Genomic DNA, 139,862 nt, shown 5'->3' on the forward strand with positions numbered 1-139,862 from the left:
GGGTTTCCCCCAATGCTTTATTGGCTCATTTACCAGGCAAAAACAATGATTCAAAAAATATAAAAGCTATACATAGTTTCAGCTATGTTTAGAAGAGCATTGTCGACTGCTCATAGTCAGTCAGGGAAAAAAAAAAAAACCTTTCCCAGCTGTCCGCCACTGCACTGAAATCCATGACATTTTTTGTTGTTTTTGTTTTGTAAGACTTTTTTGTAAGACTACTTTTAAGGAATGGTGATATGTATATATTAATAACATGTCATCATTTTAAATTCCTGTCAACTTAACATTATTTATTTATTTATATTTCCCATAAACCTGTTGGGTTATCACCAACTCTGCAGGTTTTCTGGGTGAAATCTTAATGAGAAAAATGATTTTAGGAGGACTTGTGTCGAATGTTATTTTACTTATACTTCTATAGGAAAGTTGAATAAGCAACGTTGGGTCCATTGGTCATCCTTGAAGTCTTTATTGCTCATGATACATGTTTTACAAAACTAAAAGACTCTCAAAGAAATGGGAAAAGAAAGCAACGTCGGCCGGCGTCTCAACTGTTGGTCATTGGCTGCCACTGAAACTGGGAGAGGTGCTGCTAGCCCTCCAAGTTCAAATAAATTGGAGGTCAATCCCTGTCGATGGCAGCCAATCAGTTGGGTTAATACCATTCGCACACACGCATCGACACTCCTGAAGACCGTTTGAATGTGTTTGAGGACCTTTTTGGAGTGGGGGTGTGACCATGAAAAGGTTTTGAGTCAAAGGAAATTTGTGTGTGTGTTTGCGTGTCTGTATTTCAAAATGAGGCTGGAGGTGTGTGTGATCATGCATGACAAGCACGAGCAAAAAAAAAACAAAAAACAAGAGCGCTTCATGTTGATGCGCTGACTTTATCGGCGTCCTTGACGTTTATCTTGTGCCGGTGAGAGCGTACACGTGTGTGGATCTGACAGTTGCAGGAAATGTCTGACACCTTTGGACTATTAATGATTAGAACTGCATAATTTCTTCCCATCCATTTTATATTTATTACAAAGCAGCTTCTCCAATGCAGATTTTGTGTATTTTAACTCATTCGCTGTCATACACAGTGACCAACATTGAATACTGCATTTGAACCTGGATGTCCAGCATTGAGAGGTCATGTTTTTGCTGCCAGACGTCCAATCCCGTTCAAACATGATTGGACGTCTAGTGCTGTCAATGCCCCCAATTAAGGTAATTCATTTTTTTTTATCTTAGCTTTATGTGTGGATGTTGTCAATGTTATGATATTTCCTCCCCCCACAACTCCAAGAAATTCCCCAATCATTATTTGAAGACATTCCTATCAATTCCCGCTCACTTTCAACCAAAACCAGGCTGTTAGAGCAAACCACACCAAGGATGAGAAAGTGATTTTTGAGCTCGAGACCCGCGACTCCCAACGAATGGGTCGTCGTGGCGTCTCAGCGGGATTCCGTGTGATCGCTTTGCCCCACTTCCACACACAGAAAAGCAGTCCTACAGGCCGAGGTCAGCCGGGCCAGTCACTTAGATTCCGCCAGGGCTCGGCGATGTGCTCGATCACCCTGACGTGGTCTCCGTGCGTTAGCCTGATCCGCGTCTTCTACCAGAACAGGTTGGCATTCAGTGTCAAACACGCACACAGCCGCAACTACTTCTATACACACGCAACACGTTAAAGGTAGCTTGCACATATTTTTCTGTTTTTACATTCATATGTTGTTGTTGTTGTGTTTATTTTCAGTTGTTTTTTTTTTGGTTCGAGGTATGTTTTTTTATGTTTAAGGATTTCTAATCCTAATTCAATTTAAGGTTCATTTACTAGTTGGCTCTTTGTGTTTACCACAACGGCTGGCTAAATTTGGGGAATCAGCAGTTTTGGTAGATGATCACTTAGACTTAAGTGTGAAAATTTATAACAAATAATTTAACAAAAATAAGTGAACATCCAACTGAACTGACTGTTGATTTTATAATGCCAGAGGTTGTAGCGAAACTACTCAGTATTCATGTAAAACTACAGCGTCTTACTATATACATTTATTTGACTGTTTTATCACCTTTCTGCATATTTAAACTAGTAGGAGTACTACTAAGTGTTACCAATGAAGCATTTTGGTAGTTCAGGAGGCTACTAGTCTGGTCTAGCAGGGTTACTAATGCTGCACTATGACAAGTCCATTGAGCTTTTTGTCTGTTCTTCTTGATTTTGTACTAGTACACTTGAAGTCCTCACTAAAATATATTCAGATTTGAGCTTTGATTTGTGACTAGGACAGCACAAAAGTTTACAAGTAAACTTGAACTGAATACAATAGTAGTGGAAATAAAGTAATACATTTGACTAGTGAATTAGCGCTCAGGGCAAAAAGCATACTAGTTGAAATGAGTGAACAAGTGTGTTATTCAAATGTCTTTTCACCATGGTTTATAAATTAAATTTAAGTACTGCAGAAGGAGAGATTTAAATAATAATGCTGTTAAAATATATTTTAAAAATGCATTTAAAGATGCCAAATAAGAAAATGAATGGCAATTGAATAGCACAATTAAAGTAAAAAAATACTGTTAAATTCACAGAAAATCAAAAAGGCATCTAACCAACAAACGTTTCAAAATGGCTGTTAAACGTTAACAAAAAAACTTTTAATTTTGTCATTCATATTAAATTCATTAAAAATGTTAGTGACCCCTTTTACGTACAAAATCTTACTGAATTCCTAAAAGATCGTGTGTGTTTTGTGTAATTACGTATGTGTGCGCAGGGGGTTATTGCTCTCAATAATCTTTTAGCTTTTTTCTTACTCTTAAGATGAAGGCATAGAGTTGATCTCCTGGCTTACACACACAAAAACACACTCACGTGCACTCCCGCACATAACACACACATTCCATCCTTGTGTTAAAGATGTCGACAATAACAATAGGCTGCTTTGGAAATGGTGCGCTCAGTCCCTAATCACTATACGGTGTTCCTTTTGCATATTTGTCGATGTATTTTTAGCCCCATTTTCCATTATTTGCTGGGAAATTTCTCCAACGCTTTGTCCAATACAAAAGTATTGTTTTGTTAATCGTCTGTGCCAAGTAGGAACTATGTTAATATGAGTTTGAAGAGCTTAATTAGTTACTGTCTACCATACTTGTAGAGGAGGATAAAACCCCACTATCACCAAGGTTGTTTTTTTTTTTGCTGAATTTTTATAGATTGGATTTTATTGAGCCACAACCTCTAGTCTTTTTCTCAGTAAAATAAACCAAAAAAAGCATAAAAAATAGCCAGAGTCAGTTATCGGAAGTGATTTAGGGATAGGTAGGCTTTTTCATCTAATTTAATTTAATTTCTGTCATGACCAGAGTTTGAATTTATTTTTATTTTTTCCCAAAAATTCAATTGTTTCGTCGAAAGATTTTTAACGACCGACCATTGTTTCCAGATGCATTATGGGATACAATTTATGCGTCATATGCCTAGACTCACAAACGGGCACCTAATAGTGACTAGGGAGTTATTCCGAACATAACCAGAAAGAGATCCGCTCGTAGAGTCTTTGGTCTGAGAGTCAGCGGTGTCAAACCTGCACGCCGGGTTTGCCCACGTCTCCGTTTCCCTGCTTGCCCAGGCTGCCCCCCTTGGCGTCGTTGTCTTCGCTGTCCAGCTCCTCGCTTTTGCGTTTGCTGTATCGGTCATACAGCACCATGAGCACGCCCATCACCCACGCCGACACCGTGCCCGCCGAGAAGATGATGAAACCGATAGCCACGAAGAAGAGGTAGTCCCAGTAGCCCAGGCCCTGGTGGCAGTCCGCCCGCAGCTGCATTCCCACCTCGCCCAGATGCTGACCGGCCAACTCGGCCGGGCTGTGGCATACTGTTTGGCCCTCATCTGAGAAAGGGCAGAGTCAGTAAGATTAGTCCATTTGAAATGGGTCGGACGTCCATCCCCGCCAATAGAAGCCAATGAAGTCAAGGCATTTTAGCATTTTTTTGGGGCTGAAGTTGCAGAATTCAAACTCACAAGGACACTTTGACCTTCCGACAGTGCAGTCAGACACACAAGAGAGGAGTAGAGGAAGCGTATTTTTCCCTTTTTATCAGCTCATCTAACTTCATCTCTCATTAGCGGCACACTAATTGACATCCTCATCACCACTTGCCCGCCATCCCTCCCTTCATGCTCAGTTGACTCTGCGAATAATAATGACGTGAAAGGACGAAAGGGAGGAAAGACAATGCGTAATCAAATTCCGCAATGGGCCAAGATGACAATGTCCCATGTTTTGTTTGTTTTTACATAGTGTATGTAGTATATGTTACATTATATTTGTATATACTATTTGATAAATCTACATTAGATTTAACATGTGCACCGACCTGTGAAACCAAACAACTTTAATTAAAATAGAGCAACAAATCGCAAAAGTTTGGATACCTCTGCACAACCATCAGTGACCTCCACTTTTACACACTGGAAAATACTCCAATATAAGCACCACTGACGACTGAGTTTGGCCGCTTTCCCTTCTGGCTGATGGCTCCCTCTGTCCACTAAAATGTACTCACAGACCAAGCAAGCTAAAGAAAGGGATTGGAGACTTTAGATGAATGAATAGTCAGAAATGATTTCCAGGAACGGGCTTGCTTTCAAAAAGCTTCCTCTTCCTCCCTGGCACTCCTTCTCTTGTCAGTTCAAGCTCATCGCTTGCTGTCACTGTCCATCTGGGCCTTCTGACATTGATGCATGGCCTTTTCATAGGAAAATGACACAGTGGAACATGACAGGAGTCAATCTGCCTGTGCGGTATTCCTTAATAGTCAAGCATGTAGCAATAAAAAAAAAAGCAAAACTGAGTTTAAATGAGTAGACGTCCAGTCCATTTAAAGTAGGAGGTTGTCAACCAGTGAATGATTCTCAATCCTCCTACTTCACATGGACTGGACATTTAGTGACATTTAGTAACAATGGAAGCACCAAAATATCCTCAATTTTCCCCAGCATTTGTGGAAAATCAAGTTTACACCTTGACAACAAAAACATATAAATAACCGAGTATCGATAACTTGGCAACCAATTAATTTTAAAATGAGCTGACTCGCATGGAATGATTGCATTTGACTGGCCTTGACGTCGAGAGACGTCCAATCCAGTCTGATTGGGGACGTGGACATGTATTGGACGTCTATCTCCTTGACAACAAAAGCTAATATCTGAGTATAGATACTTTTGCAATTAAATATCGTATCCGCAAGCCATGTTTTAGTGTGAATACTTTGATATTTATTGATACTTATGACATTGGCTGTCTCAATTTGCAAGATATAGCAACAGCAGATAAAATAAATCATCATGGCTGCTTTGATCTGGAATGCCACTAAATCCCGGTAATAACAGATTTAGTGGGACTTTTTGTGCAACTTAATTGGAATTCCATACAAGTTTAAGGACAAATGCAAATGACTATGTAATGAGTTTGATCCAAGGTTATCAAACTGTGCCTGCGTCAATAAGACCCGACATTGCTTGGCACTTTATTTGCAAGATTTTAATTCCAAATTGATCAGATCCATCAACTTCCAAAGAAAAGAAGAAGTGCTAGCCATTTTCAAAGTGGACTTTAGTGTCTTGACAGATAAGAGCACTGGGTGCAAAATGTCAAGGACAGAGATGGCCTTCCTGATGGGAAATGTCCAAATCCTCTTATTATTATTATATATAGTATACTGTTATTTTCAGATTTTCTTATCCCTTTTTACATGGTTACTTTGTGTAGTATTTGTATTCAGCAAAATAATACAAGTGCCCATTCTGTAAATACATATGTGGATGTGTAAGTATGAAATCTCATGGTTCGAACTTGCAATTTTTGCTCAACTTTCAAGGCATTTGGACGTCCTGAAAACAATCAAGTGATTATCTAAAGCTGAAGAAATGTGCGCCGATGCTATCAAGGAGCTTAAATGCAATCATTGCGCCTAAGAATAGTTGACCTTTTCCGCATTGACGCCTTCGCTCCGGTTCTCCAACGTTAGTCAGAACGCCGCCGTCCTCCTTTTTTTTGTTTTTTCAGTTTCTCCATCGCACTTCTTTTCCTCTGGCGGAGGATAAGTGGAGAACCGTAGCGAAGGTCGACTCACAGCAAAAAGCTCTTATCGGTTCATTTTGCTTCATTTTTTTTCCTCTTTTTATTCTCCCTTCAGCTTTTTTTCACTCTATTTCCTTCATCCATCGGCCTGATTTGGTTCCACTACGGGAACAAATGGATTGAGATGCTACACTGAACCCATGAGTGATAGTGCGGCCCCCTTGTTAAAAAAAAAAACCCAAACACTAAATATTAAAATGTAGGAAGAAAAATTAGTGTCAGGGTAATTTTTTTAATCAGATTTTCTTGTTAAATGTGTAGCGATTCACATATTTGCTGTTTAATCTATTTTTGGGGATGAGTTAAAGTTAAAAAAATGATTTATGTTAAGTTTTCAAAGATTGGCAAGGGAACAGCAACATAAAATCAAGGTAAAAAATATATATATATTTTTCATAGTTGTGATGAAATGGGCGCTTGTTGTTGTCAATGCCGAAGTACCCGGAAAAAACCCACGCAAGCCCCGCGGAGAACATACAAACTCCACACTGGACAAACCACTTGGTGATTGAACCCTCGACCCTAGAACTGTGAGGCTGGCGCTCTAACCACTCAAATGCAGATTTATATCATAAATTGAACAAAAAAGCAACAACATAAAGCAAGCACTAATTGAATGATATTCTTTTGAATATAACATAATACCATATATATCTGTGTATTATGTCTGATTGTAAGTTACAATATATTTGAATGAAAATATAACATAATTATAAGGATGAAATACTAGACAAAATAAACAGACATCTAAAAATAGATCAATTAAACAACACGAATGAATGCCATCTGCAAGCCTAAGATATAAAATGGGATATTTAAGAAAATTGACATCCAGGTGTCAGGTATTTCCTTTGCCCATATGTTCTATATTTTGGCTAGGCCGCCCAAGTAGGTCAACAGAACTGGATCCGTCCAACATGCTGAATAATACATGCTGCGCCTGTATTGAATGATGCAATTGTCTTTGATAAATTTGAGCGGCGGCCTCACGCCGACCCCGTTTTGTCACACCGCTGTGACACGTCTCGTGAGTTCACTGTGGGAGAGTCGACTTTCACTTCTTCCCCCCAGAGATGCAAGTGCGCTAACAACTCTGGAACGGAGGCTTACTTTGCGCTCGTCCGCCCGCGTGTGGAGGAGCTCGTGTCCAAATCGGCGCGTCAGGCCGCTCGACCGTTCACTGACAATTAGCCAGACTCTCGCTGTGTGAGAGCAACGCCGCAGGCGCCAAACAATAAATAGAATGGAGACACTACACGGAAGCTTTTCCCGCAAAAACAAACTCTACACTTCACACATACTCTCTATTTGACATGATTTTGTCCAGCATTTTCGGGTATTGCTGTGATACTATTCTTTATTATTATGGAAGTTAGATGTCAGTGGTAGTGAATGAGTGAAAAAACATTTCTGGTGCAAGGGTGTCTTTGGGCTAATTAGTATTCATTAGTAGGAAATGATGTTTTTGGAGGAACTGTGTGGGATTTTTGCTGTTTTGTAAACTGTGGGAGATTTGTGGGTCACTTTCTGCTGGTTTTATGTCACTTTCAGATCATTTTGGAGATTGATTTGGGGTCACCTATTATTTTTGATTCATTTCTCGATTATTTCCTGCTATTTGATAGTTTCTGTCTATTTCGTAGGACGTTTTGGGTCATTTTCTGTATATTACTGGTCACTTCCTAATGATTTTTGAACATTTTTAGGTCACTTTCTGATTATTTTGGCTCATTTGTTGATTAGAAATCAACTTTGGTTCATTAGGGCAATTCTGGGTATGACTTTGGGACATTTCTGCGTCACTTACTGCACATTTTGGTTCACTTAATTTGATATGGTGTCATTCCACATTAAATTTCTGTAAAAATTGTATTTTTAAATGATCATTTTCTAAAAAAAAAAATACACTGTTGTCATACAGCCCGGTAGCATTTTAAGATGTGCCAGAACGTTAGGGGGGTTAACATTGACTTTTCCTATCAACACTGTCTCGTTAGCCTTTTATGATGTCTTCATGTCGCACGCACGCACGCACGTTGTGGTGACAGTTTGATAAGTGTGTCGCTATCTGAGATTAAACCAGAGATGCAATCGCATCATCTTAATGAGATGGTGTGACAACAAGCAAAATGGAGACCTTGGAGTGTCTTTGGAATACTTTATAGTATAGATAGTACTCTCTTACATGCTGGTCATCTTAAAAGGCTTTTCTCTTTTTCTGTCTTGTGTGTCTGGGCCCAACCTGTCAATTTTCTAATAACTGACACTATGAATTATCTATAGTTTCACTTCAATGAATTCTCTTTTGGCAATAGTGTCCAAAGTACCTAATGTTTTAAGATCTGAAGTTGTATCTTTTTTTTTTACATGGATGCACAGCCCGATTAGTTGCGGTTCACTGCGAGATAATTTGCCAATTTGTTTCCGTTGTTGTCAGAAAGATTTTCTTTTTTTTTTTTGTTTGTTACCCTTTCGATGGGGTTTACACTTTTTTTAATCAAAACTGAATATGGACAACACAAGATTTTGAGGTACTGATACAGAATTGGCGGGTTTCTAAAAATAACTACTGCAGATATTAATCGTCTTTTCCATTATTTATAACATTGGAGCCGAGGTTCAAAGCCATTATGACTGATTTCTCATTATTTCAATGTCATACTCGGCAACATTTTTAAGTCTTGGGCTGCTTTCTCCTTCCAGTCTTACCTTGGAACTTGAAGCTCTCGATCTGGACCCAAAGGCAGAGGTCTTCGGTGTCGCAGTCGCACCTCCACGGGTTCCCGCTGAGTCCCAGCGAGCGGAGGGCCGGCAGTCCGATCAAACCGCTGATGTTGAGGGCTGTCAGGTTGTTCCGACTCACGTCCAGGACCTGTAGGGCCGGGTTCTCGGCAAAGGCGTCGGAGTGGATCTCCCCGAGACCCGGGTTGTCCGTCAGCCGCAGCATGACCAGGGACGCCAGGGGCCCGAAAGTCCGCTCCTCGATTTGCAGCAGGGCGTTGAAGGACAGGTCCAGGTAGGCCAGTTTGCGCAGGTTCCCGAAGGTGGACTCTGAGATCTCCGTCAGAGAGTTGTTGCTGCAGTCCAGGTAAACCAAGTCGGATAAGTAATTGAGCTGCAATGCCGGTAGGTCCCCGATGCGGTTGTTGGAGATGATGAGCTGCCGCGTAGCCAGTGGAAGATCAGAGGGGAACTGGGTCAGCTCCCGCCCGGCGCACTGGACCACCAGCTGGTCGTCGCACACGCACCTAGGGTAAGGAAATTTGGTGAGTTTTTCCACTTCTTCAGTTTCTCAGGAAACACTTGGGGAAAGGAACGCATGTTATATTCTGTTTAGTAGAGATAGTCATTTGTTTTAAAGTCTTACTGGACTTGTCTTGAGATAATAAGAGGAACAGAATGTTTATGGTGTGCTCTTTTGTTTAAAGAATGGTATTATTTCAAGATCACCTGATCTCGGTCTAGTCTCAGACTCAGTCTTGTTTCCGTATTGGTCAGGCTTTTGTGTTTTGAAAGTCTCTATTCGATCTCAGTGATTACCGGTCTCGGAAAGTCTTGGTATTAGTCTGTATAGTCAGAACGGATAATGTACTCTGAAGACTTTGCTCATTCTGGTCTCAGGCAAGTCTCCTGGGTCAGATCGCATGTAGCCTAGAGCACCATGTGAGAGAAATCCTTGCTTAAACAAACACATTTTATGCAAGCATGGTAGAGTCGTGATCTGCGAGTGCCTCTTTTGCAGTTTTTCGAGGTACTAAGTGTCACCTTGTCAAAGCTGACAGAAGTAAACATTGAATATGAAGGAATTAGGTCACTTTTTTTCTTCCCTATTGACAAAACTGTGCTTCTGTTTATCTCAAACGTGAATTGTGATGTCTTTCCTGAATGTCATCTCCAATTTGCCTCTATTTCCCCATCAATTTCCATTCCTTCCAATGAAAAGTTTTCAGTTAGTTTCCTCAATCCTACATCCTAACTTCCAGCACGAATCAAACTGAAACTTTACCAAACAGTTCCACTCCTCGCACGCACCTGTCGGGGCAGCCGGCCGTCAGAGCCGGCGAAGGTGCCACCCCCATCACGAAGACCAAGAGGGACAGGAACCGCAAGGAGTGGGCGCCGGGCCGGCGGGGGACACGCATGACGGGGGCCGCGGCCCGGACCCTCACGGAGCCTCACGGAGCCGGGACGCGCCCCCTGCTCATCCCGGGCGGGCTCTCGGGATCTACCCTATCGGAATCCAGCCTCTCTCACTTAGTCCCAGACGGGTGACAAACTGCCGGGCGATCTCAGCGGGCTTCACCCCACCGAGTCACCGAATCCAGTCCGCGGTGACTCATGCCGGTGAGTTAGTCGTCCCCGGCCGAGTGCATGACGGGGTCCTCGCCTCCCGAGCCAAAGGGATGACCCCCGCGTACTCCTCGGATTGGGGATGAGCCGTCCTTTTTCTTCTTCCCTCCTCTGCGCGACACTTCTCTCCGGTAGAGGACGGACGGACGGAGGCTGAGCGCCGCGTCCTTCGCGCTGGTTGACTCGGCGCACTACTGATGCGCCTGAGAGCGGAGCTGCCTGGCAGAGCGCCTGTGCACGTGACCACCAGTGAGTGTGTATGTGTGTGTGTGTATGTGAAGGGATGATTGCCAGGCTGACGTCATCAGGTGTTCATGCGTGCACGAAAGCAACCAAACTTAAATGAAACATGACTCTCTTGCTTTATATCTGTTGCTGCCTCTCTCTCTCTCTCTCTCTCTCTCTCTCTCTCTCTCTCTCTCTCTCTCTCTCTCTCTCTGTCAAACGCACGCACACTTTCTTACTTATGGAAAGATGATCTGAGATATACAAACTAACCTAACTGTGTCAATGTTTCAAATTTTTCAGGTGGTAGTTTTAACTCCAGCAGTCATATTTTTTTTTTAAAGTGTAAAACATTTAGATTTATTCTGACTTTTATCTCAGAATTCTGATGGTAAAGACTGATATCAAGTTATAATTCTGAATTTTGGGAATAGAGTCAGAATTCTGAAAACAAAATACAAATTCTGACCTTAATCTCAAAATTCTGACTTTAAAATCATGGTTTACATTCAGAGTTCTGAGATTTTAAAGAAAACATTTTGAAGTCCAAATTTTGAGAGTTGTGACTCAAAAACCAGAACTGACATACTGTTCTTTTCCTGTATGTCAATCAAAGGCCCGACACAAGGGAGGGTTGATAATTGGCTAAAAGGACTCTGACATGAGTTCTTCCCATAAAACTTTATCATATTCACCATATTTGAAACAAAACACAACTTTTCTTTCCAAATCCAAATTGCACTATTTACTGCCTATTTGGAACGACACCAGTCAACATATTAGGCACCTCTGCTATAGAAAATGGCGCTGTCTGATGCAAAAAAAAAAACAACTATAAATGCATCTTAAACATACTACATATTCAATTTATAATCAATTCATCCATGTTTTTAAAATAGTTCTTTCTAATTGGAGCTTATTCCATTTTGTATTTGCATGAGTGTATGATTTTCGCCCTAATTTGTCCGTCTCAAAGTTTACTGGCAGCAGCGGCAGCCATCGTGTGAAATGCACACAGAGCTATAACAGACCTCAGCTCGTATGCTCCACTGACTAATTCCTCCCCCGTCTGTCCCCCTCCCAGCGGCATGTTACTTTATTATGCCGAGTCACACTGAATTGATGCTGCTGTTTTAATTATTCATTTTTTACATTTTTTAATTGAGGCTGGCTGTGGAACATTGGGGGCGTCACAATGTTGATTGTCTCTATTTCATTCATGTTCAATTCTAGGGAGAATTATAGCAAGATCATCAGACAAGGTTGTTATTTTGCACTGCTGTTGCAATTAATGAACAAATAGGGGTCCGCAAACCCCTGAGAGGACAGAGCCCCCACCCCTAATACCTCTCAAAATTCTGCTTACCCTTCATATATATATATATATATTTAAAACTTTGTCTTTTTGTAAGTCCCTGAGTAAGACAAAAAAGTTTTTAATAGGTAAACACAATTTACATGTCAGTCGTACTACAGGTTTTTATTTTGCATAGCCCGACCCCAAAAGTTCAAATGAGTCTTAATAGTGACTTTAAAGTCACTTATGTATGGAAAAGCTCCATGAAAATTACCACTGGAGCCGTTCCCGCCTTAGTAATCGTGAAACAATCGGGCCATTAATCAGGATTAGGTTGCTTCATCAACTGAAATGACAGCATGAAAGAAAGGGTGGTCACCTCTGTGAGACCCCTAATAGAAAAAAATTCTTAGAAAGCATCGACAGTGAACAGAAAATCACCACCAAGCAGCTTTTTTAATTACTACTTGAAAGCATTTTTATGACAATATTCATTGTTGACAATGAGTTCATTTACTTAATTTGCATAGTAAAATTACTCGTATTCACGCCATGATTTTTCCCAGACATTGTTGTCAAGCGTACACGTACATTCTGACTTTTCACGTCTCCTCTATTCTCGTGCACAAAGCTCGACTCCCCTTTTTTGGGGGGGTGCTATAACTCTGAACACGGCCATAACTCGTCTGCGGCCGTCTTGCCTCTACGGACGTTACCTTCAGGGTCGTTAGGCTCTTTTATTTCCAGCAGAACACGTGCACTTCCATCACTATAATGTAATTGAAGCAAAGGGCAGGATCATTGCTCACTTACAGTGATTAGGTTTATAGCGGGCACATTGCGTGTGTGCCCACCCATACGTGCAAGCATGAATGTGTGTGTGTGTGTGTGTGTGTGATTGTTGACTCTGTTTTAGGTTGACACATTAGCCAATTCAGGACTTAATGAAATGAACCTATGTGGACCAAAGTAATGGGACGCATTCACTTTTTTATGATTCTATTTCTAATCTGTATTCAGGTACTAGTACATTTTCCATCCCCTTAAACAACAGCGGTCAAACTCAAGACCCCCATGTCTTAGATACAGCCCACACGCCATTTTGTGAAGCCCTTGAAATTAAATCATGTGCTTAGATATGATGTTTCTCGAGATAAAATTGAAATGAAAATTGTTTAGACGTCAAGGAATGATCAAGGACTACAGGAATCTTAGAATATTTATTCAAAAAGCAATTTAAAAAGTCAAGCGAATGCCAATGAAAACGGAAGAAAGAACTATTCTATTGAAGTCTTTTTTTCATGGAATTCAATTCTTTTTCCGAGCTGCTTATCCTCCCTCGGGAGGATTGGAGGGGTGCTGGAGCCTCTCCCAGCCAAAAACGGGGAGTAAGCAAGGTACACCCTGAATGGGTGGCCAGCCAATCGCAGGGTTCTAGGAAACAAACAACCATTCACCCTGACACTCATACCTAGAAGCAATTTGGAGTACTCAACCAACCTAACATGCCTTTCTTTAAAAATTGCCCCCCAAAATGTTTGGCTTACCCCCACAAGTATTATGTCTTGTTCTGCTACTAGCAATTGTCACTTGAGCAGCCCTCAGTCTGCAACACTCAGACACTTGTCAAGTGTCCCAGTACTTTTGAGCGCTCGGTGTTGGCGTGACCGACCGAGGCCCAACCAAATGCTGTCTTTGCCTGTTAAGACAATATTGACCGCTGACTGGTGGCCACCAGTAATTAGATCCCAACTGTCGCAAGGGCTACAAAGTCAATCTAAATGATTGTCTTCCGTTGCCTTGGAAAACAATTCAACGTCAATGGAGATCACCTTGTTGGAAAGATGATTTTGAAGCGACTGTCGCCAGTCTATCCAGGCCGGCTTCCGCTGAGCCGACGAGAACGTGACAAGATGTCCGACACAAAGGTCAAACACAATGCGTGTGCCGCTGGCGCATGGCTCCTTGGCACACACATGCGGGAACAAGAACATTCCCTATGACTCATGTGGGTTGTCACCAGCAGGCCTAGACTGATCTTAATTTATGGTCTGCCTTTGACGCTATTTTGGACTGAGAATCATATTTTTTTTGTTAGTTTGAAATTGACTTTTGAGAATTTGTTAAAATAAGATTTGGTGGGAAATTCGTTTTTTTTTTTATTAACTTGGTTGGTATTTAGTGTCACAGAGAAATTTGGTTATAACATTTCAAGTTGGGTTTTTGAGGCATATTCTTTTTTTTCAGAGTTTTTTCTTACAGTGATATTCAGATTGTTTGACTTTTATTTCCACCCAGAAAATTCTGCTATACAAGTCAACTTGGACTTTTTGTGTTGGAAGTGTGTTGCATGTGAATTGTAAATTCCAATTTTTTTTATTCAAAATCCCAATTGTATCACTTTGGAGGGACATCTGTCCATTTAAAAATTTGATCAAACTGTCCTTGTCTAACCCCTTTGAATTATTTACTGATTTATTTAGTTTTTACATCTTGTTTTCTCAAAGTATTTATGAAAATAATATAAACAGAATATATACAATGAGTTTGAGTTTGTTTATTTAAGAGAGAATACATTAATTATAATAAATGTAAATATGTAAAATCATATCACTTTTGCTCATTTCCATTTTTATTCTCTTCAGCAGGTTAAAGATAAGATCAACAGGACAACAGAAAAAGCAACAGGTACTTGAATCAAGTTTCAGTTTGTTATAATCATGAACAGTGAAACTATACAATATCAACTACTACTATTAACGTTAGGTTTTTCTAATTGGCCCAAAAATGTACTTTTAAGCAATACAAGAGGTCACTAATACTCATTTTAACTCTAGACGGCCAAACGTATCATTTCATATATACATTTTAAGCAATGTGACCAACACGAAGTAACTTTGTACTTGATTATTTGGGTAGGAGGTTGTTATCAAAAGCGATCACGGAGGTCATCAACGGTGGCGTCCTTGAACACGGAGTGTCAGTGTCACTCACTGTCTATCAGGCTCAGGTTCTATCTCACACATTCTGGCAATCCCGCGGTCGGCGTTGCCTCCCTTCAGTTTTCCATCTCCCCGCGTGCACAAACACACGATAAGGCGACCTGTTGCCCCTCTGGAACCAGAACCTAGGCAATCGATCGGCTAGCGTGTCGCTTGGCTGCAACAGAAACCACAAAAGTCAGTTATACTCCTATTTTCTAACGTCTGGAGTTGACACCTCATGTCTGGACACGCACACACACACACACACACACACACACACACACACACACACACACACACACACACACACACACACACACACACACACACACACACACACACGTCTGGTCTTTTATATCAGTCTGGTTGTAATTGTAAAGACCTGTTAAATAATGAATGGTCAAAGTAGTCATGGCAGGAAGGTGGAAAACATTACGGTGTGTACTCGGTTATCGCTATTTAAAACCCTTTTGTTGCTTTTTGTTTTTTTTCAGTTCAATGTTGCCATGTCATCAGTTCAGGAGTTACCTCAATTCACCTTTCAAATGGGGATAATATATTGGGCTCTTTTCAAACTTTCATCACTGGTAGATGTCCAATTCATTTGGAATGGAAGGGTGGCAGCGACGGTCCTCCCACTTCAAATGGGTTGGACGTCTACCGCCGTCAATGGGATCCTATGAGATACCTTTGGAAGAGACAAATGAAGGTGATAGACGACCAATCGTCCACTTTTTTCACTCTTCTACTGTGAATTTAACTAGGTTTATCATTAGTAGATTTCAAATTCACTTGAACTGGGAATGTGGCAGCGAATAATTAAAAAAATGCACTTAAAAATGAAAATAAAAAATTGCTCAAATGATAACCCACGCAAAACAATAACAACAACAATTTCTTTCAAGAATAGTCAATTATCCGAGCCAAAAATGTGTTCTTGAACACATCCCGAGGCAGCTCCAGGTAGTTAGCTATTGGCCAAAATACTTACACTCATTCGAACTAATTAAAATATATTTTTTTAGAACTCCTGAAATGTCTACTAAATGTTAACCTAAACCAACAAATGAAAAAATGTCAACTCACATTTTAATAAAGTAACTTTAGCTAAAGCCCTGCCCCGTTTGGTTTTTTTTTTTTTGACAACCAGGAAGAAAAGACAAAACAAGCAATAAATAATAATAATTCATATCCTTTACCGAGCAGCGCAGCGGGCATGCCGTCGCTTCTTCTCCGCGGCTTGTCATGGTCGGCGCTCGCCTGTCGTGTGGGAGCCCGGGCACCGATGGCCGGAGACGGCAAACGATGCTACTCGAAGGCCGGAGATGGTGAACTGGAGGTGGAACTGAAGAGGCTGCCCGACGAGGACGAAGGTATCACTTCGAAAGTCTCTTAAGATTAACTCAATGGCTGCCATTGACGGCAATAGACGTCCAGTTTTTAAACTTTTAATTTAAAGAACATTATCTTATTAATGCATTTTTTAAAAGCCATGATACTGGCAGATAAACGCAATTTAGAGCCATACAGTGTGATGCACTTTTCATTCCTAACTAGTATTGTCAAACATTTTCATTTCACAAGTAATCATTGTCTACAGTCATCATATGACTAAATTACTTAGTATACTAAGGATTAGTTAGTTGACCTCACATTTCTGGGGTCGAGAAATTGATCCAAGGTGGGTCCTCAGTGTGTGGATTTTGTGTGTTTTTTCTCCGGGTACTCCAGTTTCTTTCCACATCCCAAAACATGCATAGGCTGGTTGCCCTTCTTCTGTGCTCTGCGATTGGCTGGCCACTGATTCAGGGTGGGGCCTGTAGTGCTTGGCTGAGATAGGCTCCAGCACCCCCCTGTGACCTTTGTGAGGAAAAGGAGTTTGGCAAATGAATGAATACTAAGAGTTATAAAAGTGTGTGTTTTTGCATTTCAGGCATTGTGGAGGTGCTCATGTGCAGACACAAGGCCCGGAACGCTTTGGGTCATGTATTTGTGTCACAGGTGCGTACAAATGCATCCGAGCGAGCACACACACGTACACAAGTGACTTGAGTGAAGTATCGTATAAGCAGATGAGGGAGCTGGTTTCCATGATGGCCACGGATTTGACAGTGCGTGTGCTTCTCTTCAGGAGTTTGGTTCCTGGGGTTTTCTGTGCAGGTGAGCATCTGAGTCAAATTGCTGATTTCATTTGATTTTTATTAGATGGGATATGCTCCAGCACCCCTGCGACCCTAGTAAGGATCAAGCGTTTCAGAAAATAAGATGAGAGAGATGAATCTTGAGAAGTCTTTCTTCAAGCTGTGGTTTAAATTGAATAATTTTACATTTCTTCTTTTGAAAATGTTGATATACAAGAAATAAATAACGTAATTTACATTAATCTGTAAAAAATACAAGTTTAAATAAATCAAACTTTAAACTACTGTGGTGACAAATATAAAAAAAAATGTTAGTATTTTAATTTCCTCATTTTAAAATGTGTAATATATACATATGTATATATAATACTAAATATAAATGTTCCAAATAGGTGCTGACCTAAAAGAAAGGGCTTTGATGAACAACCAGGAGTCGGATGTGTTTGTCCACGGCCTGCGATCCCTCATGACCCAGATAGGTGAGAAAAAAAGATGAAATGTTCCACTTTTTCATTTTTAATGTTCACCACAGGATTCCTTTTTATCCTTCGCCGCCTCTCGCACAGCCTTGTTGCCCATGCCGACCATAGCGGCCATTGACGGTGTGGCTGTGGGTGGCGGCTTGGAGTTGGCATTGGCCTGTGATCTGCGCACCGCCGGTGAGGACACGGACCACCATTCACGCTCACACTCTCACACCTAAGGGAAATTTCATTGTTTCCGAAAAGTCGGCGTCATTATTTGTTCACCCTTCCTTTGACCAATACACAACCAATCCAGGTGGCCTTAATAACGGCCACTTAGGCCTTAAGAACGCTCATCATCTCCGACCTTCACGCGTCCTCTTGGTTTTTTCCCAGCGTGTTCTGCACAGATGGGCCTGATTGAGGCGACGCGAGGGCTGCTCCCGGGGGCCGGTGAGACGTCACGCTGCGAAATCTTTTTACCGGGGGCAAACAAAGCCTTGACTTTGTCTTTTTCTTATTTTTCTCGCGCCACAGGGGGAAGTCAACGACTGCCTCGCGCTGTGGGTATGGCTCTGGCCAAGGAGCTTATCTTCACAGGTGACAAATACAATAAATCGGAAGTACTCATTATATCCATCGCCATGGTATTTTTGTTAAATCGCTCTAGAATAAGATTTGATCCAATCTGTTTTATTTGGGTCCGAACGATGTCTCATTTGTACCACGACATCGCAATGCGCCCACTGCAAACTCGCACTTTTTTTCTTTTTTTGAACATGCACATCTGACTCACTTAACAATCATTAGGCTCTCCTCCGGATCTTAAGTGAGGTGCTGACAGCCTGGGCTAACATAAACGACCTGTCACAGCTGCTCATTAATGTCTTTGACGAACAGATGATGAGACTTGACGTTTTATGCTTCATTTTGGCACATTTTGTTGGTAATCAGACCCGTCTCAGCATTGCCAATTGGCCCCCCTCGGTCCCCTTCCACGGGAGATTGGCTCATTGAAAAGTAGTAGATCTCAGAGCAAAAAAAAAATGAGTATAAGCACCCCTGTAGAAAATGAATGGGGTCGTTGGTGTATGTAGTATTTTTTTTATTTTTTACTCTGGACAGGGAGGCGCGTGGGAGGAAAGGCGGCTGCCGAGATGGGTTTGGTGAACAGAGCGGTACAGCAGGACGGGACGGGAGAGGCGGCGTACGTGGAAGCACTTGGCCTGGCCAGAGAGATCCTGCCCCAGGTCTGCCTCCCTCCGCCTTGCCGTCCTCAGACTATTTAATCCGCCTTCAATTTCCCCTTTCCACCCCCTCTCGTCGTTCTCGGCGGGCTTCTGTCGTTCCGTATTTCTTCTACTCCAGCTCAGACGCCCGCAGTCGGCCAGGCCACGGTGGCAGTGGAGTGGAGAAATGGGCCAACCGTAGCGTACACATCAGCGCGGAATAAACTGTACTAGTTGAAAGTACAAATATTTGGCGGGATAAGAAACCGTGTTTTCCCAATCAACTAGAGTGAATATTCACATGTGGCAAGTCATAAATAAGACTTGCTGCTCAAAAGGAGACAAAAGAAGACTTGTTATTGATAATAGGTGAATTGACCTTTTGAGGCTTATTGAGGTCCAATTTTCAAAGTCTTGATCCGAGCTGAAAAATAGCTGTGTAAAATAGTTTCACGTTTGAAACAGATAATTGACTTGATTTTATCATTTGGAAAAAATATATATTTTCCCATAAGTTTTGACTTTTGTGATGTTTTCATAAAAAAATCTAGTTTTACTTCAGAATAACTTGATTCCATTTAAGGTGCATTTGGACAGTATTTCAGTTTTTTTTCAATGGTAAAACACATCAGCCCTCCCATTCCAATCTTTGGACGCCAATGCCGAAGGATTGAGCCAACGATCGACTCTAGTTGTCTTCTTTGAATGAAGACGATAACAATCCCATTTGTTTTGGTCCCTCAGGCGCCCATTGCTGTGCGGCTGGCCAAAGAAGCAATGATCCGAGGCATGGAGGTACACAAGTTGTTTGTTATTCTCGTTTAAAATACTTCTGTGCTATAACTGACGCTTGTCTCTTGCTAGGTTGACATCACCTCAGCAATGGCAATAGAGAGGATGTGTTACGCCCAGGTAAAAAGAATGACATTGTCCAAAATGCTTAACAGTTTCCTTGTGTGCTCAATCAATTGGTTGGTGGTTGTGGGTCAACATTTTAGGTCATCCCGACACGGGACAGGCGGGAGGGAATGGCCGCCTTCATAGAGAAAAGACCTCCGCGATACATTGGTGAATAATTTGGGATTTATTTTTAGGATAAATCACTTTATTCTGAAAGGAGTCAGGCATTTGCTATTGTGTCTTATACAAAACCAACTCGATAAAATTCATATTATTGGGCCTCATCATTAAGTATAGTTTACTGTCATTTGCAGAAAAAAAATGAAAACCTGTCATTTCAAATGAAATATTTTTGACTTTTTCCAAGCTTCCATTTTCACCAATAAATCTGTACAAAATGGTTTCATTAGCAATATGACACCAGTTAGCTGTAAATGTATAGTCTTTATTTCCCAATTGGAAAGAAGTTTCCATTAGGACTAAATCTGATACGTAGAACATTTTTTTGGAATTAAAATGAAACAAAATAATCATTGATGTACAATAAAATACTATATGTGATGCAATTCTGAACAAGTAGGTTTTCCTTCAAAACATATTTACACATTCCATTGCGACTAACAAACATGCTTGCACAATGGGTATCTTACAAGGGTAAAATCAGAGCTTTGCAAAAGTAAAATAAAAAACTTATGTCAATTTTGCCCAAACAGAGTCAAAATGCTGAGGATTAAATTGAAGTTACTAAATTTCTAAAAGCATCAAATTTGCACTCTACTATTTCAGTTCAAATAGGTTCATTTACAATTTAGACTATCTCCAAAAGTGCTTTTTTTTGGGTATATTAAGGCTAAAGTTGAAAAAGTAATAGAAATAAAGTTGGGATGTTATTAAAATAAATCATTCAATCATTTATAATCACATTTTTGGGCCAAAAAGTGTCAATTCTTTGACTGCTTTATCACAAAATTAACGTTTTCTGTAGAATTTACAATATAACCCAGACATAGACACATTTACACACATGCCACTAATAATAACATGGTTATCCTATGTATACATTTTCAGATTTCATTTTACAGCATTGACATATCATTGCGACATGCTTTAGCTCAGACAAGAAAAAAAACCTAATAGACTTTGAAGCGTACTTGTAACATTCTTGCGGAATATAAATAAGGATTATGTGCAAACAACCGCGTACGCTGTCCATTTTTTTTAAATCTGTTTCTCTCTTGAGGTTTACAGGTTTCGTATACCTGTAAGAAGAAAAAAACATTCTTTTTAAAAATGTCTAATTAGTATGAATGAAAAAAGCGTTAACTCATTGACTATGATTGAGGCCACTAGGCATCCAATCCTGGCAGGGATCATCCACCCCCCAGTCAAAATAGATTGGACGTCTAGCACCGTAACGGCAATGAATTACAATCCCACCCACTGGAACTCAAAATCATTTTTTTTTTTTTTACCCTGTTGGCGCTTATTGCTGTGGTGGCAGGCGGGCGGTGGTGTGCTGTCCCGTGCGCACCCGGTGGCGTTCCAGGCTTTCTAATATGCTTTCGGTAAGCTGCCCGACATCCGGGTGTGTTTGCGGGTTGGTGTGTATGCGCTCCAACTGCAGCAGACCTCCTTCCTCCAACAGCATACTGCAATAGCGACCAGCTACAAATACACAGTAGTGGTCCATTACTATCACAAATATTCATTATTGAGTTTATGAATATTCCTACCTACTAGCTAATGGTGACCTGGCTATTTTTGTTTTTTTTTTGCAAAAGTGTTCATTTACCCAAATAACTCGCAGATTACCGTTGTAACTTTTTGCTTTGTTGAACGCAACTTTTGCTTGATTCCTTGTGATAGAATTCCCGAAGCTTCGTTTGAGAAATGGTGAGTCATTTACATTTTAATTTTGTATTATCTTCTTTTCAATTGATACCACCTGGTTTTAGAACGTCAATTGCTTTTGTGCATTCAGTCCAGGAAGAGTAGCTGCATACCAATTAGGATGGCTCAACTAGCCTTGGCTAATAGTAATATTTGGTCAATTAAATCTTGTTGTGTAACATCTATGTAAATATATCATATTAAAAATGTGGACATATGTATATTTTCTTACATTTGATTGGATCTGTGTGCTGTGGCTTGTATTCAGGTGTGTTCTTTAATGCTACGCCAAGTCCGAGTTATACTAACTTTTGTATTGTGTGCTATTAGATGGTGACTATACCTAGTGAAGTGTCCATTTATTGTACACTGTAAGCCTCACCGTTCTTGCTGCAGACATGTTGCATGGCCCAAGCAGCCCAGAGTTGGACGCCCGGCGTGTGGAAGCACTCCAGTAGGGGAAAGAAAGGGTTAAAGGACCTACAGAACAACATGCATACACATGACTAGGGCAATATGTTTCTCCAAATGAAATCAAGACTTGACCTGTTTCCTATAATTCCATACCTGTAGGCCACCATCTCGCAGTCGGGCGCGGGCCACTTCATGATGACGTCGTGCTGTCAGAAGAGCAAGCTGTGAGACTCCCAACTTGTTGCATTTGATCTGATTTGGCACTTACCAGCTGCTCCAAAAGGGAAGACCTGAGTCCAGGCCCGAGCGTCCATGCGTCCTTCCCCCGTGACGTCAAGTGGGCCAGGATGCCAGCTGCGAAGTAGCTCACCTCCACTTCAGGGCTGTGCAGCAAAGTCCTGATGGGGTCCAGGAAAGTGAACACCATCAGCTCACTGTGCAGCTCACCAACTTCTGCTATGTTGTTCTAGCATATGACAAAAAGATGATCACTTTATTCGGATTTATGCAGGTATTTTTTTTTTTTTTTTAGGATGATGATGATGCTTAAAATGGTGTTGGGAAAAAATATTGGTTGCTCACCAGCAGGCCTAAAACCTTCTGCTGAATGGAAGACTCATTTGGGAAGGACTGTGGAGAAAGAGAGGTAAGAAAATGGTGAGTCACACTTCCCCCGCAGGCATACATTAATTAATATAATGTTTAACAAGTTGTCATAATGAGATCATTAATATAAATAGGACTAGCACATTTTGGAAACCCATAGACGTTGAGGTGAACCTATTATGACCAAAATTTGAATGCACTTTTCCAAATGTTCAATATTTCAGGACCTTTGGTATACATTTAATTTGATCCAAAACTCATATGTTTAAACGGTCATCGTCATGATGATTAGTTTCATGATGAATTTTACCATCAAAATCTTAGATTAGATTAATTTACCATTTAAATCGAATGTATATCCTCAAATTATAGTAGTTATTGTAGGAATCCACTTGTAATGTTAAAAAAAAAAACTTTAGACTTACAATTATAGAGTATTGTAATAAATGAAGCCCCCCAATTCGATATAAGGTGCAATATTAGAAAAAAGTATTACTAAATTATGTACTGTGTAGTGTTGAGATTAAAAAAATGCAGTTTTCTTGTGGTTTCTGATGTGTGTGTACCTTGAGAACTTTGATGAACAGATCCAGCCCTTTGTTCTCAATAAAATGGCGGCAGGTAGTCGGTGACTCGTCGGTCAAGTTCCAAAGGGCACTCAGGGTGAATTTTAAGGTGGCGTCCACAATGCCCTGAGTGGCCTTCTGACGTACAATGTGCAGTAGTTGCTGCAGGGGGGACCACATTTAACGCGTCAAAATTGACCATTCAAATGAGGTCAAAATTGGATTGTTACCTTGACTATGAACAATTCTGCTCCCAGCTGTGCAGTTTGCTCCGTGGACAACTATGGAAAACATTTTAAAGTTCAACAATGGTGAACATTTGTAAAACAAATAAATAATGATAATAAATACACAAAAATACCTTAGCAGCAAGTATAGAGATGATAGCCACAGCCATTCTCTGCATATTCTGGTCCTCGTGATTGCACAGCCACTGCATGACAAGCTTAGCCGCCTCAAACCTTGAAAATGAGTGTCACATTTTCACATATTTGCTTGAATTGTTGTAAACCTTGGCCTTTTGAGCGTTAATAATCCTACCTGTTGAATGGCACCTCTTGTAAAATGCGGTCGCTGCAAAGAGACAGAAGGCAGTTCTTCTGCAACTGGGAAAAAAGAGGAAAATCATGTAGGGGAGAACGGGGTTGGGTGCTACAAGGGTCGGTCCCAGAAGAATGCCCCCGACCCTGGTTCATTTGTATTCGAATATCTCTAGCTGTCACAGTAAGAGTGAAGAAAAGTTTCTACCTGTTGGTGGTTAGGAAATGTCCTCATAGCTTCCAGCAGGAGCTGAGTGACAGTACTGAGTAGGCGGACCGGCATCCCGGCTGCCAGGTCCTGCTTGGTCAGGTTAAAAACGCAGGCACTCGCTGCCAACTGGACGTTGAGCGTGGCCTGGTGGTTCTTCATGCCCAGAACAACCAGCTGCCAAGACATTTTATTTTAGTCCTAGACTATTTAGCCCAGGGACGGAGATGGACTCCACCTTTAAAATGTCAGGTCGTGGCTTCTCCATGACGTGCGTGAGACTGAAGAGGTGAAAGAGCGCCTCTCTCACAAAGCCTTCTCGCTCGCTGTAGCGGCGCAATGCCTCGCAGATTTGCGTCTCGTTGGCTTCCCCCGTCACCTGAACCAAAATGGCAATGTAAATGTGTAGGTTTGCTTTCTCTACGCCACTTGCTCAAACCTACTTTCAGGTTTCCGTCTCCAGAAAGAAAGTCGGAAAAACCGGCATCTGTCGCCAGAAGCCCCACAAATGTCATTTGCGGTCTTTCCTCCACAAACGCCTTCACGGCTGCGTCTGTCACCTGTGAAAAATACATTCACTTTTAGCTAAACCTGAATAGCAGTTGTAGTCATTAGGTTCCTGCCATGAAACGTGTGAACTCAAACTTTAGTAAAACAGTTGTTTTTTTTATTGGAAAGTGTTCTTACTTGTTTTCTTCCCGATACATCTAGTGAAACAAGAGCTGGAAGAATGCCGGGTTGTCCAAGAAGCTGTCGAGCGACGTCGGATGTGAACTGTTTGTCATCGCTTATGTCCAAGTGCTGCTCAAAAACAGGTACATACATACATTTTTTATTTATTTTTGAAATGCCCTAGTTTACCATAACTTGGAATACTCCTTATCCGCTCACCTGCAACACATCCAGCTGTCCAATGACACCCAGCAACTGTGCGGTGCTCATCTCCAGCCTCTTCAGCTGGTGCAACGTGAGCGAGCGCAGCCTCTGCTTCAGGCCCAGCAATAGGTTCAGGTTGGTGACGGACGTGTTGGACAGATCCAGGCTCTCCAAACGTGGCAGGGAGCACACGTCGGCCAGACCCGAGTCGTAGAAGTCCACGTTAGCCAGAGAGAGCGAGCGCAACCCCCGTAGGGCGCCAAACCCGTGACGACTCGGTTCTTCCAGGGACGACATGGTGAGACCCGTCAGCACCAGTCGCTGGAGGGATTCCTACGTGGTGGGAGACGGTGACACTTTTTAAATCTGTGAAATGGTACGTTGAATCGCGAGTATTTTTCCTCACCTGACAGTATTTATTCGTAGCCAAGCCGTGCAAAATGTCCGGGATGGTGAGGTCGGCGTTGACGCGGGCGGCGTCCAACTCTGACAGCCTGTGAGGACAGAGGGCTTTCTGGAAGGCCTCGGCAGATATGCGCGCCGTCCGGACGCAAGCCCGTCTCAGCCGCAGGTACTCGCAGTTCCGGAACACGCCGACCGTACTGTCGTTCAGGAGACCTTTGATGGATACGTCCATGTAAATTGACATAGATGGAAATCCATTTCATTTAGTCAATTGGTAAAGTAACTTCAAGTGGACATTCTGAGTTCTTGAGTCACATGTGTAGAATCATATGTTTACCTTCTGTTGCCATTTTAGCCAGAAGCTGATCTGCAAGCTCCTGGGGGAAAAGGACGGGCTCTCTAAAGCACAAGGATCCATCGGCACGCTTGACGCACAAGAACTCCAGGTTTTGGCTCACAAAGGTGAGGCACATGTCTGTCAAACCTGCCGGGGACGCATCGTCCTGCGATAGACATAGCGGCACTTTGTCAGCCAAGGAAACCAGTGAAATCGAACAAAAGCAACACTTACCGCGTCGAGGAAGCTAGAGGCCATTATTCCGGAACTATTTTAGCTTATCCGACAGGGAATGTGCTCTCCTCACAGGCGTCGGAGTGGCTCCAGCTTGGCCGCTTCTTTCGCGCAAACACCGGGGCGACGGCTCAGGGACGGACGGCGAAGCTAACTAGCTCGCTCGCTTGTTCTCGCCTCAGTTCGCGATGAGACTCGATGACCGTCTACGGTGCTGAAAATCATTTTCGGGGATTGTTTGACAGTCGGGATATTACTTAAACAGAGGCAGGTAAAGTGAGGATTTATCTGGGCAGGTAAAAACTAAGTAGTCACGGCTATTTTTGGTTTGACAGGCAGTAAACAAATTGGCATGACACTGGAAGTACATTAGAATCGGGGAGGTGGCATTACACAACCTGTGTGTCACTGTTACAAAACTAACAAGTACAGTGGCAAGCGAAAAAATAATCTAGAATATAAATTTGTAGTAAGTGACAGTACTTTATTTGGATTGAAATTTACGGTAAAAGAAGGAAACGTCTCTCCAGAAACTAGTGACTGAGGAGTCTAGTGTTATACTATATTTCTTTATTGCGGCAAAAAATACCCGCTAGAATTACTCGTTTTTTCCTCATTAATTACATTAATCAGAGCAATATCTGGATGAAAGACACTTTAAAACACATAAAAAACATTTTAAAAAAATATGTTGGCGTTGTAATGGTAACTAAATGACATAATGTCCACCAAATGACGACATTCGCCCACTTGAGTTTAGTTAGCTCATCAGACATCTAGTTTTGTCTATATGGTATTTATATAAAAACCCGGAAGTACTGCGTTAGTAGGCGGGTCTAGGAAAGCTTATGCTAAGCGGCACGCGTGTTCTAATTCCGTTAATTTGCTCTATATACTTTTTAAAAAACTTGTTTTTTTAATGAATAGATTGTATTTCATTATTGTCAAGCAGTTCTGTGAAGATAGGTTAAACGGGGCATTGTTGACACATAGGCAATGCAAAGCATCACAAGGTCATAACGAGCAAGTAGTACAGGTTTTCTACTGTTCTATTGTATATTTAAAACCAAATGGCAGGCCTCATAAACTTTGAAGATGAAAAAGAAGTACAGGAGTATCTCGATAATTTGGGGATGGAGTACAGCTACCAGTGCTACAAGGAGAAAGATCCCGAAGGTAACAAATAGTGCATAGTGTATACTGTATATCTTGTAATTTTTTTTCACTGTGTTAGGATGCCAGAGGTTAGCAGACTACATGGAAGGAGTGAAGCAAAACTTTGAGGCTACTGCACAAGTGCTGAAACACAACTGTGAAACATATAATCATGCTGAGAGCTGCTACAAATTGGGCTCTTACCATGCTGTAGGCAAAGGTACTATAAATAAATACATCAATGTATTGTGAAATGTTCTCCTAGACTCCAGTGTAAGCATGGTTGTCCATCTCCCTGTGCCTTGCGATTTTAAAGTATTGTCACAAAAAAGTATTAATTGTATTTTCTTAGATGATATTAAATAATTTTCACATGCTTAAACATGCTACTGTTTTCACCAGGTGGTGTAACTGAGTGCTTAAAAAGTGCGTACTCTTGCTTCATGCGAGCCTGCGACGCCGGTGGAAAGAAGTCCATCGATGCCTGCCATAATGTGGGCCTGCTCGCTCACGACGGGCGTGCCATGGAGGGCGGCACCACTGACCTAGACGCAGCCCGTCGCTACTACGAGAAGGCGTGCTCCGCCGGCTTTGCCCCTTCATGCTTCAATCTCAGCGCCCTGTACATTGAGGGCAACGCCAAAGGGCTGAAGCCAAACATGGCCGCGGCGTTTGAGTATGCCAAGCGTGCCTGCGAACTGGGACACGTGTGGGGCTGCGCCAATGCCAGCCGCATGTGCAAACTAGGCGAGGGCGTTGAGAAGGATGAAAAGAAGGCGGAGGAGCTGAAGAATCGGGCCAGGGAACTGCATGGAGTGCAAAGGGAGAAGCAGATCAAATTTGGAGAGTGACAAAAGCATGTGTTGATTATATACAAACTGTCAAAAATACAAGTATCTATTCACCAGACATGTGTCATGGAGGTTATTAGATGGAAGATATGTAAGTCTGACAAAAAAAGTTAATATTGCAACAAAGGTGGAAATTCTGAATATAGTTTGAACTCATTAAATTGGTTTAAACAATCATGTCACCAACCTGCACTTTTATCAGTCATCAGGCAACTTTAGAAATAAATAATACAAAATACAAATTTGTTTATTTTGTAGTACAGTCATGTCGCAACGATTGTCTCGATTCATTTGTTAAGGGGAATCAATTTCCATTTTCCATAGTATACAGACGATGCTACTAACATTGCAGTGTGGCCATTTGGCCACCAGGTAGGGTGAGTGTAAAACGTAGGGTTTTTGTAATTCACTGTTAAACGTCTCAAACAACGATTACGCCAAAATAAATTACATAACAATATTGTCAGAGGAAGTGAGAGTAACATTTCACCGAAGTATTTTGACTTTTAGAATTTACAACATAATAACAAGATAAATTAATCACAAAGGACAATTCTTTCACGTCAAAACGTGCAATCATTTGAGTTCGGTCAATACCAATTGAATAGTCGGTTCTTTCATACAGATTCTTCAAAATCCTGCTTAAATTTAAATGAAATAAAATAAATGACTCAGGTGCGGACTTGCAGAAAGAGCATTCATCCTCAATTATTATCAACCAACTTAATGTAAAATGCAAAATTGAAAGGGGCACAACCAAGCATTACCCTAATTAATAAAACCAAGAAGCCAAATCTTAAATATTATTCCTTCAGGGGAAATGTTACTATATAACCATGAAGGGAATTCCTAATGTGCATGTTTGATTTAGTACGACATTCTCAGCGAACTCGAACGTGACAGATAACGTCACATCCGAAGAAGATTGCTGCTGTCCATCGACACCAAAGAAGAAGAAGCGGAGCAAGCCCCGCCCCTCCGCCGCGCATCCCTCTCGATCCTCATTCAAAACAGAACACAGCTGTTGAGGGCTCACCGCCCGCCCGACACACCCGGACTCCCCGCGGCTGCTGCCCTTCATCATCGCCCTAAAAACTGTCTGATGATCCCGCTGGAATATCACGTGGAGAGAATTTCCAGGATCTTTGTTGCTCTGGTGAGTATTGTTGTGCAAAATGACTTCGCAACCGTCGAGTTGGCTTTGCTCCGCGCAGCTCAATGTGATGCGCTGCTTTATTTTTTGGGGGTATGTTTGTTTTGAAGTGCGGCGTCTTCCATCAAAGCGATCGGCGAACAGCAAACGTGCGATGACGCTCGTTTGTTTATGAGTAATGTTTTTTTGTTTTGGGTTCAATAGTAAACAGGCTTTGATTTACGCTAAAACCGCAAGGACTATTTTGTTTTACTGTCAGGCCACGTGAATGGGGCACACGCAGGCCATTAACACCATCAAGTCCCACCGCGGAAGTGTGGTTGAGATAACGCGGACAATAAATCGCGCGCACCGCCCTCGTCCAGCTAGCTTGCCACATGCTAACTGTGGTTAAAATAGCCTCGGCGTTTTCTTCTTACGGCGCCACTTAAATCGCATTATCCTGGGATCATTTGGTTGTGTTCTATTTGTGGATTTTTAAGCCGACCACTTGGTGTCGGGAGCCCGGCGGCGGTTTGTTCTGGCGTTGGGTGGGCGGCTGGTGGGGAAGGTGGAACCCCCCTCCTGCACGAGTTATCTCCCGAGGGGGTGCTTTGGGTGTGGCGGAGGTTCACCCTCGAACAATGCTGCATGTGCACATTGCCATTCCCCCCCCCCCCCCCCCCCCCCCCCCACCCCGCTGCCTCGGGCGTATTATTATTTTTTTTAGCATAACAACAAACTTTAAACTATGTTAACATGCATAATTTAAAGCAATTTTCTATTTACGCATGACAAGAGTAGTGTTAAATCGTGGTTTTCTCAAACGGAGATTTGAATTGACACCCATTAGGAGATTAAAATGCCATTCCCATGCATTAGTATATATGGCAGTGTTGCGCAACATTGTATACAAACGCATGTTCTTTTAAATAAACATTTTCTGCAAACTGGTTGTTCATCGAAATGAGTGCTTTCATTGTATCAATTCAGAAACAGTTATTATTATTTTTTGTGTTCGTTGTGTTTAAGGACTGGAATTTGTAATGAATTTAATGTTGATTTTGGAAAAAAAAGCATTCCGGGAAAAACAGCACTCTTATGTGTACGTTTATGATTCCTAGTTGTTTTTGCCAGGATTATACTAAAATAACTATTATCTTGCTAATGTGTCTTACATTTTACAAGAAGAGCACAAACTGCAGTCATTTGCTTTAAATTGAGCAAGTTTGCAATTTGGCCAAAGATTGATTGCACATTTACGTGTCTCTTGTCCAAAGCAGTCTTACTTGTGCATTTATGCGCATTTAAATGCTTTATGACCCTCAACACCCAATTAATGTAATGCACATCATTGGCAATCAATAACAAATGCACACGGGGTTGTCTTTTAATACAACAGGGTTGTCTTTTAATACCATTTCATTTGCTGCTTGATACATGCATATTTGAATTATGTGAGATGAAAACTGTTTGCTGTCAAGTGGACTTTATTTTGAAAAGCCTGCACATGATGGACGTTCTCCCACACTTAACATATGACACGGTGGTCAAATGTTCAGACTCGTGACCGGAATGCTTGTTGCTGCAATCTCGTGTTAATGCTAAAAGGGCAAAATCAATCTTACTTGGTTGGCTTGAGCCCTCTACATAGAAATAACAAACATATTTCATGCACAATGATCTGTTGTAGCAGTTTTACAAAATGTGTTTTTTAAATTGTTGATCCACTGTATGAATTTGTCTCTTAACCTGTTGCAGAGTGAGGGTGGAGCACTCTACATACTTTTCAGATGTACTGTAAAGCCACAAAGTCCACCCTATTTAATTCACTGCCGTTTTGCCTTTACACCTGCTTGGGTTAGCCAAGACGTAGAGGCCTCCCCACAACTTCGAAAACCTTCCTGCTCCTTCTGGATTGCGCTAATCCTCGCCATGCCCGCCGCTTGTAGGCCCATCTGTTGAGCGCCGTCGTGTAACTGCTCAGCCCAAGGCCTGCAAATGTGATTAGTAGGAGATTACATCAGTGTGTTTGCATGTGTGTGTGAAGTGAAACTTGGAAGCAATCCCCTCGCGAATACAGGAGGAAAGGATCACACACACGGACGGCCAGGGCTTTTTTTGCGTCAACAAGTCCGACTCATGTGCTTTCTCAACTTGTGTTTATCTCTAGTGCAGTGTACCCTGCACTGTATCAATACTAGGCTTTGGCTTGTGGTAAATGTCTAGCAAGAGGGGGAGTCTCGTGGAGGTTTTGCAAGGACTGCTATGAAAGAAAATAGGACGTTCTGGTCCACTTTGACAATATTCTGTTTAACTTTTGTCCCATGACTGGGCCAGGTTGTCCAGAAGCCAAAACATTAGAACAAAATGTGACATTCTGGAACATTTGAAGAGCGTTCATGTTTACGTCTGTCCTCTGAGTGTATTAAAATGTCACCAAAAACAAAATGCCTTGGAATTTTTTTTGGTTCAAAATCTTGCAGTGGAGGAGGAGCTTTGTGTTGGAAGATTTTGTAAACTAAGGTTCCATCTGCATATTTAATAGTATTGCCCCAGTTCAGGCATTTGTGTGTGTTTTTTTGAACACCTGACAGTGGTGGTGCTTTTTTGGCTTTCTGTTCATGACTTTAAAAGCTTGCTTATAAATGGTTTCAATTGGTTTTAGTGTTATTTTACAGGCCAATGACCAACTTGTTTGGCAGTAAAAAAAAGTGTGATATGACCTTAGTGTCAAAATATCATTTTGTTGGCTCGGGCGTTCAATTTAATTTGTGTGGGTTTTCTTCCATCGGATTGGTGTCCTTGTTTTGCGGTGAAAGGCGAGTTCAAAAAGAATCCTGTAAAGCCTTTTATGGCATGTAGGACGTCAGCTTTGAGTGTTTTATTCCACTTGACACCTCCCGGGTTCCTAGGGCACGTGGCCTATCTGAATTGATTGGAGAGGTTTAATTTTATCTTTTCTTTGCACGTATGTGAGAATGTGTTAGGACTGCAGTTGAAAGGAATTCAAGGTAAAAGGTGATGGTGTGTTAAATGATTAAATATGTTCCAATTTTCAAGGGCATTAGAGAATGCTCTCCACTTTTAATAAGAAGCTATTTGGACTTGTCTAGTGACAAATAGATCATCTTAAATTTACCGGTGTTGAATTTAGTTTTGCCATGGTTTTTTCCTTCCCGCGGTGGTTTTTGTTTGGATATACGATGGAATAAAGCAGAGAGTTTGAGGGGCTCGGAAGAAGGGGAGGGCGACGTTACCACAGGAAGCATTGTCTTTCCTATTTTTAGTCAACAGACCAGGGCTTGGAAACACATGCCTCCTGCCTGAACTTGTTTTTTTTTTTCAGGCCGGAACGGGGAGTCTCTCGTATCCGTGTGTCAGTTTGTTGGCCCTCGTCGATCTGTTTGATGGGAGAGGGAAGTTCAGGAAGGCGTGCAGGGGGGTAATTTAGGGGAGTCCAAGTAAGTACAAATGATACAGCCTTTTAAGTCTCAGCTATTGTGCTTCCTCCATTTTGTACACAAAGAAATCATTCATTAATATAGGATATCTGATGTGACGAAAGAAGACTCCCCACAGGGACTCGTACTGAAGGACCACATGTCCACATTAGGAAAGGAACGTCTTCAGATTGTTGTCTTGTCTTCTTCCCCTTTCTCACTTTCGACTGCATCTTTTGAGACTTACATGGCACTTTGACTTCCTTTTTAGAATATTGCCACACTTCTGAAGAGCTTCCAATCAATTGGCACCAAAGTCATGCAATCTTAGTTCAACTAGTTTCAAAAAGTGCAAAATTGCCATACTATGTCATGGGGTACATCTTTATTATTTTTACTGAGCTTGAAAAGATGGAAGAGACCTTATTAGGAATAAACGGAATGTACATTGCTGCTCTTTAATTAATATTCATAGTTCTTCAAGAAATGACAATGGATAGTTATTGCTACTGGCCGGGTCGTGCGTGTACTGCCAGTAGCGATGACATGACCTTTAGTGTAGTAGCAAGTGCAATTGTGCATTTTATCACACACAGGAGACCGGGCAGTGCCATGTTAAAGGAAGTCATGCGTGTTGTATTGGATGTGGGTTTGGTGAATACAGGAGGCTTGGGATCTCTGTTATGCTCTAATAAGCAGCTTCAAAGCATTCTGGAATTTCAAGAAAAAACATATAAAAAGGAATTCATTTCAAAAGTGTCCTTAGTGGAACTGTTTTGAAATTATTGGAAGTTATTGGAATTGAAGGGCATGACGTTGCAAGAATAAATTTATGTCTAAGGAGGTTGTAATACTTTAATCTGATAATACATGTACTATGTTCATTTTATAAGTAAGTGTTCACAATGTTACACATTTGTATGTGGTATTCCTTCTAATATATAAAAAAAAATAGGATGAAAGTCTACAAAATGCTAAAGATGCTCAGAATTGAGAGGGATAATACCAAGCTTACATTTTGACAGCTGCATTAAAAAAAAAACTGAATTTAGCTGAGTTGGCCGACTTAAATGAGGCCATCTTTTTGCTGCGAGACAGCCCAGATTTTGCTGCTAAATATTGGAGATGATTTGTGGCCCAAATCACTGAAATGCACTTGAATAATTCAAATGTTGATAATTGAAGCAATGGCAAGAACACTGACGGAACGATTGGAAGGCCTTTGGTCATTTCAGATGACGTCTCCACATAATGTTAAGGAAGGTTTTTGGAAATATTTGAGCACATTTTCAAGGCATTCCCAGTCAAAATGGTGCCTCTTCATAATTGACAGCAATGTTTCTAAAGCAAGTCTTTGTCTTAGCAAATCTGTTTGTTTGTGTGTTTAACACTGAACATAATTACAAGTTCTGTCAGGTCGAAACACGTCATGCCTTTTAAATTTGCGTCTTCCGGAAGAGCCCCGAAGGCCCACTTGGAACGCTGTCGTGGGAAAAGCCCGACGTCTGTCTCAGGTTCCAATAACTGGGATAGTGCAAGAATAAACGCCTCCAGTAGACTTTTTGGATATGATAAACGTCCACAGATTGTGTTCCCCCCTCATCAAGCAGCTGTCTGCACTTTAGCCATGAAGTAAACTCTCTGAACTTTTCATTGGGTAACAGTTTAGGGGACTGTTGTGTTGAAGAACAATCTGATTGTGTGGAAATCTGTTGAATTTTCATCTTTTTTCGTAATGTCTTGCATTGTATTGTGTGTCTACCAATTATTTTTGAATAACTGACTGAATTTTGGGTTCTACTTTAAGGTCTGTATTGCCCAAGTTTTCCGGGATTCCAAAGTTTTACTTCAAATACATTGTCCTAAATGTAGTTTTGCACAACTGAAAATAGGAATGATTACAATGGGACTTGACAAAGGATCATTTGCGGAAAACTAAAGAACAGTTTTGGTAAGTTGTGAATACAAACGCAATGCAATTATATACACAAGTGCCAAATTTATATGCGTGTAAATGGCCATGTCCAAACATTTATTTCAGCTCAATATAAACTGGTAACCAGCCATGGAATGTTCTATTCTTCATTCATTGATTCTCACAAGGGTTGTGGAGGTCCTGGAACCTATCCCAGCTGAAAGTTGGCACGGTACACCCGGGTCCATTTTTGTGATTGGCGACCAGGATTCTTGCATTTGGAACAGAGACTCCTTTAGGCGAAAAAAAGGCTTTGTCCAGCAAGTCAGATGGCCGCATTTGATCTTATTTGGCCCGGGTGGCGGTCTGCACTGAGTGCCATTCCAGCAACTCTTTAGTTATACTCGCCCGGCCGGGAGTGTTGACATTAGCCAATCCTAGGAGAGCGATTGAGGAAGACATCAAGATTTTATCTCGTTTCCTCCGACCGCTCGGCTGCCCTCCATTGTTCCGCTGCCCTTTCCTTGTCAACAGTCCGTGAACTTCCATCATTTCCTCCTCCTCTTTCGTGCTTTTCCCTCATTCATCCGTCAACTTTGCTCTCATTGGGCCCTAGTGGACTTGATCTCGTGCCCACTGCCCATCTGACAAGAAATGACACACTACTGTTGGGCCAAAGGCTGCCAGGCCACTTGCCACCGCTTATCAGCCCAGCTTGGCACCATGACGGAATGTCTTTTTCTTCTATACTGTTAAACAGAGTTGGAGGCATGGATTTTTTTGTGAAATATAATGTGACTCGGTATGATTGTATGACTGATTGCCTGACTCATTAATCACTTCAAATATGAAGTCTACTGGTAATTCTTGCAAAAGTAACTTGGGACTATCTTAAAACCTTTTGAAGGTTAAGTCTGATTTTATTTTAGGAGGGCACTCAAAAGTCGATTTTTTTTAATGTTTTTGTTGCTTAGCAGTTAGCCACTCGACTGCCAAAATGGGGCTGTTGGTTTGAATCTTGATAGGAGCCAGTCAGCATAAAGACTAGGTCCATTTTTCAAAACAAAAAATAGGTTCTTATTTTTTATTTATAGAAGCACATCCCCCTTTTTGGCTTTTTTCCCAATAACTGAGGGAAGCCTGTGCCCTGTTGCTAAAGTTCTAATTATCAAAAGCAGAAATCTGTAAAGGATACAGTCGGAAAGAGGAGGAAGAAGGAGAGAGGCACATCTAAAAAAAGCATAATAACACCCCATGGTGCAAGCGGCTACCAGGATACAGATTTAGAACCGAGAGAATTCGACCAACATGGGATTGCACAGACTGTAAGATCTTTTGAGGTTACAGACGGCACACAATGAGTTAGTTGACTGGGTGGCGGCGTAAGGATTTGTTGGCCTTGCTCTCTCTCTCTCAGTGCTACATTTATTTTTATCTGTCTTGTAATTGCATAATATGTTTTTGTGCTTTTACTGGAATTCTCACTTGACTACAGCATTCCATTAACAATAGGGGAAGATGGATTATAGCTTTTTACAGCTAATGTTGGGTACAACAAAGGGGAAGATTGCCATCAATTTTTTAATAGGATTTAAAAAAACAAAAACTGTAGCCACATTCTATGTTTGTGTATATGCATGCTTCCAAAGGGTAGGCATGCTTATAAAAGGTTGTTTGCTTATGTGCGTGTTCATGCTTGTTACAGATGGTACATGTGTCATTTGTTGGGTCATTTGAGTGTGGTGGTGGTGGTGAAATAGTCATAGTCTGACTGTGAGTATGTTGTGTGTGTTTGTACATGTATGAAGTGACTTTGCGCAAGACAATGTTAACAGGTCATGGAAGAAGAAAAAACTAGGATAAGGACTCAGTTCAATATAAGGACCATGTCTATTTTGATGGTTTCAAACAATAAATTACCATACATTTGGTGTAAACTGTAAGATTAAAGTACAGTATATAGTATATACAGTATAGAAAGTATATACTTTCTCAGAAAAGGACTCATATTTTGCATTAAAATCCTAAATACCTTTCCTTTTTTTGATCACTCGCTAGTTTATTGCTAATATATAATCGAAGACTACTCACTGTCTAACAAAAAAGAACTATATTGGCCTCAAAATAATCTTCGAATATAAATACAATGTTTACACTAGTTTTTTTTATTGCAAATTCTTTCAAGAGAGCAGCTACATTTTTTCTTCCCGAGATTTTGAAAAGAAATTAAGGTTATATGATATTATAAAGATAATCATGGACCTTTTTAGTCCAGATGGCCCAACCGTAACCCCAAGAGATTAACTCAATATATATATTCTTGCCTTGAATCCAGAAATTGAATGTTCATCCCTTTTTCATACACCACATCATTTTAAATGTGAAATGTTAATGGAGACAGTTAAAATTGTGAACATAGTTCAAATGTTATAAAATTCACACAGTCCTTGAGTGACTGGTTTTGTGAGTGTTGCTGTAAAAGAGTGTATTGTGAGCAAAAACAAAATCCTTTGAATGTAACAGGTGTTTGTCATGGAAAGAATGTGTGCCGGAAAGAGCATTTGTAACTGGACAAGCAGGTGTGTATTTATGTTGTAGATAGGGTGGGGGTTGGTGGGTGGTCCACAAAGATATGGAGAGCTCTCTTGGGCTGCCATAAATGAAGCTTTACTAATAAAGAGGCTCTGCTGTGGAACAAAGGAGGAACTCTAGTGGAAGTAGTAATCGGAAACGTCACAGGTGACACTGTTTGCCTAGCAAAAGAAAAGGAGGCCACTTTCAGCGGCCTATCACTTCCTCGCCGCAACACACTGACCCACTTTTTGCCCGCCTGACTTTGGTGCAGCAGCGGCAGGCACGCTTTCTTTGACGCATCACGTCCCGCTGCGGGCCAGACTAAATAATGCTTGCATGCTTGAGTAGAGCGTTTAAAAACAAACAGAATTTAATTATTTAAGGTCCATTCATCTTCAATAGCTATCGTCTTTAATGGGTGGAATGAACAGGAGGTGGCTGTAGTATTTCTGTCTCTGAGTTTTGAGGTTTGGGGTAATTGTGGAAATAGTTTAAGTGTTTTTCAGGAAGCGCTGTGACAAAGTGGCCGGCACAAGTGACAGTTTGTGGATGGGCTATCACGCAAATATACTGAACACTGTTCCTATTCCGTTTTGCACTTTGACCTTTCACTGGAAGCCCTAAAAGGACATTTCCATTGAATTTCCCCTCCCAGGTTTTAAAGGTGCTAATCTCATGCTTGTTTACTTGGACTTGGGACACATAAAACATGAACGGGAGCAAATGGTATTAAGGCCATGGTGAATTACCAACCGGATTTTATCGATATTTTTATGGCTGCCGTAAAACAATTATATGCAATAGCAACTAAGTAATCATTACCTAAAACAATTTTGTATTGACTACTTGAGTACTTTACATTTGATGTATTCACTTGTTTGAAAAACACCAAGTAATAACTTTAAAAATGGAATTATTAAAGTATTGTATACACTTATACATAGGGGAAATTTACAGTGTCTGTTTGGGGTTGTGGGTGGAAACCAGAGAACCCGGAGAAAACCCACACAGACCCCGGGAAAACATGCACACTCCACACTGGAAGGTCAGAATCCACAAGTGGAATAAAATGTGTTGTTTATATCTATGGCAATCATACTTTGTCAATTTGACAGCCCTGCTGTACTATTTTAAGATGTTGTGAGTGGAGGGGGGGGGGTATTTCAGCTGTGCAGAAAGACAAACTAACTTCAATAATGTGATGGACAGCTGTTGACAATAGAAGTTTGCTTCAGTTGTGAAGCGGCTTATCATTTGGAATGCAAAGGCCTGCCTGGTTGGTCACGGAATGTGTCTTCAGGAGTGCAATTGCGCCTGTTGTGTATGTCACAACAACAAGCAGTCCGTCTGCAAGTGTATGAACGTCATTTAGCAGCCCAGCTCCAAATCTTCACAACAAGTCTTGGCACGTCTTGGACATTTTGTCACCAGCAGTTTAATATTCTCTTTACGTGGCGGTTGAGATGGATTTGAAATGCTGGTGACTCAGAAGGAGGTGTCTGCTTTGAGTGGGTGGGCGCCTAACTGACAAAAGAGGAGCTTCATTAGATGTTGACATGGCTCAATTAAGGGCATCTGACATGGATATGTGTTTTCTTTTTAAAGCATTTTGTTGAGATCTTTTTGTACCCCCAGAATTTAATATTTGCAGCTATAAAATATCCATCTGCTTACCTTTTGGACTTCTCACATTTTGGGGTATGTTCGTGCATGATTGTTTTTGGGCACTTGCAAAAAAAGTAGCTGCCAAATTGCGGGTGTTTGTTGACGTGGGTGACAGTTACTATGCAAATGAGCTCCGCTGTTAAGCACATATGCAAAAGATATTGGCAGACGGAAGCAGTTTACAAAACATTTACATGGTCGTTAATTTCACTTTTGTTGAATGGGCGGCTACCCTGGGAATTGTACAGGTCATTAAAAATTCAAGTTTTAAAAATTAACGGCTGTTTAAGATTGACTTTACCCCAGCAAAAAAAATATTAACCCTCATGAGCTTTGTCATTGCCCTCTGTGATAACAAACTGTAAGAAGGGACGGGATTTGAACCCCCAACAGATATCCAAAGGCCTGTCAGCATGCAGCAAGTGTCTGAAGCTGCTTTCCCTTCATCCCCACAAAAACCACACTAGTAGTGCACCTTAGTTTACATTTGGGATCCTTTTGAATGCTCAGACTTCCACCTGGTGGGCGTTTTTTTTACTACACAGTCTGGCTGACCAATTTCATGTAAGGATTTTTTCATACCTCTGATGCAAGTCATATTAAATTAGGTGTCATCGTCTTTAGGGGGAAAATAAATGTCTTTTTTATGTAGTTTATCATTCACTGTGGGGAATGAGATGTGACATTATTGGTCACATCTAAAGACACTTGTTAACAATCCTGTCCAATTTGAATGAATAAAAAATAATGAATACATGTCATCAGACTTCAATAAGGAAAAATTACCCTGTCAGTGTTAGATTTCTATTGGTGTGGAGATGATACACGCTCTTGGACAGTAGGTGGCAGTATGCCCCTAATTGTTTTTTTGCAATCTGCCTTTAATCAAAATGTGAAAAGTTGATGTTCCACACTGAGCACTTTTTTTATTGAGTTTATAGTTGATTTTTTAAAATTTGGTGCTACCTTCTTGCTCTAAAGAAAAACTGGGATTTTCTTGTTTAAAGAATATATACACGAGTAATATAACATTTTTCTCATCAATTTGCTTACAGAGAAAAATCAGCATTTGAATTAACATGATCTTGTCTTGTCTCTCCTTCCAGTTTCAGCGTCCAGTCGCGGGACACCACGTAGCAGTTCAAAACAGCAACACGTGGGGAGAGACTCGACTCACCTCTGAAATCATGCTCATCTGACACACAACCGGTGAGCGGCGGAGTACTATTTTGTCCTCGGAGGTTGTAAAGCTTCTGTTGCACATCGCCTGATCAGTCGGCGTAAAATTGTATCTGCATCCGAAGCACCCGATTGGCCCCCTTGGCTCTATCACAACGAACATACAATGAGGTCATGCATTCTATAGCATTTCAAGGGTATCATTATGGAGTCATGCAAGCTGTTTAGTTCCGATCTTTCTCCTAATCTTCCTTACTAAACGACTGTAAGAGTGTCCCTATGTTACACACTAAAACCTAATATCATTTTGTCAACTCCAACTTGGATGTCAATCAAATAATCTTGCACATTTTTTACTTTGTTGATATGTGGAAAGAAGCCTTGCAACCAGTTGGTGGTGCTGCCTTACTATGAGGACTATATTCATGACTATGTATTGTCGTGATTTGTATTTTTTGGTTAGGGCAGGGCGGGCTTTTGCTGCAGCGGAGCATGATGAACGACGGTCTTCTGCGCTAGAGCCGCGTGCTGTGGGAATGATGGATTTCCCCAATGGCCAATTAAGCCTGGCCCCGACTGCTGCCACTATCTCTGAGGTGAGGCCACCTCACCCACTCTTGGCTCTTCTCACTGTCTATTGACATTTCCCCAGGCATTTTTGGATGTTTTTTCTTCTTCTTATCCCTTTGTAGGGCACTCATTTAACTCATTGGCCACCTTTGACGACACTATATTTCCTTGAAATCTGCAATAAATCACTGCACATACCTTTAGCTCCAGTACAGGTAGTTTTAGTACAAGTCCATGCAAGTACACATGTACACATGCTTGTAGTACAGGTATTTTTTTGTAAAAGTCCATGTAAGTACACATGTACACATGAAAAATGAAGGTGCTATTTTTACATACTATTGCTCCTTTAACTCAAATTTGCAGGGTACGATATAAAGAGAAGCGACAGAGTGAGGACATTATGGTGCCAAGGCTAAAGGAAGGCACTCTTATGGCGAGGCTTTGAAATGTTATAATTTGTATACACACATCAAATATATTCAAATAAGTATTAATAATAATAATGTTTCTGTGGTTCTTCAGTACACTGTAAAACCTGCATCTACATAAAGGGTAGATATTAATTGGTAATGTCTAAATCCGTTTTTTGTTTATATTATTTATCTTGTACAATAGTCTTCCTGCCCAAATGTTCACCTCTCATAACCTATTTGTTTTTTCTCTCAGTTGTTGGCCCCATGCTGAACTGTACGTTTATTTTTTTCAGAGGAGCAGCAGCTCCGATTCTCTTAGTGACAAAGGCTCCTCTGAGCTGAAGAAGAGCTTTGATGCGGTTGTCTTCGACGTGCTGAAGGTCACACCGGAAGAATATGCTGTAAGTGCGTGCGTGTGTGCGTCTTTGCATTGTCCGACTACCGCTGTGTATATTTGAAACCTAAGCAAAAATATGATATGCTGAGCTGTGTTGGAATAATAACTGGTGTTACAATGAAGACCTTTTTAATAAATACAAGCAAAGGTTGCTGGACTGAAGTGATCTTCAAATGAACATTGTCCACTAAGGTTGGAAATTGCATGATTAAACCATCACTTTTGGGATATAATTGCCAAAAGCTCCAAAAATGTGATATTTGTATTATATATTCTTGTTGTTTTCCCCCTTTGCAAATTGGCTTTTTAAAATTTAATATATTTTGCAGGATAATACATTAATAAAAGTCAGTTAATGAAAGACAATGGAAAATAGTTTATCAATGGCAATACAATTGAAGGGCATTAATCCACTAGTAATGTGCATTACATTTTGTTGCACCTTGTATATTAATATTAACTTGTTGTTTGGTGGTGTTATCGTTTGAAAATGATTGTAGTAATTGGATAAATGCCTTCACTTGAGCCTGCAGTGTAAATCCACCATTAATGAGAGTGACCTTGCTTCACCAGTGCTGCAATGTGAATTAGTAGTTTGAACCAAAGTCCCTTTTTTTCCCTCCACCACAAGAGGGCACTCTGTCTCTTCAGGACTGATTTTTAAGTAAACAAAAACAATCACTATTTAATAACATTTTGATTTTTCTCCCCACAGGGCCAGATTACGCTTATGGATGCACCCGTGTTCAAAGCCATTCAGCCAGAGGTGAGTTATCTCATAAATACATTCAAAAATGGGCTCTGTCTGCTTTTTAAATGATTGCCAGCAATGACCAGACACAAAATGCTGAACAAAATAATAAGAAAATTCACGTCTGTTTTATATTCGCCCACCAGGTGAGCTTTATGAGCCCACGCATATTGTGAGTTTGGCCTCTGGATGAGGAAAATATACTTTAGTGATTGAAAGACTTCTTTTCCACTTCCTCGTCCTTTTCGTGGTCATATAATGCAAAAAGCAGGTGTGCGTGTGCGTCTACCCGTCGTCTCAATTTTGTTCTGTGGCTGAGCAAGAGCGTATTAAATAACTGGTTGTGTAATAGTCATTTAACTTGGCACCTGCTTCGATTTCTACTAAAGACTTTTCCAACATCATAATGTGCTTCAATTAATATGTAGTTGGCCGTTTGAAGATTCTAGACGGTCGTAAAAGCAGACAGATGGTAACTGTTGGATAAGAAAACTAATAGTAGCAGAATTCTGATCAGAGCATGATTTTTTTTTGATAATTTTCCATTTCTATCTCAGTTTGTTTATACTTTTTTAAAATCTTCATCTTGTCTCATTTTCAAAGTCTGAAGTGACTTTGTTAACGCTTTCATTGCCATTGATAGTGAACGTTTTTCAAATGTATTTCAACTGAATTGAATGATCGTGTTTCTCTGTCATTGACAAAGATAGACATTGAATACAGTTTGACTGGGCTGGGTGGCAGTAATTGCTGCCTTATCATTGTGCTGTTTTTTTATATGATAAGGGAAGAAAAATGGTCACACCGGAAAGAATATATATCCTCCCAAGACGAGATGAGAGGAGCTCTGTGTTCGGATGTTGTAAATTGATTTTCTGGCATGGCAGTGCTCCCACTCACTCACTCACTCACTCATCCTTATTTGCTCTTCACATGATATCAGATCAGATGTTTTTGTTTGATGCTCCTTCATAATCGTCAAAGAAACAGCTGTAGCCTGTCTTCCATGAGATTCATTCAAAGTGCGGGAGTTTTATTAAAAACAATATTCAACAAAGAAAGCTAACCTACGTTTGACCCTCACTGCTCAGCAGTTTTTTGTGTTTTTTGTTCAATGGGAGACAAGTTGGTCTAGTAGTGGTTTGCACATAGGCTTTGTCGTTTTGAGGTTTGGGGTTTAAATTTTGAAGAGTTTGCATCTCTCCCTTTTGCCTGTGTGGGTTTTCCCCGGATACCCCAAACTTCCTGCCGCATTCCAGGAACATGCACATTTGATTCATTGAAGACTATAAATTATGATTGCTTGTCTTTATTTTACTTGTAATTATCTGGGCTGCCAAAAGTCAAAATGGCCCCCGATATTATGGATTATTTTCCATACCAAGAAACAGTCTTTTCCATTTGAATGTTCGAAAGTTGATCACCTCAAGATGGGAGGCAATGAAATATGAAGTGACAGAGAGAGCGCTGCCTGAGAGTCACTCATGACCACATCAGCCAATTGAGTTATGTGGTGTCTCCCTCCCTCCCAGTCTGCTAAGCATCACTTTTTAAAGTCCTCGGGAAACATGGCTATCACTTTCAATTTTATGTCCCGGCGTGTGCATTTCTCGCACTTTCACACTGTGCGAATCCTGGAGAATCCTGCAGACTTGCAGATTGAAGGTTGTGTTCCTCCAGCGTGGCGGCTTGTAGGCTTTGTGACTTTCAGTGCGCCACGTGAGACTCAAAGTCAAAACCTCACTTGTTACAGTAAGGTGGACCCAAAAGATTATTCTGATGGTTGACTAATCACTGATTATTTTTGGGAATAATCAAGCAATATTGGAATGTTTACTATTTTTGATTTATTAAGAAATTAATAGCAATTCATTCATGTAAAAGCCATTCTTAAGAATAACTTCAAGTTCTTAAATTTAATCTGTAAAAAAGAACTTCAATCTCGCATTATTATGACTTTTTAAAAAATGTACACACATTTAGTTGAAGCCCTCGAAGCCAAACACTAACACCTTACCTTACAGAAAATTAGCAACAAAATGCCTTAATCTTCAGAGTACGTATTACAATTTAAATTGTGTTCTAGTACAAGCTTTGATTTAATGTTCCTGATATTTTGATTTTAATCTCCTAATAGTTCAACTTTATTCCAGATTTTTCTCTTGTAACATTTCAATATATGACTTGTGACCATCACTCATGGAAGATTGACAGGCCGAGCAAACAGAAACAAAATTTACTAAATAAATAATTGATGGTGGCACAGTGGTTGGAGAACATTGATCTAGAGTAACTGTGTCAAAGGTTGCACTGCAGACTTGACGTTATAACACGCTCAGTGTAATTTTACTGCTCTTGACAAACGATCCATCCACCGGCCTGTAGCAAAAAAAAAAAAAAAACGGGCCTGGTTAAGTCATCACCTCAAATGGTGTCCACAGGAAAAAGTAGTAATGTTGCCCGGGACACAAAGCAGATCTCAGCTAGGGTCTACATTTCAGTCTACAGCTGGCCTTATCCTCGTCATAATTCTCTCTCTCTCTGCTCCTGTGGGTGTTGTTTTTTTTGTATCAAAACACGGGGGTCTGTTGCAAAAACCTGGCAAAATCTGACAATCAGTTGATGGTTCTGCTTGGCCTGGCCGCAAGCTGATGTACGCTCGTACAATCAATTTTTCCATTATTCCTCAACTGGTCCTGGTACGCCACTCATTCTCACGTCTCCCTGGGTATTCCGACACTGCGGGTTTCCGTTTTCAACGTAGACAATAGAAAAAGGAACCGCTGCGGGATCACTCATGAGGTCATTCTCATCTGTGGTTACGCTGCAGCTGGTTATCTTCTTCCCAACACATATTACACTTCTGGTGATGTACTCGCAGCACACTGGAGCTAAATTCTATCTGTAGTTGTTAGCCGATCATTAGCAACTAAACAACGCTGGTCTGCTTTTCTCAAATTAATGAGACTCAGGTAGTACAAAAAAAAACACGAGCCGCTTTAACGTCAACTTGATTTCATGTGGGCCGGACCATTTTAAAAATAATATTAAAAAAAAATATATTTTTATAAATGGATTAAAAGAACTGGATTAAAATTCCTGACTATTCCGTTTTATAGAGATCTAAAACAATGTTTATTTTACCTTTTTTTATATATATATATATTTTTAGATTTTACAAAATGATTTTTGAATTAAAATCTGAAAAAAATGGCTTAAAAAATTTAAAAGGTGGAACATCTGAAAATTGAATAAACATCTATACTCTTCATTTTAATTTGATCCTAAAACAGAAAGTCGGCACTCATGATTTACTTTCCCGGGCCACACAAAATGATGCGGCGGGCCAGATTTGGCCCCCGGGCCGCCATTTTGACACCTATGGTTTAGAATGTTACAAAACAATCACAATATTGGTTTAAACAGATGTTTGTTTGTTTTATGTCATCTTGCCGAATTGACAGATTCATGTTCTCTCCCTATTGAGGCTCAATATACTCTTCCCACAGTCCTGTCTTTAATCTCCAGTGTTTTTACAAGTCTATAAAACTTGGTCGGTGGTCAAGATTATGTCCTTAATTTTGGGAATACTTAGTCAGCCGTGGAAGATGATTGACAGGCTTACCAAGCTGAAGCACAATTTATTAAATAAATAATTGACTCACCTTTAGTGAGACATGCTTCTGCTTCCACATCCTGACTCTAAATCCTTGTCTGGACTGTAGCAAGATTTGGGACTTGGATCTTACCTAACCATTGTCTGGTTTTACCATTTGTCATTGGATATTACAAACACAAAGGTCCAAATGTGGTTCTTTTTTTCTCACACCAGAAGTTTCTATATAGGCACTTACACAGGGCTTATTGTGTGCCGTCCTAATACAGCAGATCATGTTTTGCTTCGAGATGAGCGGTCTGACTGGGATTACGGGGATCATTTTAGTAACATTGGTTTCCTTGGCCCCCAGACAGCCTTACTGGTGCTTTTACCATTCAGAGGCTGAATGCATCTTAAAACTGATTCTCAATACATTTTAACATTTTACACAAATAAAGGATACCTTCATTGTGGTGGACAAATACCTGACATATCTGATATAATCAGGCCTTTGTGTAATTCTGTTCTTTCCTCCATGCAATTTATATCTCACTGCAATTCTTCTCAGTAACTTGCGAGCAAAAATTTGGTTTAAAAAAAAAGTGGGTTGAGGAGGGGAAGCTGAATGACAATTCCCCTGATTCTGTTTTTTTTTTTTTTCAGGAGCTGTCAAGTTGCGGTTGGAACAAGAAGGAAAAGCACAGCTCAGCTCCAAATGTTGTGGCCTTCACTCGGAGGTTCAACCAGGTGAGCACACTGCATCATCATCCGCCATTCTGCAACCGGGCCCATAACACCACATCTTTCTATTCTTGTCCTTTTTCCATTCTTCACAAAGCCAATTATTTTCTTGTGTTTCTAAGCTCTTTCAGGGGAATATACTACCATGGTGATTTTAATGTAATGTAGTTATCTTTATTATTGTACTTTTGTAAGGGACACGCTAATGGCATAAAATATCCACTCATTTATTTTCTGTCCCGCTCACCCTCGCCAGGGTCACGGGGTGCTGGAGCCCATCCCAGCCAATGATAGGGCACACTGAAACGGACCACCATTCATGTTCACATATCTAGTCCTAATTTAGAGCGTTTAACGAACCTACCATGCACATTTTTGGGATTTGGAAGGAAAACAGTAGGAAAACCCACGCAGGAAAAAGAGAGAACTTGCAAACTCCTCACAGGAAGGTTGAAAACCACCAGGGATTCAACCTTTGATCTCAGAACTTTAAGGCAGAAGTGCTGACCACTCTCTCCCACTGTGCCACCCACATGCAATATTATCTGTGTTTTTCTTTCAATTCAATGAACATTGTTGTATGTGCCCCTTGGCCACTTTGGGGCAGTATAATACAAATATGTAGACACTAAAAGAAGAGTTGGACATCTGACTCAATAAAATGAAGCCATCCAATAGAACTTTCCAATTGATTGGATGTAATAGTCTACATAGTAATCTATTACAAGCTTAAAATCAATGGTGTTGTCCCTTGACATTTTTTCCAATGCAAAAAGTGTGCCACAGCTCAAAAAAAGGTTGGGAAACACTCCTCAAAATGTTTATTTAGAAATGGGCAATTCTACAAGGTGACACTTTGAAATCAATATTGCTGCTCGCCTTTAAATACGCCTTTAAGTATCTACCTAGTCTAAATGGATGAGAGCATCCAACAAGAATGCGTCTGTGAGGAAATCAGTCTTAGAGTGGCAGATCCCAAACGATGATTCAAGATGTCAGGCACCCCACCAAAGTCAAGGATAATTAGCCGCCCAGATAATAGGATTGGGTTGCTGGACTCCCGCTGAAGAGCAAAAAAGTCTTTGTCCTTCACTCGTAGCTTTGTTGGCACTCTTATACACCAAGGGTGGAGCCTAGCCAGGCTATTTAAGAAAAAGAAGCACAGATAATAATTTACAGCTTGGTGGACAAATGCACACCGCTCTGACTTTATGAGCTTTGTCATAAACGCTGATGCAGTAATAGCTTACATCCTATAATTCCAGATGTAAATGCCAGTGTTCCACAAATTAATAGCCATGCAGAGATACCGGACTGTCAAACACCTTCAACTTGATGTAATCACTGTTTCTATATTCCATCAATGGTTCCAGATCATTACAATATTTTTATTTTAATATATTAACTTCAGACTATTAAATGGGTGGATTTTGTGTCAGTACTCGCTGGGCTTAGTAGAGAACATTCAAATAAACTACTTTTCCACCCTTCAATTCAGTTTGCTCCACTGTGACTGCACGCTTTGAGCAAGGCAATCAAATGTTCCTTTTTGCTGAGAGGTTTTTTTTCTTCATCCTCCTTTGCAGTCTAAACAGGATGGCAACCATTCATGCATGGAAATTAATTTATACAGAATGAAAAAAAAGAAGTACATTTGAAGGAGCAGTTGCCTTCTATATTAATGTAGTGGAAACACTGGCCATTTTAATGGATTGTACGCAAATAGTTGACTCTCAGGGTTTTTTCCCGTCATGATTTTCACCAAGTGGGCTATTACAAAAGTCAAGAAGGTCCTTGATTTTACCAGGTTTCTGACTCGAGAAAGAAAAGTACTGTAAACCAATGAAGATACCTTGTTTAAAAATGCTTGGGTCCTTTTGACTGCCTGTCCAACCATTCAAAGTGAAATTAATCCGAAAAATCTTTGGTAATCTGCCTATGGTGATACATTGAGATACAAGTGACCCAACATATGTACTTATTATTTTTCCCCTCTGTATGCGAGCGGGTTGTAGTTGTCATGGTTACGAGAGCTGGATGCAGCATAAATGACTGCACTGGTCGTTCCTAGGATTGAATAGCGAGCAACTATCCATTCCAATGATTAATTTAGAGTCTTCAATGAACCTAAATATGTTTTGGGAGGTAGACAAAAGCTAAAGTACCTGGAAAAAAATAAGTGCTAGCACAATTGGGTACATATATGTATTTTTTTAGCATGCTTAGATAACTGCAATGAGGATTTTGAGTGCGAGTGCTCTACGGCTGACTGGCGACAAGTCTAGGGTGTAGTCTGCCTTTCGGCTCCAACAATCCTTATGAGCTGTATGGAAGACGAATGAATGAATATAAACACACTTTGCAAACCCATGTCCTGTCAACCTCGTTATAGCATTGTAGCCAACCCCCATTTCCCCCACTTTCAAGCCGACTTGACTCCGTCACCATAACAACCAGGGTAAGAACCTGGGCTTTGAGACTTCAGGGATTGATTGCCTCTCGTCATTTCAAAGGAGAACCCAGAAAGAAGCCTTATCTTCACTCAGCCCTGCTGATCATCAGGATTAGGATTCATGCCTGCTGTCAATTAAGTTCTTTATTCACCAAGGAGGTATTAGTCAGGTCTATCTACAATGGACTTCTCATCCACAAGTTAAGATAAGCTTGACATGCCATATGCTCCAATTTTTTAATTTTTTTTTTTCACTCCCCTTCCACAACAACACGCTTAACCCCCCCATAACTCATTTTTTATTACAATATAGGGTTTAAAAAACTCTAGGAAGCAACTCCAACAAAAAAAAAACATGAATTGGGGCTATTTTTTAAGCTTTCACAGCTGAACCAGATCAAACGACGCAAAAGTCCTTTTGTGGCCCCTTGCCTTGGAGCGTGATATTGTTAACAGGTTGCCGGGGTTGACGTAGCGGCTGTCTGTGAGCTTTGGCTCACCAAAGATTTCTAACAACTCTAGATAAGGACTTTGAAAAATGTCACACGATTTCGGTCATGGCTTTTCTAGTAAATGTGCTTTTGCTCAGTTCGACCAATATTTCTTCTTCTATGTGTTTGATCCAGACAAGCTTCTGGGTGGTTCGGGAGATTCTCCACGCGCAGACGCTGAAGATCAGAGCCGAGGTGCTGAGTCTATACATACGCACTGCCAAGGTACACACATCCCCTACTTGTGCGACACATAAAATGCTGCCGATTGTTTACATTGTCAATACGACTTACATGTCTTGTTTTTAGAAATTGTGCGAAATGAACAACCTTCACGCTGTCATGGCGGTGGTGTCGGGCCTACAGAGCGCCCCCATCTTCCGGCTCACCAAAACATGGGCGGTGAGTATGTTTATCCTCGCTTTTTAAAGGTTTATTTTGTTGGAAATTGGGGACGCATAAATAAAAAGCTGGTGAAAACTAACATATGACATAAAAGATGGATGAAAAGGTGTGGAAAAATAAACTGTGCCAAAAGAAAATGTTAGAATAGGACTTGAAGAACTCTTTTTGTTCAACTTTACTCTCTCGATTTTATTTACAGAAGTGGAGATTTTATATTTCACCCTTCAAAGTTCAAATAATCTAATAATACTAAGTACTAAAACACTTTTTTGGATAAATGTACTGTTTCACCTGAAAATAAATGTTTTGCAAGATTTTTAAAATACAAAAGTTGTCTGTAGATACCCTTTAAAATGACATGTTCCTCACCACCTCATTGCTTATTTGACCTCACAACTAAATTTTCATCTGAAATTTTGTAGTTATTGGGTGTGTGAACCCATTCAAGCCAGTTCCTTAAAGCGATCATATTATTGGATTTTTCCAGCTACTGAGTCGCAAGGACAAGGCCACATTTGACCGACTTGACTTCCTGATGTCCAAAGAGGACAATTACAAGCGTCTCCGGGACTACATAAGCAGCCAGAGCATGGTGTCGTGTATACCATATCTAGGTAATTCACTCATACACTTTCATACAGTGGTATCCCATAAATGAAAACAAAAAAAAAATGTTTTTCCAACACGTTCTCTGTTTGACGAAGACAAAACAAACACAAAATTATGTCATCTGCCTTATCCTTCTCCTCCCAGTATAAAAATATTCAACTGGCCGGGTGTTATTCTTCGACACCAGTTTTCCTTCCACCTAGAACAAATGTGTAAATCACTGAGAAATTTAGTAATAAGCTGCCTTTTTCTGTCACTTTTACACCCTTTCCTTGCTTTGCCTGCCAAGGTGACATCACACTCGCTTTCCAGCAAGGAAAATCCTCACATTTGTTTTATGGCCATACTGTGTATTTTTGGTTTTCCCCATTACAGATTTGCTCGTTTTGTACTATAGCTACTGAAATGCAGACATGTTTTTTTTCGCCTCTTTCAAGCTGAGCTCTGCACACGCAAGTGACTTGAGGGACTCGAAACGCAAACCTGTCATTAGGCCCACTGTAGACACAGACCACCTCCTTGTCTGCACTTTTCACAGTGCCACTCTGTTTTAGCGCTGTGATTAACTGGTGGCTGTTCACACCAGTCAATCACGCACACAAAGAGACCACAGAGACGTGCAGTTCCGCTGTGATAAAACACACACCGTCTTTCAAATGGCTTCCCTAAGTCATTATTTCACCCCTTGTCTGCAGTAGCAGTAATTGCTTGGCTCCTTTGGGGTCTCTCGCATACTGTAAGTGAATTTTCTCTTGGCCACTTGTGCCAAATTTTGCTCCGTCTGTCACAGATGTGTATTTAATTATCAGGGAACAAAAATGTTTTAAAAGACACGTGTAGGTTTTTTCAAACACTTTTAATTGGACAGAATGACTGACAACTGGCTGTGTGTCACAGTCCTTACTTTCTCCTTTATACAACAACCCCCATTTCATCCTTCTGAAACAATGTTTGCATAAATATTGTTGGATTCTATAAAATGTGAAGGGAATGCAACTGGAGTGAGGAAAAACATTTCCCCGTAATTAAAGTTATTGTTCCATCTGCGTACTCCCCTAAGCCCATTTTACGGTTTTATAAATTGGCTTAACATGACACGACTGGGCTGAAAATGAATCGTTACCACAAATATCTGGCTATGGAAAGCAGCAGCGAGTGGCATAAATGGCACTGAGAACATTTAGGCCTGAACTGAGTCACAGCTATTAAGTATACTGTCAAAAGGCATGAGTTATTTACACGCCAGTGGATTTGATTGCCAGGAATCCCCCCAAAAATGTAAAAATTCATTCCAGAACTGGAGAACATTTCACCAATTCAATCTTATTTTTGTGTCTTGGGTGGAAAGAAGCCTTAATAATAATGATAACTGGAGAGAAAAGAATGAGAACTAAACAAAAACAGATGCAGGAAAATATGTTAAGTACCAAACAAGTCTGGAATATCCTGTAAAATGCTGTTTTTCCTCAAATTTAATCTCAAACAACACTGCTGTCTCTGGTAACTGAGAACATTTCTTTTAATAAACATAATAATTTGTTGTGGAATCATATAATACGCCAGAGTTGACACCATCAGACCCGTTTTTCAAAAGAACGGCTACAGCAAATTCATGTCGTAGAAAACCTACATCAGCAAGTTTCGCCTCCTAGTCTGTGGTACCAGCTAGCTATATATCATCCCACACTTCGTCTGTTATGATGAGCTAATCAATTTTAACAACGTGTTATTGGTGAATATGTCGCACAACACTAGAAAAGTGGAGGCTTGTTTTTTAAAAAAAATAAAAGCCAAAATATCCTCCAATTTTGACCCATTGTGTGACACTAGGCCATGAATATCTTACTTTATTTAATTAGCCCTTGATAAAAAGGTAAGATTATCCTGAGAACTATATTTTTCTTATTGGAAAAAACAAAACAAAGACCATTCCCTATTTCCAATAGGAATTATTTGGCAAATAATACTGATTGTCCTGGTAGAATAAGGCTAGATTTACACTCCTTTTTTTCCAATTTATATTTCCTAATGTTTTTTTGCATTTGCTTGAAGTCCATCAGTCCTTGTGAAAACGCATCCACCATTCTCTTACTTAAATGTCAGTCTTTGTCCTCGTACAGTGTTCATTCAGGGATACTTCAAATAAGAATAAAATAAGCCTAGGGAATTAAGGGAGCCACTGTGGTCCAGTTTTTAGTCAATAGGCCGGATCATCAAGCGCACTGATTTGAGTGAGTAGAATCCCCCTCCGTATTCAGCCCAGAAGATTCCATCCTGAAACTTGCTGCGGTAAACTCCGCCACTGTACCACACGCCATTCAAGTTGGTCTGACCGCAGGCGTTGTACCACCAGCCACCCTTGTGGAAGTGGGCACAGTTACCTGGAGCAGGACCACAATAGGAACCATTACCGTATTCGTTTGAAAACAAGTGGAAATTCCGTCTTATGCCACAATGACATACCTGAAAATGCGTCTTTATCCCGGTCCAGCGTGGTGAACTGTTTTCCGTTGTGGCTTGTGAAGGAATCGCCGGCGTTTCCCTGGTAGGCCCCCAGCCTCAGACGGTAGCCTTCGCTCTCCGACTCCAGGCGGAAGCTGCCATATTCGGCGTATACTTTCTTGCCATTCCAGTCCTCTAGCTCCACCATCAGCTTGTAGTCGCCCTGCTTGCCCAGGTTGTAGATATTCTCCAGACCCAGCCAGTGTTCGCCATCAATGTTGCCAAAACCTCTCTGCCAAGGGATAGATTTGCGTCATCCCCCTCGCAGAGTATGATTAATAACGCTGAATCTCATCAGTTGGGATTTAATTACAGTTGCTAAGAGTTGCCAGAGGTTGATTTCTTAATGTATTCTTTTATTTATGATGATGCTGCAGTCAGTTTCTGGAGTGGGTTTTGTACCCCAATGAAGTTGTAAAGCAAAAATGGGGACAAATAAGCACATACCGCATTTCCATCTCAGCCCAATGGCCCTTTACTAATTCGCTATATTTGCTTTATGGCCCCTGGCCACGAGCGGAGTTTGTATAAAAATCTGCAGCTAAATTGTTTATAGTCACGGAACGTGCGTTGGCCTAGTGGCCTCGAAACGAAACCCCCGCCAAAACACCCAAATGGTTGCTATAGCACTTTTCCTCATTAGTGTTGCAGCAGTGCTAAAGTTTGCCATAGATGACTTTGTCCTCACCTTGCCCTGCTTTATTTTTGTCACAGTAACTTTGGACTTGCTTGACATTTGAAGGTTAAAACTTTTATGGGAGACTTTTTATTATACTTGGACTTCGCTACTACCATTGGAATGTACCTTATAGTTTTCCCAATTGCGGAAAAAGTTGACAGAGCCATCTCGCCTCCTCTGCAAAACGGTCCAGCCGCCATTGTCGAGGCCGTGTTCGCACCATACTTGAATCAAACGCTCGCTGCCGTCTGTCTTCAGCAGGTACATGCCGCTGGTGGTGTGACCAGCTTTCCTCACCTGGAAGCAGTCCTTGAATGGACCTTCAGTTCAAAAAATATAGATTTATTTTGATGAAATACATTCCAGGTTGCAAATAAGTCTATAAAACGATACAGAAATAATTACATGAATACATACACGGTTTTAAAAACCAAAAAGCCAATGTAATTGATGGCAAAAAAGTATATCCGTGTCCAGGGGGGATGCAAAACAAGTCATTTCAGCTGCAAGCCTCCAAACATCCTGTCGTCTAAAGCCATCCAAACACATTTTGGATTATTTGAGTGGGTATTCACTAGTGAGCAGCCAGCGCAAAATCAGTTGAATAATTTCAACGGGTTTCTGCGTTTGCCTTTTACTGGATGTTGTCTTGTGCCTAAAGGCTTGAAATGGTTTTCCCAGTTGAGTTTTGGATCTACCCAGTACCCATTGTAAGGTGTCAGTATTTCTAATGTTCTACTGATAGATCTCCTGCACCAGTAGCTGTTCATTTCTGTCAATGTCACATCACTTTGTGCAAACACAAGTTCTGAGATGTCGAGTCTTCAAGTTAAATTCTCCCGCAAAGCCACAGCGGTTTCCAAAAGGGTCTCAAGTAGTACAAACTGTGGTCGGTTAATGCGTATTTATAGTAATGGTGAGCATGCGTGGACTAGATTCTATTAGTGGTCAACGTTGTATTTAGTCGGGTGAAATACGAGCTTTTCTCTCTCATCCTAACTGTCACTGCAGTATGTTGAGAATGGTTGTTTCAACCACTGTACATTACAATACAATGATTCATTTTAGTTATAAAAACTCAAAAGTGATCTTTACTGAACCTTTTTTTGAAATAAATCGACGATGACAATATTGACATTTGTTAAACTACTTTTCCACTAGGGAAAGAAGGAATCCACCCGTTTTGTATTTCTAGACAACGGTAAATTCTGCTTTGCGTACAAACTCCAGTAAGTGTCGTGACAAAACGCCTCGAGTGACTGCAGAACTCCCTTTCATGTTGAATTTGGATTCTCTTGTTTTCATGCAGCCCCTTTCTTGCATCTTGTCATAGAATATGTTCATATCATTCAGATGTTCTAACTCTTACAAAGATTTGGAAGGCTAGATGATTTTGTTCCTTCTTGTTGTTGGGCTAAAATCTAGCGTAATGGGTTACATATGCTCAGATTAGAAAACTGGATGATATCACCGTCTCACTGAAATGCCAAGTATCCATCAACAATCTTCCTGTCTGCACGCTACGAAATTATTGGATTCGCTAAAATGTATTAAAACAAACGACGGAGAGAGATGATTGAAATGTATTTTTAATGGCAAGCTAAATCGACATTTATCAGCTGGCTACTTGCTGCAGGTCTCTCTAATGGTAAATGTAGAGTTTTTGTCTGAAATGGCACATTGAGAAAATGTACCACTTGCCGGATGCACTCTGTTGTTTTGGCTTTGGTTTTGATGTCAAGATGTAGAAAACAAAGGACCCCCCGCCAACACACCTCTGTATAACTGGTACTCACCGTCAGAAGTGAGTGTTCCCTGTGGCGGAGGAGGTTCTTTTCCAAAGGGGCTCGCGGTGGGCGCGTTGACACGCGATCCCCGCGAAAAAGCCTGGTTGTTGTGGTCCCGCTGTATTTCATTGGTGAAGCGGTTGTTGATAGGGATAGTCTGCGGCACCACCTGAACCAGCGGAGGCACCGCAGGCAGATCGCCGCGCCCGGCGGGCCTCAGGCAGTGCTCCTCCAAGGCTGAGATGAGAACGGACTGGTTGTTGACCGCCCCAGCCATGCTGGCAAAGCGGGCCTCCAACTCCCTGTACCTGGAGTTCAGACGCATCATCTCAGAGGTCACGTTGAGGACGCGGTTCTCCAGCTGTGCCAGCTCCAGGGAGTTGTCCCGTTTCCTGATGATCTCATGCAGCAGCTGCATGTAGAGTTGGGTCACTCTGGAGTTCATGTTCCTACTCTCTTTCCTCAGCAGCTTCATCTCATTGACTAGGTTGCCGTCCACATCCACCACCAGCTGCAGCGTGTCAATCTCACGCCGCTGTTTGTTCAGGACTTCCCGCACATCTGCCAGGTCCATTCGGGTCACTCTGTCTTTGTCTGGCTCGGGGCCTGTGGAGCTGGCACAGATTGGACCTGATAACACATGACGTGCCGATAGTGAGAAGTCAGGAATAGCTACAGTTGTTCACATTCATCTGACAGTGTGCCAGAAGTCAATGAACTCTTCTGTTATTCATCCACACCAGAACAATGGGGGATTATCTATTAAATCTTTAGTTAAAATGTTGGAAGTGTCAGTTGATGACTGAGGTCAATTTTGGGGGAGGATATGGTAAATTTCCCACATGTTATGGTGGATTAATTAAGGTATTTTTAAAAAGTGGACAAAAACTTTTGGGTTAAATCTGGCATGTTTTGGGGATGTCTGAGGAAAACAGGGTATACCCAAAGAAAGCCCACACAGGCACAGACAGAACATGCAATGTCCAAATAGGGAGCCCAGTTGATTTGATTTGTGACAAATGAATTTTAGAATTTCATAAATTTGTATTGGTCTCAGAAGAGGTAAATGTACTACATTTGGATCAGTTGTAACTGATTACCCTTACAAGGAAATGACCCAGGTGAATTAAAATATTCACAGACATCAGACAAACAGGCAAAAATATCCATATTATTTATACCTGTAATTTTCTGCTCAGGCACCAGGAAGGTGTAGGAACACTTCTTGGCATCGGCATCCACGGCAGCTCTTTTACTTCTTTGAAAAGATGTCTCTTTTATTCCCTGGGTCTCACCAGAAGCCCAGCAGGAGCTTCCCTCCCAATGGGAGAGGCAAAGTAGGGCGCACAGGGTCCACATCAGCCCCCGCATTTCTGCTCTGATGGATTGATGGACAGCTACTTGTGCCTACCCTCTTCCTCCAAGCCCTCCCAGGCTATCCAGTCTGTGAAGACAAGACCTTAAAAGTCTAGTATTTGGCAGACAGTAGTTTTGGGAGTTCAGCAAAAATAATTATGAATAAAATGCACATACTGGATCTAAGGTTTGAGGTTACCTTGTCACCTCAGAAAAAAATCAAGCAGCTTGGGTGTAAAGTACACACCAAAGTTGATCACCACCGACTTTATTTGACACATTTTAGTGAGTGCTTGTTTGAAAAAGTCTGTCAGGGTTTAGTTTTGTTAGCATGCAATAACCTGAAAGAACACATAAGGCTGACCTGCCAACATAAGATCTGTTTTGTATCTTTTCCTTCCCCCACTTCGAGACACACTGTTTATCTGACAGTTTGTAGCTTAAGAGCCTATGTGTGGTGGATGATGACTGAGCTTTGTCTTTGCTACCTATTTTCAAGCTTTGATAGTTTTATTGTATTAGATGAACCCTTTTGGGTGCAGTGACATGGTTATGGAAGAATGCAAAATGAATAATGCAGAAAGCGAGAATGTCATTTCTGGAACTTGGGCATTCATCGCCGCTTCATTTTGCCAAAAGCTCTCAGTATAAAACAAACAATCTTGCATTTGGTATGCATTTTAAAAGATTGCGAGTGTATAATGTTAATATTTGAAAAACGCAATAGCACACCACTTCTTCCAGATCGATGATAGCTTGGCCAGAAGCGTTTATGATTGAATTTTTTTTTCTCCTCATTGCCATGTTAACCTTAAGATGTCAAACATGATAATCAGTCATTCAGTTTTGCATCTAGCCGCGCATTCCTCAGTGCTAACTCAATTGACCAGCGTCTTTCCTTTTCTATACATTTGTTTGCTTTGCTTGTCCCTTTAAATTTAATCTCACCACAATTGTGTATAATCAACTACTTTTTTATATGAAGACAACCGCAGACGCTGCTGTTAAATCTGCGCACAAATATTACATTTCCTTTACAATTCTTGCCATCTATTCTTTCGTTGTTGCATCAACATGTTCATAGTTAAATGGTCCAAATTGAAAAAGCCTCTGTAACCTATTCAAGACTGGATTCAGATGATTGCCCAATTCTGAGCAGGATTAATGATGATCTACAATGGTTTTACCTGACCCATGGCGTACAAATCCAACTAACACATGAGTCAAAGTCCCATATATCCTTCAACAAAGGCACCAAATAGTCTTAACGCTCGTGTCGGCTTAATCCTATTTCTGTTTTCCATCAAGCAACTGGCACAACAACGATGACGCCATTTAGCTCCCTGGCCTCGGTCTTTCCTTTTTCTAATCTGGCGGCTCCGCTTCTGACAGTCAGTCTTGACTCATTGCAAAGTCCATGAAACCTGGTCCCTTCTGTGTTCCCCGTATGACGGCATTGTGGTTTTTGAGGGCTTCAAACAACTCCTTCGCCCACTTTCCTTAGATCCATGTTTAGAAGGAACAGGATTACAGCTATGGGTTGCATGTGTGACTATCCGGATGAGTTACTAATCTTTTCAGAGGCTAGTTGACAGCGCTTAGATGAATAATGGGAATGACTTAGGCTGCATCAGCACACTAGCCGACACCAGCTCTGCCGTGAATGGCTTTCTTGATGAAGTAATTCAATCCAATTTGTATGCAAGTCAGACCCTTTGCCTAACGTGGAAAATAACTCATAAATACAGTCAGTTGTATGGAAAAAAAAATAGGCAAGGAATATAAAGCAGTAGTAACATGTTTTGGGACTATACAGGAATTGATCTGTCTGTAACCCTGAATTGAGCAAAAACTCCCGTCATTTCAAAATGTTCTTTTTCCCTTTCACCTTATTGGTACCTTGTCAGTCCATTTCCTTTCTTGTAATCACACATTCTACTTTCTTCCCACTCTTCCTCTTTGCTGTTCCTGCCAAATCCTTTGAAGGGCAATTTGGCATACAAAGTTAGACTTGATTCATTCATTGTCACTTTCCACAAACTCACATGCTCAATAACAAAGCAGCAGAAATCAGCATGACACAATGAAGTCGCTGCTAGCCTCCAACCCCACCCGCCTTACAGTGTACTTTGGCAACAGGGCTAGTGCCATAAGTCTTTCTAAGTGCACAGCCGGGGTCCTTAACCGTCTAACTGTTATTAACAGACCTCCCTTCCCACTTTGCTATTTTGGCACTGCAGTTTCATTCAACTGTCTTTGCTATATCCATGCAAGAAACAAATGTTTTTTGTGTGTCACCTATTTGCTTAGTACTATACGCTTTTTGGTTCTTCAGGGATTTTAGCCATTTTCATTTCAACACAGGTGCTCATGAACCAACTTTTGTGATTTTTAACTCTATATAGAGGCAGTCATTTCATTGTCTGTCCTCGATGGCACTAAACGCCCATTTCATTTTGACGTTCGAACTTTAGCGTGTCATTGGACTTGCACTGCATTGCATGTGCCGACAAATTTATATTCCTCAGTTACTCTTTTTTGTGTGTGTGTGGATTCAATATTGAAAATCACCCCAAAATTGTCATTAAATTTGGTTTGAGGTGCTCTTGAACTGATGAACTGTTCAATTGTTCAATGACAGATGAAAGAGACAATGTAAATGCACAAATATAAACTAACAAGCCACAAAAAAAATACACATACGATAACCTGCTGGACTTTTGATGTTATAAATCCCCTATGAACCCTTATAATAGGGTACTTGGCCCACCCATGGTGTCACACCTTAAAGTCCAAGACATTCCTTTAAGTAGAAAATACATGAATAATACCACTTTGTGGAAGTACCAAGAGGGAACCCATTTAATCAGTTTGACAGAGTGAAAAATGGCCTTGGGAGAGATGTGTGCACGTCAGCAAGCCAAGTAGTCCCTAATATTTATGGTCCTTTTTAAAGATTTTTCACCCTACTTATTCTCACTGAATGTGGCTCTTTGTCTCATACAGCATGTACAGGAGGTGAGGTATTTCCTTCACATCCCCATCCCTTAATAATTAAAGAGTGCGGTAGTAGCTTGTTGGACTCCCTGATGCTTTAAGTTGTTTTCCCGCACATATATACGTATATTGGTACAAAATGTAAACGCTTCCATGTGTTACTGCCAGCTGAAGTGAATGTTTTTGTCTTATATGAGGCAGAAATAATATTTTATGATGTCTGAGGGGCTAAAAATAAATAAAATAAGATATGAGCTCATTGTGCAAAACTGCATCTGTTACAGGCAGATGGAAAAACTAGGGATTTTTAAATGACATCATAACCAATGTTAATGAGTTATATAGAGGCCAGTGGTGTCTTTTATCGCCATTTTACATAAACTAATATATTTCTTGAATATAATATGCGGAACAGGCAGTGCATTTCCCTGTACCAGCGGACAAAACATAAATTTATGGTACGTAAATAAAACAGTTAGCTAGTACCTGCCTTTGATGGTGTTAGATGTCAAATCGATTTAAATTGAGAGGTTGTGAATACACATCTACTACTGCTGCAAATTGGAATAAATGACCCACTCACAAAAGGCAAATGCGTAATTTGGAGTAAGATTTGTTCTTTTTTAATTTCGTCTTTTTCATTGAATCATCTTTAAAACATAGATTTAATCATGTCATATTGTAAACATGCCATAAAATGGCCTATATGTGTATGTACTTTGCAAGAAACATGAAAACCCTTTATTTCCGTTAGTAGGGCATCAAAAATAATTTAAGGAGGCCACATCTGGCCCCCAAAACCTTGAATTTGACTCTAGTGATACATTACATATTTGATGGATGCAATAGTTCATTTCTGAAGTCTTAATGCATTTTCCGCCATCAGGTTATATACTTTCAAGTGCTTATTGTCTGCGGTGATTTACCAAAGCTGTAACCTGGGGGAAATGTACATATTTATAGAGCCCGTATAATGTAATTCTTCGCATCAAAAACACCTGGATTTAGAAAATGATTATTTTTCCCACTTGTCCAAATGCCCCAAGAAATCTCCAAGAAATTTGCAATTTTAAGGATCAAATATCTGTCTTGTGCTGTCGTCCAAGCATTCAATTACATCATGTTACCAGCCACTGTTTGCACTACATACAAATGAACTCCCTCCTTTTGCTCGCTGAAACAGATGTTACAGCAATAACTGCCAACTATTGTGGAAGAGGGGCGGGGAGGGAAATGTGTTGATAAACTGACAAAACCCAAGATGTGAGTTGAGCACAGCATGCCCGCTGACCTTTTCAAGCACAAAAATGGAGCCGTGTAAAATGAAAAATGCCTAGATTAGCCTTCGCCACCAGCGTGGGATGGAAAATGCTTTTGTGTTGTCGTACGAGCGGCGGCGGCGCTTTACGTCTCGCTGTTAAACGCCACATGTGGGACGTATTAAAAAATGGCGCTACGGAGGATTTTCTTCGCGGAGCGGGACCTGAGCCAGCGGTCTTGTCGGAGCTTCCCTTGGGATTAGAAGGTGAAAGATGGGGGGTGGGGGGTGGAAATGGAGATGTTTTCCCAGATTAAGTGGCTCACTTTGGAGAAGACGTCTTGCCAGCTTGCTACTGAGTTGTAGTGCACGTTCACCCCAATCTGTTTCCTTTTTGTAGCAGTGAAACATTAACCATGTTGGTTGATGGGCAGGTCAGAGGTCTTTATGCTGGATTAGGGTACCGTCCCACCATTCCCCTTCTCACCGTGTCAACACCCATCTGCTGTTTCGATCAATTGCTCTTTGTGAGGGCCCACCTCCACTCCCACAAACATAGTTTAGTACAGTAATTGAATTGCCTTTCAGGTTTTGTGGTTTAGAGTTGTTTCATATAAGCAGTAGTTGAAACTATGAAAGTACAAATAGTGGCTTTTGTATTTAAGTTATCCCTGCCATTGAACAATCCGATTTGGGTTCGGTCCGAATCTGACCTGCCCTCGTTTGTTTGTGGATATAAATTGGATATATGTTGACATCCCATACGGTACCTTTGCTAGCTCTAGTTGTCTTTCGAGATTCTCAATCCTTCTGGTTTTGGCAGCAAATATAGCCCAATCTATTCCCGTTAGCTCTCACAGCAATTCATAAAAGGCCCTCTCTCACTGGTTGCAAGCCACACACTGTCAGGATAAGGACCCTGCAATTTCCCATCACCCTAGGACACACACACACACAGCCCTTTGTGTCCTTGCCTTAAACACACTCCAGGTATTGTATTATAACCTGATCATTTCTGGAAATTCCTTGCCCGGTTCCCCCTCTGACGTAATGTACATAGTGGTTGTCCTTGGTAAATTGTGGTTCGAGCCGCCCGGGGATCCGGGTTAGAATGGAGAACCGGAAGAGAATTACAACCCCTTCTGGTATTGTTTCTCTTTGCTGGATATCCATCCCAGAGTGGATTTGAGTGTTAGTGTTGAGTAAAAAGCTTTCCATGACCAACTTCATATTCTTTGTCCTGTAATCATGATTTACACTGCAATTCTAGGTGCTATTTGTCTACATTTGATATTTTTGTTAGTGCAAGCTTTTTCTTTTTTCTCTTTGTAGATTTCAATTGACATCTCCCAAAATAGTCATAGATAGGTCTGAGTAATCAGGCCAATTTATTTTATTTTATTTTATTGTTTTTAGATAGTCTCATCTCTTTCACACAGGAGGCCAAACTGCTATGTAGACCAATCCATATTAGTACCGCTCATATATCTTTCTGGAGTGCTTATCCTTATAGCGGGTGATGTAGAGTCTCTCCCAGATGTCTTTGACCACAATTCAGAGAGAGGTAACCAGGGACTGGTTACCAGTAAATCATCAAGTGCAATTGAATGGTTGAGTTTTCCATAGAAATTCTGCTTCACCCAGAAGATAACAACACATGGCTGCCTCACAATTGAACACTTGTGCTTCTGGGTCTGTCAATGAGTCATCAAACACTTTCCATCCTCTGATAAAATGTATCATTGCAATGTTATTTGAGATGGGTTTCTTTTAGATCTTTGTCAATGGAATCAAAATTAAATGTGACTCAGTTGATCAAGACATAACTACAAGTAGCATAATTTAGTCACTGAACTCTGTCAAATGTCTATATTGGCAAATCGGCTGGAGCCCATCAACTTGAGTGTCAGTTTCCTGGCAAACTAGCAATTTGTTACTGGATGCTAACCCGGAAGTGTGTCCTGAGCTTCCCAAGTGCCTTGAAAACTACTCGAGAGCTTGCAGTAAAAGTCTCAGGTGAAAGCTGGAATGTCCTGGATGTTCATCAAGCAGTTTCTCCACTTTTTTATGACTGGATCTTCCCTTAAACTCTCAATTTCCAGACTCAACAGAGCTGCGGATGAATATTATTTCTCCGGACTGTCTTTACACAACACCACGATCCAAATAGTTCTTGAAGCCTGTCCTTTCTCTGTCCTGATAGTTGACAGCAACCACAGAAATGCTTTTGTGTGGAAATGTTTCCACCATTTTAAATATTGAGAGATGGCCGTATTTTGTGCTAATGTTTCAATTCAACCCGGAGAAGAACCATGCTTCAGGTGATGATGCGCCTTTAAGAAGGAAAAAACAAATATCTCTCAATCTCTCCCATCTGATCGGGTCAACCAAGTGTTTTGGCAGGAATGTTGCTTCCTTCCTCTTGTGCTTTCTCTCTCTCCCCCGCTGCTAAGCAGCCACATATTAATATGTCACTTGATGATTCTCCAGTAAGTCCCAGTCTGAATTGACACAGATGTCACAGTTGAAGTCACGTGTTTTCTCGTGCCTGACACTTCCTGAGAGAAGGCTAGTCCTTCTAAATAGTTCTGTCTGGAGCTTCCAGGCACAAAAGCTCTGCAGAATTCCTCCACACACACTCACGAGTAGACCAAGCACAATACTACACTCTTACCTTGTTCTCAGCGGTGAAGCGTGTGTCCTGAAGTTAAGGTCTGCCGTCTGCACTGTGTTGTGATTTTAGCCAGCGGGACTCATCTCCGTCGCCTTCTCTTTTGTACCCTCCTACAAAATCAACCTTTTCTTGCTACGGACGCCCCTACTACTTCCCAGAGATGTGCGCCAAGCCCAAGTTTCAGAGGCCGGCCTCTCGCGCAGACTGGACTCTTGAGGACTGATGCCTCTGCTTTTTCCACAAAGGATGGGGGTGACTTGACGAGGAGAAGGGGTGTGAGAGTTCCAGATTGCCACCCCCCTTCTGTTGTCCCTCCTCTCTGTTTTCTTTGGAGAGGGCCAGCCTTCTTCTGATGTCACTGATTGGAGAAAAGAGGAGTTTCATTTTTAAACCACTACTTGGTTGGAACTCATCTCTCAGGTGGATTCCATAACAGGTTCTGGTTTATCGTTGGCCAGTCTTAGCACCACATTGTTATATGTTGTGACTGACTTTTTCCCCTTAGAAGTCAATCGCAAGATAGATATGGAATTGTAATGTATTTTATTGGGTGGGGTTACAATGGTAACTAAAGGCTAACAGGTTGCTATATAAATGTTTGCTTTTTGGTAGGTAGAGACGACTAAACACTTAAAAAGAAGTTTTATTATTTAATAAGCATCATCCATTAATGGGGCAAATAGTAATGTCCAATCAGGATTCAGTTCTACACAACAATTTGATGATTGTGAAGAGAAAAAAGTTAGAACTTGAAATTTAAAGCCAACCAGTTGCCAAAAGTAAAAGAAAAGAAAATACTAGTCCATAATGTGTATTTTTTTTTAACCTTTTTGAATTATGATTAGGAAGCCTTAGATTCGATCATCGTATGGTTTCTCTTCTTTTTTTCTACAGCAGCTTCCTGTAAATCACTCCATAGGACGTTAAAATCACAAAAAAATCCCCAACCTTTAGAAACTTTGATGAGCAAGAGTTACAAATCTCTAAATTTGTCCTGACTTAAGAATAATAGAGGATCATTTGGCAATCCTGCAGTGGCTGACTTAGATCAGAAGCAGGGAATCCACCTCAAATTTGGCTCAATTATCCATATGTACTTACCCTGCTTCAGCTTATTGCTGTTCGCAAAGCTCTGCCTGGAGCCTCTTTGGCTTCGCATTGACCACTTTCCCCTCCTACAATTTAAAGACCGATTATTTCTAACTACCACCAGTGCTTAGAAAGGCTGTAGACCTAAATGATTGTCCTGGTAATTCGAGATCCACTGACTGTCCAGGTGTGTATAGTATGTTCCTGCCTATTTGTTTTAATCAACACCGTCATCTACTTAGAGCCTAAGAACAGATGGATCTGCTGGGAAAACAAGTTCAGGTGTATCTTACATTCGTTGGGATCATTGGCCGCCAACCCTTTCCAGTCAATTCTATTCTGGTTGATGAATTGCTAAGAGAATGTATTGATATAAGTTGGGAGAAGATTTCTAACTCCACAGGGATTTTTTGCTCCAGTGTTTTTACTCGTCAAAACAAGTGAAACATGAAACGAGCCGGTGGGTCCTCACTCATGCGTTGGACCCGGCATCTGCTCTCTTTGTGTTCCTATTCATTTGTGTATTTGCCTTTGCTTTGTAATGAGCTGAACTCCCGGTAAAATTTGTTTTTGTTAGACTGCCAACAGATGGCCCCGATCCCCATTTGGAGCGTAGATCAAATGCTTGACTTGATGCGACAAAGCTTAACCTGACTTCCTTCCTCTTCCCCTCTCTCTCTCTCTATTTCTCTCAGGGATGTACCTCTCTGACCTGACCTACGTGGACTCGGCCTACCCGTCCACAGGCAGCATTCTGGAGAATGAGCAGCGCTCCAACCTGATGAACAACATCCTCAGAATTATCTCCGATTTGCAGAGATCCTGTACATACGGTGAGCGGAGCGACGTCCCTTCACTACGCTACAATTCTTCGCTTATTTAGCTTATTTTAGTCCGATAACGTTGATGATGACGTACATATCTTGCGCTTTTTTTTACCATATGCCCGATTGACACACCTCCCCCATCAATGTATGAAAAATGACGCCGATTTAGTCATTTTCCCCATGTTGCTTCCTCAGTGGAGGATGTGAACCTCGATAGGGAACAAAATTTACATTATTAAACCACTGCTCTAAAACGGGACTGTTTTTTTAATACTTTTCGTGCTGAGCAACTGATTTTCCGACATATTGGTTTCAGATATCCCGCTTTTACATCACATACAGAAGTATCTCAACTCCGTCAGGTACATCGAGGAGCTGCAGAAGTTTGTGGAGGACGACAACTACAAGTAAATCACCATCACAAAAAGAAGAAACTTCCCATAACTTTTGATATTTTTTAATAGGCCTAATTCAAATTCTCAAGTCCTGTGGAGAAAGTTTTGGTTGAGAATATTTCTAACTCATTTTATCAGCTTTATATTATAAACATAATTTACTCACATGCCTTCCAAAGTCCTTTCTAGCAGTAGGGCTTTTTTTTGTTGATTGTTTCTTTTAGTTGAAACTACTTCAAGTGAATTTCTAAACATTTAGAATGTTGGATTTAAAGTGTTAACTTGTTGTATTACGTTTTAATTCCAAACTTGAAATTGGTTGACTGAAATCTTACAAATTAGAAAGCTCATTTTGTTAACTTGTTATTGTCCAGGTTGTCACAAAGGATCGAACCTGGAAGCACCCCACGATCTAACGCCTCCAAGGAGGATCTTGTGGGTGAGTTTTTGTCTTCATGGTAAACTTGAATTTAGTTTCTTTTCCATAGTGTGGCCCCTTTTAACATGGCTCTCTGTCCAACAGGCCAGGAGGCGTCTGCATCTCCTTTGTGTGGCCGTAAATGTTCGATGACGGCCGACGGCGCCAAAGTCCCAGCCACGCCGCCCTCTCCGAGGAACCTGCTCCCATACGGACACCGCAAGTGTCACAGTTTGGGTTACAAGTCAGTTCTTTCAAAGTCTTGTGTGTCCAATCCATAATTAGATGATGGATTCTCTTTTAAAAGACTTTATGCATTAAAAAAGTAAACTCCTACTAATTCACAAAAAGGTTTATTTTCCAAGGCCCAATTGAAACACATATTTTTCGGTTTTTCTCTTGCTAGTTTCATCCACAAGATGAACACGGTAGAGTTCAAGAGCGCCACCTTCCCCAACGCCGGCTCACGCCACTTGCTTGACGACAGCGTGATGGAAAGCAACAGTCCTACCCGGGGCCAAGCCGAGAGCTCCACGTTGTCTAGCGGCATCTCGCTGGGTGAGCACTACATATGGTCCTCGATTTAAATTCCACTTTGTGCCTTATAGAAAACGCATATGATTTAATCCAAGCTTTGCTTTTGGCCTATTTATTTACAGTTTTTTTTTGTCTCCCTCCCAAGCTCAAATTTGTCATGAGTAATTAAATTAAAGACACAAAATATGTTTTCAAACATGATTTTACCTTGAAAAACAGTTTTACAATGACACAATATTAATACTCTAGCTGTACTTTTTGGTTCAATTGAACATAGTACCAGAAAACAATGTGATTTATAAATGAGCCTATTCATAAAGTAATCACAAAAATAATGTCAAAATATGCTTTCGTAGCAGCCCACCACTTCACTTTGTTTTTGTTTGTTTTGACACTAATTGAATAAAAACTCCCAACTTTCCCAGTCGCATCTACAATTGACTTTTTTTTATATTTTGCTGTGGTTTCGACTTGAACAGGAAGCAGCGACGGCTCAGAACTCAGCGAGGAAGTAACATGGCCAGCTTTCGAGAGGTAAGATCCCTGTGACTATTTCCCATGTCCTTGTCTGCACAGTTTGTCTCTCATCACAAGCCATTATCAAGATAATGACCATGACTATAATATTTCATATCATATCCACTGTCCATCACGCTTTTCCTCATCTCCTGCAAACCTCCTGAGATTTGAAGACTTAAGATAGTCTTGAAATTTTGCGAGTCCCCCCTCCCCCCCTCGTTGTCGCCTTCGACCGGACTGAAAATCCCCCTTCCAAACGCGTCGGAACGCTCGAATAAGAAAAGCCCCCGCCCGCTCTTCCATCCCACCCTTTGCACCTTGAAGGGAAAACAGGAGAAAAAGAAAGTGTGTTCCGTACCGCCTACCCTGTCCTATCTTATCCTATTCTGAACAGGACTCGGTTCTATCACTCTCTGGGCCCAGTGACCCGCGTGGCCCGCATCCCCTACCGAGGAGTCCTGAGGCCCAGCAGGTATACATACACACCCCGACCGGAATACCGACCGACCCCACCTCAAACCGAACCTCTCTTTTGTCGTCCTCACTCTGGTGCCCCCCTTTTCAGCGCCTGCCAGGGGGCAGACGCTGTGTGTGTGAGTGCGCCTGCTTGTGTTTTAATGCTGGCCTTATCTTCTGCTGTATTGGGGTGATATCACAAATCAGGTGAAGGGGAAAATTGGTTATCTGTCTATAAAACTGAGGAACAATTTGAACAAAAACTAATTAGAGTTTGATTTTTGTGCTGATTAAACTTAATGTGACAGTTTTTTTTCTTATTCAGCTTAACTACTTATGTTAATATCCGCCTTTGTAAATACCAAAATATTATATATGTTGGAAAAACTTTGCAGTAAATGCCTGTGATATGGAGAAATGTGTAAACTCAAAATTGTTCCTCAGTGTAATCTGCCTTTATCTTTCTTTCTTGCATTTTTTTTGCACATAACATCAAAATTTTCGTGTTAAATGCAAACCAAAGACTTTTTATATTTACATGCCTTGTAACATTTTCCTATGTAATACAAATTCTTCTGTATTTCTTTCTAAAATTTTGAATCATTTCAAATTCCAACCAAGTTTTCTCAAAATCAAAAAAATGGAGCAAATGTCAATTTCCCTATCAATCCAATATTACTCCAGGGTAATAGCCTAGTATCCCACCAGGCTTATAAAGCAATAGGGAGATCCCGGTACAATCAAAAGTGCCAGAATGACCATATATTGTCTAGAAATATCCCTTTGCTTTGGAATTCCCTGGTCTACGCCAAACTACACTTAGCTTAAATCATTTTTTTTACACTTGACTATAACATCCAATTAAAAGCAATGTCCACAGTTGTTTGTGAATGAAAATTCCAAAGCAAAAATCCTTTTGTGCATTACAAACGTAGCTTAATGAAGTTTGCCAGCTCCAATCACAATGTGCAAACCACCTTGCAACGCATCTGCTGCCAAAACCTGGAGTTGGCTTTTCCGATTGCGTTTCCCCACCACTTGTCATCTCCACTCGTAGCCGCTTGCGTCTGTCGTCCTTTCTATGTTACTTATCTGGTTTACCGTATGCCTCTTTTTTTAATGTCTAATTCTGAACCCCTCATATCATTTTTTTTTTGTGCAGCTCGGCCGAATCGGAGGAATTGGCGGTACATTTATATCCCGGAGCGGTGACGGTGCAGGGGGTGCTGAGGCGGAAAACTGTACTCAAGGAAGGCAAGAAACCAACGGTCAGAACACACACAACGCATGGCTTTCATTGATGAGTGATTTTGACGTACACGTCATTGTTTTTCTTGTGGTTGAGGTTATGCTAACAAATGGGAAAGTTTCTGGGTGTTTACAATCTGGCTCCCGCTATCGTGGCTGATTATTCAATTGGACAAAGCACGGCAACAAAGTCTCTGTTGTTAGTCTGGCACGCACATATGAAGAATATTCATGAGCGTCATTCTTTTTTTTTCTTTCTCTTACTCTTGCCAGTGTCATGAAGCCAATGAATGAGCAAATGATAATGTTGCCGTGCTATTGGCGGTGATGGACATCCAAACTATTTTGATTAGGAAGGTTGGCAGCAAATTATCGCTCTCTGTTAGCTGGCATTCTCTCAGATAAGCATTCCTGTTTGATTATATTTCCTCTCATTAAATGCCCCTCAAGGCACTTTATAATACTAATCATAGTTGTTAATTCCAAGATGTTATTATGGATAACCCCGTTTGGCATATATTGAACTGCATTTTATAAAGTTATGTGGCAACGGCCTTTTTTTTGTCCAATGTCTAATACTAACTGCAAAAGTATTTTCTTTATCGAAATGGTTTTCTTTTTCAAAAAAAATGAACACCTTTAAAATAGGTATATTTTTAAAATCGGAATGAATAAGGTTTTCCGTGCAAATGTTTGAAATTGCCAGCCTGTTCTCAGACCAAAAATCAACTCGTAGTATTATTCCGAAGCTCCTTTCTGACATGTGACATATTTATTCCCATACGCCTGCAGGTGGCGTCCTGGACCAAATACTGGGTGGCTCTTTGCAGTACCCAACTTTACTTCTACCCCGTCAAGTCCTTGAAGGCTACAGAGAGAAAACATGTAAGCACCACACGCACACTTTGAGACCATGTCCACAAGGGACTGCGCAATTTTTGATATGTCTTTGCTGCCGCAGGTGATAGCCATTAAATATTTAAAACCACAGAGCAAGAAGGGCTACACAAACGAGTCACGCAAACATCATTGATTTCGTAAGACATCTGATAGCCATTATTTACTCTCTGTACACAATGATGTCAAGCAGAAACATTCTTCTTGGTGTGCGGCAGAGAGGGTAAACAATAGACTCCGTTAAAAGATGATTTTAAAAAAAGCATCATTTTTAGCTGTCGACTTAGACGGAAGAAAACTTCCAGACATTAATAAGCATTCATTCCACTGCGATGCACCAATGAGCCTTCATCCGATCATCCCAGTCAAATTGGATTGGGTGTCAATGGCGGCCAGTAAATGCATTTTTTTGGGGCCCAAAATAAACTGGTGGAGATTGAGTTGGCATGAATGTGGCCTGCAAACCCAAATGAGTTTGACACCACTGTTTTAAGGCTCAAAATGTTAGTATTTACTATTTTTTTTTAAATGGGGGTAAGTGTAAGACATTATGATTTATCTAATTTTATTATTACCTTCCTTCCCTCTTTACTATTAAACTCTTCAAATAGCTTATTATCAGAAGTTTCTCATAGATGATCTCGTGCAATTAATTTCATTTCAGTGGTAAGTTTTTGGGGTTCTCGTGTGATTTATTTTGTATACAGTAAGTCTGCCACCAATTTTATTTTAATAGGCGGCGAATCCCTGATTAGTTGACTATCCTTTCATGTCTAAATTCCGTTATATTCCTCCAAGCTTAACATTTTCGCTGTAATTAGAAATACTTCAAAAACTTTGTACTGAGAATAGTTAGAGTAGGAAAACCCTTTTGAACGTATGTAAGTGCATCATTGTTTTCCAAAGTAAAACCAGATGTATGACAATAACTTATTTAAATTTATAGCAAAGATCATAAGTGTGCAACATATTTGTTGATGTTTTACGTCTGTCTGGCTGCTGGTTTGAACTATTTTTGGCTTCAGAATACAAAAGTGATTTAGCTTTTTCTCTATTATATCGAGTATTTCAACTGAAACTTTATATATTAGTCACTATTTGGACATTATATACTTATATACATTCTGCAATTTCTTATAAAAGCACTGTACTTAACATAATTAGCTTGTTATATAATAAAAAAAAAAAAACTTCACATTGACGGCTGCCTAAAGTGAAACTGCGCAGGAGCCATGTTATGCGTTTGCATTGGTGTGCGTGTGCGGACAGATGGTAGCACTCGCTGACTAATGAGAGCAATGACATCACAGCGTGTCAATCACGGGCTAACGAGAACCCGGTGGCGGGCGGACACACGCGTACAGTACGTTAACATGCCTTGTCGCTGCCCTCCTGCCAGTTCAAGTCAAAGTCCAGTAAGAGCGTGTGCGTGGTGGGGCTTATGGCCATGATGGCGGACGATCCCGAGCACCCGGATGTCTTCATGTTGACCGACTCGGAGCACGGTGAGTTGTGCGATATATCGCCCAGTGTACATCCTTTCCTTGTAAATGTTATGATAAAGTCCCTTTTTGTTTATTTTCCATTTTCTGTCGGTTGCCTAGGTAACACTTACAAGTACCAAGCGGGAAACAGGATGAACGCTTTGCTGTGGTTTAAACACCTTAGTGCTGCGTGTCAAAGCAACAGACAACAGGTGCCCTAAATACAATATACTATAGTCATGTTCCGATTACGGCGTATTGGCCTCACAGTTCTGAGATCGGGGGTTCGATATCAGGTCTGGACCTTGCTGTGGAGAGTTTGCATGTTCTTCCTTGGGCGGTGTGGGTTTTCTCTGGGTACACAACCCAAAAACATGCATGGTAGGCTGGCCTGACACTCTGAATTTCCCTTAGGTATGAGTGTGAGCATGAATACTGTGTCTCCTCGCACCCTGTGCTGGCACAGGCTCCAGCCCCGCCCCCACGACCGGGGTTAGAAAATGAATGAATGATAAAACAGTAATCCCTCGATTATAGCGTCTTCACTTAGTGCGAATTCACTACTTTGCAATTTTCCCCCCGCTATTATATATATATATTTTTTTACAGTTCCTAAAAATGTGAAAAACCACACAGAAACTCATTCCTTCCAAAGTAACACATTTGTACTGAAATATGTATGGGGCAGCTTAAATGCGAGTAAATACAGTATTTGTATCGTGTACATGTCATTTTAATTTATGATTACATTCCATACAGTCAGTTATATTATAATCTATAATAATATTCCACTTTGCGATTTCGCTAGAAAAATATGTAAGAGGTAAAACTATATTTATAATGTGGCATTTGTGTTCAGGTGCCAGCTAATCTGATGTCATTCGAGTGAGCCAAAAAAGGCAGGAGAGCTTTTTGACGCACAACTTGGAAGATTTCACTGCCCAATGAACCCATCACGGCTCCCTCCTGTTGCTCTCCTTGCAGCCTCACCTGCCACCACTGCCTTATCAGAGAACCCTAGTATTTGCGTGTGCGATTGTGTGCATGCGGACAAACAATCTTTGACTACTGAACAAGGAAGCGCACCACTGCTCTCGTGTCCGATTGGCCCATGAGACTTCCTCGCCAATCGGATGGAGCTCGTCCTCTCTATTTTCTTCTCATTTTTTTTTATGTACAGTTTTCTTAATATGAGCGCTCCACGGACGAGGAGGAGACATTCAGAGGACTCATTTTGGGGCCGTTAAAAAACATTTTGAGATTCTGGCCCACAGTTTTGCCCAGAAAAACTGGGTTCTGACAAAAGGGCTCCACTAATTTTTTGTTGTTGTTGTTGTTGTTGTTGCTGTTGTTTTTTTGGAATGTTTTTATTACAAGCGCCGACACCGTCTTTTCTTTTGTTTTCGTTAAGTGTTTTGTATATAAAAGTGTTTTTGCGGGGAGGCCCATCTGTCACAGCATACCAGGTACGATGTTCTAAAAATGGAAGCGATAACATGGCGCTTGAAGCGTCCTCCTTTTTGTAAACAGCTTTGGAATGGTAACAAAACAAGCAGACTGTGAATCAGTCTGCCAATGCGGACTTTAAAGCGACCTGGAGTTGTGCACAAAGTCGTCTTCACGCTCCCTTTTTTTATTTTATTATTCACAGAAAAAGTACAGTGTTTTCTTTCTTTTTTTTTTTTTTTTTTTGTGGCGCGCCGGTGCAGTTGACACAGTATTATCGCGCAGTAGATTAATTGCACATTGTGTGTCTGTTACATTGAAATTGTTACATTTTGATGTTCCTCTGGAAGTAGACCTTGTGCTATCCGAGTTTGAATTGGAATTCCGTGCACTTCTTTTTTTTTTAATCGGAAAAAAATTCTGGTTTGAAAATTTCAACTTCTAAAAAGTTAAGTCTAAAAAATATTCAATGGTAATAAATAAACGGCTCAATTGAAGGCATGCCAAATATTAAGTATAACTAAAAATAAGAAATATGAAAAAGATTTAAAGTAGATTTTGATTTTCTTTTTGAAAAAAATTGTCATTTTTTTTAAAAAAACAAAATTTTAATTTGCTTTTTGCCATCAAAATATTTCTTTTAAAAGTCATAAAAAGTGAACACCTTTAAAAATCCCATGTTAAAGAAAGGACATTCAATAAAATTCAGTTTTTAAAAATAGGGTAATTAAATATTTCTACAAAATTAATCATATACAAAGTCAAATGGAAATTTTCATTGAAATGTTGCACTGACTTTTCTAAATTGAACAATTAGATAAATATTTTTTCAATGAAATTTGCATGGCTTTTCGAAATAATTTGATGGTAAAAAAAACAAAAACAAATTCAATTCCAACTCGGCTGGCACAAGTCTATGTAATCATCTTCTTTTCTTCCTTTGTGTTTTAGGCGCCTTTTATTTACACCCCCTCCCATGGCTCCGAATTTCAGCATTGGCACCCCCACTTTGCCAGCGTTGTGCCCCCGAGTGGGAAAAAAATGGCGTTTTCAGGGCGCATTTGAGCATCAGGTGGTATTCCTGAAAAAGCTTTTTCCATCACGGTGAGCTCTCGCTTGCAAATGCGCTTTAAACACTTCAATTTTCACAGCCTGAACAATATTACCAGAACACAAGTTGGTCTATCCTGTGGAGGAGCAAATGAAAAAAAAAAAAAAACCAAAGCCAGGCTCGGCAGGAACCTGCACAGCTGTACGTAATACATATATAGATATATATATTTTTGAAAGGTCCTAACCTGAGCTGTGACACAATCATTTACATCGTGACTTGAAGGCCGAGGGGAAAAAGCAGCACACCTGAAAAGATGCTTTGAGAGAAATATAGTGGCCACACAACAACACATTTTGGGAGAGAATTGAACAGCCTCCTAGAAAATGCCTGAAATTTCAATAAAATGCTCCCTGACAGTTGGAATAATCGCTTTCAGTCCCCCCAAAAAAGATTGGACGCCAATCTAAATCTACAATAGACTGAATGAGGTAATGAGATGAAATAAGGCCTGCATGTGATTTTGTATGGTTGTCTAATGATGAATTGAACAATTCTGGACTCCAGCTTGAAAATTGTCATCACGCTTTGTTGAGTTTACAGTGGACCACCTCCCCCTTAACCCCCCCCCCCCTTCTCCTACCAATGTGTCGGACTACACCATGCGGTCAATGTCTCTATATGCTGTGAAGGAAAGCGGCCCTTGGGGCATTTTTGCCGTCCACAAGTTGACGGAGAGGTGGCCAAGCTGGTGCGTGAGCGAGTGCGAGTGTGTTTTTGTGGAGCGCTTGTGACCTCACTGCTGAGTGATGTGCTCCCATGTGAGAACACTGAGAACCAATAAACACTCTTATGCCCTGTTTTTTACTCCACATCCTCGCCTCCAACTCCTTGCCTTGTTAATGATGTGCTTGGGGTATTTTACTTTCAAACTAAGAAACTCAGAAGTACAGTTCCAAGTTGGCTTTATAACCCATGGGAGGGTAAAGTTTAGGGTTTAAAACTAGGATTGGGGTTTCATGGTAATACATTACATCGCCTTTTTATTTTTAGGAAAATGGCCTTACTATGGGCATTTTTGAACAAATAAAAGCTTCTGGGTACAACGATGATAAATAGCCTTACTATACAGTATTTTATTTTAAGAAAAAACATATTTTTGAAGATGGTAAACAAAAGGTAACCCTTTTTAATGAAAAATAGCTTTAGTACTATGTAATGTCAGTCTTTTTTATTTTATGACAAATTGTGTTTTTTAGGTGAATACATGTCCTAGTGTACACGTTTTTTAATGAGGAAAAAAAATGTCTTATACAATGTCTTTTCATTTTGCCTTGCTATATTTGGCCTTTTTGCAAGGTCAAAGTGAACACTACATACATTGATTCGCGTGTGTAAAATCCGACACTTCTTGAACGCATCATGCGGATTGCCCGCACTCTCGGCCCGATTACGCCCCCTAAAGGTAGCACCTGAAGCCGGCAGCAAATGTCTCTCTCGGAAGTGGACGTCACCGACTAGTGTGATCCAGTCCGGAATCCCCGAAAAGGAGGCGCCGCCAGGGATTGAGCGGCCGTCACCTCACCACCTGGAGGGAGGGAGAACCGTTTATTTTACATTTTCCATCTTTACAATCTCGTGGTCAAAAAGGAGCAAAAGGTGGACTGCGTATGGCCGCGAGGTAAGCAAAACATAACGGATGACGTTGCCTCGCTATCTAGCTTAGCTTTAGCATCAGCCAGGTGCATCCGTAACTAGACACAGGTTGGAGGAAAATAAATTCCAAATAAAGATAGTCAGATCGAAGCGGCTTAACCGCTTGATTTACGTGATAAAGAAACTACTATGGCGTACTTGACTGGTGAAAGGTGTACGTTTCCTTGTTTTTAAACTGCCTGGATGTAATGAAAGAGCGATTGTGTTGTGATGAGGTGAGCTTTTGCATGCGTGGCTTTAACATTGAATCAGAAAAGCATTGCGAATTAATCAAATATTTAGTCATAAAGAGTCAAAAATGTTATAATTGCTGTACTGACCACTAGCATGCAAAAGTTGTTCTCATTACTCTAGAGGTCTTGGTATTTTGTTTATATTTAAAAATGTTTGAAATGAAAAAAAGTGGGGTAAATCTATATTTGTTCATATTTTCGGACGTTTTCATGTAATTTTATGTTTTGAAGATTATCTAAATTTTATTTTCACGGTTTTGTATAGATCCATTATTAATTGAATGTATTTTATTTTTTTCAATTATTTTTCAGATTAGAAACACACAAAAAAGGTTAAAGCAATTAATGGTCTGATTTTCGTTGACCTCAATAAAAAAAAATATAAACTTGCGAAAATCTGCTTAAGCTTTGGAAAACAATGCTACGCCTACATAGTTGTCATCAACATTTCTCAGCGCATTGGTTTTTCATTTCACTTAACATTCCTGACACTAATGCAAACCCATAATAATACAGTAAATACGGTGAATGGATATGGGATTGATGTCAGTTGATGATTAGTCGACTGTGGGAATGATCTTTTTTGGCGGCCCTATTTATCATTTTTGTGTTGCTAAAGCTAATATTTAAAAAAAAGATCAGATCCCAAGATCTTTTAAAGCAAATGGATCATTTTAAGCCAGGCTTGGGCAAACTATTCCACCAAGGGCAACAATGGGTGCAGCTTTTCATTCCAACCCAAAAAAGGGGGACTGCTTTTTCACCAAACTAGTCCTACAAGTGCAATCTGTAAATTGCAGTCAAGAACTCCTTGTCTTCTGCAGAAATCTCATTGGTTAAAGTGCCTTTTCTGGATTGGTTGCTAGCAAAAAAAGCCACAGTGGCCTTTGTGGACCAGTTTGCTCGCATCTGTTTTAAGCTGTGTGTCTTGCTTAACCTCATTACATACCACAATTATTGGCTCATAGAACATGGTCAGGTTTGACAGTAATTTAGGTGTGGCGTCTATTTAAGCAGTTCAGCCGTTGAGACAAAAACAGTGTAGTCACGTCTGGCATTCTCTCCTCCTTTAGGCGGCCACCATTTTGCCCATACACGGCCGACGGGCTCGGCGAGGGGGCCATGTGGCAAAGGTGAGAACGCGGGGGAAGTGCGGAGATGAAGCTGAAGCAGCGCTTGGTTCTCCTGGGTGCCGTGCTCCTCCTGCTGGGCCTGGCCAAGATTTTCCTGCTAGACGGCGGCGATGGCTCGGCGGCCAGCAGGCGAGACCTCCAGGCCTTCCGCAAGGTGAGCGACCCGCTCCGGGGGTGTCCGCCTGTCTCTTCTTGACTAACGGGGCACATCCGGCAGATGGAGGCCGGGCTGTCGCTGATGCAAGGAGCCCGACTGACCCACACCCTGCAGTCGCCGTGGGAGATAGCCAGCCAGTGGGTGGGTCCCCGAGAGGTGTATCCCGAGGAAGCGCCCGAACTAGCCGCCGTGCTCAGCGCACTTAGCCAAGCCCGTGTGGAGCGTGCCGACGTGGGATTTAAGGGCACCCAGCTCAAGGCCTTGTTGGTGTTGGAAGGTGGACAGAAGGTGGTCTTCAAGCCCAAGAGGTTAGTGCCGTGCTATCAATGTTATCCCCCTTTTCTTCCCTTTAGCTTATTATTCGGGCGGCCCGGCGGCTGACTGCTTAGTGCGTTGGCCGCTCAGTGGGAAACGTGGGTTCAAATCCAGGTCGGTTCACCTGTGTGGAGTTTGCATGTGCTGCCCAGGCCAGTGTGGGTTTTTTCTCGGTACATTACTTTTGTATTATTTTCACTGGTCTAGAAAAAAGGGAATCGGATTGGTATGGACAAAAAATCAGCATCGGGACATTCCTAATGTTCGTATTCTAAATTATGATGTTATGATGTACAGTCATAAGTTTGTGGTGCAAGTTCCCATTTCCCCGTTCCAATGTATTTACTGTCAAACTGGTTTGGAAGTCGCTTGCCGTCAATTATGGCTAAAGCATGAATTGAGTTTGATTAAATTAATAAGGGACAGCACATAATAATGAATATATTATAATATTTTTTCCATGTTAATGAACATATGTATAGTTTTACATACATGAATTAATCAAGTCGGTCCGGCTCTTACAGATACAACCGTGACTACGTGTTGGAAAGAGCGGAGCCGTACGCCGGATACGACCGCCACAATGGCGAGGTGGCCGCCTTCCACTTAGACAGGTGAGTGAGTCTTTTTAGTTGTCACGGCGAAAAAAAGCGGCTCACGTGGCGGCGTCCCTCCACGGCAGAATCCTGGGCTTCAGGCGATCGCCCCTGGTCGTGGGAAGGAACATCAACCTGCGCACGGAGATCAAGCCGGTGGCCGACAAGCAGCTGCTCGCCACCTTCCTCACGCAGGGCAACGACACTTGCTTCTACGGGAAGTGCTACTACTGTCGGAAGAGCGAGGCGGCGTGCGGCCAGGGCGACATCATGGAGGGATCTATGACGCTGTGGCTACCCGACACGTGGCCGCTGCAGAAGCACCGACACCCGTGGGGACGCACGTACCGGGAGGGCAAGCTGGCCAGGTGAGTGAGGCCTGAATGCGCATGTCAAACCCATTTATCAGGTAGTAAGAAAAGATAAAATGTGGAGTAAATCTTAATATAGATCAAATCAAACAATGTTTTTATTTAAAGAAAAAAGGTTAATCATCCTTATTCAAAATAGGTCAATTTTGATAACTCTTGCAATATTTACCTAATTACGGAAACGTAATCACAAAATTAAATGACGTGCACAATACAAATACCGAAGTATTCATGGTATGTCCTTTTAATTTTACTAATGGTTTCAGGTACCATTAAAAAAAAATCAAGCTGTATTTTTTTTTAAAATAAGCATTAACATATCTATTAGCACTGACAAAGCTATCGTGAATTAAAAAGTGGTGCCACATTATTGAAGTCATTTGTTGTTTTTCAGATGGGAATATGATGATAGCTACTGCATGGCGGTGAAGAAGATGCCGCTGTACGACGCCGGGCCGCGCATGCTGGACATTATGGACACGGCCGTCTTCGATTACCTGATCGGGAACGCCGACCGCCATCATTACGACAGTTTCCAGGACGACGGCGGCACGAGTATGCTTATCACGCTGGACAACGGCAAAAGGTATGCGCTCGCTCTTTGCTCTAAACATGAAAATACGTAAACCGCCTCACCCCAAACGCACTACATGGCGTCCAATTTTCAGCTTCGGGAACCCCGCTCTGGACGAGCGCAGCATCCTGGCGCCGCTTTATCAGTGCTGCATGTGAGTATGTTGTTCCACGCCAACGTCTTTTATTCGCGGGGCGGAAAAAAAGAAATCCAAATGACCTTCATGCTTTGGTTCAGGATTCGCGTATCCACCTGGAACCGGCTCAACCTGCTGCAGGGCGGCGCCCTGAGCGCGGCCATGCGGGTGTCGCTGGAGTTCGACCCCATCCGGCCCGTCCTGAGCGAGCCGCACCTGCTCGCTCTGGACCGCCGCCTGGCCGGCGTGGCGGCCGTGATCAAGCAGTGCGTCGAGGCCCACGGGGCGGAACATACCCTGGTGGAGGACCGCGTAAACCTGCCGCATCCGTGAAAATAACGACAAAACTTTTTTTTTGCTGAGAGAAACTCAAAAGACCGCCAAGCAGCCACTATCGTGATTGCTGTCAAAGACATGACAAAAAAGCCAAGTGTAAATAGTCGAGAGAAATACCATAGACACTTAAAGTGTGTCAATTATAATATAAATGCGTATTGGCGTGCGTGGGTAAGTGCAAAAGGGAAAGTCGCCATACTGTGCCGTTAAGCTACTGACATCATAGACTTGAAAGGGGAAGGGCGGGGGTAGGGTTTTGGTGTAAAGGTCCATCTTCGATATTAAACATACACTCCATTTTACATGTCTGTTTTTTCTCATTTTTTCGTCATTTTTTTCAGTAAAACATTTTAGACACTCCTGTGTGGGCGGTCTGGCTTCGAATCCCGGTCGGGAAACATTTCTTCTTAGCTGTTTATGTGGACTTGTGGTTAAGACACTCAAATGACGACAAAGAAAAGTGTAGCCGAGTGGTTGGCGCAGAGGTTAGTGCACTGGACTCCCGTCCGACAGACCTGGGTTCAAATCCCGGTTGGGACACATTTTCACTTAGTTGTTTCTGTGTACTTCTTGTCAAGACACTCAAATGATTACTAAGGAAAGTGTAGCCACTTGATTGGCGCAGAGGTTAGTGCACTGGACTCCGGGCGGGGAGACCTGGGTTCGCTTCCCGCTGTCGTCCGTTGGTTGATCACCAAACTATGTAGGTGAGTAAATAGAATAAGAAAAAAAAAAAGAATAACCTTTTTAATTTAAATTAAACACTTAGTCATATTTTTCAGCAAAACAATTTGTTCCGAAATGACATAGTATAGTAAGGCTTTTCTTAATGACATTGAAATGATTACAAAGAAAAGTGTAGTCACTTGGTTGGCGCAGAGGTTAGATCACTGGGCTCCCATGTGGGAGACCTGGGTTCGATTCCCAGCCGGGACACTTTTTTACTTAGTTGTTTATGTAGACTTCATCTCAAGACATTGATATGATTACAAAGAAAAGTGTAGTTACTTGGTTGGCGCAGAGGTTAGATCACTGGACTCCCGTCTGGAAGACCTGAGTTTGATTCCCGCTGTCATCGTTTGGCTGATTTCTGAACCAAGTAGACTGGAAAATGGAACAAGAAGAAAAATACATTTAACACTTAGTCATACTTTTCAGTAAAAGGTTATATTCTGAACTGCCTTCGACATAGTATAGTAAGGCTTTTTTCCTTGAAAAAACGACATTATATAGTAAAGCTTTTTTTCCTTGAAAAAACGACAGTATAGTAAGGCTTTTTTTCTTGAAAAAACGACAGTACAGTAAGGCTTTTTTCTTGGAAAAACGACATAGTATAGTAAGGCTTTTTTCCTTGAAAAAACGACATAGTATAGTAAGGCTTTTTTCCTTGAAAAAACGACATAGTATAGTAAGGCTTTTTTCCTTGAAAAAACGACATAGTATAGTAAGGCTTTTTTCCTTGAAAAAACGACATAGTACAGTAAGGCTTTTTTCCTTGAAAAAACGACATAGTATAGTAAGGCTTTTTGTCTTGAAAAAACGACATAGTATAGTAAGGCTTTTTTCCTTGAAAAAACGACATAGTATAGTAAGGCTTTTTTCCTTGAAAAAACGACATAGTATAGTAAGGCTTTTTTCCTTGAAAAAACGACATAGTATAGTAAGGCTTTTTTCCTTGAAAAAACGACATAGTATTGTAAGGCTTTTTTCCTTGAAAAAACGACATAGTATAGTAAGGCATTTTTCCTTGAAAAAACGACATAGTATAGTAAGGCATTTTTCCTTGAAAAAACGACATAGTATAGTAAGGCTTTTTTCTTGAAAAAACGACATAGTATAGTAAGGCTTTTTTTCTTGAAAAAACGACATAGTATAGTAAGGCTTTTTTTCTTGAAAAAACGACAAAGTATAGTAGGGCTTTTTTCCTTGAAAAAACGACATAGTATAGTAAGGCTTTTTTCCTTGAAAAAACGACATAGTATAGTAAGGCTTTTTTTCTTGAAAAAACGACATAGTATAGTAAGGCTTTTTTTCTTGAAAAAACGACATAGTATAGTAAGGCTTTTTTTCTTGAAAAAACGACATAGTATAGTAAGGCTTTTTTCTTGAAAAAACGACATAGTATAGTAAGGCTTTTTTTCTTGAAAAAACGACAAAGTATAGTAAGGCTTTTTTTCTTGAAAAAACGACATAGTATAGTAATGTCGTTTTTTCAAGGAAAAAAGCCTTACTATACTATGTCGTTTTTTTCAAGAAAAAAAGCCTTACTATACTATGTCGTTTTATCAAGGAAAAAAGCCTTACTATACTATGTCGTTTTTTCAAGAAAAAAGCCTTACTATACTATGTCGTTTTTTCAAGAAAAAAAAGCCTTACTATACTGTCGTTTTTTTCAAGAAAAAAAGCCTTACTATACTATGTCGTTTTTTCAAGGAAAAAAGCCTTACTATACTATGTCGTTTTTTCAAGGAAAAAAGCCTTACTATACTATGTCGTTTTTTTCAAGAAAAAAAGCCTTACTATACTATGTCGTTTTTTCAAGGAAAAAAGCCTTACTATACTATGTCGTTTTTTCAAGAAAAAAAAGCCTTACTATACTATGTCGTTTTTTTTCAAGAAAAAAAGCCTTACTATACTATGTCGTTTTTTCAAGAAAAAAGCCTTACTATACTATGTCGTTTTTTCAAGAAAAAAAGCCTTACTATACTATGTCGTTTTTTCAAGGAAAAAAGCCTTACTATACTGTCGTTTTTTTCAAGAAAAAAAGCCTTACTATACTATGTCGTTTTTTCAAGGAAAAAAGCCTTACTATACTATGTCGTTTTTTCAAGGAAAAAAGCCTTACTATACTATGTCGTTTTTTTCAAGAAAAAAAGCCTTACTATACTATGTCGTTTTTTCAAGGAAAAAAGCCTTACTATACTATGTCGTTTTTTCAAGGAAAAAAGCCTTACTATACTATGTCGTTTTTTCAAGGAAAAAAGCCTTACTATACTATGTCGTTTTTTCAAGAAAAAAAAGCCGTACTATACTATGTCGTTTTTTTTCAAGAAAAAAAGCCTTACTATACTATGTCGTTTTTTCAAGAAAAAAGCCTTACTATACTATGTCGTTTTTTCAAGAAAAAAAGCCTTACTATACTATGTCGTTTTTTCAAGAAAAAAAGCCTTACTATACTATGTCGTTTTTTCAAGGAAAAAAGCCTTACTATACTATGTCGTTTTTTCAAGGAAAAAAGCCTTACTATACTGTCGTTTTTTCAAGGAAAAAAGCCTTACTATACTATGTCGTTTTTTCAAGGAAAAAAGCCTTACTATACTATGTCGTTTTTTCAAGACAAAAAGCCTTACTATACTATGTCGTTTTTTCAAGAAAAAAGCCTTACTATACTATGTCGTTTTTTCAAGGAAAAAAGCCTTACTATACTATGTCGTTTTTTCAAGGAAAAAAGCCTTACTATACTATGTCGTTTTTTCAAGGAAAAAAGCCTTACTATACTATGTCGTTTTTTCAAGGAAAAAAGCCTTACTATACTATGTCGTTTTTTTCAAGGAAAAAAGCCTTACTATACTATGTCGTTTTTTTCAAGGAAAAAAGCCTTACTATACTATGTCGTTTTTTTCAAGGAAAAAAGCCTTACTATACTATGTCGTTTTTTCAAGGAAAAAAGCCTTACTATACTATGTCGTTTTTTTCAAGGAAAAAAGCCTTACTATACTATGTCGTTTTTTCAAGGAAAAAAGCCTTACTATACTATGTCGTTTTTTCAAGGAAAAAAGCCTTACTATACTATGTCGTTTTTTCAAGAAAAAAAGCCTTACTATACTGTCGTTTTTTCAAGAAAAAAAGCCTTACTATACTATGTCGTTTTTTCAAGAAAAAAAGCCTTACTATACTATGTCGTTTTTTCAAGGAAAAAAGCCTTACTATACTATGTCGTTTCTTCAAGGAAAAAAGCCTTACTATACTATGTCGTTTTTTCAAGGAAAAAAGCCTTACTATACTATGTCGTTTTTTCAAGGAAAAAAGCCTTACTATACTATGTCGTTTTTTCAAGAAAAAAAAGCCTTACTATACTATGTCGTTTTTTTTCAAGAAAAAAAAGCCTTACTATACTATGTCGTTTTTTTTCAAGAAAAAAAGCCTTACTATACTATGTCGTTTTTTCAAGAAAAAAAGCCTTACTATACTATGTCGTTTTTTCAAGGAAAAAAGCCTTACTATACTATGTCGTTTTTTCAAGGAAAAAAGCCTTACTATACTATGTCGTTTTTTCAAGGAAAAAAGCCTTACTATACTATGTCGTTTTTTCAAGGAAAAAAGCCTTACTATACTATGTCGTTTCTTCAAGGAAAAAAGCCTTACTATACTATGTCGTTTTTTCAAGGAAAAAAGCCTTACTATACTATGTCGTTTTTTCAAGGAAAAAAGCCTTACTATACTATGTCGTTTTTTTCAAGGAAAAAAGCCTTACTATACTATGTCGTTTTTTCAAGGAAAAAAGCCTTACTATACTATGTCGATTTTTCAAGCAAAAAAGCCTTACTATACTATGTCGTTTTTTCAAGGAAAAAAGCCTAGTATAGTAAGGCTTTTTTTCTTGAAAAAACGACATAGTATAGTAAGGCTTTTTTTCTTGAAAAAACGACATAGTATAGTAAGGCTTTTTTTCTTGAAAAAACGACATAGTATAGTAAGGCTTTTTTCTTGAAAAAACGACATAGTATAGTAAGGCTTTTTTTCTTGAAAAAACGACAAAGTATAGTAAGGCTTTTTTTCTTGAAAAAACGACATAGTATAGTAAGGCTTTTTTTCTTGAAAAAACGACATAGTATAGTAAGGCTTTTTTCCTTAAAAAAATGACATAGTATAGTAAGGCTTTTTTGCTTGAAAAATCGACATAGTATAGTAAGGCTTTTTTCTTGAAAAAACGACATAGTATAGTAAGGCTTTTTTCCTTGAAAAAACGACATAGTATAGTAAGGCTTTTTTCCTTGAAAAAACGACATAGTATAGTAAGGCTTTTTTCTTGAAAAAACGACATATAGTAAGGCTTTTTTCCTTGAAAAAACGACATAGTATAGTAAGGCTTTTTTTCTTGAAAAAACGACAAAGTATAGTAAGGCTTTTTTTCTTGAAAAAACGACATAGTATAGTAAGGCTTTTTTCCTTGAAAAATCGACATAGTATAGTAAGGCTTTTTTCCTTGAAAAATCGACATAGTATAGTAAGGCTTTTTTCTTGAAAAAACGACTTAGTATAGTAAGGCTTTTTTCCTTGAAAAAACGACATAGTATAGTAAGGCTTTTTTCCTTGAAAAAACGACATAGTATAGTAAGGCTTTTTTCTTGAAAAAACGACATAGTATAGTAAGGCTTTTTTCCTTGAAAAAACGACATAGTATAGTAAGGCTTTTTTCCTTGAAAAAACGACAGTATAGTAAGGCTTTTTTCCTTGAAAAAACGACATAGTATAGTAAGGCTTTTTCCCTTGAAAAAACGACATAGTATAGTAAGGCTTTTTTCCTTGAAAAAACGACATAGTAGGGTAAGGCTTTTTTCCTTGAAAAAACGACATAGTATAGTAAGGCTTTTTTCCTTGAAAAAACGACATAGTATAGTAAGGCTTTTTTTCTTGAAAAAACGACAGTATAGTAAGGCTTTTTTTCTTGAAAAAACGACATAGTATAGTAAGGCTTTTTTCCTTGAAAAAACGACATAGTATAGTAAGGCTTTTTTCCTTGAAAAAACGACATAGTATAGTAAGGCTTTTTTCCTTGAAGAAACGACATAGTATAGTAAGGCTTTTTTCCTTGAAAAAACGACATAGTATAGTAAGGCTTTTTTTCTTGAAAAAACGACATAGTATAGCAAGGCTTTTTTTCTTGAAAAAACGACAGTATAGTAAGGCTTTTTTTCTTGAAAAAACGACATAGTATAGTAAGGCTTTTTTCCTTGAAAAAACGACATAGTATAGTAAGGCTTTTTTCCTTGAAAAAACGACATAGTATAGTAAGGCTTTTTTCCTTGAAAAAAACGACATAGTATAGTAAGGCTTTTTTCCTTGAAAAAACGACATAGTATAGTAAGGCTTTTTTCCTTGAAAAAACGACATAGTATAGTAAGGCTTTTTTCCTTGAAGAAACGACATAGTATAGTAAGGCTTTTTTCCTTGAAAAAACGACATAGTATAGTAAGGCTTTTTTCCTTGAAAAAACGACATAGTATAGTAAGGCTTTTTTCCTTGAAAAAACGACATAGTATAGTAAGGCTTTTTTCCTTGAAAAAACGACATAGTATAGTAAGGCTTTTTTCCTTGAAAAAACGACATAGTATAGTAAGGCTTTTTTTCTTGAAAAAACGACATAGTATAGTAAGGCTTTTTTTCTTGAAAAAAAACGACATAGTATAGTAAGGCTTTTTTTTCTTGAAAAAAAACGACATAGTATAGTAAGGCTTTTTTTTCTTGAAAAAACGACATAGTATAGTAAGGCTTTTTTCCTTGAAAAAACGACATAGTATAGTAAGGCTTTTTTCCTTGAAAAAACGACATAGTATAGTAAGGCTTTTTTCCTTGAAGAAACGACATAGTATAGTAAGGCTTTTTTCCTTGAAAAAACGACATAGTATAGTAAGGCTTTTTTTCTTGAAAAAACGACATAGTATAGTAAGGCTTTTTTTCTTGAAAAAACGACAGTATAGTAAGGCTTTTTTTCTTGAAAAAACGACATAGTATAGTAAGGCTTTTTTCCTTGAAAAAACGACATAGTATAGTAAGGCTTTTTTCCTTGAAAAAACGACATAGTATAGTAAGGCTTTTTTCCTTGAAAAAAACGACATAGTATAGTAAGGCTTTTTTCCTTGAAAAAACGACATAGTATAGTAAGGCTTTTTTCCTTGAAAAAACGACATAGTATAGTAAGGCTTTTTTCCTTGAAAAAAACGACATAGTATAGTAAGGCTTTTTTCCTTGAAAAAAACGACATAGTATAGTAAGGCTTTTTTCCTTGAAAAAACGACATAGTATAGTAAGGCTTTTTTCCTTGAAAAAACGACATAGTATAGTAAGGCTTTTTTCCTTGAAAAAACGACATAGTATAGTAAGGCTTTTTTCCTTGAAAAAACGACATAGTATAGTAAGGCTTTTTTCTTGAAAAAACGACATAGTATAGTAAGGCTTTTTGTCTTGAAAAAACGACATAGTATAGTAAGGCTTTTTTCCTTGAAAAAACGACATAGTATAGTAAGGCTTTTTTCCTTGAAAAAACGACAGTATAGTAAGGCTTTTTTCCTTGAAAAAACGACATAGTATAGTAAGGCTTTTTTCCTTGAAAAAACGACATAGTATAGTAAGGCTTTTTTTCTTGAAAAAACGACATAGTATAGTAAGGCTTTTTTTCTTGAAAAAACGACATAGTATAGTAAGGCTTTTTTCTTGAAAAAACGACATAGTATAGTAAGGCTTTTTTTCTTGAAAAAAAACGACATAGTATAGTACGGCTTTTTTTTCTTGAAAAAACGACATAGTATAGTAAGGCTTTTTTCCTTGAAAAAACGACATAGTATAGTAAGGCTTTTTTCCTTGAAAAAACGACATAGTATAGTAAGGCTTTTTTCCTTGAAAAAACGACATAGTATAGTAAGGCTTTTTTTCTTGAAAAAAACGACATAGTATAGTAAGGCTTTTTTCCTTGAAAAAACGACATAGTATAGTAAGGCTTTTTTCCTTGAAAAAACGACATAGTATAGTAAGGCTTTTTTTCTTGAAAAAAACGACAGTATAGTAAGGCTTTTTTTTCTTGAAAAAACGACATAGTATAGTAAGGCTTTTTTCTTGAAAAAACGACATAGTATAGTAAGGCTTTTTTCCTTGATAAAACGACATAGTATAGTAAGGCTTTTTTTCTTGAAAAAAACGACATAGTATAGTAAGGCTTTTTTTCTTGAAAAAAACGACATAGTATAGTAAGGCTTTTTTTTCTTGAAAAAACGACATAGTATAGTAAGGCTTTTTTTCTTGAAAAAACGACATAGTATAGTAAGGCTTTTTTTCTTGAAAAAACGACATAGTATAGTAAGGCTTTTTTTCTTGAAAAAACGACATAGTATAGTAAGGCTTTTTTTTCTTGAAAAAAACGACAGTATAGTAAGGCTTTTTTTCTTGAAAAAACGACATAGTATAGTAAGGCTTTTTTTCTTGAAAAAACGACATAGCATAGTAAGGCTTTTTTCTTGAAAAAACGACATAGTATAGTAAGGCTTTTTATCTTGAAAAAACGACATAGTATAGTAAGGCTTTTTTCCTTGAAAAAACAACATAGTATAGTAAGGCTTTTTTCCTTGAAAAAACGACCTAGTATAGTAAGGCTTTTTTCTTGAAAAAACGACATAGTATAGTAAGGCTTTTTTTCTTGAAAAAACGACATAGTATAGTAAGGCTTTTTTTCTTGAAAAAACGACATAGTATAGTAAGGCTTTTTTTCTTGAAAGAACGACATAGTATAGTAAGGCTTTTTTCCTTGAAAAAACGACATAGTATAGTAAGGCTTTTTTTCTGGAAAAAACGACATAGTATAGTAAGGCTCTTTTTCTTGAAAAAACGACATAGTATAGTAAGGCTTTTTTTCTTGAAAAAACGACAAGTGGGAAAAGTTAGGTATGCAGAGCAAACCAGGAATTTAACCCAGGTCCACAGAGGTGGGAAGCTAATGACTTATTCACTATCTCTGCAGGTGAGTCTAAGAAAAACTAAAGAAAAGAAGTATTTTCTGCACAGCAACATGAATGTATTTTAAACTTACTTTTTTGTCTTCAGGTGTCTTCGCTCTCCAGTTTGGGAAACCTTTTCGTTGGAAGACTGTCCATCCTACAAGTCATCCATTTTTGCCTTTGTCACTAATCTGAAAAAAATAAAAATCAAAGTTGAAAGCAAAGTATCTTTTGTTTTATTATGTGACTTTGATTTTAAGAAATATTTTTGTTCATTCTAAAAAGTTTTTTTAAGGGGATGTGGCACACGCACTATGATCACTGAAAGCGAGACATCACATACAGTAATTTAAGCCATTCAACTTTATTTTTTTTAAAGAATTCCCATTGTCATCAAATTTGATAAATAAAAAATTTGCATTGCAAAACAACCAACTAACAGATGTGTTGATCATACCCGGTATTAAAACAGCACTACATCTGAATCACCAAATATTAAAAAGAAAGACAAAAAAAGTACCAAAAATGGCTTTTATATCCTTTTATAAACAGTATCAAAACAGGTATCCTCTGTTGTCTCTAAAAATTACATAACAAATAAATGTCTTTTGAGATAAAAACACTATTCAAGCTCCCTCCTTGACTGCCAATCACATCTGGTATACGGTAAAGTATTTCCATTTTTCGCATTTCGTCTTACGTGTTTTTTTTTCCGGACACAGCGGACATTGAGGGATTACTGCAGAAATAGTTTCACAGTAAAACCCTGTTTTTCATCTTTCTACAGTACAATTATTTTGCCTCATTGTGTAATGATTTGTTGTTGTGTGTTTACATATGACTTATAAAAGTGGTGGAAGAGAGAAATATCTACAGCCACGAACCCTTTTCATGCACAAATTATGATATTTACCTTAAATGTATTACACTGACCGGGTGACATTGTGGTTAGCACATCCGCCTCACAGTTTAAGGTTCAATGCTGGTGGGTGGATTGCAGTTTCCTCCCGCAAGCCACCCCGTCCCCCATAAAAAATTTAAAAAAAACACTACGATTGGTTGGCAACCAATGCAACCCATAGTTGGGGCTAGGCTATGCTTCAGCACCCCTGACAAATCTTGTGAGGAAAAGTGCTACGTACTGTGCCGATGGGCCATTACAGAAGTGAAAGTGCATATAAAATGATATTACACGGTAAAATCAAAGTGCGCCTCACCTTGAAGAAGTTGAACTGTCCTGTACAACTAGGAGCAACATGCAGGTCCTTCGTTTTGTCTTTATAATAATCATTGCGGCATTTGCTTGGGTAAGGCAGAGAATGCGGGTAAAGGAAAAGGACGCGCAACGTTCAATCAAACAGTAGTTCCAGGGAGTTGCCCCCGCATTAAAAAGTAGCTGCTCCAGCCAGCCGATATAAAGGAAGGTGATCAGTTTGTTTTGAACGGAACACGCCTCTCTCAATGGGACTCGTACTCGGAAGCACGCGATTCTGCCTCGTTCTCTTTGTGCAAGATTTTACGCAGTTCGGGTGACATGTAGTAGGGCCTGGCTTCCGAACCGTCATTCCTTTCCAGGTCTTCGCCTAACGGAGGATCGGGGGAAGAAGAGGGGCAAATTATGGATGAATTATGGATCATTTAAATGATGGACATTGTCATTTCCAATGGCAGGTAATTAGTTAAATATTTTTTTATAATTTAAATTTAAATAATTCATCACACACAGGAATAAATACCATTATTATTCTTATATATTTTTATGCGATGTTAACTGTAGCTTTAAGTAATAGTGTTGATGAGTTTTACTGTGTACCAAAGAAAATGAAGCCACTTACAAAAGCACAGGAACAACGTGTCCACACACATGGAGTAAACGCTAAAGAAGCCACTCGCAATTAGGAATGATCCCAGTGCCACCACCTGAAAGTAAAAGGAGGAAAATGACAGACTTTCAGCCATTTAGGTCATTGAAATCAGGAAAGATGCACTCAAGGCCATTGGATTTTCTTAGCTATTGAAGACTTTTCACTTCTAATCGAAAATACTTCTTTATTTTGTATATATTTTTTAACAATGGAACCCCTTCTTCCTTGCCTCACCACAGCCACAAATAGCTTTGTCTTGATTCAATCTTTGCAGAAATTAATAATAATAATAATAATAATAATAATGAAGAAAAGAAAAAAAAAGGCATTTTTGGTGTGAATTGTTAATTTGACTTGATTCCTTACCACCACTGGGACCCAGTAAGAGTACAAGATGGGTGCCTGGAGGGATATTTGATGGGAAAAGAAGAAATATGCAAATGCACCTGATGTAAATCAAAGGAAGAAAAAAAAAACAAGTTGAATTAAATTTGCAATTACAGTCCTTGCTAAACATAAAGGAATGAAATATGCAAAGCAGGCACACTCACCAATACTTGCTGTAACGACCAGTTTTGCAAGTAATAATATAAAGTCTGTCACCTTGTCGAGAACAGCCACCCTATAAACACAAACAAAAATAACCTGTATTCTATCAATTTATTAACACCATTTGGTGCATCTTTTTCTTCACACTGTTACCGTTTCATGGTAGCCTTATCAATTTTTTTTCATAGTGCATAATTCTATTTGATATAATTATTTTGCTTTTTCATTGTGTCATGTAGCAAAACAAGAGTCAGTGGAAGAATTCTCATCCGACACAAAAGCTTACCGGATAATGTTCCTCAACAAGAGGAAGAATGCGTTTTTGGAGGAGGTACAAAAGCTTTTTCCATATATTGCTATCTGTTAAAAGAGATAATCATTGAGTCAATTCTGTGAAATGGATGAATGGTGTCAAATAAATCTTCCCCTAGGCAATATCTCACCATAATGTATGCGTTTCTGTTGATGAACTTGAGGAAACGTTCCAAGCACCAGAAACAATATTTGAGGCAGTTAATCATGAAGCGAGAACATGCAGTTTGGGAACCTGAGAAAAAAACAAATCTCCTTTTAGAGTCAGTTTAAAAAAAAAAAAAAAAAAGTCTTCAATCTCTTATAACTTACACTTGAGTTTTTTATCCAGGTACTCAAGAACTAAGCGTATCATTTGGACCGAAGAGAGGATGAGGGCGCCCAAAGCCAGCGAGCCGGTGTGGTAACTGTGGCAAAAGCAAGATTTATACTTGTATAAAACATGCTTGTAATCAGCAGTATTATATATTCAAAAGTGAAGCATAAAGCTTTAATGCGCACCCTATTCAAGTAAATGTTAAACCAACGACAACAACTTGTCAGTCATGTCCAAATTTCAACTCCCTTCTGCAACTGCTTTTGATTCAACTAGTATTTATATTTAGTTTGTGTCTCCCCAAGGAAGGACTTACTGTATGGCTCTGTTGAACGACGATATGATTGGACGTGCGGGGATGTCTTTGGGCTTCCTTAGAGCCCAGTAGTAGGAAGCAAAGGCTCCGGCCAGAGTGCATTGGCCCACGGCGATGACAAAGTTGACCAGCCACAGGAACATGAACACATTGTAGACTTGGAAGACAACGGTGTAGCGGTGGAAGAAGCTCTCACCGCCGTAGTGAGAGAAAAAGCACATGGAGCCACTGCACCTGCCGGTCATTCTCGATTCATCAAATGTCTGAAAGAATTCATCAGCCAGTATTTGATTGTTAATTCCTGACTTAATGTAATGTGTAGATACTTCTAAATTGAGAATGTAAGGCTCACCTGAGGATCGCACGTATCGTTTTCTAACACGCAACCATCTACAGGTAGAATCTTGTAGACGGGGACACCAGATGTAGCCAAAAAGCTGAAGGTGAAAACAGTTAAGGCTTTTGCAAACTTGTATGATAAATCACCATAAGATAAACCTGCACTACCACAGATGGAATTCTGCCCACTAAAGGCTAATTGCTAACCTATGGGAACCAATAAATCTGCTATTAAAGCCCAGATGAAAACAAAGAACGGGGTTCCAAGGATCGATAGATAATTGTCCATGTGACGTACCTACCAAGTTTCGAGTCAAATAGTTGACGAATAAGGGAGGAGTAGCATTTCCAAGTTAGTGTACACAAGAACAACAACTTGAGCGGCTGCTTGACAGGCCTTCGGCCAGTAAAAAATAAATAAAAATAACAAGCAAGCAACAACAACAAAAAAGGAAGTTTTGGCAGAACAGTAATGACATGTAGTACTAAAGTTTCCTTGCCACTAGATGACAGTATTTATAAAGATATCCACATTCTATATTATGATAACAGTGTAGTTTCGTTTTGTTGACACTTGAAAGTTGAGAATATAAAAATATTTTTCAAAATATAATCCAGCCAGTGAATAATTATTTAAGTGACATTATTTCCTGTGGGAATACGTAATTGTTTAAATTCTAGACACATTGTTATTGCCATGGGGATGAGAACTGCCTGCTTAACTACTACTACCACCAATAGCTAGTTTTTTAAAGACGTTGGAATGTCAATGTAACCACCAACAATAAGTGTTTTCAAGGATACATTGCTACGACAGATCCATAAGCAATGGATATACACAACAGCAAGAAGGTGAAGACGGGGAAGATGAGAGCAGACATGATGTATCTGATGGCTCTAAAAAAAAAGGGGGGAAGAACATCTTACTTGAGCTATGGACATGAAAATTTCCTTCATACTGCGATGTCTGGCAAAATGTTGTTACAACAACAATAAATACAAAATCATTAGAAGCCATAAATTTGGCTATAACTTTCAATCGAGAGATAATTAAAGGTTTTAAAATGTTAAAAAAAGAAGGTTTATTTAATATCCAGGCCTAGTACACAATATGGTGACATTGTGCCACAGGTCTGGAATTTGAAGCAAAATAAAAAAGGTATCAAGATCAGTATTGGCAGTAACTACCTGCTGGATTCCTTCAACAGCACGATGGCGATTAGTAGGCGCTGCCTCAAGAAAATCAGCACAATCAAAAGGATGCCCTCGATCACAGACATCACAATCACTTCAAAAACAAGATCACAGGTGGAATAAATGAGGTTATTTTTGCATTCAAATTGGAATAGAAGCCATTGAAGCGTACTGAAAATGAACCACGTCTGACTGAGGTCCAGGTAGACATTAGCATCTGTCCGGAAGCCCATTTCCGAAATAGTGATGTTGCCACCCTCCGTCTCAGAGAGGTTTCTGTACTTCAAAAAGCAGTAGATGATACCTGAGAGACACTTGTAAGAATAGAATCAAAAGCACCTGAGAAATGTGACAGAAAAGCCAAGGAAAAAAATTAAAAACTCACCATAGCCGAGAGCACAGAGGAGCGCAAAGAGGAAGAACCAAACCAGCACGCCAACGATTAACCGCATCATCAGGAGTAAAAAGAGGCTGACCACCATTGCGCATACAAGACACCTGTGATTATTTAGAAATAAGCACTCATTAGGAACAGAAATAGAAATCTTTAGGGCAAAATATCTAGAAAAACAAATTTCACAAATTGGAATCAATGTTGATAATGTATTTAGTACTTGTTACTATATTTTGCAATTTGTTGCCTACTACTTGCAGGGAAAAAATTGAAATAATTTGTTCGTAGCAGATTTGATGGAAATGTGTAACAGCAAAACATAGTATATCTCAAATATTTGTATTCTTGAGTGATTCGATGAGATTTTTGTCAAAATACTTCTGTTCAATATAGCAAAGATTGAAGAGTAATATGTCAACTCACAATAGAATCCATTGCCAGGAATTTGCCAAGTCCTCAACTAAATTCAAAGAAAGATCTGCAGATTCTTTCCTGTCGTAGGTGAAGAAGAAAGAAGTGGCCATTAAGACAAAACAGAAAAACATCATTGTTACAAACTTTCCTCGGAGCTTCATTTTTAAAAGACTTATTGGTGCCTGTGTTGCTTGTCAGTTCAGTTACCAGTTATTCTTGTTGAGGACATGGACTAAAATGGTTACGGTTCCGTTATCTGCAAACGGATTGAAATAAAAATGTGCTAGGTATAGGAAAGTAGACACCATAACTAACTAACGGTAAACTTAAAGCCTTGAGTCAGTGTTTTAGATCATTTAGATTAAAATGATGCTCCAAGTTGTCAAACTATATAAAAATGACACAAGACATAGACTTCCTTTACTGTCATTGCACAAAAAAAACGAAGCAAAATGTCGCCGTTCGGCTTCCGAAAAAAACGAGCTAAAAATATTACAATATTATCTTGAGTGCAACGAAGAATAAATAAATCAAGTGGATAAAAACAACAGAATAAATAATGAAAAATAGAAGAATCCTAGTATAAATAGCGTAAACATTGGCAATTTCAGAATGTCATTTTAGTGGTAACAAGTCAACAGAAAAAACAAAGCTCTCACCGAGTCAGATTGACCATTAGTTCTGCGCCTGTGATATTCAGCACTAAAACGCATCGCCTAAGCACTGGGGAAGAAAACACATAAAAAACATGTTTTTCAAATGGGCTCAGTGAAGAAATGCTAATGGTCGTCCTGTGCTAAAACTTACAAGGTTTGCTTGGATGAAGAGTGGCTGGGCAGTCATCATTTGCAATCAGGCTTGTATACTGACAAAGGTAAAGAAGACAAATATTAGTGAATTTTGTTTTTTGGGGGGTCTGAAGTATTGTCAATATGAAGTGATGGATCTAAATAATTAGAATTTCCAATGGGCAATAGATGTGAAACTGTTATTTAGATGTACAGTGAAAATGAGCATGTTTTTATTTATTTTTTGTTTTTTAATGGGAAATTTGGAGCGCAATATGTTAAGAAGCGTAAAAGGTGATCGTCAACGGTGATATTGGATCAAATAGGAATGATTAGAATATTATTAAATCATTATAAATGGGGACTTTGTTGAAACACGTGGAATTTTTTGATCATTTGTACTTTTGTTTATTTTACGGGTTTAAGCTCACTCAAGTCCCATCAATGGCATTGAGAAAGAAGTACGTCCTAAATTGACATCAAATGACTGAGATAGGCACCAGTGCAAATTAAAAGTGGCATACCGGTTTCATGTCGTTAATTCCCGGTTTGCAGTATTGCTTGTAAATCTTCCATTTCTCCGGGTCCAACTTGGCTGGTGAAAGTAGCTCATATTTGTCAGGGCACTTCTCCACACAGACCTGAGAAAGGAAACATCACTATTAGAAGAAGTCAAGCACATAAAAGCACAAAGTGGAAAAAGATGGCATCGGTGGCTCGGTGTTAACGTCTTACACGGAATGTAGGGCACTCGAAATTGAACACGGTTTCGATGCTAGCACATTTCAGCATGTTAATGTAGAACAAAAAGGGTTTGTTCCTAAGGAAAAGCAGAAATAAACATCATAATGAAAGAGCAATCTGAAAATAGTTTGTCCAAAAATGTTTTTCATATATACAAAAGGAAGATGAAAACGTACAAGTTTTGCTTATCGCCACAGATATTCCCCAAGCTGTCCGTCGGATACACAATCTTTTTGGGATCGCCGTTGACCCACGCTGAAAACATCAATGCCAGAGTTAAATAAAAAATTCACTATTACTATGTGTGATTACAAAATGTGTCTAACACCCACTACTCACCCAAAACACCCAGTAAGACGTAGCCCAAGATGAAGATGAAAAAAACCACACAGCAGAGCACATCCGTGCGGCTCCTGCAAAGATTTTTTTCCAAGTGTGAGAAGAATACAATTAACACGGAACATATTTCATACTTTTTACTCAATCGTTTATTGCCATCCAATCCATTTTGACTGGAAAGTCCAGTTTAAATGACTTGGTTGTCAACGTCAAGAAATGAAGGAAATCTTAAGGAGACAAAAAAACCTAAATTTTGAAGTAATATATGAATAGATGAGTCATAACAACAAATTATGTATATACTAATAATTGCTAATGTTTAAGTTTTTTAATGACCAGAAACAGTCACTTTCTCTATATAGGGATAAAAGACCAAGTGTCATGAGGGTAGCCGTCCAATCCATTTTAACTAGGAGGAATGGCAGTGATTATTCCCTTTAATGGATTAGCCATTCATCAATCAATGGCAGTTAAATTTAAGCATAATTGTGACTACCATGTAGTTTGTCGTGTTTTCTAAATTTTGCTCAGATATATCCAAATACAGTCTGATTTGACAAGATAAAACTGCTTTTGGAACTTTCTGGACTTTCAGAGCCTGGAGGGAGAAAGAGGGTGGCTTGTTCTGATGGGATGCGCATCTGTTTGAAGCTCAACTTTGTCTAGACTCCCCGCAAGTGAGCTAGCTCCCTTCAAAATGACTTCTTTTCTATGTTTACTCATAAACAAATCTGTTTAAACAGTGGGAAAAGCAGTCTCTTGATCTAAAGAAGAGACAAGTGTGCAGTAAGACTGGTGGTAAGACTTGATGAGACCTAAATCCAGTGCGCACTGTGAACACTGGTTAAGACATATTGGAGTGAAGAGTCTTCCTTAACAACGTCAATTCAGACACTCGTATCCGCTGTCTTTCTCCGGCTTGTTAGGAGAAAAAATACAGAAGAAGCACTGGCGTCAGACATCCGTCTATACAAGAAAGCTCATTATTATGAACGACGGCTGATGAGAACAAAGCCTTGATGTTCTGATGGCTCAGACTGGCTAAAAATGCATTGATTTGAGTAATTAATGAGATGTCTTGGTTAAGAAAACGTCCCCTCTGACTCGTTTCAGCATATCTTTCCTCTATGAGATATGTAAAATAGTCAATTGCCCTATAGTTTAAAGAAATAATTTACTATCAGGCTATATCATTCAACCTAAGTCAGGCTTTTTTTGTTTGCTTGTTGTACAATTGATTTCTCATCATAAAATGCTATTTTTTAATGCATTTCACCATCAATTAAAATTCAGATGTTCCAAAAATATATAGTTATATAGTAATATATAGTAGTTAAGTTATAGAAAACTAACTTCTAGGCGAGTTGCACGTTGAAATTTAAGAACCCTAACAACCATTTTTAACAGCACGTAGAATAGTTTTTTTAAGAAAAAAAAATCAAAGCCAATGATGTTTCAGATACTTTAACAATATTACTAGTTTTAAAAGTCATTGCTCATCTAACTAGATATAAATAAAAAGAGTTGCAATTTGACTTTCAGTACCATGTGCAAATATTTTACACCTGCCTGGGGAAAACAGCCATTTTTGATTGTTGCAAAAGGCATTTGAGGTGTCAAGAAGAAGACAGTTTCTAAAACACAACAGACAATAGTAGTAGCGATTCTTTGCCTTGAGTAAAGAACAAGGGAAAGCACTGCTCAGGTTGCCAAGGCAACCACTGCCATCCTCCTCTTGGAATTCTCCCTCTCATCCTTTAAATCTCCTACGGTGTACGGTAACAATCACTTGAGCACGCATCACCGGCAATTAAGTCGGACGAGATCTGAGGTGGCGTTTGGCAGTGAGCTGACCTCGCTCCTCCTTTACAGTAATCAAAAGTTGTGGCAACGGTGCGCATAGTCTATTAAAAACGTGCCAACAGCCGCGTGCAGTGGCTCATACAATGTCACCTTAGAAGCATGGGAGGAATGCGGGCAGCTGACAAAGTCAGAGGGAAAACAATTTTGCTTTGTCTTGTTATCGCAGGAATGCAGGCCATATTTTACATATACTTTGTTTTTTTTAGGTAATCCTACAAACATTGTAAAATAAATAAATAAAATCAGTTTAATACTGTCAGATTTGGTTACTAGAATTTAGAGATGAAAAAATGGGTAACATAAAAAGGCTTACTGTCACATTAACAACAACCTTTTTTTCCAAAACAAATGAATGAAATTACATTTTATATGTCTAAGCGGTGGAGTGGGCTCTCTTTCTTCTATCACTTCTCCAAACAGGAGAACAAGTCCAATCCCATATTTAGTATCGGGTTTGGTCTCAAGATCGGCTCCGATCTAGTAGTTGTAGCATAACATAATTTTCAACTTCTAATTGACACACTCGTATTATTATTATTTTTTATATTACAGTAATACCTCGAATATTCCGGTGAAGCGATTCCAAGACCTGACGCAATTGGCGACTAACCGCAATATATTGCCAGAGTTTTTATGGTATCAATTTAGTATTATTTGGCCTATTAAAAACCATCTCTATATAATGATTTAACACCTGAAGGTAGACACTGCCCTCTAGCCTCAATTGTAACTTGCCTTTTTTCCCCCCCATTTCATGTTTGTCTTATTGTTTGTACACTATAAACTTTTGATATATAATTGGCTGTCAAACTAGTTCTTATTTAAACAAAAAGAAGTATCTTTAATGTAAAAAAAAATCCTTTTTCTTAAAGAGTCCAGGCCACCAATGCTTAAATGGAAGCCTGACTCAAGATGTTCTCACAATGTTCTCATTAGGAAAAAGCCTGTCAGCCGCACACCAAAGTCTGTGTGTTGCCTTTACCCAGCTAGACAAGAGACACGAACTGCAGAGAAAAGAGGAATGACACAAGGGGAGTGAAGGCAAAACACTGCGTTACCTTTGAAATAGACTGAATCATCAAAAGAACAAGTCCACACGAAGCCTGTGGAAGAAACCCTTAAGGAGGTTGCTAGTGCGTCATTTGAAAAATCTCTTCTCCATAGTGTGTGTCCCGTCAATTGCTCAAAACCAGTCAAACAATTGTTTAAGTAAACATTCTTTCAATTGTGTAATCCAGAGAAAAGGCTTATCCATTTTGTTACCATGCTCATAATTCTATAATGTCTTAAATACATTTTCTTAATTGAAATGAAGGAAAAATCCATTAATTAGTGTTCTTCAGACAGTCTAACACAGAGAGACATGGATAAGTAACACCCGTCTAACAGTTGTTTTTAGCTTATTTTTTGGCAGCCGATTCCAAAACTGGAATTAGTTTTTGGTATTATGTCAAGCGTTTAAATTATGAAATTATAAATTTTAATATATTAAAAAAACGTGTTATAAAAATGAACTAATACCGACAAACATTCAAATATGTTTGATAGGTACTAACAACATAGTAAGTAGATAATCTTTGGAGAAAAAGTTGATTTGCTAGGAAAACACAGAAATAGTGTAAAAGTTAATGCTCACTAAATTACGCTTTATAGAACTAGCCCAACAAATGCCATATTAAATAGCATGTTTTATCAAAATTTCCCCCTCGCAACTCAATCCCAAAATAAATTCGGAATTGTATCGTATCAATAAATTGAATTATAAATTTAGTCCAGCAACGAGTTTAAACTCTAATTCTAACATGACCTTTCAATTGACATTTTAATGCAGCTTTTGAATAGGACACTTCAAGAGATCAACGACCTGAAATTCATGGCACTGAATGTAGTATTAGTAGTGATGTATAGCTAAAAACCTGGCTTAATATTACGTACAACTCATACATAGCAGTGTGCACAAACCCTGATACTGCCTGGAACTCATCCACCATTCTGAGTGGGCATTTGTGTGTGTGACTACTTGATAGTGTGTGTCATCAGACAAACTCCCACCACCAATTTGACTTATGTATAGTCATAGATTTGTTCGGTGGAGCGGAGAGAGCCGCCAGCACTCCACCTCCATGTGTATTAAAACCCGGCATGACAATTGATCAATCAGTCACCTCCACGGGAAAAGCTTACATAATAGTCAGAATCGATAAAGCCTTCCGGCTAGTTTTTCCAGTATAGAAATTCTCGGGTAGAAATGCAGTTCATCAAAACAATTATGGTATTTGGTAGAATTGTCAATACCTGTTATGGACTGGCCCTCTGAACTTTGGGTCAAACTTGTGTGGCTCACCTACAAAGAAAAGCAAAACATAAGATATGGTTAGAACAATATAAAGTACAGTAAAGGCTAGAGAAGGGGTGGGCTATTTTTACCCATTCATCTATTTTCAAAACTGCGTATTGTGTTCAACATTTAGATCCTTACACAACCCAGACATTATTGCTCAACTCATCAATTTGCAACGGAGAATTGTACTTAAAAAAAAATCTGGGGTATGGGAGCTTTTCAACTTCTTAATTAATAATACAAAGGATGAACGCAAAGCCAAAGAAGCCCTCATTTAAAATGTGGGACATTCAGTTGCAATTAGATGTGAGTTGAATGGAGCTAGTGAAGAGTTTTGAATTAAAGGCTTGAAAACGTGAGCCCACAAATAAATTGTCAAAGACAAATTTTCCAAAGTACAACAATTGGGCCACAAATATTTCAACTGAAATCTCATTAATGTAGCAACAAAACCAAAATAAGACACAGAGGCATCTCTTTTCTCAAAGCTGAAGTTATGCAGGCATTTTTAAGAAGCATGAAAGAAAGATAACATTCTCATTATTTACTATTTATTTTTGAAGATACTTTGTTTGCCACCAAATGTTTTTGTTGTTGTTGCAAATCCCGCCTGTAAACTGTAGCTTGAGTTACTATTCAAAACCAAGTCATCTAGTCATGTTCTTGGCAATGTAGGCTAAAAACAGGTTTGTGCATATGGCCTCAGCAAGACTTAAAATCCCACAGGGATCATCAATGACATTCAGTTGAAGTACAACAGATTGCGAGTCAAGTTATAATACCTTTTTCCTTCAACATATCATCACTAATATCGTCTCGAATCCAACCATTGAATAAGCATTTTTAACCATTAACTCATTGGTTGCCATTGATGGCAAAAGATGAAATCCTCAAGGGCTACAATGGGTTTGTTTAACCTTAAATTTAACCAGAACCACCGACCCTTTCAAAATGAATGAAAACTCCATTTGAAGTTGCTGCTGTCCTTGTGATCCAATTGAACCACTAGAATTTGCAGATCCAATCACTAATACCAGCTCTACGTACGAGTTTGAGGTCATCTCTTGAATTGTACCAATCTAGATGAGCAACTGAGCAGCGTCCTTGGACCATCAATCCTCATGATTACGACTGCACCTTACATTTTGGTTCCAGTAAATTCATCCACAACACTTATACACGTCAACATGATTAGACACAGTCACTTGTGTGTCTGTCCTTGGCTGAAATGTCCAACACTGGCCTCTTTCATAGCATAAGGGCATGCAAACAGCTCACACTCTGCAGGTGTTGTACATGAGTTATGTCACTGGAGAGCATTTTTCTATGCTCATCCTCAAATATGATTACATTCTGGAACTTGCAATAATGTACTTTCAAAGCATCACTGGGTGAATGGACTGAAATTCCCATGACATATTGACTACTATTACATTTAGAAAGAATTACCGTATTTTCTCGCATATAAGCCATCTTTGTAACTAAAAAAATCTGGCTGAATTAAGTATGTCAGAAATACCACGTGCATTGGTTTTTCCTCAAGATGTTCCCTTCAAAATAACACATTTCTACTCCCTATTAATACCATGAATTTGGAGGCGAAAATTGTGAATCAGGGGGCGTCTTATACAGGAGAAATCGTAAAATTCAAAGATTTAAAGGCAATGTCAAGGGTTATACGCAGAGGCAGTCAATATGCACGAAAATATGGTAGCCAGTAACAAAATCAACAAAAACAATTACTAATAACTCCATGTCTTCTAATAGTCATGTTAATGAATTCATAATGAGAAAACGATAGCTCCATCACTTTTAATTGCGTTAGGTGTGTGAAATAAATTGATAAGGTGATAGATCTATTACTGCGTTCAGAACAAAGCATCACTACTTCAGTTTGGGAACAAAACATCTCGTGGGCACACTGACACACTTTGGTACAAAATGATCGCACCAGTCCCCCACGCTTCCAGTTGGACTCCATCTCAGAAGCAATCACTGCAGCTGAAAGGCACCAGATGGCTCATTTTTTTCCTCTCTCGCTCTAACATCGAAGGTGCATCCAGATCATATCCAAGCTTTTCCCCCATTTTTGTTGGTCTCAATTGCCCTTTCCGTATCCTTGCTCACATTGCCTCCCTCTAGTTTTTTCGTCTCCTGGTTGACACAAAAAAAATCAGCATCCAGATCTGTTCTTTACAATTTCTCAACAGTATTCTCCTGGGATCTTTTCAAATATTAGCAAGAGTTAGAGGATTTAGCATTTGGTTGTAGGCAATCTGGCTTTTTCAAGCCTAGTGGATCATGTCTTAAGATTGTATGCTTTAAAAAAAAAAAGAGAGGGAGAAGACACTCAGTACTCACTGACAGCAGCAGGGTACGGGATGGGATTCAACCCTGGGGACACGCGTTTGCATCGGAGTGTGTCAGCCGTTGACAGCTCGCCTGCTGCTCTGTGCTTTTTGGGTGGAAATGTTTTGGTTGCCATGTGACCTTGACTAAATTGGCAGCAAGTCTCGATTGTGTCCGTCGGCAAGAGTCTGCTTGACGACGACGGAAAGCCATAAATTGGAAATGCATTCATTCAAATTTACTATGTGAATGAACTCATTCTGGGACAGTTACTGAAAAGTCAAAATATTAAAAGGCATTTATTTTTCTGACCCATCTATTGATCATTTCTGTACCTTATTATCGTGAGTTTTTATTCACTCAGACGTTCCAAACCCTACTGACGAGTGCATAATAAAATGGCCAGTGTGAGTATGTTGGCTTACAGGATTTAGGCAAACTACACGTGCGAAAAATTTCCTAATTAACTTTGTGCCAGACTTAACTCGTCTCACTCTTTCATTTTTAAAGTGAATGGACCGACTATCCAGGCACGTCCGACACATTCTCCCTGAATGATTGAGATATTATCCTCATTATAGTAATTTCACATCACAGGAACCTTAAATCAAGGATTAAGAAGGAAACTGCATTGACATTTACGGCTATAAAGAAACAAGCATCATAGAGGTTATTTTAAAGAGTCGATTAAAAAAAAGGGCAGAAATGCTGCGTTGATAGCACTATTAGTGCCTACCATTTGCTCACACCATGACTCCACAAAATGCTCCATTAGCTTGATGCATTGAACACGGCTGCAGCACAATTAACCTTTTTAGTTGAAGTACACAAAGTGAAAGAATATGATTGATATACTGTGTGTATTATTACTGTATTATGTAATATGAGTTGGGTGGATCTCTCTACTGTGGTGGGAGTGAACTTGCTTATAGTAGCAGTTATGTCACAATTGAATAACTAATTACTCATCAAATTAAAAATCAGGACAACTATTTTTGAGTTGAATAATTGCTTAGAAACATTACTGACCTAAAAATTGCCAACCTATCAGTTTCTGAAACGCTTTATTTCCACAAGGTTCGCAGGGGGTGCTGGAGCCTATCCCAGCTGACGTCGGACACATGGTGGGGGAAACCCTGAGTTGGTGGCCAGCCAATCACAGGGCACAAGGAGACAGACAACCATTCATGCCCACAATCATATCTACAGGCAATTTAGAATGTCCATCAAGTCTAACATGCATGTTTTTTTTTAATGTGGGAGAAAACTGGAGTACCCGGAGAAAACCCACACAGGCCTTCAATGATTAAAAATGATTTTAAGGGTTGTCTATGTTGTACTAGATTGTTTGGAGGAAATATAACAACCAGGTATTTGTAAATAATTGCACGCAAGTTTGTTTGGTTGGAGTTATTTACGGTCTATCGATAAAGTATAGGTATCTGCTGACCCCAAATATTATACATTCATTCATTCATTTTCCAAACCGCTTACTTACTATTGAACCCCCCCCCCCCCCCCCTCCACAATGATATATGGTGCAACAGGGGTATTTTAGTTTAGTAGACCCTGTCAGATCCATGCAAGTTTGATTGCTGTATTAGTGCAGGCTTGCAAAAGACTACATGCAATGGCCATGTTGGTGGTCCCAAACTTATGACCCCCAAAGATCAGAAGTACTACGATAAAATAAAAGCTCATCAAACAAATCCACCTGTTATAAAGTGACATTAGAACCAGTTCACTCTTTACAGGTGACCTTACAGTGGCCCAGAAAGTAATATATTCATGATCTCTCACATTTGTTTTTGATCAACGTAACAAGGGAAGCACATACAATTATGTCCATCAATTTTCAATTAAAACAAATAAATACACACAAAATAGGCAATCGGGACGTTGCCTTAATAAATACAGTGATTCCTTCAAACAACAACACAGACATCCTTTTCAAAAAAATGGAAGTTAAGATGAAAATGCAATTTGATTGCGGGCATACAAACATTCCTTCACCGTACCATGATGATGAATCCCGGACAAAAGGAGAGTGACGAAGTGCTTACTTACTACGATCAATTTGCAGTAGGTAAGAAACAAAAGACTCACCATAGTAGACGGAGGGAATGTCCGACTTGCGAGCCATGGCACTCATCAATTGTAAGCAGCTCCGTCGTCTTGGATCTATGGGAAGGAACCGCAAACAAGGTGAGCAGGTGGGCCGGCACGTGCACCAAATACGTCCACCTGCTTCCGAGGTCTCGTCGGGTCGCCTTCGGTCACGAAGCGCAGCCCAACAGTGTTTACAGCTCGACGTAATTAATTATTCCAAAATGGCCTTAAAGGGTCCGCCACTGTCTTTTCTTTGTTCGACGCGAGTTTTTTTTCTGCCTTGTTTGATCACTATGAACGTTTGTCCGATGCAAACAGAGGTATTCGTCACTAAAATGAAAGAGTTTTGTCAGATTGGGGATGCTATTTAAGGCTGATTATGTATGCTGAATCTGAAGTCTCTTCTTTTGGGGAAAGTTGCAGCGAAATACTGGCCTCTGCTGTCATTTTTTGAGAACTGCCCTTTTTCCAATTTGGATCGTTTGATTGTCTTTATATTACTAGTACATTTGTAAATGTTGTTTTTTTATTGTTTATCTTTATATGTCTGCATTCTAAGTGTTCTTTCTTTTTGGTATAGTGTCTTTGTTTCCTATTAATTTTGGCACTCCTGTGACTCCATCAAAGACATGCAAGTGACTATTTTGGCTAATTAACCATTTTAATTGTTTTTTAAATGAATAGGAGTGGTAGGCTAATAAAAATATTTAGCTTTTCACTATAAATTCTAGCCGTTTTTTACTAGGACAAATGATACTAAGTAAGTTGAGAAATGTATAGGAATCACTCCCTGGTAGTACCATTGTTAGGTGGAAAAGCCTCAAGTGGAAAGGCATGCAGAAATTGTTCATATACATGATCACCAGACTCAACTTTGGAGTCTTAATTGACATTTTCCAATTGACCACTTGGGTTTGTACCGATGACATTTGCTTTGGGAAGGATGTTTTCCATTTTGCCTTTGATCACCATGATATAATTCAATTATTTGTTAGATGCAATTTTGTTCTCATCAGTAATGTCTTAAAAGGCCCACCAGCCTGAAGATACTGCCTTTCTTTAGAGCGCTTTGTGGAAATGAGCTTAAAATTGTATTGATTGCAATGTCAATAAAACAAATGACTTGACCTGAGGACTTATTCTTCTTTTCAATGGTTATATAAGAAGCATATATTTCTTTTCAGCAAAATATTCCTTGTTTTGGCAGATGTACTTTTTCTCAGACTGTAAACAGATTGGCCAAGATTCACATTTGATCTTTTATTCATTTAAAAAACGTGAATTTATTGTTTTGATTTGTTGAAGTAAATAATTTGAGGTGACCAATTCATTTTAAAAGCAGTTTTTGTTTTATATATATTTCATATACACATCAATCAAATGCAGGAATGTAATCTTTTCAGAGGATAAATAATATATGTAACCATAATCCTAAGTATTATATTATATTATCTTTTTATTTTTTTTTTTTTACAGTTTACCAACCTATTGGGTAATAGAATTAAGCCTATTTGACTGTACCCATCCAGGTTTTTGTATTACACTTTTTTTTTTAAGATAAACCCAAAAACATCGATGGCACCAAGGAACAATGACTTCACTGAGAGAGAGGCATTTATCTCCTTTTGGCTCCTTTAATAATCTGTAAAATTGCTGCCTGTGCACAGTTTAGGGCTACTTGAGGATGTGTGATGCAGAGAAAATTACCCCAAAAAAGTGGGAACAGAGAAAAAGTACATTTGATACCTGTGACTTTTGTAATTTGGACAGTACATAACAGAACTGTGAAAGAACCATTATGATATTTACTTCCACTACTACAGCTTCCATTACTTCATCCTCAGGCCCAGAGAGGCACAGTATGAACATGATTTTTGGTCTGTTCATGTGGACCACGTCGGCGTCAGTGACCCAACACTTGGAAGGTGTCATGTCAAATAGAAACGTAGTGGATTTAAAATTTTTAGTCTGAAAAAGGAAGGAAGGAAGATTGCCAAATGCAACTTTTTGCCTCATTTTGCTCTCATCAATTGAGTACTATTTTTGTATCTAATCCTAATTGGGTAAATTACATTGTACCTTGGTCACGATTAAAAAAACATGTTAAAACTGTTCTGAGCTTTAGTTTAAAAAGTAGGGTTAAGAAAAGAAAAAAAACGGGATATCGCAAAATAACATTTTTATAGTCAGCGTTCTATTTCTATAATTTAGTTTTTCTGTAAATTTCAGTTCTGCTAACACCACTAAATTTATATTTATCATGCCCCTGCTTGGACTACTTTTCCGGGGCATCTACTTTCCTGCAAAGTGTTGACTCTGACTCAATTTTTCATAAGGTCAAATGAACTTGACCCTTCAGTCGTGATTTCCCATCTCATGTTTTGATCTTTTTTGATTGAGGTGAGGTTGTGGTGCTTGCTTTTGCAACAACCTAACTTGATCATTTGTACACTACTCTTGATCCTAAATTGTACATGAGCACCACCAATGCAGCCACATACTGAGAAAAGATTAGTAGTTTATGATAATGCAATGATTTTCTAATATTAGCCAAATAAAAGAACATACAACCAAAAGCCCAAACTTGAGTTATGCATAAAAACTCACACACCCACCCAAACACCAACCCACCCACCCACCTATGTATAAACAAGCCCGCGTGTGTGTAATGTAGATCAATTTGTTCGAAGGAGCCGTCACCGAAGGCAGACGCGCATGTCAGAGATGGAGCGCTCTAGGTTTGTTGTTTTTCTTTTTTTCTGGAGCCAGGAGGCAGCAGCTGCTCACTACCTCATAAGCAACATCGAGGGGCGCGAGACTGACTGACATCCCGGAAAATCAAGAGAAGCTTCGTGAGGTAAAAAGATTTGCGTGACAAAGCTTTTTCAGATATACATTTTTAAAGTGTAGTCCAATTTTGTCAAAAAGAAAACTGACGGCCAAGGATATTATACTGTTGAGGAGAAATGTGGTCAACACTGAACTTCTCTGTATCCCTCAGATTATTATATCATATAACTAGTAGGATACATGATCTAAACTGATAGCAAATGTATGTACGAACTCTTTTTCCAGTATTTTTAAAACACTTAAAGTCTATTTTGATCCTGTGAACGTAAAGACATAAGACTAGTTAGGGTTTGAGAATGCTCCATTTTTTTAAATTGTTTGTGGGTTTTACTACTTTCATTTGTTCAAAGTAATTGAAAAGCATATTGTACTCGGTTTATATGATGATGAAGATTTAACAACTTCTTGTAAGCCTGAAGCATTGTTTTGTCTAAGGTTGAATGTGTTTGAATTTGCATGTTATCATTTCCTTGTTTAATCTCTTTATGCAGCATTTGTAAGAAAAACTAAAATCCTTTTTCAATATAATTTTTCCCTTGGGATGGTCTTTTCATTTTGTGCTGTGAACTTCTGAACCGCTTTCTTTCCATGATTAGGTTGCACTTTTTAAAAATGACTTTTTGAGAGGCTCCCTTTCTTCAGTCCGAATATGTATAATAATATTCTCCACCTTTATAGACACCAATTTGGGATTCATGTGCAGTGTTGCAGTTAAAAAAAATGCCAAAAGCCAACTCCATTAACCATGTTGTTTGTTATTGATTGAAAGGCTTGGCCTATTAACCTTTTGTAATACTTTTTGAGCCCCTGAAAGTGTAGGTACACTGCACAAAATGGCTGCAATTCCTAAATGCTCATTTTATTTGAGAAAATCTTTAGATTAACTATGGAAAGAACGCTTATAAATGAATTTTAATCTAATTCTGACAGTGAGAGGCTAGCAGTGATCCATTACTTTGCATGGCTACAGATCCAGATGGATTCATTGTTCCACCCTTACTATTTTACAGGTTATTCTCCCAACATGTCGGCCAGTGAAGGCGATGACCTGTGCGGCCGGAAAGACCCTTCACCCACAAATCTGACCTTTGTGGAGAAGAATCTTTCAGTGACCACCTCAGTCATCTCCATGACTGTGGGTATCCTGTCCAACAGTCTAGCCTTCTTCATCCTACTCCAATCGTCCAAGCGCATCTCTCTGAAATCCAAGACGCCCTTCCATGTGTTCGCCACCAGTTTGGTGGTCACGGACCTCCTGTGCCACTTGGTCAACGGCTCCCTGGTGCTTTACGTGTACAGCGTACACAAAAATTGGGAGACTTTCGACCCCCATGGTAGAATGTGCAACCTATTTGGCGCCACTTTGGTCTGCTTTGGTCTGAGTCCTCTGTTCCTGGGTAGCGCGATGGCAATTGAGCGCTGCATCGGGGTCACCAAACCCTTTTACCACTCCACCGGGCTAGCCTTCCACAACATGAATAAACTGCTGTCTGGCATCTGGCTGCTGGCTGCCCTGGTGGCCGTCCTACCCGTGGTGCTGGGGAAGTCCTACATGGTGCAGAGATCTAGGACTTGGTGCTTTTACAATCTGGACAAGCCCCACGACAGGTTGGATGTGTTCCTGCCTTTGCTCTTTGCCCTGCTAGGCTTGCTGGCACTTCTCTTGTCTATTGTTTGCAATACTGTGACCAGCTGCTCCTTGCTGTTGTCTACAATGCACCGAAAGCACCGCAGCAAAGGGAGGTCTTACCACATTGAAATGATCTGCCAGCTTGTGGGCATTATGCTAGTTTCCTGTGTTTGCTGGGGGCCTTTACTGGTAAGCAGAATTACCCAAGACTTACTCTCCATTTTTTGCTATCAGCGCGCGATAGCTGCCCTTGACAAAGCTCGACATCCAGTACATTTCGGTCGAGAGACTTTGTGATGTCTAATCGCAAATGGCACTAAAATGTGAGCATAACCAGCCAATCTTTTAAATTTAAATGAATTGAAGGCCTGTTTTCAATGGAAACTAGTGAGAGGAATCAATGAAATTCAGCGTGGACAGATTGGTGTACGCCAAGAATAAATAAGAACATTTACTCCTTTCATTTTTTGACAATTTAAAATGAGTAAAAAAATTTAAGTGCATTTTCTTAAAGAATATTTACTACTAACTTGTTGCCCATAATTTATAATTATATATATCTTTATATATATATACATAAATTATTCACTGCCAGCCTCTCCCAGTCAAAATGGATTGGACAAAGTTACTATGTTCTGTATTGGAGTGTAAAACAACCAAAAATACATGTATTGGAGTACTGTTTAACCACTAGGATCTATTATATTCATGACAATTTTCTTATTCTTTGTATGAATTTTTGCAGGCACGCATCATTCTTCTTACCTTCAAAGATGAACATGAGCCAGCATCAGAGAAACTTCTCTTTCTGGTGCGCGTAGCCACTTGGAACCAGATCCTGGACCCCTGGGTCTACATTCTCTTGAGGAAGGCCGTCCTTAAGAAGCTCTATCTCATGTTACAAAGATGCTGCCAGTCCAAATCCTGGCAACACAGCTTTCTTCTGCGAAGCTCTGCGTCCAGCCACTCCAAATTGGAGCAACCGGCATGCCTCCTTGGTGGCTTAGTGGCGGAAAATACTCGCATCGGTCTGCCTGGCGAGTCCAAGACCGAGGTGTTCCACGTGGTGTTATCCGTGTGGAAGAAATGCTAAAACAAAGATACAGGAATTTTTTTGTGAGAGTGAAAACAGCATTATATGTCATCTTTTTCCCTTAGTAAATGTGTGTAATTCCCAGTGTTCACTATGAAATGGTACAGTACTGTAAGGTGTCATGTTTATTATTATGCATTATCTTTTGTGTTAATGTAATGTACAAAGCACAGTGCATTAGTTTCTGTTCATTTCTAATTTCAGTTTGATTTTGTTTTGAATACGGCATAGTATCTCTCAGTGAGTTATTGTTTTATACTGAACCAACATACTGAACTGAAGTGACGATGAATCCTGCTCTCCCCTACATTCTTAAAATCATTTTAAACTAGTTTTTAGAGTATATCATTTTTTTTCATTATAGATTATGTGTTTGGTGATTTGGTGCACTATATCGTGATTTGGGAATGAATTGAACTACTGAAATAAAACAAAATTCCTTCATGAAGTGATTTTTTGGGGCCAAGACGTTTGCTGATGTAGTACCTAAAAGATCCAGACGATGGCAGAACTGCTTGCCACCGCCTCTATTTGCTGACGAGGAAGAAACAGGAACAACATCCATGTATGCCTAATAAAAACGCCTCCCTAATAATATAAATCTCTTCTTTAAACCCCGCATGTCTCCTTGGAAACTTGAGCAGGTTTGACGAGTAAAAAATTCGATGTTTGAATCTGTTGCGTCACTAGTGAAATGCTTTTGTTAATGTGTTGTGGCGCTATGCTAACGTGAAGCTAGCAGCTGGCTTTGTCGTGCTTGTGCGTGTGTTGACAACAGCCTCACGCACATTTTAAGAAACATTCATTAACATACTTTCTGTAGGTCACAAGATGAATCAGGAAAAATTGGCCAAACTTCAGGCCCAAGTGCGGATAGGAGGAAAGGTAAGCATGCACTAACCCGGAAGAACGTTGTTAAACCTGTCTTATCGAATATGGCGATGTATACAATACGGTATCAAGTGGGTACACAGGTAAATACTACCGGTGCCATATAGTGGCATAACATTTTTGGGTCCTATTGCAGTCACAGAAGATAAAAATACATATTTTTGTGTTCATTATTTAAATAAAAGTCAATTTTACACAGAACTACTTTCATTAAAGATCTTAGTTATAAGAAATTAATTATTTGAAGCTCTTTTAGGGTTCAGCACGTAGGAAGAAGAAGGTGGTACATAGAACGGCCACAGCAGATGACAAAAAGCTTCAGAGCTCCTTAAAGAAGTTAGCCGTCAACAACATTGCAGGGATTGAAGAGGTAAAAACTCTACTCTAGGGTTGATTGTTGCATTTAATTCTATTTCCTCAAGAGGACATGGGAGCAGTAATTCCTGTCTCACAACACTCAGGTCAACATGATCAAGGACGACGGCACAGTGATCCACTTCAATAACCCCAAGGTTCAGGCATCGTTATCGGCCAACACGTTTGCCGTCACGGGTCACGCTGAGACTAAACAGCTGACGGAGATGATGCCCGCCATTCTTAGTCAGTTGGGGGCCGACAGCCTGAGCAGCCTGCGCAGGCTTGCTGAGCAGCTCCCGCGCCAAGGTGTGTGTGTGTGTGTTTACGTACTATATCATGTTGACAATATGGCTAAATTATCTCATTTGTTTTGTACTTTGTTTTTTTCTTCCACTTTTTAATCTTAATAGGAAAAGGAAAATTAATTTTGTTTGTTTTTCCATCTAAACATATAATCGCATAATAATACTAGCCTTACTTTATTAAAAATGTATTCAGGCACTAATGTTGTTTGTTCTTAATTTCAGTACTTGACAACAAATCTCCAAAAGTCGAAGATATTGAGGAAGAGGATGATGATGTTCCAGGTATATTTAGTACATATACGTAATGCTAACAAAAGTCCACATTAGGCAAATGTGTGTTTTTTTAAAGACTTAAATCTAACAAGATGTCAAGTGTTAAAATAAGGTCCGATTTTGTTTTGATTTCAATGGAAATAATTTTGTCTTGTTGCCATGCAGATTTGGTGGAAAACTTTGACGAAGCATCCAAGAATGAAGCCAACTGACGACTGCGACAAATTGGAAACATTTTGCGATGCTATCACTTCTTCTCGTCCACACATATCACAGTACAATGGTGCCCCCTCACCCCCCCTACCTCCTTACACACACTATGTATACTTTTTTTTCTCCTGCAGATGTCCGAATGGTTGTTGTTGCATCATTGTCAGTCATCTTAAAAATCTACTTTTTTTGTTTTATGAAATGAAATAAAGATTACAATTTTTAGAGAGTGCTGTCATCATTGCTATATCAACAAAAAATACAATGAGTAACAGCCAAGTCATATAATCTAATGGGATTTGGAGTGTACTGCATCAATGAGTCGTGTTTAGTGGAGTTACATAACTGACATAATTACATTAATGGCTTTTTCTCTTTTATTACAAATCGCTACATTTACATTATACATGGAACAGGGGTTGTTTTTTGTGCTGCCCAATTACTAACTTGTATCTGACTTATATTTTTTCCCCATTGGATGGAAATATGCAATTTGTCAGCATGAAAAATAAGAATTAATGGGAATAGGCTTTTATTTCAACATGTCAGGGATTAACCCCTTACTGACTGACTCCATCTATTGTTAAATTTGAAAAGTGCAGCAAGTCTCAAGCTAGTTCATATTAGGTGAGCACTAATATAAACTGGGATGCACACTAGTGGGCACTGACCCTGAAAGTGTTACATTTTAAAATATGTTTCTTTTTGGTTTTAAATCATGAGTTCTAACACCTGCTTACTTACCTCTGTATGAGACGGCCTCCAATGCAGAAAGCTCTTGACGCAATTCCTGGGACTAGTAGTTTCCGCCTCCTTTTGAAGAACTGCAGAGAAACACAAGAGAGGGGGTCGCTCACAGAATGGGGGAGAGAGGCAAAGTAACAAGACCCCCCTTCACCCCCCCCCCCCCCCCCCCCCCCCAACCCATCATTCCTGCTGGTGCTGATGTTGCTGTGTGAGTGTGATGTAAGTGCAAGACCATGTTGAAGTTGTTCTCCACGCGGGACGATGACAACGAAAGCCTCCTGGGGGGCGTCACAGAAGGTGAGAAATGTACTCCTTTTTTTTCCCTTTTTTCCCCCTTTTTGCATTCCCCATCTATGTTGCCTTTGCCTGTGCGTCATGATGACGTTGAAGCGTTGCTTGAAAAGCTGATGCGGCAATTATCCACCACGCGCCGTTTGTCCCATGTTGAAGCTCGTCAAATTAAACAAAATCTGAATGAATGAATATTTTAAGATGAAAACGCTGAGTGAAGAGTCCTGTTATAGTCCTCACGGTACCGGATGAGTGCCGCATTGGCGACGGATTGAACTCAATGCGTCACACAACCTGCAGCGAGCGTGCTACTTTTATTGCGATGTTTTGGTCTAACTCTAGTCTGAAAAAGGGTCTCCTAATTGCTGCAAAATTAGACGCTATTGTTGCAGTTTGAAGGCTGTGTTTGGATGAGGCAGTCGTGTCGCTCCCCCTTGTTGCCATGTGCGATTTAGTGTGTGATACACGAGTAGTGCGAGTGCTGACATTGTGGTGAGTCAGGAAAAGGCATGCCAAGGGGTTCCTCGCTTTTACGCCTGAAAAGCGTTCGTAAGTCGGATCTGCATTAAGGCACAATGTAGTAAATCTCTCTTTTCAAAGTTTGGAGATTCAAAAGGGCTCGCCAAACTAATGGCAAGGATAGATATTCAATTTAATGGCACGGAGAAGACTGCAAGTGGATTCTCATCTTTCAATGCCATTGACGGTGGTGGATGTCCAATTCATTTTGAGTCAGAGTCAAAATGAATTCGATTTCTAGGGACGTCAATGGCAGGCAATGAGTTTAGTGTAAATTCATGTTTGTAAATTGTAAATTACATTTTAAAATTTTAAAAAATCACTTCCTGATGGAATTTCTATTTAAACAACTGTCAAATTATTCATACTATTTAAGAATACAGAATTTAAATACTATACACAACATCGTACACATTTATTGAATCCATAACTAAATTTGTTTTGACCTTATTTTGACCTCAGACTCAATTTTTACAAATTTATGACAAATTATATTTGAAACATTATTTTGGCTCTTAAGGACCCTTAAAGATTCTGTTTAAATTTGAATTTACTGTCAATTATTTTGGGTTTTAAGGGAGTAATATTAATATGAATTACAAGTTAAACATTTAATCTCAATAATATATCTAGTCATTTAAATCTATAAAACTCACCTCAAGCAAAAACCTTGATATTGAAGTAAATTTAAGTCAAATAGGCCTTAATCATATTTTTAATACCAATTTCAGGCCACGAATTGAACTATCATTACTATACATTATATCATATATTCTTAATACCACCCATAAATTAGCTAAATTTTATGTAAAATCTTCTTAATCCATAAACACAAGGAATGTTTTTGCCCTGTCACTCAATTTTGCTGCAGTCTTGGACAGGCTGACGTCTAATTGTCGCTTTGTAGGTGACTTTTGAGGCTCCCGCTAGTACATCATCTTACACGGCTGTCAAGGGTGACCTCAGGATAATTCAACACATGCTTTAATGGCCACTTATTCAACCTGCACCTTTCTCTGTTTATGAGGAGTCACGTAAGGTTTTCCAACTGCATGCGTGTGCAGGGGTGATAAAAGTACTCGGATGCTGTTGAAGTACAGTGCAAATATACACAAACTATAATTTAGCTAAAATCAGAATGGACTTTAGTGTCAAAAAATGTGCTTTTCCTTTGTCTAGAAGAAGAGGGTTTGCCCAAAGTAGAAGAGTGGAAGAAAGGGGGAGAGAAATTGAAAGGTGAATTGGTGCAGTGTCAGCAGTAATGCAGATGCTGCATCAGACGGTGGTGGTGGTGGTGGTGACGGAGCGGAGATGGAATCCAATCCGCTTGATTTGACAGTCCGTCAAAAGTTTTAAGTTCAGCTATCAACTATGGTCGCAATCTATGTCAGGCATTGATTGACAGATCCTTACAAGGGGCGCTTGAATATATCCCAGTTGAATTTGGGCGAAAGTAAGACTACAACCTTGACTGGTCGCCACTCAGCCAAAGGACACATGAAGAGGCCAATTCTGAATTTTCAAACCTGACCTGGACTTATGCAAAAGGACCATGTATACTTCCAATCGCATTGCAAGTCCTACACTTAGTTTTCAATATGTACACCGACACCCAAATTAACAGAAATAATAAACAATCCGACTCAAATAAGCTAATTTTGGTATACAATACTACTATTACTATGAGCACTGTGCTTGTGAGGGGATAATCCTAGTAACCAGCATAGGAATAATCATAATAAGAAGAAGATGAGATAGTAAGTAATGGGAAAGCACAGCTAACACTGCTGACAATATGATCTTTTTGAAACAGATGAAGGAGACAACCCATCTCTTGTTGACACCAAGCTGCCTTGGCTGAGCAGACCATGTCTCTTGGTCCTCAAAGAGACGGGAGACATGTCCAAATCAGGGCAAATCAAACCGGCACTCCCTTCTCCAAAGCCCTCCTCGGATAAAACAGTCACCCCGAATGGAGAAAAAACACCTTCAGAGATGCTCCCTGTGGAGGAAGGTGGTTGCATGGTGACGCCGTGGGTCGAAGGGCAAGAAGAGGAACACCCCAGACCTTTAGTTCTGAGTTTGTCCGAGAAGGAGGACCAGCTCAGTTATGTGCCTTCCAAGGAAGACTCGGTGGTCGAGGAGAAGGAGAAAGAGGAATCCCAAGACTTCCAGAATCATTGTAAAGATGTTCTGCCCAATGGAGAAGAGGAAAGAAAAGCCTCCGCGTCTTCGCCAGTCGATTCTGACCACAAGTCGGAGCCGGTTGGCGTCGTGAGCAAGGAGCCATCCGAGGCCTTAGGGGAGGTGGCTCCGGTCTGGGTCCCTGACGCCGAGGCTACCGTGTGCACCAAGTGTGGCATCAAGTTTACATTTACTAAGCGGAGGCATCACTGCCGCGCCTGTGGCAAGGTGAGGCGCACACTTTGGCTAGCGATCTGAATACTTTCCCACTCATTCAATATTTGTCTGCATGCGCACGTGTTGTGTCGTCAGGTGTTTTGTGCACTTTGCTCCGGCCTCAAGTTCAAACTTTCACATCTGGATGGCAAGGAGGGGCGGGTTTGTGTTTCCTGTCATTCAACTCTCATTAAAAGTGAGCTACTTACAGATTGGTTCTCGGCTTTGCTCTTTGACGAATGTCCCGGCAACAACCGCTGGCCTTTTTCTTCCCAGGCACATCGCCGAGAGGGAGGAGAAGGGTGTGGTTCGCCGACGAGCTCCTCATCCAGAAGCAGTCCGAGTCAGCTCCCGCCACGCCGGTCCGAGGAACTGCTTTGCCGCCATCGGGGAGCAGAGCAGTGGGGACCGGGCCGGCCAAAAGTCCGGGAGGGTCACCGCAGCTTAAGAGGGCCTCCAGACCACATGGGAGCGCTAATGTAATACCATCCACAAAAAAAAAAAACATCCAAATTATTCACTCTTGGTCACATTTAAAGTGATTCACAGTCTTACAATAACTAGAAAGCAGTTTTAAAAATTAGGGTCTCCATTTTTTTGTCTTATATTTAACATTGTATTTAAAACTGTTCTCAATGCCTGCCTTGAACTCGGATTGTTGGCACAGAGCTCCCAATGAATTAATGATTATATGAAAATTGCTCTTTTGACTTGCCTTCTTTTGATCAGGAGGCGTGTGCTCCTCCAAGCTGGGGAATGTCCACTCTGGTGAGCACCTCCTCTAACCTCATCCCAGTAGAAGGCCTGCCGCCCATCCTCACCTCTACAGGCGTCAAAGGAGGTACGTGAAGCCTCCCACTATTATCTTCTGCCATTTATTAAGTGTCTTTTTTTGTCCTGCAGGAAAAAAAACTCTTATATTCTACCAGAAAATTCCACAGTCTAAGTATTTTTTTGCCCTACTGTAGTACTGTAAAGTGGCAATGATTAAGTGTCACAAATGAATTTCCTCTCCAAATAAAAGTCATTTATTAGGGGTTTTAAAAGATTTTGTAAATATTTTTAATTAAATACAACTGAACTGCATTTAACCAAATTCTTTTATTTCGGGAAACTTGCTTTGAGAACCAATGGATTAAGTATACTAGGTAGAATTCCATGACACTATTGGTGGCAGAGTGCATTCCCTATCACCCGCAAACAAGCAGCTATTCATGCCACCATAATTGTCTTAAGACTTAAAGTTGCTTGACCTTGTGGCTTAGGATGTAAAATTTGCATGGTGATCTTTTGAAATGCAGCGTGACTCCATTTGGAGCACCCACCGATAACAAATCTAATGTGGGAGTAATTATTCTTAAGGACGCCCTTGGCCTGTTTAACACACTCAAATCCGCTGTGTGCTCAGATTACACTGTGGAGGAGCAGGCCTCGGAGACGTTGCTCATCCAAGAGCTGGAGAGCGGTCGCTCAAATCCTCTGGTGTTTGTCCTCAACGCTAATCTGCTCGCCATTGTTAAAATGGTCAATTGTAAGGTGTTTTTTTTTCCTCATTTTTTTTGTAAGTTTCCCACCTGAGATGCATGCTTGTGGGTCAGATGTTAACAGGAAGTGTTGGTGCGTGACCACCAAGGGGATGCATGCTGTTGGCCAGGTAGAAGTTATGGTGCTCCTCCAGTGTCTCCCCGAGGAGAAGAGCTTCCCTAGCGACATCTTCAGCCATTTTGTTCAAATGTATAAGGACAGCCTCACTGGTGAGAAACATACAAAGGATGTTAGCCAATTGACATTCAAATACACTTGAGTTTTTCCAGAGTAAAAGGACATTTTTGGCTTTAAAATTCCATAAAAGAAATGAACAAATAATATCATTACAATGGGATTGCATGCATATTCGGGAACATGCATCCCACAAACAATCATCTTTTTTTCCAGAAATGTCCATGTTATTTTAACTACTCTATGTGAGTTTCAATAATGTCAATTATAGCAAGTGAAAATTGGCATTCTAGAGGATATTAGGTGCTTTTTGGGGGCATTTTAAAACAAAAAATAAGCATTATTTTCATTATATGTCAGGAAATGTCACCTTTTTAGTATTTTGTATTTGTAATACTTAAAATTTGAAAAGGGCCCGTCAATTTTTGGAACCACCTATTTATTGTCATCTCATCTACAGGGAAGGTGATCAAGCACCTGTCAATGTCCCTGTCCACCGGCAGCTTCCTGGGCAGTGACGAACACGCGGGCTTCTTATTTGTGCGCCCCACGCGTCAGTCCTTGCAGGGTCTGCCCTTACCCAGTCAGCCGTACGTCTTCGGTTTGCTGCTCCACAGAGCGGAGGTGGTTTGGGCCAAGATGTTTCCTCTGCGCCTCATGCTGCGCCTGGGAGCCGAGTACCGATGTGAGTTGTTGTTTTGTTTCTTCACGCTTTTGCCCATTAGTTGAATAATTTGGGTTGAATATTTTTTCTCTACCTAAAATTTCAGGACTATCCTGAAATTTTAAGCTTTTCACTTTACACCCACATTGCATGGTAATTTACTGCCTAGCAACCTGGTCACCATGCTAGTTAATTTTACTAGTTGTCATTATTACACCCTAAAGGCATGGGTTGATTACATCGCTTTTATACGACCATAACCTACGTTTAAGTACTCAAGGTCATTTTATTATGCTTCTTTAACACAAAGAACAGCCTGGTAACTGCTCGATCTTTGGGTTCATGAAGAGACTGGTTTTAATCTGGGAATATTGTACGATAAATCAAGGTGTGCTTTTATCATGTGTTTTCTTCAACTTAATTTGAGTAACCCAATGTTTTGCACACACCCCATCCCAGTTTACCCTTGCCCGCTGTACAGTGTGCGTTTCCGAAAGCCTTTGTTTGGAGACATCGGCCACACCGTCATGAGGCTCTTAGTGGTAGGCGAGAGTTGTGCAATCTACACGCTATCAATATACATTTTCCAAGAATAATTTTGAACAAGGAAAATCCCTCCATCCACTCTAGGACTTTAGGAACTTCCGTTACAGTCTCCCAATGGTACAAGGGCTCACCATGGACCTGGAGGCTCAAAGAACTTGTATAAAGATACCGACATCCGGGCACAACGAGGTGAGATACAAGACACTCCTTCTAAAGGCATCTTTGTTGACAGAATGCATTTCTTGCCTATCAGTTGATGAAAGCAATGAACAAGTGCAACGAGCACGTGCTAGCTATGGCGGCTTGCTTCAACGAGGAGGCCGACTCGCACCTCATCTGCGTGCAAAAAGACGACGGCCAGTATCAGACGCAAGCCATCAGTATTCACAACCAGCCCCGAAAAGGTAGGCAAAGACCAGATATAATAGTCAAATGGACAATTTGTGATGCAAAACCCACAGTGTGATATTTTGGGGATCATGAAGCATATTCAGATTCAAACGTAAAGGGAGCAGGCAAAGGCAGGGAGTAGTGTGCACTAACAAAAACTTTCATGACTGTGGGAAGAATCTCAAAAATAACAAAGACTTCAAAGTTGTATAACAAAATCAAACCTGATGGGGCAGACGTGGTGAAATGAGGATCGCAGGGCACGAACAGAAGCATGAGGAACGCAGACGACCCGACAAAGACTGACAAACACAACACAATCAGAAGCAGCTGGGTCACACCAGAGTCAGGAAGCAAGAGCTACACCAGAGGCGGGTCAACGACAGGTGAACTCAATGGGCAATCACAGGACAAACATGGAGGGGTTGGTGGAACAGAACAAAACTAATACCTAACACAGAGTTAGAAAAATCTCAGGAGATGAATAATTTGGAGATGAAATATTTTCTGGGGACGAGGGTTCAATCCCAGGTCCATCCTCACTGTGTAGGACAGTCAAAGTGAGTTGAACAATTTGGTCCAAAATAAACTGACCTAGTCTACATGAAATGGTATTTTGTCCCTACCATGTTTGTTGATCAGTTTTTTTTCCTCTTCTTTAGTCACTGGATCCTGTTTTTTCATCTTCAGCAGTGCCCTGAAAGCAACAGCAGGTTACTTTGCCAAGTCCAGCATCGTAGAAGGTAACATCCCCACAACACAATTTAAATGACAAAAAAAATGCATTCTGGGTATTGCTTTAAAGAAATTACATTTAGAAATAAGAATTGTTTCTGGCTCTCTCAGTCCAAACGGTTCCCGACCACTTCACGTCCAATTGACCCAAGATGTTGATACACATCTAGGGTCGAGGTAACCGATTCAGGGTGTCGCCCACCTGGTGCCCGAAGTTAGCTGGGATAGGATCCAGCACCCCCTGACTCTAGTTAGGATGAGCGTTTCAGAAAATGAATGAAACAAATGTGTTTTTGCCTGTTTTTCACTGTCTCTGTCAATGTTTACAAATCCATTTGTGTATGTGTCCCCTTCTGGCCTCCCTCAGATGGTCTAATGGTGCAGATTACCCCAGAGACCATGGCAGAGCTGCGCAGGTCGCTCCGCGAGATGAAGGACTACGTGGTCACGTGTGGCCGCGTAGACCGAGCGGAGAGTCAGGAGCTGGTTTGTGTGCAGTGGGTGGAGGCAAAGTGCCTCCTCAATAAAGGGTGGGTGGGCCTCTCATCCATGTTAGTTTAGTTCAACACGACTCTGAGTTGAATTGAATAAGTTGTATCCAAATATTCTTTTTCAATTTAAGAAAACTGTATACAAAGTGCCTCCTCAATAAAGGGTGGGTGGGCCTCTCATCCATGTTAGTTTAGTTCAACACGACTCTGAGTTGAATTGAATAAGTTGTATCCAAATATTCTTTTTCAATTTAAGAAAACTGTATATTATAATATTAATGACTTGTGTATATATGTGTTGTCTTATTATTTTAGAGTTCGAAGTCCAATCGATGGTAAATCCATGGAATCCATCAGTAGCACAAAGATGTTCCAGAAATCGGAATACAAAGAAAATGGGAAGATTATCCACTGGACAGAGGTATGCTGCTAAACTATGTTGTTATTTAGATGTTTCTCAATTCTATAACTCTTTATATAGAACATTTGGTATACAAGTGCAGCCTACATGATCAAAAATGTTTATGCCAGGTCTTAATCTCATTTATATTTCATGCTGTGTTCAGGTGTTTTACCTGGAGCGTCCGGAGCCTCCGAAAGGCATCGCGGTCAACGTGGCGGAACACAATCGACTGACGGAACGGATTGCCAGGGCCTTTTGCTTGGCGTTGTGTCCGTACCTCAAACTTCTCAAAGAAGACGGAATGGCCAAGTTGGGCCTACGTGTCACCTTTGACCCCCAACAGGTCAGTCCCAGAAGGCCTGCTTTGTGCATGATACACAGGTCACCTGAACAGCTGCACATACTAGAAACAGTGGGACATTGTAAAACATAATAATAACAAAGTTCACTTTTGATTGATGCTGTCAGAGTGGCATTTGTCCATGTCTCATTTTTATCTTTTTCTTTTTATTATTATGGCAGTTCAATGTGGTATACTGCCAACTGTTGTCAAATATTTATCTTATTAAATTCCACAGAAAGATCAACATTAGAATGATAAACGATTGCTTTTTTTTTTTTTTAAATCGGGTTAGTTTTTTCGAACAATGATATACATGACATGTACATTTTTTATGATTTGTATGTGATTATAAAACATCTATTGAGGAAAATTATTGATATTAAAATGAAATATATTTTTGTTATGAACATTCATAAATCTGATTTTTCTAATTTCTGATTTGCTGCCACCCTTCTATTTCCAAAGGATTGACATTTATCAATGTCTATAACAGCCACCAACTTAATATGCATTTTATAAATGACAATACAGGACATATGATACATTGCAATGTCTGCCAATTTCAGGTGGGCTTCGTGGCAGGCAGCAACGGGCACCCACTACCCCCCCAGTACCTGAACGCCCTGGACAGCACACTCATCCCCGTCATCCATAGCAGGGGGCGCAAGAGGGGCGACGAGCCCATCGTGATGGAGCTCATTTTTTACATTCTGGAATTCATCACATAGAACAAATCCCATCTATAGTTGCATCTTTTTTCCCCCCTGAAATTCATCGGGACATTCCACTTGTGAGTGGCAAGAACTCAACCCTGGTGATTTTTAACGCTTAACCCGCAAAAACGTGGGTGGCAAGCAATCAAATATACAACATTAGAAGTAGCAAAACCCACAACTCATGTGGATAAAATAGCTTTAACGTAATAGTTGGATACTACAACGGAGTATTTGGGCCAAGCAATGAAAGAAAACAAAGCCCTGTGGGTAGATAAGGATAAAGTTGTAATAATACAAGATGGAAGTCATAGTAATACAAAAATAGTGTTATGCGTTGTACGAGTCGATAATATTACGAGAATAACGTCCTAATTTGGAATATTGAAGGAAAAGGAATATGAAATTAATGTCATAGTATTGTAAGAATTATTCATTTTATGACTATTAGACATTAAATTATAAGATTCAAGTAAATGCCAGTTTAAAGTTATTACATTAAATTCCCTACACTTGAAACTCTAAAAACTAAGGAGTTACAAAAATACCATCTGACATTAACCTTTTAATATTACATCAAGCTACGAAATATACAAGTACATATAACAATTTAAAACTTGTAATATTAACTTTATTCTCCTGATATAATACAATTTTAGTCTCAATACTATTATAGTAGTGTCTTTTTTGACGAATTTCATCTTTTCCTCATAATATTGCAACTGTTCTCATAGTATTCCACCAAATATGACTTGTATCTTGTAATATGACTTTATCCTTGCACTCCCATTCATCGGGCCCTAATATTCCGCCGTATTATTTAGCCCTCCTTAGTGGAAATCAGAATTTCTTTTAGCGAGCAGTGGCTGCAAATGAAATGAATGCCTGAAAGATGGTACATATTGCCTTGAATGGAATGTTTTTAAAATTTAGCTTGGAAATTAAACTTTGCAACAAAGTAAGTCTGTTTTCTGTAGTAAAGAAATATTTCAATATTACCTGCCATAGACAATGATGAATTTTCAAGTCGTTTAAACTGGCAGGACTTGCTCTGAAAGCTTTTAGCACCAGTGACAGTGGGGAGTGATGCTAAAATGCTGAAAAATGTACAAGAAAGTGACACAAAATGAATTCTAACATCAAGTGACAACATTACATGTCCAAATCATTTAAACTGATAAGCTTAGGTGCGCCTTCACAATTTAGTGGCATTGTGACATTCACCTTTTGAAATCACGATGCATTGGAGGTCCAACGTCATCGATGGCAGCCAAGGTCACCACCAATAATAATTCAGTGTGTCAACCTTTCTTTCTTCATTTTTGCTCATTAGCCGAGTGGCAAATGACACAAGCATCCCTTTCTTTTTGTCAATGAACCAGCTGAACTTAGGGGGCGTTTTCTTCGCTACTGCTTGAACAAAGCAGAATGCGTCGCTTGTGCAACTCCTACGAGCGAGTGCCACATTCTTGGCATATCCCAGCCAGGAGGCACAAGACAAGCACATGCTTCTCTTTGTTACGACACAGCACAATATCTCAGTGGAGTGCGAGGATGACACGATGGCCACGCGAGCGTGAAATCACAAAGATTAAAGATCAACTTGGCTCCCCGCAGACAGGAACCCAAGATTACACGTACGCACGCGATCATTTCTAGCATGGTTTATTGGCAATTTAATTTTAAATACACAATTAAGAAAGTAGAAAGCCTTACCAGTACAATTAGTCGTTTTGTAGTAAAACTATTTACAGATAAAAGTATGTTCAAGTCTTCTGTACAGTCATCTGTCCACAAAAGGGGTGAATGAGGTGAAATGCAACCAGTGTGATACAAAAATGGCGTGCCAGTGAACATCTCTTCATACATTGTGCTTTCCCAAAAATTCAGAGAGACAACCTGACCAACCCAATGTGGAATCCCCCTCTATGTGGAAGTCATGGACAGTGTGTCATTCCTCCGCCCCACCCCTCTTACGTGGAAAACTACAAAACAGGACAAGAAACACAGCCAAAAATCATCTTTGGAATCCGCGGCAGGTTCACGAGGTCATACTTTGAGTTTCCTTCCCGGCATTCTAGGCCTTCTTCATCTTGCCCATAGGCGTGCTGCCGTTTTCGTGGTGGGTCAAACCATTGCTCGTGCCGTTGGTCGTGATATGTTTGACACCATTCTCGTGGGACTTGCCGTTGGCGTACACGGTGGGAGCGGGGGAGGTGGCCGAGCCGTTGCGGCATGACTTGATGTCCTGTTTGGGCAACCGCTTGCCCTTAACGTACGCCTGCACCCAGAAGTTGGAAAAGAGCACGAAGAAGAAGGTGCCATACACCCACACCAAGTGGATGACCATGGGGAACTGATAGTCGCAGCTATCCATGAAGTAATACTGGGTCGCATGAAGGGATACCAGAACAAACTGGATCTGTCGGAAACAACAACAAGGTTATTGATTGAAAGGGTAGAAAAGAAAATTATAATGAAGAGAAATATTCTAGTGGGAAAAAAAACACCAAGAAAAATGAGTGGAAAACCAAAAAAAATTAAGAATCAAGACAAAAAAAAAATTAAATTGTACATACAAGCTGAATTGCAGTCATATATTTCTTCCACCAGAGAAACTTCTGAAAACGAGGCCCAGCAGCAGCCAGGAAGTAGTAAAAGTACATGATCACGTGGACGGAAGAATTCACCATTGCGTGGAAAGAGCCCATTCCACCTGATGGCATAATCATAAAAATGATTAGCGGAATACCGGGTTGTCATCAGACTATACAAAAACAGTTATCATCATGTCTCCGGAGACAAAAGGCTCTTTGATGAGATAGCAAAAAAAAAAAAAAAAAAAAAAAAAAAAAAAAAAAAAAAAAGGTATGCCAGCACGTTCCAAGGCGGAGTTGGTTTGAGCGTACTCACCGGGAGCATAGCCGACTCCCCACCACCACGTCCAGGGCATGAAAGAGTGATGGAAGATGTGAAGGAAGGTGATCTGGCCACTCTTTTTTCTTAACACGAAGAAAATCTGCCATTTAAAAAAAGACAAATCTGAAGTAGTACTACAAATTCATGAAACTCCCATCTCCCATTAAGTGTGACTTACGGTATCCATCAACTCAATGATTTTGGAAAACCAGAATAGCCAAGCAACCTCGACCATCTGAAGGATAAAAAGCAAAGGTTCTTTTAATTAATTCATTTATATTCATAATCACTTCATCTATAAAATTATTAAATTTTTTGTTATTGTAAATTCTTCTTTGTTCATTGCCTCGCTGCATCCAATAATATAGGTGTTGACGAAGTCATACCACGCCAACTCCCAAATGTTGCAATAATTTTGCTCCTAAATTTCACCATTAGGCATTAAAATTTCAACGTTTCATAATGCTAAGAACATGTTAAAACACAAACTTACCCTAAGTGCTTGAGGGCTGTCAGACATATCAATTGCATCACATCGCCAAGTATATGTCGTGGCCCACCCTGACAGCAAGAACTGAAGAAAAAGTCAAACAGTCAAAATACAATCTCAGTAGGGTTAAGTTTCAAAAATCAAACCCACCTCATAGACAATGTATATAGATAGGGCAACTAGAGCAAAGTTATAGACGATCATAGCTTCCTTCAGCTGGAAAGGCTTCCGATTGGCCATGATGCGAGGGCCCAGGTACAGTACGAATAATAAATAGCACAGCAGAATTACAGTCATAGGAATGGGACTGTTCATCAGGAAATGATCTTTCAACCGAAGATCTGAAGAGAGAAAACACTGAATAAGAAAAACAAATCCAAACAATTTCAAGTCATTGACTAATGTCACAAATTTTTTTAGGACTGACCAATTCCTGCGACGAGGTAGTCATAGATATCAATGGCATTTGAGCCAATCTCCTTGATCTCCTGCAACATGCTTGCAGTTTTGTGAACCAGTTATCTGAAAAAGAAAAAAACAAAATCAGACTTCAGTAAAACATTTAGTTTCTTCAGTTTTCTATTAACCTCCCAAAACTCAGACTCTTGCAAGGTATGCATTTTTCTTTTCTCTTTGATATTTAGGCTGATTGGGACCTCAAACAAAAAACTATCTTTTAAAATGCGGCTTCTGAGAAAAATGATGTCCACATCATAAGTAGACACCAGGCCCTTGTAGTTCAAACTTAAACATTGTAGTTTTTGACAACCAATAATGTCATGTCCACGCGTGTGGACACCAGGTCGTAGGAGGTCTAGGTACACATTCGTTGCAATGAAAAAAATCTGTCCCTTCAGTCTCTTTGGCAGAATCTCGTGACATGTTTGACAGTCTGCTTGAGTTCACGCCTTGTAAAAATAAAAGGTGGTTAATTATTACAACACTGGAATTTCTAATGATGTTGGGAAATTAAACAGTAAACTCCAGCAAGTCCCAAGAATTTCCCAACATCTCTGCATTTCTACTAAGGGGTCGAACAAGTGTAATATTAAAACCAAGCAGTTCTATTGGTGAATGTGCCCCAATTCAGCTGAACCAAAAGGAAATTTGAACCAAGCCAATTACTTCCCAGACCAAACAACCCCAATGAAAATCCCAGGATGCATGGCTTCTGCTCATGCGAGATGGCCTGACATCAGACGAGGTGGGGCTTCAGGGGAAGTGGGCCGGCATTTTCCCACCCTGAAGCCACAGGGACTCCTAGCTGCTTCACCACTTGTCGCAAAAGCTAAAAACTGAGGTTAAAATGTTTAAAGTTCCTCAGCAGACAACATTACTGAGGCCTTATCCAAACAGAAAAAGTGCTTTGACAAACATAAGAAATGTTAAGTCGTACTGTACACCCTAAAAGGCATTAAGGACAAACGGGGCGTGTTATCCTTTGAAAGCGGAGCTGAAAGAGCAATTGTTTGATGTACAATCAACAATGAGCGGCCGTACAAGCAAAAACGCTCCTTAAGCCAATATCATTACCAGCAGATACAAAGTCCTGAAGGAAGGCAAACAAAGGAGGGTTAAGTATTTATCTTAGATAAAGTTTTTTTATTAAATAAAAAAAATGGGGAACTAAACATTCACACTAATGGATACACCACAAAAATGTTTTTCCAAAGAAAATCTGTTAGGCTTGACACTATAGTAACAAATAGTAATCTTATCAAAAGGTTATAAACATTTTAGACTGATGATGGACCATCACAAGTACACAAACAATGTAACAGTTATATCATTTGTTATCCTTTTCTTTTGAGAGTTTCAACTGAACGTTGAGAAATCTTAAAACTTATGACGGGTGTCTAAATGATAGCACCAAAGTGCTCACAGGTGAAAACCAGGAGCAGCGCAAAGTCTATTTAATTGAGGCAAAAATAAAACACCAAAAATCGATCTAATTCAGTATAATACATTTAAATTACCTTATTTTTTTCCATAAAGTACAAAATTATGGAGGACCATCTTTTCTGGTTGGAGTTGATTAATTACATTACCATGTACATGTTGAGTTAAGAGCTGGGGAAAAGAAATGCTCCTGTAAAAAAGGTACAACTTTAAGAAATTCTCACAACACAAATTGACAATGCAACACCTTGTAATTGGGAAAACACAAAAGATGCATAGCACAGTCAAAATACTAAAGTACTTGCTCAGTATTTTACCAGGCAAAAAAAAAAAGAACAAACCCACATCCCGGTCTCCAAATGTTTTTAAGTTCCAAAAGGTTAAAAAAACGGAAAAGAAACAAAATGGCCAATACTTTCGGTCACATAAAAGACCCACTTATTTGTACTTCGAGGAATCTATATGGCATAAATTGTGACACCACCTACAAGAACTTCAAGAACAAAATAGCCAGCAAGTTGACAAAGACACGCCAGCTATCCGGGCTTGACTTTCCGAAATGTATAGTAATGCAACAGCTTCGTTCGAATATTATCGCAAATGACAGATAAATAACATTTCACCAAACTCACAAAAATCTTGCACAAAACGTTGCGGCTGTTTTTGAGCAAAGGTGCAGTATTTCGTCAAGTGCACCATCATGTCTGTGATGAGTGCAAACGTCAAGGTCTTGTTCTGAGGAAAAATGCTGTAGAGGTAAGTCGACCAGAGTTGTCATCTGGTCGGGGAAACACTTTGAAATGTTGACAGAGATATGCTGGACGTTTTTTTTCTCGTTTTTTTTTTTCCCCCTGGCAGCAGCATGAGATCTACTCTATTCTGCTGACTTGCTTTAGCAGCGTTATGTGGCTAAAAGGAGATTTCCCAAATTGCGTTCATTGCATTTCAAGAATAAGTTGTAAAAATCTTCCAACCAAGACTGACGACACCAAGAAAAGAGAAACAACATGCCTGTCACCTGAGACCCAGATAAAGAGCAAAACTGAAAGAAATTGAAAATAAACCTCTTTCCTTTATACCTTAATAATGAAAAAAAACCTGAAGTCATTTTTCCACTTTGTCCATCATCTTCACGCAAACTAAATTCAACCAAGTGTCCTATCTCGCTTAGTTTGTAAGGGTGGTAAATTTAGCCAATGGACAAATTTTTTTAATCGCCACCCCCAAATTGGCAATTTGGCTTCCAGAAAGCACTCACTGAAAAGATATTGCCACATGAAAACTGATAAAACACAGGCACGACTGTATTACAAAAAACTAGGTTGATTTGAGATTCTTTGAGGTGACGCCAAGTGGATGATATCATTGAAAATTTCAAACGTCAACTCGTTGTGCCTCCTTTGCCTCAAAACAAAACCACTCACCTTCATTGTCTTCAGTTTCATTAGCCGTACACATTGCTCATTCGACAAAAATCCCATTCAGATTACAACGCTAACCTGCTGTAAAAGTATCCAATTAGGAATTCATTCCATTCCATCTGTCATCCAGCGTTTCCAGATGCCTTCTAAGATTACTCAAGCACTTGAGTTTTTGTTATATTAATGGGTGTATTACACTACACATCTTATTTTAAAATAAAATATTTACACAGGGTAAAAAAACCAAAACATGTCATCATTATGTGCAATGTAAAGTTGCTACCATTTGGTTGAAGTCAGTGTAAAAACACCCACATCAAGAAATTGTGCTCTGGCTTCAAACCGAAGTACCAAATGTGATTGACTCAATCAATTACGGGCAAAAAGTGCAATTTCCTTAAATTTTACGGTCTCCCTGGGCTTTTTTTAAACTGCATTCAACATAGGAACGTTGTACTGGATAGAATAGACCATCTTGGTGCAACTTTGACATAATGCGAATGACAATGAACTTTTCTGCCACTTCTGCCACCGTGTTAGTCTTCGAAAGCAAACAGAATGACCAAATAAGAACTTGGCTGGTTGAAGCCGAGTAGTTCACGCCCCACTGCCCCATTTACATGGAGACAATTACTCTATTTTCTTTTGCAATTCCTCTCTTGACAAGAATATCCATCCCCACTGACATACCCATGAAAGGACTTGTCCAAAATGTGTAGCATAAGTAAGGACTCTCTCTAATAGGCCAGGTGAGTTTAAAAAAAAAAAAAAAAAAAAAAAAAAGTGTGTTTACCCTTTTCCAACCCGCATGATACTGTAACCCATGAGCTCCATAGCAACATACAGTGCCCCAACCAGTAAAACTACAGATTATGGCTACTTTGCAGATTTTTGACCATGATTTGTTTTACAAGGCTCGAACCTTGACAACAAAGTGGCCGGTTTACATCTAGTGAAGGAGACAAAGTGGACCGTTTCCTGTTCACGGTCAATGAATCACAGGATGGAAAAGAGGTAGGAAGAGTTAATAATGAACCAAAAAAGATCAGTGAGTTAACAAAAAATATCTATATATATATAAAACACCCAGAGTACATTTGTTAAGAGGCCAAAAGCACAATTTGAAACTGTAGCACCACGACACAAAATGAAATAAAAACAACAGGGCTCAGAGGGGCACACAAACTTTGGTCAACAACAGGTGACTGACTTACCTTATTGAAAAAAGGCACTAATCTCCAGCTTCGGTCCACTAAAGCCAGCGGTGAGAGAATCCTCTTCTGGGAGCCTCTCAGAGAGAAGACTGGAGCGAGTAGAAACTGTAGTAGGATGAGGGAGGAAAATGAATAAATAATATTCAACCGACAAACGCGACTGGTACGGCCGTCTTCCGAATCTCCGCCCTGCCTGACTCACCCTGCCGGATGAATAACTAGCATAGAAAGAGAAGAGGGAGGGAGAGAAGCTGAGAATGAGAGTCAGTGAGAGCAGAGAGAAAGAGCCAAGCAGACCCTATTTAAACACTCAACCATCCAAAATGAAACTGCTCAGTGTGACCACCATTTGACTTTCAGCACAACTACCCCCACCCTTTCACTCAGCAACAACCTTCCTGGCCACACCCTACAAACATACCCGCATGGAAACCTGGCTCTCAAGTTGCTATTTGTCCTCTAGGGTGAGCACATTTCGGTTGGATGCAGCCGACGGGGAGTCATTGGAGTCCGTTATGAAACATTTGCCATTTTTTGCTCAAGTTTAGCTTCAGTTTTAGAAGTATTTGTATGATAGCAAGAACTGCTCCATGGTAACCATGGCAGGCATACAAGGATGAATAATGTTATTCCTGTTTTTTATTATTCCATTTAGATGGAATGGTATTTACCGCAATTAGGTTGGAATAGTTTAGCTTGTTTAATGATATTAATAAAAATAAATTTAAAAAAAGGGGACCCGGTTATACTCATTTGTCCCTCCTTACAATGCCAAATTATTGTTTCAGGACTTCAGACAGTATCAAAAGATACCTAAAATCAGATAGGTGGGTTGTAAAGAATTTGAGCAGCACATAATGGTTAAAATATTTGTAAGGATTTAAAACATGAATGCTGAATCATATTACCTGTCAGAGTACAATGAATCACATGACTACACCAAAACATTTTAAACATGCACTTACACTGCAGATAAATTTGCTTGTCAAAAGTATTTGAGTTGGAGAAACTCCAACTATAAAAAAAACCAAGCATTTAAAAAAAGTTTATATAAAAAAAGAGAAAATAAGGGCAACAGGTTGTAAAAAAAATACTAATATTTTTACATGTTTTATGATAGTTGTCATAGACACCAAAAAAGTGGCATGTTCTTATAACCAAGAATAAAAAAAAACCTGAATCTGAATGAATTCACGAGACGAATAAGTTCTTCATGATTGGCCTTCTATTAAAAATGTCTCCTCATTGCTAACAATCACATCCAGTTTGACATAGATAAACAGATAGCTTGGCGTCAATACCAACAGACCATTCTGTTTATAAAAGGGCCGACGAGCACAGCTGATTGCACCCGTTGACAACCAATGCTGAACTGCAAAACTCCATATGAAAATAAGTCTGACTACATCTCCACATCCTTGTTTTGGAAGATGCTATGCCATATAACAGCAATCGTGACATTCTTTAATTGTGATTCTTTTTAGAAAAATACCTTAAATTCCTATTTGGGAGAACAATTCATGCAGACAGTCAGGCATTGCATTCATAATATTATCAAGTAGCACTTGGGCAAAACATTACTTGGTAAGTGCTACATACAAAATAATAATAAAATTAGAATTGACTAAAAGAGGCACTTTAAAAAATTATAGACCGACTAGGCTGGTTTGACTTGTCACTCAAGCCCAGTGGGCGTGCGGGTTCACGAGTGGGTAGGTGGCGGTGGAGTGGCAGTAGTCCAGCGCCCCTCCTCCAAATACCACAACACACCTGACGGCAAAATACATCAACGTACCGCAACGCAGTCACTGACAGCATCGTTTTAGAAAGGATTGTCATCTTGTCCCGTGAAACCAATTCCTTGTCAAGTAAGCGACCCGAAAAATTTAAGAGCTTAAGAGAGGAAGTGACTATGCCAATCATTGGGGTTTTGTCAAAAAGCACTAATATAAAGAACAGAATTTTTAATATTCATTCCAAATGCCTGTTTTTGAGAGCAAAATATTCACCTCACACTGCCTCTACCACTTAGGTATTTCTAATGGCCATTTTTAAGTTAATTTTGCATAGTATGTACAAAATACTACCTACCGTTCAGACTGAATTCTCAGGTTGAAAAAAACACTAGTCCAGTTTTAGTGTACAATTGAAAATTTCCATCATACATTAATTGACCAAATATTTGTATTGTTAAAAAGTAATACATTATGTTTACCAAGCATTTCCAAATCATATTTTAGGCAGTCACGCCAATACTGTGAAGGTCATCAAGTTTATCCCTACTAATCCAACTGTGCTCCTGGCTCAAACAATTATTTTAACGGTGCAGATAGGCAACTTTAATGATTATACAAAATGATCCAGTTTGGTTGAACATTTACAGTAAAGTATACTGTAACTCAGTGTAGATTTAAAAGGAGCAGTCCTGACCTAAGGCCGGGCAAATAGGACAAAAATTGATCAATAAACCACTCCACCTCATACCGCCTGCTCTTCTTTTTTTTTTAAATTATTTTTTGTTAAAGTTGGTTTTAAGTTGTTGTTTTTTCCGATGATTAGTATTATTCTTTTTTACCTATAATGGAATCCACCATTCTGTTGCAGGGGCGTATTTAAGAGAACTGTGCAATGGGATGAACCCTGAACTAGTCACAATTACCTTTCTTCATCTACTGCCATCACCAAATAGGTAGGCTACAAGACTAAGAAGCCTGTAAAATTCCAGCAACAAGATGTATGGCAGATACACCTCAATGTCCTACATTGCATCACTGTTGACAACCTTCTGAACTAGTGCATCACATGGTTGGGTGTGGAGTTAAATGGTTTTGAAAGGCTGTCACACTGATTATCAACATAATTTCTATACATTTAAATGAAACAATTTTAAAGACTTACATCTACTGTAACCTTTAAATACCAGTAACCTATTAAACCACACTTAAAATATTTAGAACCCGAAGCATGTGATGAACTAAGGCAGCACAACAGTACTTTCCCTGCTAGTAAGAGTAAGTCAAATGTTACTCCCAGTGAGAGAGACTTGGAGCACACATCTCAGTTTTTGTGGTACCATGTGAAATGCTTGCAGTCCAGGTGCACTGAAATGGAATGCATCCAAGTCTAGGACACAAAATGAAAGGTACTTCACGTGTATATGAAAGCAACAGGTGGTGCTAGAACACCTTAGTCCAAAGTCATGTTTCATAATCATTTGCAAAAATGGTAAATATAAAAACAGCAATACAGAAAAAGTGCTACGTACTTGCAAAAGGAACAAATGGGAATACAGTAATCCTTCAATTATCGCAGTTAATGTAGACCAGACATGGCCGCGATAATAAAAAAAATGGGTCAACCCTATTAAAACTAAATAAATCAAAATTACGGAGTAGTAGCAGGAGTGGCTTCCGCTTAAGAGTTTAAGTGGGGATTTTCATTTATGTAATTAAAAAAAAATCCTCAGTGCTTAGTCCTAGTAGCAAGAGTGGCTTCCACTTACTAGTTTCTAACCAGTGGGAGGACTAAACACATCAAGGTGCCGACCTGGTGAACTGGGAATGGAGCCAAAGTCAAAATGAGCAGAAACATAACAAGCAGGTGTCACACTCCACGCTAGGAGCAACTAAATGTCAACAAGACTTGCTCTGCTGCGTTCTAGCTTAAAGATGGGGTTTATTTTGTGTTCAACAAACAACAGGTGTTGTAAATCTGGCCTTAGCTCAGAATCAGGCCTCTTAATCGAAAGGTTATGTTAAAAAAAAACCTAATTTCTCTGATCCTTGTTGTTACAGAAGATGATAATGTAAGACAAATTACTCATCTAGTGGTTTACTGTTACAGACCCCCACCAGAATACTGGAATGTCACCCAACTAGCCTTAGGCCCTCTTTTGTTTCATTGTGTTTGAGTGAGGGGGCAGTGTGGATATGTCGTGGGGGGTGGGCGGTTAAGTTAGCATCACCCCCATCGTGTTCAGACAAGATCAACCTTTTACCATTACCTGTCTCATGGTACCAATGACACACCCGTTGTCTTCCACTGGTTTCTTCCATTCTCAAGTTTCTGGAACTTTCCACAAAACTACAATAGTGCGCTCCTGCATTTTTAGCAACGAATTCATGCCCAAAGGCAAAAGAAACTGCAAGTTTCTTTGCATGGCATCATTGACTAGTTTGTTGCAATCGAACCATCTTGTAAGAACAGGGGTGTGGCATCTCAATAAAACATTTGGATTACATCATGCTTGTTTCGGAGAGTAGGACAAAGTTGATCGGATAATTTAGCATTAGGTGCATGTGAACTACATTGTTTCAAATTGGTCCAATAAAAACACCCAGGCTTATTTTGTAGGTACGTTGTTGAAAGATGCCGTCTACATTTCCAGGGACAAAGATTTGTTCGAAAGCGAGACTTGAGGTATTTTTTTTCTGTTGTAGCTGTATTAATTTTGCTGAAAGTTTATATTTATATTCTAATCAAAATGTGCACCAATTTATCAAGGGCAATTTCATTTTTTTTAAATTTTTTATAATTAAATGAAAAATTCTAAATTTTCCAAGAATATTCGTATCAGTCAAGTGGGGTAAGCGTAAAACTACCTTGGTAAACTAGTTTGATTACTCGAGGGCTTTGGTATGAATGGAACGCCATTCACTTCTGATGTGTCACACAAGGGAACTTTGATCTAGTTTGTATTTTTTATTTTTATAAATGAATCTCTTCTAAAAATAATCTGAAATTACAATTTTGAAAATATTTTTTGAGTATGTTTGTGTGTTCATGCATATATACATATGCATGCATATAGATGTGCATGCATATACATGTGCATGCATATACATGTGCATGCATATACATGTGCATGCATATACATGTGCATGCATATACATGTGCATGCATATACATGTGCATGCATATACATGTGCATGCATATACATGTGCATGCATATATGCATGCATGTGCATATATGGGTGCATGTGTGCATATATGGGTGCATATGGGCGTGCATGTATGCATGCATGTGTGCGTGCATATGTGCATGCATGTGCATGCATGTGCATGCATGTATGTATGCGTGCATGTGTGCATGCATGTGTGCATATATGCATGCAAATGTGCATGCAAATGTGCATGTGTGCATTTTTTAACCCAGTGTATTGAACAAGCTTCCATTGAAAATGACCAATATAGTTAATGGGAGTGGATTTAAACTTGAAAATGGACAGTACATATAGCGCCGTCAATGGCACGCAAACATTGGCATACCCGGCCAACGCCAATTTAATGATTTTACGTCTAACGAAAATGGCAGGCAATGAGTTAAAGTAGTGAACTCTTTGTACGAGGTTGCTACAGGTGCAAAGATCTATGACGACACGCAAAGCCTCAAAGCACAACGGATGTCATCAACATTCACACAATTATTGCGGACAAAAAGTCACACATTTTACATTATAAATAGCTAAATTTATGACACGATTACAAAGTTGATGAAGTATAAAGCGATCTGGGCGCTGCTTGGCTTGTACAGAGGTGAACTTGAACGCCACTCGGCAAGTCAATACTTAAGAAGTACATTAATGGCGTGTTAGATACTCACTTTTTGAGAGATGCAGATAACGCCAGCTGAAAAGAGACTGCCAATGCGGGAAATCGATGCCTAAAGAAAGTTGGCACAAGTTGATCATTTCTTCATCAATCCATCAATGTTTGCAGGAGAGGCGAGTGACATACCTTTGATGGCGTTCAGGAAAGGTGGAGTCATACTTCGCTTTCTGGTCGCCCCATTTTTACGTCATAAACTGACAGCTCCCAACCTAATTAGCGAAATTTCAATTGAAATGTTAGTACTTATTTTTTTAACTTAAGATGAATCAGACAGCAAAACTCAGCAGAACCAAATTGTGCACCACAACACAAAATAAAAAAAATCTCAATAGTATTAATTTTGTACTTTCATTCATGATGAAAGTTGTCACTATAAATCACAGGCAAAAAAACAGACGATGAAAGCTGTTTTAGTCACTAAAAATCATCATTTTCAGAATATTAAACAATCTGTCAAAATAATTCCTTGGCGTGTTAACACTGATGGACCCTGACGGCCTCAGATACATCTAATGCATAAATAACATTTTATTCGTATATTTATTTACAAAATCTTTTGTTTTGATGTCAAAGGTCAATGTGTCTTGCCTAAAGAGATTGCAGTCATTCAGTTCAACCAAATTCCAGCTTCTATGTGCTGTATGTCATGAAAATGTATTTTTCCAAGGACCGTTATACCAAGGATTTAGAAGATGACAGTCAGATGTGACTATTTTCTTTTTTTTTTCTTTTTACAAAACTGGTCGGTCTGATTTGAATGTAATTGATCACAATCATCCTCCATCCCTCCATCTAAACAGCTCTAAACTGTTCTCCTTTCCCTATACAAGCCAACAAAAGAAACTACTAAATTAACTCAGTAGGGTCATTGTGGCCCACTCAGGTTTCATAAGAATCCTAGAATGAGGATAAAGCTCTTTTTGTACTTGTCTTTCAAACAACAGCTCAACTGTAGCATTGCATAAACCATGCTTCCGTGCCACATTCTTGGCATATTTAACACAGTATAGGTGAAAGCAGCCCCTCTTGTGATGTTGACAATCCTTGCCTGGGAGGCATACAAGTTCATTAACGTTCAAGTTTAAGTCCAACAACGGCTCATCTTCAAATGCGAGTGGAGCTTCTGTTTATGTGTGCACTGCTAAAGATTGGAGACCAGTCCAGTGTCTCTAACCCAAAAATAAATGGATGTAGTATAGAGTGCTAGGTTAACTCATGAAGTGAATGAATGAATTTCGGTGGAGAACTATCTTTTTCATAAAGCCTATATGAAAATAATTGTCCTAAACATTTCAAGTCATCTGTTTTTATAGGCATTTACTTTGGCCAGTATGACAGCTGGAGAAGCCCTGACCGGTTCCACTTCCTCATGTGACATTTCTGACTGTTGACACAAACATTTGGCATAAAGCCAAAAAGTGGTGAGCATATGTCATGCATCCACATTGCATTGACAGCTCCCTAAATGAGATCAACCACATAAAATTGTTTTCCTTATTCAAATATCTAAGCAGAGGCAATGTTTGCATACGGGCTGCACAAAAAAGCTTCAGGGAGAATTTGCATGTTAATTTGGTTGAGCATTTTCATGTAGTCTTATACTTTAGTCCATATTTAATTAATATGACTAGAAAAAGCTAGTATAAAAAAATGTGTTATTGCCTCATTTCTAAATTCCATAGTGGCAACGCTAAAAAATAACTTGCTAGAAGGAGGACTCCAAGTGGCCACTCTGAGTTATTACTATACTTCCATTCCATGTTTTGTACTCACTATTCGTAGCAGTACAGGTACCAAGAACACCTTCATCCTACTAAACAGACCAAATTCCTCTTTAAAAGTATAGGTGACACGGCAGACAAGTGCTTAGTGCGTCGGCCTTACAGTTCTGGGGTCAAAGTTTTGATCCCAAGTCCATCCTACCTATGAGGATGTTGTCTGTTATCCCCGGGCTTGCATGGGTTTTCTCTAGGCACTCCAGTTTCCTCCCATATCCCGTGTTTATCTTTTTGTATTTAAAAAGACAACTTTGAATTCACTTTGTGAGATCTTTATAAAATTGGAGGGTTCAGAATATTGAACTACTCAATACGTTTTCCTGCAGAAATCATTATAATAACATACAGTATACATTCAACAAGTGTCTTGATCTATCTATAGAAAACAGAGAAACTGATTCCTACTGCTCCCTCGTTCACCTTTAGCCATGTTTGAACTCTTGACGACAGCCCATTTTATATTGGTCTCCATGAAAACATTTCAAAGGGGCAAGGGATTTAAATGATACGTTGCCATGAAAGAGTTGTCGGCACTGCCAGATATTCTGACATATTTGTGGGATTGTTATGCTCTCTGCTCTGTACTTATGGTGGAAAGACTTGGCCCCCTCCATGAGAGAGGGGGCCGGGCTTCAGTGGGCTAGTAGGTTGAGGAAAAGTGAGGAGGAAACAAAGCGGAAGGATTGAAAGAAAACCTTTTCCAGCCCTCCTCCGTTGACACACTAACGCAACCAGCAGGCCTAGAAGACAAAGTCAGGATGTGACATCAGCTACAGGAAGAGAAGGCAAACGTCTGCTTCGGCTTTTTCTTGACTTGTGTTTTTACTGCTGAACTAAGTTGAATTTCTGTTTGAAGAAGGGCTCTGAGGGGGCGATAGGGGGGTGGCGAAGGGGGTAAAGCAACTGGAGCTGTCCTCCACAACTACTACGGCCCCTCCCAGTGCTTTTGCCAAGAATTTTCAAGCACCGTTGTAGGATACCAAGCAGGTACAGTGAAAATAACTTTTTTATTCTGTCCTATTTGTAAAGAAATGAAGCTTCTACATAAAGAGGATATTCCTGTGTTTTTGATTTTAACTGTGGGGGTATGAAAAGTTTGTTTTTTAGAATTAAACTGAAGTATGCATGCACAGGAGATGAGTGCACGATCAGACATGCTTCAGTTTAAGATGCGTATGATTATTTTTACACTGGATGTCTTTTATTTTTGGAGATCAGTTTTCATTTTTTTGCTAGAAAAGGATGTCAATGCTTATGTTTGGTGCATATTCAAGTACTGGTGAGTTTTTCATTTGAATCTTTTTCGATATGCTATCTCATGACCACGTATTCACGCTCCCTCACGTAACTCACCACCAAAAGAAGAAGTGATCTGTTTTGCAGATCACTTACGCTCAGATCCTTAGGATGACATCATCTTTTTGCGACTTATGAATATATAGGATGAATTTTCTGAATTATTGATCAACATTGGGAAAAAATGGCAACTTGTTTATCACGCCAGGAATCAAAGAAACGAGTAATTTCATTTGGGTAAGGGTAGGACAAAAGCACAAATTGTATGGAGTCCTTTTACACAAATGTTAAAGACAGTGTCATGTTGCAGCCAAGGTCACTTGACTGCAGTCCAATCAGTGGAGGCCGTCTAATCTCCTCAATGGAAAGTTCACCAGAGAGCACAAGCACAAGGCAGTTCCAAAACAATGGGATATACTATATCCAATGTCAAATCACAAAGAAATGTAATGTCGTGTTTATGGGAGTTGTGTCCCCATGGTAAATGCTTGTTACATTTATCCTCAGAAAAAAAATATTACCTATGGAGTGTGTGCCAATTGGTTAAATGACTTTAACCTGACGTAAATGCATAGATTAAATATTCTGTCCATATTGAAGATGGCCTTTAGTACCGTTTATATAGACTATATTTGCAAACAACCATTTACACTACCATTCCATTTAGCACCTGTTTCTACTCTACATTTTCAAAACAGGATTCCACAAACTAGCTGTATTAACTGATATGCAAAAAAACAGTGTTTTTTCTATATTTGTTACATCTATACACCAAACCTAACCCCCAAACTAAAACATCAAAATCATCTTCTGGCTTCTAGAGACCACAAACTGCCCATCTCGGGGCGTACCTGATGAGGCCATGGCTTTGTGTCTGGGTCAGGTGTTCAGCAAAGACAAAACATTTCGGCCAAGAAAACGTTTTGAACCTGGCACACAGCGTTTCGAACTGTACAAGAAGGCCCAAGCCTCGCTCAAATCCGGACTGGACTTGAGGAAAGTGGTGCAGTTGCCCGAAGGCGAGGGCCTCAGTGACTGGATCGCCGTGCACGTGGTGGATTTCTTCAACAGAATCAACCTTATCTATGGCACCGTCAGCGAATACTGCACAGAACGGAGCTGCCCGATCATGTCCGGTGGTCTCAGATACGAGTATAGGTGGCAGGACGGTGATGACTACAGAAAACCCACCAAGCTGCCTGCTCTCAAGTACATGAACCTGATGATGGACTGGATAGAGTCGCTCATCAACGATGAGGACATCTTCCCTACCAGAGTAGGTGTGTGACTTGACCTTTTATAGATTGTGCAATCAATGTATAATGTGTATCATGACGGACGTTTCAAGCTTCATGAACTCAGAGATTAAAATAAAAGGT

At 39.7% G+C, this 139,862-nt stretch overlaps 13 protein-coding genes across 19 annotated transcripts in view; 8 read left to right on the forward strand and 5 right to left on the reverse strand.

The window, feature by feature from the left end:
• Positions 1–526: 526 nt before the first annotated feature.
• On the reverse strand, positions 527–10,804 carry lrrc52 (leucine rich repeat containing 52). The gene is made up of 3 exons (XM_077717623.1): positions 10,182–10,804; positions 8,859–9,397; positions 527–3,892 (listed from the first exon to the last, which is right to left on the reverse strand). The coding sequence occupies exons 1-3, from the start codon at positions 10,289–10,291 to the stop codon at positions 3,579–3,581; spliced, it is 963 nt and encodes a 320-aa protein (XP_077573749.1). The 5' UTR covers positions 10,292–10,804; the 3' UTR covers positions 527–3,578.
• echdc2 (enoyl CoA hydratase domain containing 2) lies at positions 10,640–19,915 on the forward strand. Its single transcript, XM_077717625.1, has 13 exons — positions 10,640–10,748; positions 14,670–14,709; positions 16,212–16,378; positions 16,939–17,006; positions 17,078–17,165; positions 17,539–17,625; positions 17,713–17,805; positions 18,007–18,063; positions 18,148–18,210; positions 18,736–18,860; positions 19,584–19,634; positions 19,704–19,751; positions 19,838–19,915. Exons 3-13 carry the CDS (start codon positions 16,222–16,224, stop codon positions 19,913–19,915), a joined length of 915 nt encoding a protein of 304 aa, XP_077573751.1. The 5' UTR covers positions 10,640–10,748; positions 14,670–14,709; positions 16,212–16,221.
• Positions 19,916–20,163: 248 nt separating this feature from the next.
• On the reverse strand, positions 20,164–26,269 carry zyg11 (zyg-11 family member, cell cycle regulator). The gene is made up of 18 exons (XM_077717604.1): positions 25,815–26,269; positions 25,581–25,746; positions 25,245–25,456; positions 24,854–25,171; positions 24,650–24,763; positions 24,406–24,522; positions 24,201–24,341; positions 23,963–24,139; positions 23,756–23,820; positions 23,577–23,676; positions 23,446–23,496; positions 23,216–23,377; positions 22,626–22,673; positions 22,312–22,509; positions 22,197–22,249; positions 22,012–22,109; positions 21,212–21,404; positions 20,164–20,998 (listed from the first exon to the last, which is right to left on the reverse strand). The coding sequence occupies exons 1-17, from the start codon at positions 25,836–25,838 to the stop codon at positions 21,223–21,225; spliced, it is 2,226 nt and encodes a 741-aa protein (XP_077573730.1). The 5' UTR covers positions 25,839–26,269; the 3' UTR covers positions 20,164–20,998; positions 21,212–21,222.
• Positions 25,623–27,994, forward strand: coa7 (cytochrome c oxidase assembly factor 7). The gene is made up of 3 exons (XM_077717626.1): positions 25,623–26,990; positions 27,049–27,189; positions 27,372–27,994. Exons 1-3 carry the CDS (start codon positions 26,885–26,887, stop codon positions 27,818–27,820), a joined length of 696 nt encoding a protein of 231 aa, XP_077573752.1. The 5' UTR covers positions 25,623–26,884; the 3' UTR covers positions 27,821–27,994.
• Positions 27,995–28,776: 782 nt separating this feature from the next.
• ralgps2 (Ral GEF with PH domain and SH3 binding motif 2) lies at positions 28,777–74,652 on the forward strand. 3 transcript variants are annotated; one of them, XM_077717606.1, is made up of 21 exons: positions 28,777–28,976; positions 39,656–39,758; positions 40,192–40,324; positions 41,008–41,115; positions 41,827–41,877; positions 46,124–46,207; positions 49,280–49,369; positions 49,454–49,546; positions 50,037–50,163; positions 65,196–65,333; positions 65,644–65,734; positions 66,097–66,161; positions 66,246–66,384; positions 66,547–66,698; positions 67,157–67,211; positions 67,591–67,668; positions 68,815–68,920; positions 69,693–69,785; positions 71,197–71,302; positions 71,402–71,493; positions 72,141–74,652. In XM_077717606.1, the coding sequence occupies exons 3-21, from the start codon at positions 40,265–40,267 to the stop codon at positions 72,168–72,170; spliced, it is 1,758 nt and encodes a 585-aa protein (XP_077573732.1). In that variant the 5' UTR covers positions 28,777–28,976; positions 39,656–39,758; positions 40,192–40,264; the 3' UTR covers positions 72,171–74,652. The 3 variants fall into 3 exon arrangements, with proteins under 3 accessions (XP_077573732.1, XP_077573734.1, XP_077573735.1); XM_077717608.1 differs by having other exon boundaries at positions 40,197–40,324; XM_077717609.1 differs by lacking the exon at positions 67,591–67,668 and having other exon boundaries at positions 28,778–28,976.
• angptl1a (angiopoietin-like 1a) lies at positions 51,940–63,638 on the reverse strand. Its single transcript, XM_077717905.1, has 6 exons — positions 63,412–63,638; positions 56,308–56,570; positions 55,136–55,756; positions 53,466–53,659; positions 52,622–52,892; positions 51,940–52,539 (listed from the first exon to the last, which is right to left on the reverse strand). Exons 2-6 carry the CDS (start codon positions 56,495–56,497, stop codon positions 52,352–52,354), a joined length of 1,464 nt encoding a protein of 487 aa, XP_077574031.1. The 5' UTR covers positions 56,498–56,570; positions 63,412–63,638; the 3' UTR covers positions 51,940–52,351.
• Positions 74,653–75,255: 603 nt separating the features above from the next.
• fam20b (FAM20B glycosaminoglycan xylosylkinase) lies at positions 75,256–79,596 on the forward strand. The gene is made up of 8 exons (XM_077717610.1): positions 75,256–75,459; positions 76,801–77,014; positions 77,078–77,325; positions 77,857–77,946; positions 78,015–78,296; positions 78,694–78,885; positions 78,968–79,027; positions 79,111–79,596. The coding sequence occupies exons 2-8, from the start codon at positions 76,886–76,888 to the stop codon at positions 79,340–79,342; spliced, it is 1,233 nt and encodes a 410-aa protein (XP_077573736.1). The 5' UTR covers positions 75,256–75,459; positions 76,801–76,885; the 3' UTR covers positions 79,343–79,596.
• An 8,801-nt stretch (positions 79,597–88,397) lies between these two features.
• LOC144197054 (choline transporter-like protein 5) lies at positions 88,398–112,796 on the reverse strand. The gene is made up of 24 exons (XM_077717605.1): positions 112,639–112,796; positions 109,531–109,854; positions 104,283–104,357; positions 99,782–99,830; positions 95,624–95,697; positions 95,461–95,539; positions 95,276–95,360; positions 95,065–95,181; positions 94,560–94,617; positions 94,412–94,475; positions 93,762–93,830; positions 93,330–93,442; positions 93,117–93,248; positions 92,939–93,038; positions 92,555–92,647; positions 91,764–91,848; positions 91,412–91,674; positions 91,092–91,186; positions 90,911–91,014; positions 90,754–90,827; positions 90,470–90,540; positions 90,285–90,364; positions 89,889–89,973; positions 88,398–89,636 (listed from the first exon to the last, which is right to left on the reverse strand). Exons 2-24 carry the CDS (start codon positions 109,544–109,546, stop codon positions 89,512–89,514), a joined length of 2,106 nt encoding a protein of 701 aa, XP_077573731.1. The 5' UTR covers positions 109,547–109,854; positions 112,639–112,796; the 3' UTR covers positions 88,398–89,511.
• Positions 108,047–110,116, forward strand: ptgfr (prostaglandin F receptor (FP)). Its single transcript, XM_077717614.1, has 2 exons — positions 108,047–108,954; positions 109,511–110,116. The coding sequence occupies exons 1-2, from the start codon at positions 108,112–108,114 to the stop codon at positions 109,856–109,858; spliced, it is 1,191 nt and encodes a 396-aa protein (XP_077573740.1). The 5' UTR covers positions 108,047–108,111; the 3' UTR covers positions 109,859–110,116.
• Positions 110,346–112,119, forward strand: btf3l4 (basic transcription factor 3-like 4). 2 transcript variants are annotated; one of them, XM_077717048.1, is made up of 6 exons: positions 110,346–110,423; positions 110,682–110,743; positions 111,006–111,119; positions 111,211–111,412; positions 111,634–111,693; positions 111,850–112,119. In XM_077717048.1, exons 2-6 carry the CDS (start codon positions 110,690–110,692, stop codon positions 111,894–111,896), a joined length of 477 nt encoding a protein of 158 aa, XP_077573174.1. In that variant the 5' UTR covers positions 110,346–110,423; positions 110,682–110,689; the 3' UTR covers positions 111,897–112,119. The 2 variants fall into 2 exon arrangements, with proteins under 2 accessions (XP_077573174.1, XP_077573173.1); XM_077717047.1 differs by having other exon boundaries at positions 110,361–110,502.
• A 4-nt stretch (positions 112,797–112,800) lies between the features above and the next one.
• On the forward strand, positions 112,801–122,813 carry zfyve9b (zinc finger, FYVE domain containing 9b). Its single transcript, XM_077717603.1, has 16 exons — positions 112,801–112,938; positions 115,265–115,863; positions 115,948–116,047; positions 116,128–116,330; positions 116,581–116,692; positions 117,260–117,382; positions 117,450–117,605; positions 118,031–118,255; positions 118,694–118,776; positions 118,865–118,969; positions 119,034–119,184; positions 119,833–119,913; positions 120,273–120,435; positions 120,712–120,817; positions 120,963–121,142; positions 121,709–122,813. The coding sequence occupies exons 1-16, from the start codon at positions 112,875–112,877 to the stop codon at positions 121,868–121,870; spliced, it is 2,613 nt and encodes an 870-aa protein (XP_077573729.1). The 5' UTR covers positions 112,801–112,874; the 3' UTR covers positions 121,871–122,813.
• Positions 122,814–123,504: 691 nt separating this feature from the next.
• Positions 123,505–135,640, reverse strand: elovl1b (ELOVL fatty acid elongase 1b). Of its 4 annotated transcripts, XM_077717615.1 has the most exons (10): positions 135,536–135,640; positions 135,402–135,461; positions 129,799–129,903; positions 125,692–125,786; positions 125,415–125,605; positions 125,268–125,348; positions 124,953–125,009; positions 124,769–124,874; positions 124,435–124,571; positions 123,505–124,277 (listed from the first exon to the last, which is right to left on the reverse strand). In XM_077717615.1, the coding sequence occupies exons 4-10, from the start codon at positions 125,759–125,761 to the stop codon at positions 123,933–123,935; spliced, it is 987 nt and encodes a 328-aa protein (XP_077573741.1). In that variant the 5' UTR covers positions 125,762–125,786; positions 129,799–129,903; positions 135,402–135,461; positions 135,536–135,640; the 3' UTR covers positions 123,505–123,932. The 4 variants fall into 4 exon arrangements, with proteins under 4 accessions (XP_077573741.1, XP_077573743.1, XP_077573744.1 ...); XM_077717617.1 differs by lacking the exons at positions 135,402–135,461; positions 135,536–135,640 and adding an exon at positions 130,001–130,162; XM_077717618.1 differs by lacking the exons at positions 129,799–129,903; positions 135,536–135,640 and having other exon boundaries at positions 135,402–135,526.
• A 2,205-nt stretch (positions 135,641–137,845) lies between these two features.
• The window catches only part of mob3c (MOB kinase activator 3C), a 3,235-nt gene continuing 1,218 nt past the window's right edge, over positions 137,846–139,862 (forward strand). Inside the window, exons 1-2 of the mRNA XM_077717123.1 lie at positions 137,846–138,174; positions 139,305–139,763. Of these exons, the coding sequence (XP_077573249.1) occupies positions 139,346–139,763 (418 nt within the window). The 5' untranslated portion in view covers positions 137,846–138,174; positions 139,305–139,345. The remainder of the gene's footprint in view (positions 138,175–139,304; positions 139,764–139,862) is intronic.

This window comes from Stigmatopora nigra, chromosome 5, assembly GCF_051989575.1.
Source record: "Stigmatopora nigra isolate UIUO_SnigA chromosome 5, RoL_Snig_1.1, whole genome shotgun sequence".
NCBI lineage: Eukaryota > Metazoa > Chordata > Actinopteri > Syngnathiformes > Syngnathidae > Stigmatopora > Stigmatopora nigra.

Excerpts from the sequence above, each read along its gene's own strand:
- lrrc52 (XM_077717623.1), bottom strand. The coding sequence starts at position 10,291 with ATGCGTGTCCCCCGCCGGCCCGGCGCCCACTCCTTGCGGTTCCTGTCC. Across the intron at positions 9,398-10,181 it reads ACGGCCGGCTGCCCCGACAG|GTGCGTGTGCGACGACCAGC; the intron begins GTGCGTGCGAGG and ends TCCTTACCCTAG. Across the intron at positions 3,893-8,858 it reads CGAGAGCTTCAAGTTCCAAG|ATGAGGGCCAAACAGTATGC; the intron begins GTAAGACTGGAA and ends GCCCTTTCTCAG.
- echdc2 (XM_077717625.1), top strand. The coding sequence starts at position 16,222 with ATGCCGTCGCTTCTTCTCCGCGGCTTGTCATGGTCGGCGCTCGCCTGT. Across the intron at positions 16,379-16,938 it reads GCTGCCCGACGAGGACGAAG|GCATTGTGGAGGTGCTCATG; the intron begins GTATCACTTCGA and ends TTTGCATTTCAG. Across the intron at positions 17,626-17,712 it reads ATCCCTCATGACCCAGATAG|CCTTGTTGCCCATGCCGACC; the intron begins GTGAGAAAAAAA and ends CCTCTCGCACAG.
- zyg11 (XM_077717604.1), bottom strand. The coding sequence starts at position 25,838 with ATGGCCTCTAGCTTCCTCGACGCG. Across the intron at positions 25,172-25,244 it reads CTACGAATAAATACTGTCAG|GAATCCCTCCAGCGACTGGT; the intron begins GTGAGGAAAAAT and ends CCCACCACGTAG. Across the intron at positions 24,764-24,853 it reads GACAGCTGGATGTGTTGCAG|CACTTGGACATAAGCGATGA; the intron begins GTGAGCGGATAA and ends GTTTTTGAGCAG.
- coa7 (XM_077717626.1), top strand. The coding sequence starts at position 26,885 with ATGGCAGGCCTCATAAACTTTGAAGATGAAAAAGAAGTACAGGAGTAT. Across the intron at positions 26,991-27,048 it reads CAAGGAGAAAGATCCCGAAG|GATGCCAGAGGTTAGCAGAC; the intron begins GTAACAAATAGT and ends TCACTGTGTTAG. Across the intron at positions 27,190-27,371 it reads TTACCATGCTGTAGGCAAAG|GTGGTGTAACTGAGTGCTTA; the intron begins GTACTATAAATA and ends TGTTTTCACCAG.
- ralgps2 (XM_077717606.1), top strand. The coding sequence starts at position 40,265 with ATGATGGATTTCCCCAATGGCCAATTAAGCCTGGCCCCGACTGCTGCC. Across the intron at positions 49,547-50,036 it reads GGCTCACCAAAACATGGGCG|CTACTGAGTCGCAAGGACAA; the intron begins GTGAGTATGTTT and ends GGATTTTTCCAG. Across the intron at positions 71,494-72,140 it reads GTCAAAGCAACAGACAACAG|GTGCCAGCTAATCTGATGTC; the intron begins GTGCCCTAAATA and ends ATTTGTGTTCAG.
- angptl1a (XM_077717905.1), bottom strand. The coding sequence starts at position 56,497 with ATGCGGGGGCTGATGTGGACCCTGTGCGCCCTACTTTGCCTCTCCCAT. Across the intron at positions 55,757-56,307 it reads GCCTGAGCAGAAAATTACAG|GTCCAATCTGTGCCAGCTCC; the intron begins GTATAAATAATA and ends ATGTGTTATCAG. Across the intron at positions 53,660-55,135 it reads GGGAACACTCACTTCTGACG|GTCCATTCAAGGACTGCTTC; the intron begins GTGAGTACCAGT and ends TTTGAACTGAAG.
- fam20b (XM_077717610.1), top strand. The coding sequence starts at position 76,886 with ATGAAGCTGAAGCAGCGCTTGGTTCTCCTGGGTGCCGTGCTCCTCCTG. Across the intron at positions 77,015-77,077 it reads ACCTCCAGGCCTTCCGCAAG|ATGGAGGCCGGGCTGTCGCT; the intron begins GTGAGCGACCCG and ends CACATCCGGCAG. Across the intron at positions 77,947-78,014 it reads GCCGCCTTCCACTTAGACAG|AATCCTGGGCTTCAGGCGAT; the intron begins GTGAGTGAGTCT and ends CCTCCACGGCAG.
- ptgfr (XM_077717614.1), top strand. The coding sequence starts at position 108,112 with ATGGATTCATTGTTCCACCCTTACTATTTTACAGGTTATTCTCCCAAC. Across the intron at positions 108,955-109,510 it reads TTTGCTGGGGGCCTTTACTG|GCACGCATCATTCTTCTTAC; the intron begins GTAAGCAGAATT and ends GAATTTTTGCAG.
- LOC144197054 (XM_077717605.1), bottom strand. Across the intron at positions 95,182-95,275 it reads TCGAGTGCCCTACATTCCGT|GTCTGTGTGGAGAAGTGCCC; the intron begins GTAAGACGTTAA and ends TTCCTTTCTCAG. Across the intron at positions 94,476-94,559 it reads TCTTCATCCAAGCAAACCTT|TGCTTAGGCGATGCGTTTTA; the intron begins GTAAGTTTTAGC and ends TTTCTTCCCCAG.
- btf3l4 (XM_077717048.1), top strand. The coding sequence starts at position 110,690 with ATGAATCAGGAAAAATTGGCCAAACTTCAGGCCCAAGTGCGGATAGGA. Across the intron at positions 110,744-111,005 it reads AAGTGCGGATAGGAGGAAAG|GGTTCAGCACGTAGGAAGAA; the intron begins GTAAGCATGCAC and ends AAGCTCTTTTAG. Across the intron at positions 111,120-111,210 it reads ACATTGCAGGGATTGAAGAG|GTCAACATGATCAAGGACGA; the intron begins GTAAAAACTCTA and ends CACAACACTCAG.
- zfyve9b (XM_077717603.1), top strand. The coding sequence starts at position 112,875 with ATGTTGAAGTTGTTCTCCACGCGGGACGATGACAACGAAAGCCTCCTG. Across the intron at positions 116,693-117,259 it reads CTCTACAGGCGTCAAAGGAG|ATTACACTGTGGAGGAGCAG; the intron begins GTACGTGAAGCC and ends CTGTGTGCTCAG. Across the intron at positions 120,436-120,711 it reads AAGTGCCTCCTCAATAAAGG|AGTTCGAAGTCCAATCGATG; the intron begins GTGGGTGGGCCT and ends TTATTATTTTAG.
- elovl1b (XM_077717615.1), bottom strand. The coding sequence starts at position 125,761 with ATGTTGCAGGAGATCAAGGAGATTGGCTCAAATGCCATTGATATCTAT. Across the intron at positions 125,010-125,267 it reads ACAGCCCTCAAGCACTTAGG|ATGGTCGAGGTTGCTTGGCT; the intron begins GTAAGTTTGTGT and ends TTTATCCTTCAG. Across the intron at positions 124,278-124,434 it reads ATATGACTGCAATTCAGCTT|ATCCAGTTTGTTCTGGTATC; the intron begins GTATGTACAATT and ends TGTTTCCGACAG.